General features: G+C 38.6%; 2 protein-coding genes across 3 annotated transcripts in view; one reads left to right on the top strand and one right to left on the bottom strand.

Moving 5' to 3' along the window:
• The window catches only part of TTLL7 (tubulin tyrosine ligase like 7), an 89,679-nt gene extending 58,242 nt beyond the window's left edge, over positions 1-31,437 (bottom strand). The window contains exons 1-10 of the mRNA XM_058178249.1: positions 31,017-31,437; positions 23,349-23,441; positions 17,627-17,788; positions 16,527-16,658; positions 14,346-14,467; positions 11,890-11,957; positions 6,144-6,302; positions 4,265-4,481; positions 3,262-3,426; positions 2,640-2,798 (exon numbers count right to left, since the gene is read on the bottom strand). Of these exons, the coding sequence (XP_058034232.1) occupies positions 2,640-2,798; positions 3,262-3,426; positions 4,265-4,481; positions 6,144-6,302; positions 11,890-11,957; positions 14,346-14,467; positions 16,527-16,658; positions 17,627-17,651 (1,047 nt within the window). The 5' untranslated portion in view covers positions 17,652-17,788; positions 23,349-23,441; positions 31,017-31,437. The remainder of the gene's footprint in view (positions 1-2,639; positions 2,799-3,261; positions 3,427-4,264; positions 4,482-6,143; positions 6,303-11,889; positions 11,958-14,345; positions 14,468-16,526; positions 16,659-17,626; positions 17,789-23,348; positions 23,442-31,016) is intronic.
• A 21,388-nt stretch (positions 31,438-52,825) lies between these two features.
• On the top strand, positions 52,826-140,009 carry PRKACB (protein kinase cAMP-activated catalytic subunit beta). 2 transcript variants are annotated; one of them, XM_058175764.1, is made up of 10 exons: positions 52,826-53,169; positions 115,889-115,950; positions 118,052-118,180; positions 121,189-121,287; positions 123,110-123,192; positions 126,588-126,714; positions 127,472-127,567; positions 128,276-128,398; positions 133,891-134,055; positions 137,068-140,009. In XM_058175764.1, the coding sequence occupies exons 1-10, from the start codon at positions 53,124-53,126 to the stop codon at positions 137,191-137,193; spliced, it is 1,056 nt and encodes a 351-aa protein (XP_058031747.1). In that variant the 5' UTR covers positions 52,826-53,123; the 3' UTR covers positions 137,194-140,009. The 2 variants fall into 2 exon arrangements, with proteins under 2 accessions (XP_058031747.1, XP_058031746.1); XM_058175763.1 differs by lacking the exon at positions 52,826-53,169 and adding an exon at positions 72,351-72,552.
• Positions 140,010-144,179: the final 4,170 nt, after the last annotated feature.

Below are 144,179 nucleotides of genomic sequence, written 5' to 3'. Positions count from 1 at the left end.
TGAATTTGGATTCCCCTGATTATAGTAAGTATTGAAAACTAGACAAAATCCGTCACAAAACCTAGAAGTTCTCTACTTTTGATTTTGTGCTTTGGTTGCTTAATATCAAGTTCATAGGTTTCTGCAATCCAAATATGTATTCCGACAGAAAATAATAATTACAATGGGCTCTCCTCTCTAAATAACAGGAAGAAAGATGTTAAGCCACAACCCTCAATTCTCACAAATACTAAGCTGCTTAAAAATTTATCTCCCAGAGTTGGGGATAAGCCAAAACTTGCTACTTTTTTGTTCTAAAAATAGTTTTAGTATACTTAGCTAAAGTATCGTTCTATTGATTGTATTGCCTATGACTGCTCAGAGTTGTAGACCAGCAATATTGGGGTGTAAAAGTTTCCCCTCCCTTAGCTTAGATCCTGAGAACAGGAAAAGTATGAAATGATTTATTAAGATAATTTTAATTGTTTAGGCATTTAAAATCAAAACTAATATTTTAAACTGGACCCCAAAACAAATTCTTAATCAATGAACGTTACGTTTGTATATTCTTCTTTACTGGCTTCACTTAACTGCAAACATCTGCAGTCTGGAAAACTCAGATTATCAACACAGAGTACATCACAATATATTCTGCTGTCAGAGTTGCTTTGCAGAGTGAGATGGGTGGCATATAAATTAATATGAATGAATGAATGAATGAATGAATGAATGAATGAATGAATGAATGAATGAATGAATGAATGAATGTATTATAACTTCTCAAGTTGAGGTAACACCAAACTGGAAAAAGCCATTTCTAGCTACAGCTACCCTGTCATCACCCAGGAATAAGTCTCTGTCTAGAATCTTTCCTAACTATAGTTTTCTCCTTTTATCCACTTCCAACCACCTGGTTGTATTTTCCCAATCTTTTTACCTGGGAACCCTACTCATTCCCTTCATCAGCTTTCTTTTCCCAACTATGCAGCTCTACAGTTGTTATTGAGATGTGTTAAAACTGCAGATCCCTTAATCCTGTATTCAACATTGACTAGAGATCCTGAAAGTAGAGATCCTGAAAGTAGAGATCACATATGATGGAGGAGAACTATTTTCAAACACATTAATCTATCTGTAACTCATTTACATTATTTAAATTTCTTGGAATTTTAAAGACAGTTGAATAAGTACCTGACCATAACAGGGTCACCTGAAGAAACAGGTTCTCTTCAACATGGAACCCCTTACAATATAGATCTCTCTCTATTCGTATATTGTTGATTGCAAATGCTAATACAACATTATCCAGACAAATTAAAGATGGAACAAAATAGACAAGATTACTTTATTTGGAACAGAGCATTTCATGTTTTACCCACTAGATGGTGTAAAATACTTGTAAGAGGACATACAAGCTTCTGCTAGAGGAAAAGCTATGTGAGCATAGCTGGAGAAAAGAGGTCCTGATTCATGGTTCAAACATGTAACTAATATTGTCCCTATCATGTTTCATCTGAGAATATTTTTATGGTACATTTCTAAAAATATCAGCCTTGATCCAAAAAGCTGTTAGTTAGCGCAGGATAGATAAATAACAGGTGTCATCATAATCATTGTCATGAGTATCATCCCAAATTACTCCATCGCAGGTTGAAGCCCTCCCTTCTCTATAAGGAGAAGAGAAGATGACTGGCTCAAAGTCAGCCAGGAGTGGAACTCATGGTCTCCCAGCTGCTAGATCAGGGCCTTTAACCATCACATAACAAAATATTGTATTATAGATTATGCATACATACATGTTGTTGTATTAGTGTGTCTGTGTACAGAGTATGTATTTTCAGGAGTCACTTCAAGTGGCTCAGTGGCTAAGATGCTGGGTTTGTCAATCAAAAGGTCAGCAGTTCAAATCCCTAGTGCCACATAACAGGGTGAGCTCCTGTTACTTGCCCCAGCTTCTGCCAACCTAGCAGTTTAAAAGCATGTAAAAAATGCAAGTAGAAAAATAGGGACCACCTTTAGTGGGAAGGTAACAGTGTTCTGTGCGCCTTAAGTGTTTAGTCATGGCGGCCACATGACCACGGAGACATCTTCGGACAGCTCTGGCTCTTCAACTTTGAAACTGAGATGAGCACCGCCCCCTAGAGTCAGAAATGACTAGCACATATGTGTGAGGGGAACGTTTACCTTTACCTTTATATAAACCAATAGTTAGATAAAGCTAAATGTTTCCCCTGTCCAGTCATGTCCGACTCTAAGGGGCAGCACTCATCTTCATTTCTGAGAGACCAAGCGTTGTCCAAAGACATTTCCATGGTCATGTGGCCAGCATAATTATATGCCAAGGCACATGGAACATTGTTACCTTCCCACCGAAGTGGTACCTATTTATCTACTCATATTTGCATGCTTTCGAGAACTGCTAGGTTGGCAGGAGCTAGGACAAGTAATGGGAGCTCACATGATGCTCAACTTTCAAATCCGGGCTGTCTGCTTTTCAGCTGACAAGCTCAGCATCTTTAACTGCTGAGCCATCGCATCCACTTCTAATGGTTAGATAGGAACACCTGATTTTTAATTCAACAATGGTACTGAGTGGCATACCAGTCGTGATTTTTTTAAAACTTTTATACACTTATTGAAATTATTCTAAAGCTGCTCACCTCTAGTAGCCATGGCTTGAGTTTCTTGTCCAGCAGAATATCAAATCCCAGAACTTCAAAGCAAACGCTGTCACTTCCAGGAGATTGTCCTGGTCTACACATACGATAAGCATGAAGGACATGTGGCTCTGCTACTATAAGTGTCTTCACCACTAACTCCTGGGAGATTGTGCAAAAGGTAAGGACAGCAGAGTAGCACAATTATTGTGTTTATTTGACTTTTACAGAAAAACATTCTATTAAAGAGCAAAATACGATAGACTTTTAAATAAGAATTGATTGTTAGCTGGGCTCTAAATGTCAAAAACTCCAGGGGATATAATATTTAGGATCTAATTAGGACTGCAAAAGGATTCTAATAATTTGTTCAAAACATTATTCAGTTTCCTGGAGGGTGTGGGGAAATCTGGTACTTTGCCTGTTTCCCCTCTGTGACATAATGACAAGATTCTACACACAACAGTTCTTTTAGTAATTTCACCGCATTGAAAAAAAATAAATAAGGACTTCAGTTGCATGCATCAAAATCCATATTACGTCCTGGTCCAAGAGATACAGTACAGAGCATTACCACTATGATGCCCAAACACAGAACAGCTATTGCATATTAGTTTTCTCTTACTGAAATATCATTCCAGAATTTGGAAACGTCAAGGTGATTTGTTTGCAGAAACTCAGTAAACCACTTTATAGAGCGCTTACTGCCTTTATCTTCTGTTTCATCCCGTTCAAAATGCTCATTATGCTTATTCACAGAGTAGTTGGTCAGATGCATATACAATTGGCTCTGAAACAGAAATCAGAATGTGATTCCTGAGGGACAAGTAGAGAAAGAGTTTACAGTTCTATTTAAAGAGAGAATTAATGAAGATGATGCTAATGAAGCAGGTTTTACATTGGAGAAAAGATATTTTTTATTGCTTAGTTTTTTAAAAGTTAAATAATATGAAATACAACAGAGGAATAAAAAATATGCATGATATGGGGAGGGAATCAACCTTGTAGTTTTTTCCTTGATACAGAATAGTATTTACCTAATTTATTTGTTATTACCTAATTTATTTGTTTATTTATCTAATTTTATTCATCTAATGAAATACCAAGGTTGGAAATTCAGGATAGACAAAAGGAAAAACTTATTTAAATATGCCAAACTAAACTATTCAAATTTGCTAGCATAAAAATTGGTAAAATGAGTAAATCGATGAAGAATAAATCTATCTACTGTAGTCATGAAATCTGTATATTGTCTCCAGGATCAAAGGCTAAACATAATCCCATGGAGAATTCTAAAGGAAATGAATTTGCTGGACCCTTTTTAAATCAGTGCTTAGGACCGAACATGGAACCAAGATGGCACTGGTCACACATCCAAGTTGGTTGTAGATGAAGGTTGTGGATCCATCCTGGCCTTTTTAAGGCCTCTCAGCAGTTGTTGATACCCTCAATCATTGTATTCTTCTGACTCTCAACTCAACAGAAATTTTTTAAAAAGCCAAATATAATCATTCCAAAACAATTTCTCTTGCAATCAATACCTAGCTGTTCTCTATTACAATGTATACTGTAAGTTTGCCTAAGCATATGCTGTTGTACTATTTTTATTCACCCAAACCTTTACTTACCAGATTCGATTCATTGGGTGGATGATATTTCTCTGTGCCCATTCTCACTAATCCATCATGATATAGAAATATTTTAAGTGGATCACATGAAGTTACCAGAATGTATACCCTTAAATCAAATTTGTAACCTTCCATAAGGAAGGGCTTGTCAAGGTATTCTTGAACTATGAGGTGGTCCTGGGAATGAAGTTTTTCTGCATTTCTGACAAGGGAGATCCTGATAAAAGGCAAAAAAGAAAAACTGAAGACTTTTCATTCTGGCTAATTATTTATTTTTAAAAAAATAATGTCTCTTAAATACTGTATTTTTCGGAGTACAAGTCGCACCAGAGTATAAGATGCACCTTAGTTTTTGGGGAGGAAAATAAGAAAAAAGATGATTGGCAGGTGGATTGGCTTCCCGGAATACCCCCAATCAGCTGTTCCCAGAGGTGAATTTTAGCAACAGGTTCCTTGATTGTGAGCTCTGTGCCTTGCTTTTTTTTTTGCTTTTTTTCTGCCTCTGAAACTCTGTTTCAGAAAAAACTTTTTTCTGCCTCTGAAAGCACCCGAAACAGAGCTTCAGAAAAAAAGCCTCTGAAGCTCTGTTTGGGAGCTTCTTTTCTGAAACTCTGTTTGGGGACTTTGTTTCTGAAGCTTCGTTTCTGATGCTTTTTTCAGTCTCTGAAACCTCCATTTGAGAAGCTGGGCGGGGCTACATTCAGAGTATAAGACGCATGCAGATTTTCACCCTCTTTTTTCGGGGAAAAAGGTGTGTCTTATACTCCAAAAAATACGGTATGTAGTAAGATACTGGTTTCACTTCTTTTAAGCCAGGTCTATTAAGCCGCGGTGGCTCAGGGGCTAGGACGTCGATCGAAAGGTCGGCAGCTCAGCGGTTCAAATCCCTAGTGCTGCCATGTAACGGGGGTGAGCTTCCATTATTAGTCCCAGCTTCTGCCAACCTAGCAGTTTCGAAAGCACGTAAAAATGCAAGTAGAAAAAATAGGAACCACCTTGGTGGGAAGGTAACAGCATTCCATGCGCCTTTGGCGTAGAGTCATGCCGGCCACATGACCATGGAGATGTCTTCGGACAGCGCTGACTCTTCGGCTTTGAAACGGAGATGAGCACCGCCCCCTAGAGTCGGCAACAACTAGCACGTATGTGCGAGGGGAACCTTTACCTTTACCTATTAAGCCTACTTCTTAGGCATGTACATCAAATCTATTATACCGTATAGATTACCAAATATTTGAATAACTTTCAGCTATAATTATTGTGTTATATTATGCTGTGCTGTGCTGTGCTGTGAGTTGGGCAGTTACATAAAACTTTTTAATAAATAAATAATAAACAGATTATTACAGGTAGTCCTCAATTATTACTCATTCAGCAACTGCTCAAACTTACAACAATGCTGAGTGATAATTACAACCGTATGTTGTACTTACAGATTTTACAATCACCTACAGTCAGGTGATTGTGATTAATGACTTTCCCTGCCAACTTTCCATAAACAAAATCAATGGGGAATCCAACAGGAAATTGTGGTTATGTGGTGTGCTTGTGGTCCTTGCTTAATGACAGCACTGGGACTGTCAAAGCTACTGTCAATAAGTGACACAGTCGCTTAGGTTTTTTTATTTATGGCCACATCCCTTAAGGATAGAGTTTCCAGTCCCAATTAGCGTTGTTAAGTATGGACCACCTGTATACAGAAACAAAACTAACAAATCCAGTCCACTATTTGGAAGGAAATGTTTGTTGCAAGTATAGTAACAACAGCCTGCTTACTGTCCTTGTTATTAAGGAAAGCATTTTTGGAAAGTCAATATCTAATTCCATTAATATAAACAAGCGTACTCATGTGGAAGAATTGGATTACCACTGCACCTACCCATGTCCCATGGCCCCATTAGCTGGCTTGACTATGAACGTTTTCTGTCGGCGCTTTCTTTTAAGTTCTTTTACATAGTTCTGGAACTGAGTAAACTCTGCTGGAAAAATCCACGTCCGAGGAATGAAACTATATTCCTGTGGCTGAGATTTGATCATTCTGGGGGGGAAAAAAACCAGAACCAAAAAAAACCAGTGCATTTTCATTATCTGTGGTTTCAATCTGATTTAATTCAGGGTTTAGCAGCAGCAGACCGGACAAAGAAAAACATATTCATATATTGTATACTTAGAAGTTATACAGATAGGCCTCGACTTACGACCATAACTGAGCCCAGAATTTCTGTTGCTAAGTGAGATGTTGTTAGGGGAGTTTTGCCGCATTTTACAACCATTCTTGATGCCGTTGTTAAGTTAGTAACACGGTTGTTGTGAATCGGGCATTCCGATTGACGTTGCTTGTGAAAAGGTCACAAAAGGTGATGACATGACCCCGGAATACTGCAATGGTCGTAAATATGACTCAGTATCTGAATTTTGATCACGTGACCATGGGGGATGCTGCAAAGGTGGTAAGTGTGAAAAACAGCCATAAGTCACTTTTTTCAGTGCCGTTGTAACTTTGGTCACACTAATGACTGTAAATCATTACAGACTGTAAATCATTACAGGGCCTCTGGTGGCTCAGGCTGGTAAGACAGTCTGTTATAAACACAGCTGCTTGCAATTACTGCAGGTTCAAGTCCCACCAGGCCCAAGGTTGACTCAGCCTTCCATCCTTTATAAGGTAGGTAAAATGAGGACCCAGATTGTTGGGGGCAATAAGTTGACTTTGTGTATAAATATACAAATAGGATGAAGACTATTGCTTAACACAATGTAAGCCGCCCTGAGTCTTCGGAGAAGGGCGGGATATAAATGCAAATAAAAATAAATAAATCAAGGTCTACCTGTAGGTTAAGGGCATTTATCCTCAAATATATTTTGAATTGCCACTGAAATGCTTTATTGGAAACCATAACTCAACAGGGAAGGTGCCAAAGTTAAGATTATCCAACAGTACATATTACCATTGTAAAATCTGAATTTCTGTGTGTGTCTGCATAATTTCTTTTTGTTCAAAATGTTACTTTCACACTTTCCCAATCAACTGAGATGGAAACGTTTAGGAACAAAAGTGCACACTAAATTGCTTACAATTTATTTGTACTCTCTTTTTTTAAAGGAGGCGGAAAAATATAAGAAGATTGTTATAAGAATTACCACAGAAATGACAGGTATAAATAAAGATCTTCATATCCCCAAAGGTTGTACTAAAGAAATGTTGATTCAAGTCAGGTACTACTATTATATTCGTCACTTTACAATAAACAGAAAGCAAAGCAAAACAAGAACAGAACCATAACAACTTTCCTGTCATTCTTTTAATTTGGCTGAGAGATTGTATACAATTACTAATCGCTTATGTGGGTACAAAACTTGCAAAAATGGCCATCTGCAGATCCAGGATTGGAGCCAAGAGTGTCAGGGTCTGTGTACAATAGAGAGCCTGTTACAAAAGCAACTAGCTAATTGTGGAAAGAACACTTCAAAATGAAAACAGAAAAACCCACAACCATCATGGCAATTTTTATAATTATGCTTACAGTTATTACAGATCCCAAGTAATGGCAGTACTGTGATTCAGGATTGTAGAATTGCTTTATTGCTTTGCTTAATTACACACCACCATGATTTTTTTTTTGGATATAGGTAGTCCTCAAGTTACGACTGAAACGGAGCCTGCTCATCCTGGTGGTAACTGGTGACAGTCGTAAAACGGTTGGTCACATAACCGACCCAATTTTACAAACTTTTTTTATGGTGGTCGTTAAGTTGTTAAGTGAACCAGTGGTTGTTATGGGTACAGTTTTATGAAAAAATGGAAGGAAATGCCATTTTTCGCAAAACCATCATAAAATGCATTGTGTGATTGCAAGATGCTGCAAACAGCCATAAATGCGGCCTAAATGTCAAGTCTCCAAAGCACAGTCATGTGACCGTGAGGGGGAAAATGACTATCAAAACTTGAATCTGGGTTGTAAGTCACCTTTCTGTCCCACCCCATAAGTCTGTCAGAACTTCGGACAATTACAAATCAAGGACTACCTGTACTCTTAATGTCACAAGTATATTCAAACTAAGATTAGCCTCATATCTTCACCCCATCAATTGATCCTGATATTAGATGACTCGGATCCTAAATACCTGAAAAATGTGAACTGTATTTGACGTGATAGAAACTTCTTACTGGTCAAAAAGTGATGAACAACATGCCTTGTTAGCTGAAGTAACGCTTCAATACAGGTATAGTCCACTTACATCAGTTCATTTAGTGACCATTCAAAGTTACAACGGCACTGAAAAAAGAGACTTATGACCGTCTTTTCACACTTACAACCATTGTAGCATATCCATGGGCACATGATCAAAACTCAGATGCTTGGTAAAAACCATACATTTTAGCATCTTTCTCATATCTTGATTAGATTTGCATATGTGGCCACTAAGCTAAATCAATTCCTTGACTATTCAGTTCTTCCTTAGTTTTAAGTTCCCCTTTTTCATTTAAAATGGCTTTTATAAAGAATCAACAGAACTAGTCCACATACTAACAGGGATAGATGAAAAAGTAATCAAAAAAATTATAGCTACTTATTGAGCATTAAAATGGAAGAAGAGAAGTGAAGGAAACAATGATAGTATGGGCTAAAAATTTTGGTTATACTATAGAGTTAGATAAATGTTAGAAATTGTGGGATAAGAATTATAAACCAACAATGTCAACTGTATATTAAAAAAAATCTATATAAAATGTTTTATAGATGGCACTTTTCACCAGCACTTTTTGCCAGCAAGACTGGCAAAGATGTTTCAGGTCATGTCTGCTAAATGTTGGAAATGTAATCAGACACCGGGTTCATACTATATGTAGTGGACATGCCCAAAGGCAAAAAAGTATTGGAAAAAAACACATACATGGTTAGAAAAAATGATAAAGCAACACACAGATTTAAAACTAGAAATATTTTTGTTGGGTATTTTACTGGAAAAATACAATAAAGGGAATACATATTTAATTTTACATGTGTTAACAGCAGCAAGAATTGTGTTTGTACAACAGTGGAAAAATGAAGAGATTCCTGCTGAGGAAAATGTAATTTAAAAAAATACTAGAATGTGCAGAAATGGATAGATTAACACTTAAATTAACGAGAAGGAAGAAATTGAACATGGGATTTGTTTTATCAATGGCTAACTAGCAGAAACACAAGTTAGAAACATGGAAGCATAAGAGAATGATTAACTACATAAGGAAGGTCCACAGAAATGGATAAGCAAATACTATTATTATGTGACCAATATTAATGTTATATTATTTTTATTATGATTACTATTTGTCAAAAGTAACCATACTCAGACCAACCCACTGTTTATGTAGACATTGAATTTTTTATATTTAATAAAAACTTTCTAAAACTTGGGGGGAAAAACACCTCAGATGCTTGCAAGTGGTTCATATTTATGATGGTTGCAATGTCCCGGGGTCATGTGATCAACTTTTGCAACCTTTTGACAAGCAAAGTCAATGGGGAAGCCAGATTCACTTAACAACCTTGTCACTAACTTAACAACTGCAGTGATTCACTTAACAACTGTGCCAAGAAAGGTCGTAAAATGGGACAAAACTCATTTAAGAAATGTCTCACTTAATAACAGAAATGTTGGGTTCGGTTGTGGTCGTAAGTCAAGGACTACCTGTAACTCTGAAGGTTGCTATTGAAAGTCAAGACTAGGTCTTCTCTAATCTGATGCCCTCTGGATATATAGAATTATATCTTCCATGATCTCTTCTTGGGATATCAGTTGAGAATGCTCAGAGATATACGAACAAATTTGAAAGATGCTATTTTGGGGAACAGTGAGCTAGTTTTTCCATGGGGAAACTGTTATGGGATGCTTTCTCCATACAACTGAATCTGTTCTCTATTTAGAAAAGAGGGAGGAAATCCCATTAAGCTACAAAAGGGGCCTAATCAATGAAAGGGAAAAAAGAAAAGAAAAGAAACCCATTCTACAGAGCCCCTTCGGTTTTTCTAGAAATCTGGAAAACAGACAATTCAAGTATCAAACAAAGAAGCATTCGTGCAGGCTTGTCTTCCCTTGGTTTAAGGCATTAGTAATGCTCAATTAATTTGTTCAAGCTCTTTTTGAAATAACAATTACAGTAAAGTGGTTAATGTCAGAACATTTTTTTCTGCTTTCTGAGCATTGAAAGTATTGATATGAATGCTTCCCTCTTATTATGCTATGTGTTTTAGGATAGAAAAAGGCAAGCCACAGGCAATGGGTTGTTATGACTAGCCAGACCATTTCTGCCTTGCCCAAAGCTCCTCAGAATCACACCACTGAAAAGTATTTATTTTTATCCCACCTTTATTATTTATTATAAATAGCTCAAGGAAGCAAACATATCTAATACTCCTTTCTCCTCCTATTTTCTCTCCACAAACAATCGTGTGAGGTGAGTCAGGGTGAGCAAAAGTGATTGACCCAAAGTCACCAGGCCAACTTTCACACGTAAGAGTGGGACTAGAACTCACAGACTCCTGGTTTCTAGCCTGGTGCCTAAACCACTAGACCAAACTGGCTGGCAAAATTGCTGATTTTCAGTTTGATTTTGTTTTTAAAGTAATGTTTCAAATAGATGTGTTAACCTCTACTAGTCCTAATCTATTTATTTTTTTAAAAAAAATATTTTTAAAAAAAGTCACAACATTTATTTTTTTAAAAAGTCACAAAATTTGAGAATTAAGAGTTTTATCACACGCACAAACATACACGCACAACATAATTATAGCTCAGATCACTATAAAGCAGCTTTCTGAGTTTCTAATTATACTTCTCTGCTACCTTAGTAAAAAAACCAAGTCATTATCTCAAGATAACTATTTTTATGCTTGTAAATTTAAGTGTTGGGTATTATCTAGCAACTCTTAGCATAAAGTAAAAATCAAATTAAGTATTCAAATTAAATGTATATTAATATGGATTGCATGTTTACAAGATAGAAATATTTGAAGAATTCCTTACAAGAAAACTTTTTTTCCATTTTGAAATATTTTTCTGTTGCTTATGAACAAACACAAAGAAAACATAATCAAACTGATTTAAAAAGTAACTTTTCCTGGATCAGGCCAAAAATCCATCTTGTTTGCCATGGAGGCTAACTGGAAGCCTTCAAGAAGTTTAAGGCATAAAGCAGAAGTGGGAAACCATGGCCCTTTTATGACTTGTGGACTTCAACTCCCAGAATTCCTTAGCCAGTTATGCTGCTCAGGAATTCTGGGAGTTGAAGTCCACAAGACATAAAAGGGCCATGGTTCCCACTCCAGGCATAAAGCAGGCAATTTTCTTATGTAGTTGCCCCTGAACTCACATCAAATATCACTTATGGCAGCTGCGGGACACATGGCTGTCCTGTAGCTATTGATAGATCCATCTTTCATAGCTCTTTGGAAGAACTACCAAAGACTGGTAGAGGACCAGTTTATTTTGGACTTTAGGAACTGGATGACATTCAGGAACTACTAATGACTAATTGGATATCCAGTAAAATAAACTAGTAGCTATATTTAAACTTCTTAACCTGCACTGTAATCAACTGTTCTCCATTATTAAAAAAAAAGAAAAAGAAAGCAAATTACTTAGTCATGTTTCGTGCCAAGAAGTCCTTCCTACAGATTTCCCCCATTCCAGGAAAATGGTTGATTCTCTGGTTAAAAAACAAAAACAAAACAGAAGACACACATGAGATAGGAATTTCTGATACAAAGCTGATACATATTGAAGCTGAAGAAGAGTCAATAACTATAAGTGCAAGATAATATTACTAAATATGTTTTGAAGCGTCTGACATTTAGTAAATAGTGTGTTGACCAGAAATACGTACAGGTAATGGCTCGCTAACCAACTTTCTCATTTAGCAACTATTCAAAATTACAATGATTTAAAAAACAAATAGCTTTGCATCCAGTCCTCACATTTATGACTGTTACAGCATACCAGTCTTTTGATCATGCTTTAGGTGCTTTGCAAGCAGGGTGCATTTGCAGCCATCAGTGTCCCGCAGCCATGTGATTGACATTCTTGTCAATCAACTTCTAACAAGCAGTTAGAGAATGTGAAAGTAAAATTGCAAAGTCATTATCATGTGATGTCTTGCTTAATGACCAAATGGGAAGTGACACCGCAAACCCACCATGGTCACACAATCTTCTGCTTAGCAATTGCGGTGCTTAACAGCAGACTTGCCAGTCCAAATTGTGGCTGCTAAGCAAGGACTACCTGCATGGGCTCTTTAGCAATCTTACATAGAAGGTGTTTAATATAATACAATCTTTCTCTTTTTCTCTCAGTTTAGGAATTTGGTCCCAGATTGCTGAAATCCTGAACAAACTATCAACTAGGAACACAGTGGCTCTTTGTTTCTTACTATTTAAAAAAAAAAATCAGATTTGTCCACTACAAGTAAGGAAGTAAGAATATTGCAACACTAAAATAGCAAGTGCTTTTGTTTGGATATTTCACTGGTACAAGTCTCCCATCCAAACAAGAGGAAGAACAAACACTAGATAATGTAGCTAGTAAGTGTAACCCTGAAGAATCATTGGCTTGCTTGAGGCCTCATACAACATATAAGAATACTTTATTTACTTATGGAATTTATAAGGCTGCCCAACTCAAAATTTATTATTCTGAATATTTGCAAAGCTGCTGCACTAAGAACCAATAACAAAGAGAGAAGTATGAGACAACTTGGAAGATCTCCTTGACAGTAATGATCTATTCAGGACTAAACTACTACTCTAAGATAGTCTAGCACATCTAATCAATATAGCCAAGAGATTTTAGCATAAATTTGCATAAGTCTCCAGCAAACTCTATTGATGGTGTCTTGCTAGATGGCAGTACCTAGTTAAAATTGGTAATCTCAAACTAAGTACAGTCTGATCACTTGATGAGGGTAATATTAGGGCTTTGAACTAGACAGTGAAATAAACACACATACACTCAGACACTATCCTAGAAGAAGACAAGGACAAACCATTCTTGAACCTTTGCCAAGAAAACATAACCATGTCCATAAAAATACCAGAAGTCAAGTCCCCAGTGAAACAACATCTGTAATACCCTGTTCTAAATTGACCCATGTGTAGAACTCCGTTCCAATTATGACTGTCCATGTAGTTTGATTTCTGCTAGAAATATGACAGGCCTCGGCTGCTGTAGAGGTAATCTTGAAAAAGATACATAACAGTGGTTATAAAAACATGAACTTGCCTCGGAAAACAGGAAGGGATAAGAAAGAAACTCAGTATAACCATACCTTGACTTTCTTTAGTGTAAGAAGTGGGGACAATGAAAAGGTGTAAGGTTAAAATTCGGTTAACCTATATCAACAACCTATATCAATAAAACATTAATATTTCTTGTGTTGTCTGTTTCCCAAACTAGTCTATTTCAAAGGGTTGACAATTGTTTAAGACAATTGTTTATTGAGGGCCGCATCAGGGTTATTTTTGACCTGGGGGGGGGCAGGTGGTGGCAGGGTGGGCATGGCCAGCTTTATGTCACTCGTGTTAGGGGCATCTGTGGTGGCCCGAGATCTCTGCCAGTGAAAACAGGCTCCCAAGCTCCATTTTTGGCTGGGACGGGTTTCTGCAACCTTCTGCCAGTGAAAACGGAGCGGGGGGGACCCATGGCGCTCATGAGCTCTGTTTTTAGCTAGGATGGCCTCCTGCAACTCTCTGCCAACAAAAATGGAGCATGTGACCCTCCGAACTCAATTTTTGCTGGCAGAGGCACTGCAGGCTAGTCCATTGTTTCCAGGGCAGCCCCGCAAGCCAGATCTAAACACCCCACGGGCTAGGTCTGGCCCCTGGACCTTGAGTTTGACACCCCTGGTCTAAGCTATAGATACTAAAATCTTTGCCTGGAACTTTGAACCATACTTTGATCATACTTCTGCCAAATGTATATGTTGAAAATAGTTTGTTTCCAGTTTTGAATCAGGATTAATTGACCTGAACTACCAAGAGAAATCCTGGACATATAACAGTTTACTATTTTAATCATTGCCTCAGTTCTTCCCGGTTTTTACCTGGTAGTTCTGGAGATCTGCAATTTTTTCTTGCTGCACAGCACAGTCACTCCAGATAAGGTTTGCGGTCTCATCATCATCCCGAGTCTTCACAAATCCCATTTCTTCTATTGCTACCCGGACTACAAGACAGAAATAGGAACATGAAAATCAACATAAACAATTAGATTTCTCAGTATCCAGAGACCTAACCTTAATTTTCCAGATTTAGAAATATAGCAGATAACATTAGCACACAACATTATTAAAATTACTCACATTATTCAGCCTACAATATGAATACAGGTAGTTCTCAACTTACAAACATGTTTAGCGACTGTTCAAAGGTACAACTCTGAAAAACGTGACATGAACGGTTCTTGCACTTATGACTGTGACAGTATCCTCCACAGTCACATTGATCAAAATTCAGGGTTTTGGAAACTGGCATGCATTTATGAAGTTGCAGCATATCTGGGTCATGTGATTACTATTTGTGACCTTCACAACTAGCGTCCAACAAGCAAAGTCAATGGGGATTTGCTTAACAACCGTATGATTTATTTAACAACCACAGTGATTTGATTAATTGTGGCAAAAAAAGTTGTAAAATTAGACACGATTCACTTAAGAAATCAGGGATTAGCTGTATTCCACAAGTCTAATACTCCCTACTGTAGAAATATAGTGATTGTGTGTTAGGTTAGGAGCAAATACTGGCTTATAAAAGGAATCATAAGACCTTTCAGCTTTGAAAACTATCTACTAAAAACCTCTGATTGATTTTTACTTGAAGCTGTAGGAATATGTTGATTCTGACAAGAATTCACTTCATAAATGTTTCTAAGCTGTCGCTTTTTTAACTAAATTTACATAATAGAAGATATAAGAAGATATAATTCATTTTCTTCTTGGTTAATTGCTTTGTGTAAACAGGCAATATTTGTACTTTTCTTCGTTTATGCCAACTGAAAAATCAGACAAAATCTAAATGATTACAGCTATAAATAAGTAAAAGCATAATGTTGGAAGAATAGTAGATAATATTCAAGAACCCTGAATGGTTAACACTGAGGCTTAAAGTGAAACAAAAAAACCAAACCAAGGAATCCTGTCACATTTTGTATAAAAGTCTTCTAAATAATGAAATATCTCGTAATGATACTTTCACTCTGAATGATAATGATAGCAAGAATATGGTATTGACTGGACAGATTATCACAAGACATCATAATCCTCCCAATTAAAAACAGATTTTCCCTAGCTGAAATGCTAAGCTCCAGTTTAATAACAATGTGCTCTGTTTTGTAATTCATGTGTAAAATTAATGTGAAATTGAATGACCACACTGAGCTTAATGCATTATAATATTGAAAAATATTAGCTGCTAGATATCTATGGAGATGAAATGCACCTTTAGGATTAGCTGCTACAACAATTTACCAAGACAAAAAATATTTCCTAATAAATATGCAACTTTCTAGCAGAAGGGTAGGGATTTAATAAAAGAGAATACAGGGTTTAACTGTGGAGTCCTTGGTGCTCTTTGTGCTTGGTTGTTTGCTTGCAAACATTTCATTATCTGACTATGGCAGGTGTGTTCAAACTTGGCAACTTTAAGACTTGTGGACTTCAACTCCCAGAATTCCTCAGCTAGCTTTGCTGGCTGAGGAATTCTGGGAGTTGAAATCCACAAGTCTTAAAGTTGCCAAGTTTGGACACCCCTGGACAGAAAACAAGAGCCTAATCAAGGAACTAACAAGGAGAAAACACACCCCCACTGACATTGACACAACAAGCTACCGTATATAAACCCCACACTCACTAGCACTGATGATATTTTCCTAGTCACGTAAGGAATCATCTGCAAACAAACAACCAAACTGAGAAAGCACCAAACACTCAATTTTTTTAAGTAGTTACAACTCACTTATGATGGGATTAAAATGTCAAGATTAACTTTTGACATTTATCTATGGCTAAAATTTCTGAATGTGTCACTGTATGGTAATGGAAGCATCTCTGATCTTTCTCAAGGAAGAACGGAAGAATACATCAACGTCCTGATATGTAATATCCTGATATGTAATATTTTGACACGTAAAGCTTTTGTGGGCTATGAAACTTTCTTTTCTCCATCTACCTTTCTTTATTTTAACCATAGGATTAAATGTAAATTAAGCAGAATATGTAGCTTGCTACCAATTTCATATTTTGTGCCAGCAAGATTCGCAGTAATGGTCGCATGTTTTTTCTTCTCTCTGACTTTTCTCCTTATTGAGTTTTGGAAAGATAGACCTGAACTCAAAGACAAAGAAGTGGTTCCTTGGTTATCTGTTAAAAAAAAAAGAATATAGTAAATCATCATCATACTCTCTTTTCAGCAAATTGAGCATAAACAAAAAATTATTTATTGCATGATGTTAAAAACATAGCAAAGCTAAACAAGCGGTTACAAACTTTTGAAATACCAATTATAAAATTTCATTTTAAAGTGACAATGTAAATGTAGTACACACCACTAACGTAATTAACAATTGTTTCAGTCCTAGCAAAACCACCACATGATCCTTCTGTGGTGTAAACATACACTCCTGCCTAAACATATACCGGCAATGTGATATAATGTTTCAGATTTATTTCAAGAGTGATATTTTAAAATGACAAGGAGTAGAAAAGCAACTCTTGCTTGCAAATCATTAAAACATCACCTGTTCCTTGGGTTTCTGCTGCAGCTAAATGAACCTGAAAGCAGATGCAGCTGTTTTAATGAACCAGTCAAGTTCTATGACTACATTTCTTTGTGTCCAAAGCAGTAGCTATATAGAGAATACCAACACTGTATAGTCCCAATATGGAAGTAGCTTGATCAGTACTTAAAATCCTTTCCTGTGCCCCCACCAAATTCCCTGTCTTTTTAAAAAATATAGAGAAGCAGCACGACCCATAATGCAATTATACATGTTTTTATATGGCTGTAAACCGCCCTGAGTCCCTAGGGAGATAGGGCGGTATAAAAGTGTGAATAATAAATAAATAAATAAATAAATAAATAAATAAATAAATAAATAAATAAATAAATAAATAAATATATATATATATATATATATATATATATATATATATATATATATATATATATATATATATATACATACATACATACATACATACACCTGGAAGTCCATTATCCAATCATGCATGTGGTATTGCCAGGGCTGAATAGAATACGTAATATCTGAACTGCCCCTAAGTTACTTGTTAAATCCAAAGTATAAGGTTTCTGTAATATGGTAGCTTACCTCCCTCATTAGGCAAGGATGGCATTATCTCTGGGATGCTGTAATCGGAGAGCTACACAGTCAAGGAATTTAAGAGGCTTTCCAAGCCAATCTTCTTTTCATACCATTTCAGTTCAAGATTGAAGCAAAACCCAGATTTTAAAAAACAAAAACCACAGATGCCTGTATTTAAGTAGAAAAATGTACCAATTACAAAGCATTCCATGCAGATCAGTTTTCAGCATTCAGATTTTCAGAAAATTTCTTTGAAAGACATCTTAAAATTTGATGAAGAGGCAGATGAAGAATAATTTTTTTAAATTTATTTATCTCATTTTCAGGAAACTCTGACACAATCTTATGTAGAGACTCTAACTGGGGGAACATGGAGACTGCTTGAAAAGATGGTTTAATGGTGGACAGGACCACATGGGTTTTTTGGGGGCCCTGGGCAAAATGAGCACATAGGTGAGAGAGGGAGAAAGATTTATACCCTCTCTTGGGCCCCGCCTTGGAATTTCCTGTTCCTGTGTAAGAAATGTATTCTGATTGGTTGTCAGACTCCCATGAGGCCATGCAGGGGTAACTCTGTAAGTTGTCTTGAGTCCCAGGCCTGGTTGAATCTTGCTGGTGATGATATAATGAAGGGGCTTTGGGGAATTCCTATTATCATTTTAATGGCTTTGTCCTGGTTTGGATCCTGAGTGAGAGCTAATCCTATTATGTCCTGAGGGGCATGTCTTATGTTTTGTAGATATGCTGGCCCAGCCTTTGTCTTGTAGATAGGTTGGCACCAAAATATCTGCTGGGGGGGGGCAGGGAGCTGAGGCTCTTGAGTTTGTCTTTAGAAACATGTTTCTCCTTTAGGGAAAATATAATATTCTGCCTTTTTAATACTTCCTGGAATATTTCATTTTCATAAGAGAGGGGTGGGTGCTAACTTCCTACACCACCCTTGCCTGTAACTCATGCTTAAGGAGGAAGTAAGAAGAAAAGTGATGTAGCAATTTAATCTTTTGTTTACTTGGATCTGGGAGCAATGCAAGAAATGTCCAGTTAAGCATAAAACAGTCCTTGCACCCTGAGTGGAAAGAGCAGCTGCTCATAATGTCTGTGGATGGGAGAAGAGGTCTGGTTAGGGAGCTGCTTTTTTTCTAGGCTTTGTGTTGTGATTCCCTTCTGTATTTTTAAACACAGCGAGAAGACAAATGGTCCTTCCTGGCTTAGAACAACTGCAAAGGACTAGAAAGTCAGAAGGAGGAAGTCAGGGAAGCCTAATTAGAGGCAAAAGATTAGGTTTCTCAAAGTCATACAGGATATAATTACCCAGGGATGAAATGCTCCCGGTTCGGACCGGATCATCCGATCCTGTAGCAATGGTGGCGGGTGGTTCGGAGAACCAGTAGCAAAAATTCCTGCTCCACCCCACCCCCACATGCCCAGCTGAGCCACGTGATCATTTTTTTTACTTTTAAAAGCATTTTTTCTTCGGCTGAAAAATTGCTTTTAAAAGTAAAAAAAAAAAGCTTCTGATGATCACGTGGCTCAGCTGTGATCGCCAGAACCCTTTAGAAGCATTTTTTTTACAACCTCTTCAGCCAAAGATACTGTAAAAGAATGCTTTTAAAGGGTTCTGGTGATCAGGCAACTTTGGCTTAAGAGGCTATTAAAAAAATGCTTTTGAAAGGCTCCTCTGGTGATCCCAGCTGAGTTGCCTGATCATCAGTTGGCCACACCCACCCAGTCACATTACCTCCCCCACCAAGCCGCACCCACAGAACCGGTAGTAACGAATTTTACATTTCACCCCTCTAATTAGTGTAAGATAATTTTTGTATGTGTGTGAGGGAAGCAAGCATTTTGGGACATGGCCTCCTGACTCTTTTTTCTTCCTTCAAAATTTTCAAACATACATATATAAAATAAAAATGAACAACTCATTACACATGAAGAAAAAAGGAAATCCCCCAATAAATAAACATTTAGAGGAAAAAACCACTTTAACCACAAATATATTCCAAGTGAATCTCATTTTAAACATATTTGAAAGGGTATTGTTCATGAACTTTGTCCAATTTTTCTTCTCAAAGGAAGAGACTATGTGGCATTCGCTGATTGACAGAATTTGTAATTTTCTAAAAATTCGCTAGATCATCTCGAACATCCTTTATATCTTGAGTATAGTTTTTCCCCATCTCCTAAGGATTTAACTTTTTAGTATTCCTATTCTCTAAGTTAGTCACTGCAAGTTGGTATTTTATCTAAAATTATATGCTCTAAGTAAATATTTTAACAATAGCATGGAACAGCCATATTTGTCAATTCTCAAAAGAACCTAGGAGGTTTAAAAAAGGAGGAACAATTTCCCACTAAAGCATTTTAGAATGACTGTCAACCTCAAACAGAATATTACCCTTTTATTCAAATGTGTATGATAACCACAATAAGTGTTTTCATTTGTACACCTTGAATTAATTAACTGACCCGTGTGGACTGGGTATAATCTTTGCTATCTCTCCTACCTCTTTCACTTAAACAGTAGTGACAAATTAGAATGAGGGTATGGAAGAATTGGGGTCTGGGACAAAAGAAATAAAAATTCGGAGGAGCACCATTGGTTTAGCAGTGTAAGAGCTTTGAGAAGTCATTGAATGAATAGTTATAAATTGAGTACTATATGTAGATAAAGAAAGGGATATTCATCTGTAACTTTCTGTGGGGTGAAGAGTTACTAAATTTATATCTGCTGTAATGAGGGCTGAAAATCACTCCTTTATATAATTTTATTTTTATTTATCATATTCTTTTTTTCTTTTTTGGTTCTTGCTACTCTTTTTAAGTTTAGTTTGCATTAGTTTGTTTGTTTTTTACTATTGTAATCAAAATCTTTCATTTAAAAAAAGGGGCCGCGGTGTGGCTCAGGCTGTAAGAAGCCTGTTATTAAAACACAACTGCCTGCAATTACTGCAAGTTCTAGTCCCACCAGGCCCAAGGTTGACTCAGCCTTCCATCCTTTATAAGGTAGGTAAAATGAGGACCCAGATTGTTGGGGGGGCAATAAGTTGACTTTGTAAATATACAAATAGAATGAGACTATTGCCTTAGACACTGTAAACCGCCCTGAGTCTTCGGAGAAGGGCGGGATATAAATGTAAATAAAAATAAATAAATAAATTTTAAAAAATCATAAAAGAGAAAAAGAAACAAACATACATGACTTTCAGGCTGCTGTCTCCTATTCACACTATTTCTTGATCCATCATGACTAAAATTGGCTTGGATATCTTAATCCATCCTGCCAGTGGTGGATTGTTACCAATTCGCCCTCGATTGGGCGAACTGGTAGAGGTGGTGGCTGGACGCTCCACCCACCCGCCCAGACATCTCTGCGCATGTGCAGGAGCATTGCATGTGTGCGAGCACATGAACGCCCACAAGCAAACCAGTAGCAACAGGATTTGAATCCCACTACTGCATCCTGCATATACCAAATCTGAAAGTGTGGTTACTAGGACAGAAACAAACTCTAAGCAGAATTAAAATCATGTTTTAAAGAATCTGCATACTTGCTTACACCAATTTAGAAGAGATATATAAGGGTCAAGAGAGCAAAAGATTTATACAATCTGGAGAGAAACCAGAACAAAAGGTTGGATGTTGCTTCAAAACAAACATCAGAATAGGATGGAGAATACAATGCTTGAGTTTCTAAGTGTCACCTGGTGGCTGATTTTCTTAAGATTAGATTAAGGAACTAATTGTAGGTTTGTAACTTGATATGTACGATATAATTTCATATGGTTTTTCTGATCCCCCCACTTACATGGATAAAGTTCTTTTTCTTTAGCCTTAAAGACAACCATGATATACTTACATGTCTCATTTTAAATTATTAAAAGTTCAGGATTTGGGTCTAAGATAACAGTCAATAGAGTGGTTTTTATCTTTTCTGTCTAATAATGTTATAAGGAAATGTAAATGCACTTGGCTTAAATTCAAAAGTTCTCTTACCAGTGTCTTTTTCCCCACTTGGAATTGAACCCAGATAGACATTTCTTCCAACAATGGTACAGTAGTCCTTATTTAGTGACAACTGAGACTAGCAGTTCAGTCATTAAACAAACTGTTTACTTCCTTCAGCTTTCCTTTGTTTCCAGCCCTGCAAAGGTCTTCAATGTGAGGATTGGTTGCAAAGTTACATTTTTGTCACGGGGGGGGAACAATGTATGGCCATTAAATGAGTCATTTAAATGAAGACTACCTGCACTGTGGGCTTTTACTCCTATCAACTATTAACAAGAATGCATGGCCAATGAGAGGAAGCTTCGCACTAGGCAGGCCTGGTGAGTTACTAGTTGGCCCACTGAAAAGCTTTGGAGACAGTGAGCTGAAAAGAGTGGGAGATGTGGAACATCAGTTAACATGACTAGGATAATGACTGGGTTAGAAATAAATGTAATTTATAAGCAGCATCTGCTGTCTCATAGTAGGGTATGAAAACTGAACAAAGTTCCTTCTTTGTTTACTGGCTGGCTGCTGAGGAGAAGACGAGGGTCAAATTGCCTTCTCCCTGCCTGAGGGGCATCTATGGAGAGTATGTGTAAAAAAGTTTTGAGATGGTGAAACTGACCACAGAATGTACCCCACCTAAAAAGCCGAGCTTTGATTGTCCAGTTGTGACTCCCATTTGTACTTTTTCACACACAAACACACAGACACACACTCTTCTGCAGTCACCCTTGGAAGAGGATGAATTCCATAGATCATACTGGCTAGAGTATTCTGGGAATTGAAGATCACACACCTTAAAATTGCTCAGGCTGAGAAACACTGCCACAAACCAAATGACACATGAGCAGGGCATAAGGACAAATTCTTATTGTCATCAAAGTGGCAAGAAGGCTCCTTAGGAATGAAGTGGTAGATACTGCTAGAGCTGGGAAGCAAGGGGAACGGTAGCAACAAGAGCCCCTCGGGACTACAACAATTGGCTTGGTAGTGGCTTGGTATCTCCTTTATGTTGCTTCAAACAACCTAACAAAACCTCAGTGAAGCAACTGAAAGATACTCATTTCTTCAGATGAAAGATAAAAAAAGCTTTCTTTTTTGTTTAACAAGCCAGGTTCTCCACTTGAAAGAAGTACCTTCACTCTTTAGCATGATCCTCAGGAGTGATCTGAATGCAACTTGATTGCCTCAATATTGGATGATACTACCACAGAATATTTTGAGAATTGAGGATTTTCTGAGGAGCCCCTTGCCAGAGAATGGGCTTAATGCTTTGGCAATGCATTGTAAAATCAATGACTAAAGAAAGTCTCAACTTTAGTTGTAGAACAGCCAACAGAAACATCTTCCTATCTAAAAGGTGAATATGAAAGTTAACTGGAGGATTCCAATGTTTATGTGGGGATATTTTTTATGTTTAATTAAAAGACAAAGTTATTAAAATATATATCTTAAGTATCTTTCAAGATTTGCAAGAGAGAAGGGTATAAAAACTGAAAATATTTGCCACTGCACAATTTCCCTGGCTTCACCTATAATTTGTCATCCTGCCCTCTGCCTCCACAGCCCCATTAAGTACCAGTTGTCAGCAACTACTATATTTTCCTGGCTTGGAGATAGCTGGATACTAATTAACACGAGACATTATTGGTTGAGGTTCAAATGCCATGAGAACAGAAAGGAGTCATAAAAAAGATGGGGAAATAAGTCACAAGATATATCCTCATTTACTTACAGGACCAAATGTCCTACAAGGAAGAGAAGCAGCAGCAAAGGCTGAAGAATTGCCCTTCTTCTGTTCTTATCAAGCCCATCAGAGCCAGCTATCCTGTAAGAAATAGTAGTAAAATTCAATACACTGGGAATGGGGAAATTCTATCACAACTGGTTCCCATGCATTTTTTCTTCTTCTGTGGTTTTCACTCCCACAAAGTAGACCAGACTAGGTAATCCACGCCACAGAAAGATTGAGAGGATGTTTTAATGAGATTGGATGTAATACAGTGGTGAAATCCAATTTTTTTTTACTACCGGTTCAGTGGGTGTGGCATGGTGAGTGTGATGTGGCTTGGTGGGCGTGGCAGGGGAAGGATACTGCAAAATCTCCATTCCCACTCCACTCAGGGGAAGGATACTGCAAAATCTCCATTCCCACTCCACTCAGGGGAAGGATACTGCAAAATCTCCATTCCCACCCCACTCTAGTTTGGGTCTCCAAACTATTCAAAATGTCCACTACCAGTTCTCCAGAACCTATCAGAACCTGCTGGATTTCACCCCTGATGTAATAGCAGAATTTTACAAATCTGTATTATGTTTCCCTTCTTATAACCCTGTGAATCAGAGAGACAGGAGCCACTCTAAAGGTTTCTCTGTCCCAGGACTTAAAGAATGTTAGCCCCCCTTTGCTTAGGTAATAGAAGTTTGGTGTAGTGGGGAAGATGCTGACTTAGAAACCAGGAGATTGTGAGTTGTAGTGCTGCCTGAGGCATGAAAGCCTGCTGGGTGACCTTGGGCCAATTATTTTCCCTCATCCCAACTTAACTCACAGAGTTGTTTTTGGGGGAAAGAAGGAGAAAAGAGTATTAAGTATGTTCACCACCTTGAATTATTTATAAAAATAATAAAGGCAAGATATATATAAGTATATAAATAATTGGTTCTTGCATGTTTCTGTCAAGGTCATCTACAGGGTTATATTTTTATAGTATATATGCCTGAGAACAGGGATTCTTTCATTCACATAAGAGCAAGGTATAAATGCTTTAATAAATGCATATTTCCCAAGTCAGGTCAATCTATGATTTCACAGATCCCAAACAAATCATATTATTTTATTTTATTTTATTTGCATTTATATCCCGCCCTTCTCCGAAGACTCAGGGCGGCTTACACTATGTCAGGCAATAGTCTTCATCCATTTGTATACTATATACAAAGTCAACTTATTGCCCCCCCAACAATCTGGGTCCTCATTTTACCTACCTTATAAAGGATGGAAGACTGAGTCAACCTTGGGCCTGGTGGGACTTGAACCTGCAATATTGCAGGCAGTTGCTGTTAATAACAGGCTGCATTAGCCTGTTGAGCCACCAGAGGCCCTTTTATTTATTAACTGAGTCACATTTAGAGGTTACAAATAAACAAGTGTTTCTTGTAATGCCTAAACCAATCTACGCTCTCATTCGTTTTTTACCTGCTAAAAAGGTTTTGCCCAATATTCCAATATTTTGCCCAATAATACATTCACAACAATACCATCAAATGCATTCTAGATAATATATCTATGCAATATTCGCATAACTTAAGTTGTTAATTAATATTCATGTAACATAGTTTAGAGATATTCATATAATTAAGCTGCTGATTAATAAAAGTTTTCAGGCCCTGCCGATGCCAATTTCTCTGTTATCAACAAACTCTATTTAGACATGAGATTTTATCAGTTGTGGTGGGCAAAGAAGGAACGACAGCCTATTTTTATAAAATATATACACAATCTTTGTATTCTTTTTTCTCTGTACCCAAGCAGTTAAAAATAAATGAAACCAGAAAATGGAAGCAGGATTGCATAGCATGATATTACTAGATAAGCAAAACTACTGATCTCTGAGTTGATGGTCTCATCAGGAAATCTAAAAGAAAGTCCTGGGGTATACACAGTATCAGGATCAACTGGGTAGAGATTTCAATAATGCATTTTTCATATAAGTTTCTAAAACAATGGCTTGTAATTACCATGCCTTCATATTCAATATAAACCAATCTACTAAATCTTAGAATGTTAATCCGGTTTCTTTCAACAAAGGCTTGCATGTTTTTAATTACCATTAGCAGATTGTGCAAAAGATGTAATTATTGTGGTTGGCTCACTTGCTCTAGTCATGTTAATCAAATAACATCAACAACAAGAGTATGTAACTAATGACTAGCAACTTTCTTTGTCCTTGGAAACAGATAATAAACCAAGGTCTAACAAAGATGAAACCAAACAAGATCTTGGAGGCTATTAATTCAATAATTATGAAATCAGATGCCATATTTTTTTCTGGAATGCTGCATGGACTGAGTTCTAGAGAAATTCAGGTTCTATCATTCTCCTTGTGAGATGAGTTAGGTTGAGATCACTCGCCAAAGTTACCCAGCAGTTTTTCATGCCTAAGGCAGGACCAGAGTGCACATAGACCACATTTGCTACAAGAATTGTGACCTGATAATGAATAGCACCATCACTTTGCTGACTTGCTGCCAGCAGGAATGACTAAAGAAACCATGAATGTTCTGCAATTTGCTAGTCTAAGGTATAGACTAGAAATTATAACTTATTTCTTTAGCTGCAAATCAGCTCAAAAGCTGTATTATAGTCTGTACAGCCTAGAATCCCGATTCATGTTACGGTTAAAAATCCATAAAAAAGCTTATTTAGACATTTCCCATAATCCCGGCGTTTAGTTAAGTATGGTTTATTACTGTAATTACATTTGTCACGATAAATCTCAGGAAAAGACTATTCTTTCCTTCTCTGACTATTTATAGTAATTTATAGTTTTCTTTTATGTACACTGAGAGCATATGCACCAAGACAAATTCCTTGTTTGTCCAATCACACTTGGCCAATAAAAAATTCTATTCTATTCTATTCTAATATGTATATGCCTCTGGAAAGAGCATCAATAGACTTTTTAAAAATACAAGTAAATCTTAATCTCCATTTTTCATTGGTTTATGATGATATCTGTTTGCAACTAAGTTATTTTGAAAATGTTCTTTATCTCTTTCCAAAGCATCTTAGTTGTAAGCAATATAATATTCAGAGCCTCACTAACATGAAAATCAGTATTAAATTATATTCAGAGTTTCTTCAAACCCCAATATAGCATATACTAATTCTCAATATAATTCATATTAAAAGCCATATGCACATAGAAAAAGGACAGGATCTAAATTAAATGGAATTTTAGGACAAGTATTAACTGTCCCAAAATCCATTTCAAGATCTGGAACAAACAAGAAGACATCATTGTTGTTTTGCTGAAATTGCTGAACTTCAGGATGAAAATGAAGAAAAGCAACCTTAGACAAAGACTACCACCAGATGGAGGCCTCTTACCATTATTGCTGAAGAACCACTGCAGTTATTCCAATTCCATCTACCTCTTTAACTAAGTTTCAATAGGCAAACAATAAGACTTCTAAGAAAATGTGCAAGTTTACGAACCACAGAAGAAGGGAATCTAGACCCTTCCCTTGATTAAATTCGGGGAAATAAAGCAGGCTAGTTACATGATAAAAGCCTGACAAATAAAGGCGGGGGGGGGGGGATGGCTCAATTGTTAACTTCAGTTCATTTTCATATCAATGTGATCCTCAGCAATCAACAGTTAAGGAGGCAGGAATAATGACGCAGATCCATGTCAACTAGATACTCTAACAAACTCACTCTGCTGTAAGGATAGATTCATATATGAATCTGATTCCACTATGGGCAATCAATTATATGGACTTCTTTTTTCTTATTGAAGCATCATAATCAATTAGTAAATAAAATAAGGGGGAAAAGCACTAACCCAGGAGAAACATCTTTTCTTCAGTGTAAAAAGTCAAACGGCACCATCAGAACAAGCTCAGAGCAAGGAACAACAGACTGGCTTAAACAGAAAAGTAGCCTTTAGCTTCAGAGCTATTTTATAATGGTAAATACACAAAAAAAATTAGTTTCTGAGAAAGCCTTCAGCTAAAATATGTTGGACTTAAGAAATTACATTTGGAATAGGTACACCATAGAACAGTCATGGTTAACCTTTTTGCCATTGTGTGCCAAAAACGGGGGGAGCACGGGGGGACATATGCATGCGTGCCCACACTCATAATTAAATGCGCCTAGCGCATGCACACACGACCCCCCACACACACTTTTGGCACGTGATGGCATGGTGGGCCTGGTAGGCCCAATTTTTGCCTTCCCCAGGCTCCAGAGGCTTTTTACAAGACTGGGGAGGGCAAAAATGGCCTCCCCCCCTCCCCCCGGGAGGCCCCCTTGTGGCTGGAAATGGCCCATTTCCTGACTTCTGGTGGGGCTGGAAGGCCCGAAAATCAGCTGGCCAGCACGCAGATGCACACTGGAGCTGAGCTAGAGCAACACTCGCATGCCCACAGATCTGGTTCCGCATGCCATAGGTTCACCATCACGGCCATAGAAGTTTTCTCAGTTATTTTCAGCTGAGTGCCTTTTCTTGCTAGCTCACCAAAGGAACACATGCTGTCTTTTAATTGGGGGAGGATACCTATTATCTACATGATGCTTTGGGGGAGGGGGGAAAGGCTCTTGTCTCAAGGGCTTACAATGAAACAGAAGCACGCATGAAAACAACAAAGGGAACGAGAAAAATAGAAAAGAATACACAGTTAATATCGAAGTTAAAAAAAACCAAGGAAGAATACATAATTCTTTCAAGTAAGTATAGTTTGGTTTAGTTGTATAATTGGAACTGTATATACAGGACAGTTTCCTCTCTCAAGCATTTTATATATTAAACAGTTACTTGAAAGAATACCAGTCCTTAAATGGAAACATCAAAGCAAGATATTTTCTCTCTTCAGCTCAAAGAGTAAGACACTTGGAACTGAAAGAAGTACATGTGCAAAGATCACAACCATCACAAACAAAATAATCCCATAAACATCAGTATTCACAAATACTTCAATCCACGTATTACATAGCTATACAGGGAGTCCTCAACTTATAACCATTTGTTCAGTGATTGTTCAAAGTTACAATGGCACTGAAAAAAATGACTTATGACCATTTTTAAATTCATGACCATTGCATCATCTGTGTGCTCACAGGAACAAAATTCGGACCCTTGGCAACTGGCATGTATTTATGACACTTGCAATGTTTCAAGGTCATGTGATCCCATTATGTGACCTTCTTACAAATTCAATGAGGAAGCCAGATTCACTTAACAACCTTATTGCTAACTTAACAATTGCAGTAATTCACACAGCAACTGTGGCAAGCAAGGTTGTAAAATGGGGCAAAAACTCACTTAACAATTGTCTGCCTTAGCAACAGAAATTTTGGGCTCAGTTGTGGTCATAAATCAAGGACTACATGTAAATCTGTGTATTTTCAGATATTGCTGACAACGACTGACAAAACATCCACTAGACATAGATATTGAGGTGCTGAATTTCAGTAGGGAGCCTAGAGATTATCTATCTCTGCCCAGTATGTACTTTAAAAAACAAATTATGACCAGGGAAACAAGAAAATTATCAAGGGAGAGATGACTCGAAAGAGATGGAATCAACCTCAACACAGTCTGCTTTATTATTTGTTCAGAAAATCACAATTAACCTTGCTGCTTGTATCTTTTTAATCTTGTTCATAGCTATTGTAAGGATAAACAAAACAAATACTTCAGAAATTACTTGTTGTACAGACTAAAGATCAACCAAGCAATTATTTTGTCTTTTCAAAGCACATTATCTGAATTCAGCATGTTTCAAAACTAAGAATAGAGCTTGGCCACAAAAATCCATACAATCCTTATTTGGTAGCAAGAAGAATGTTGGCAGTCCAAATGTGATATCCCTATTATAAATTCAATCCCAACGTATTAAGGACTATACAGTGAATGTCAGAAAATAAAGATTATCTTTCTGTTTGCCTAAGAAGCTGAACACAGCTCAGAAGCAGCAGCAAAGAGAAAAAGCATATTCATACTTTAAATATTTTAGTCTAGTACATTTTCTCTAAATGAAATGCTCCATAAAGCCTTCTGAAAATAACTTTTTTTTCACAGTGCTTTTAAAATAGCACATCTCTGCCCTAAATTTCCCACCTCTTAAAATAACATCCTGCTACATAATCAGCTGACACTCCTCCACTCACAATGTAGAAGTCATTTGCTGATAATTAACCCGTTTGTCCTCTAAAGAATTATTTCACCTGCTTCATTACACTGACTGACCAGGAACTCAGAGATGGAAGGCGTTTTAACAACTTTTTCATCTACACGGTTTTTATACATCCAATATACTTCACATTTGCACAGAATTTCTCATCCATTATCTAATTATAATGAAGCAGGGATGCAACAGATTCACGAACTGAAAGGATATCCTAAATAAGTCAAGATCTGCTTTTCTTGTCCTTGAATGCAGGACATAGAAACATGGGCAAGTTACAGGAAAGTAGACCTGACTGAATATTAGACATAATTTCCTAACAAAAACAGAAGTTTAATATTGGACTAAATTAGAGAGGTGATAGACTACCCTATAGTGGATGTATTTGCGGAGGGTTGATTAGTTCATTCTGGCTTCCTATTTTGAGCCTGTGGTTAGATGTGCTCTTTCTAGCTCTATGATCCTCATAAGAATCATTTTTAAGATGAATCAATTTATTCAGAGAAGGATTTATAAAGAGAAAGATTTTTCTCAACAAAAGACAGTCTTTTATATATGATTCTTTTTTATTCTTTCAGGTCAGTGATTCTGGGGTATGTATTTATCCTACATCATTTTCTGAGTTTTGCATATGATTTATCTATCAAACAGAAAAAGAGAAAGTGTACAATTATTGAAACCTATCTGTCACATTGTCATTTCTTATACATATAAAATATTTTACATTAACTTTCCATTACCCAGATTCCCATATCAGAATGACGCTTTCCATTTTATATTCTAAACCACTGCACTGAAGCCTTTATACTGATCTGATATCCTTTCTCTTGGATTACAGAATCAACCCAAATTTATCGGTCATATTATCATATCCAGGCCTGAATGTACTCCAGATGGGCTCCGATTCCTGTAATTGGGGGTCAAGTGACTTTTACAAAGACAGGGAATGTTCCAAGATAATGTCCTTCTTTTCATTTCATGCGAATACATATTTATTCCGTTAGTCCAATAAATATCTTGAAGAGGAGTTGGAACCAAAACCTCTTGAAAGTAGGAAACCAAAACAGAAGTCACCATCCCCCACACTCCCCAGAGCAGCTGGAAAAGGAGACCATGAACAACCATCTTTCGAAACATGCCAGAATCGACTACCAGGAGTTGAAGGTCCAGCTCTTCACTGAAAATCTGGAGAGCTTCATTGGTATGGATAACCAAAAGGAAAGCCTCTGTATTTCAACTCCTTTTTGCAAGGAAGGATGCTGAATCACTAGCTGCTGCCTCCAGCATCCTCTCATCCTCATATGACACCCTCCCTCCCAGTGGTGCAGCATCAATTTCACCCCACCACCTTTGTGCGTGTGTGTGTTAAGCTACAAAGCTGCCAAAGCATCTTTCTGTGTACCTTGGAATAAGATGCACTGGATAGCTGCCCCCACCCCCCCTCATACACACACAGGTTGGGGACAAGAAAATCACGTCCAAAAATTACCTGCAAGCAGCAAGTACCGCCCCCCCATCCGAGGATGTGGCTTTCTGCGGGGTTGTGTGATGTTCCTACAGGATCCCCTCGGCTACAGGACGTCGACAGCCCAGTCCAATGAACGACCCTCTTCAGCGGATCGCCTTCCAGCCAGTCCTTCTCCGGCAGCACTTTCTGCTCTAATGCTCTCCAGGGGCGGCCACTAAAATACTGAATCGGAGGGCGCTGCAGCAAAGCTGAGAGGCCGGAGCAGTCCACTCACCACCTAAAAAGGGGGAGGGCAAGCTGACTGCACGACGGGAGCAGTTACAGTTAAAGGCGGCTTTGGGGGCTTTCACGTGCTCCGTGTGGTAACCGCAGATGAGGTGCGGGGGGGTGTCTCCCCGTGGAATAAGTGAGCCAGGCCTGAAGCACGGCCTGAAAGAAGAGGCTCCGCTTCCCTACCGCGTCTCCCCCCCCCTCTCCTGTTGGGAAAGTGGAAAGCTCCGCCTCGCCTCGGCTCCCTCGAGCGGCTTTAAGCAGGGGGCGATGCAAATAGGTTTGAGTGCGGTGAGTGGAGAGATGGATCTCCTCGAGCAAAGTTGCCGTTGGGATAAACCACGTTTAGATTTGCGCTGCCTGATCCCCCAGGAAGATCCCGTCGTGAATAGATCCCATCGATTTCAATGGGATCGGCGCTCAAGCAGCAAAGAGGTTGCGGCTGTCACCTGTTTCCCACCACCTCTCTCTCTCTCTCTCTCTTTCCCTATGTAATCGCGCGCTCTCCTTATTGGAAGGACGGCATTCCTTTCCCAAAGTGGCCCTCTTCATTTATTTAGAAAACAGAACATTTTCTAAAGCTGGATTAGATTCATAGCCTTGGAAACTAGATTAGATTCACAGGCAATATTTTTGCTCGCTCGTGGTTGGTGAAAAATTATCCCCAAGGGCCAGGAGCTGAGAGGTTAGGCAAGCATATGCTTTCTATATTGCAAATAATATATTTCCTTCTCTTTATAGATCCTTTACTTTTAATAAGGTGTAAAAACAAAATCAGTTACAAGAAATTGCTTAGGTACAAGTTTTGGATTTATTTATTTTTTAACCCCGGTGGGTGGGAAATGCATGCTAAGGGTATGCTCACAATTAAATTGGCCTCTGCCTATAATTTTTCCTGCAGTATAACATGAAGTCCAAACATTTCCTATCTAAATTCCCCTCCCTCCCCCAAATCAGCTGTTAATGCTATTAAAATGAAAGGGCTATTAATTAAAATGACACTATTGAAAATGTATGTTTTCTAAATAAATTAAGAGGGCCACTTTGGGATAGTGGTTAAGGCACCTAGCTAGAAACCAGACCACCATGAGCACTAGTCCCTCTTCAGACACAAGCCAGTTGGGTGACCTTAGGCCAGTCACTCTCTCAGCCCTTGGAAGAAAACAGTGGCAAGCCCCTTCCAAAAATTTTGCCAAGAAACTTGCATGGACTTTTCTAGGAAGTCATCAGGAATCAAAGATGAATCAAAGGCACAAATATATATAAGCATATGTAATACTTTTTAAAACTAAGTAGCAAATGCTATACTATTTTAACATAAAAAACTATACACAATAAGCACCTAATCTTAGCGTTTGTATATGTACTGTATGTATAATAGAAAAAAGTAAATCTTAAGTATATGTATATATGTATGTATAATAGAAAAAAAGAAATAAAAATGCTACATAAAACTACTAAAAATCAAAATAACCCCACACTAAATTTAAACTGAAAATAATCAAGATAACAAAGCTAAATACCTAAAAATACCAAAATATTCTTAATATGTGTACAGTGTATAAAGATCTATTAAATGAGAATAGTATAGAGAGAGGGGGGTATTCTATGACTTTCTTCAATTGGTTCAAATTGTGATTCAATTTTTAAACAATAAATTAAACCCAGACCATATGGGAATCATATTCTCTGGTCTTGACACTTCATTGATGCAAAAAACCCTATATTTATTTATTAAACAAGTTTATATAGCCGCCCCACACACACAGTGAGTCCTGTGAGAGAGACATGATGAAGAAGCATGTTCCTATTTATTATGCAACACTGAATAATCAATGTTATTGACATTACTTTATTAAAAAATCAATAGGTATAATTCAATCTTAATGTTGGCTTGCTAGTTCTCTTTAGGTGTAATTTTAAGTGAAAAATTAGAGCCCGTTTCTCCAGATTTTATGAAATACATATCTTGCAATTGGCAAGGAGGACCCATATGCACTTAATAAATTATTCAGAATGGAAATCTCTAGTGAATTTTCCCTCTGATAATAAAGCCTTCTTTACTGTAGAGATAGTATACAGCTCCACCATTTTGTTAATTTATAATCTTGTGTTAAAATATTTGTAAAAATGAATTGAAAAGGATTCCCACCTGTGTGGAAAAAAATCCTTTATTGTCTGACATGCACCCCTATAGTTTTATTCATTTACTTTTCATCCTATATACCTCAATATATATTTTGTTTTTCACAATTTAAAAATAGTATTGAATTTTAAAAACAGTATTAGAAAACAGTATTGAAAAACCAAGCTCAGGGCCACTGAGAATGCCATTTGGTTTATGGTATATATCTACAGGCCCAAGCAGTATGTTTTGTCGTATGACTTACATTTTTACATAGCTAATGCTCTCTCTCTCTGTGTCCCTCATACATATAGGGAAAAACTATCAATATGATTATAAAAAACTAAGATTTTTTTATTGAGTCAGCCCATTCATAGCTCTGTGTCTTGCTTGCTGTAAATAATCTATCAATAGTAAAGTAACTAATATTCATATGAAAGCAAAGCAACAGAACAAGAAAAAGAAATCCATTTTAAGGCAATAGCTGAGTTTGCTTTGTGTGTGCATGCACACGTGTCTTTGAGTCAGTTTTTTATTCCTGGCAACTGCCTGGACTAGTCTCTGAAATTTTCTTGGCATGATTTTTTCAGAAGTAGTTTTCCATTGTCTGCTTTCTAGGGCTAAAAGAGAGTGATTGGCTACAAATCACGCAGATGGCTTTTCTCTCTAATGTGGAACAAAAATTCACAATCGCCCAGTTTGTAGCCTTGTGTTAACCACTACACAAAGTGATTCTGAGTTTGCCTATCCATGATTAATTTAAGTATGGTTTGCTCAAACCCATTTTCCAGATTTGTCCAACTCTGTGGGCTACATTCATACAAGTTGGTTACTAAAGAGCCAAAGTCACTAAAATCATCTTATATTTATATATTTGATTTCTTAAAATTCTATCTTTATTATTTTTATAAATAATTTAAGGTGGTGAACACACCCAATATTGTGTTCCTACACCCTCCTACATTATTTTCCCCACAACAACGCTGTGAGGTGAATTGGGCTGGCAAAAGGGTGACTTGTACAAAGTCACTCAGATGGCTTTAATGCCTCCTGGTTTCCATGATAGCACCTTAACCACCACATCAAATTGGCTTATATATACATGCTTATTATCACTCTTACATCCTCCATAAAGTGATTTGCTGCTGAATATTAAAAACAACTTCATATGAGGAACCGAAAGATAAAAATTTAATTTGGAAAACTTCCTCCACCCTACTAGTGAGTTTATAGAGAATTTTCTTCTAATATTTTACTGTAAACAATGACATATTTTAATTTCCTGGTTTATATGTACTTAATTAAACAGTAGTGCTTATAATGCTATTTTTTATATTTATAACCTATTTTTGATTCAGGAACTTAAGGAACTAAACACAACACTAGCTGTTCCTATTTTTTTCTTACAATAACTTGTAAGATAGATTGGACTGACAAGAGAATGACTGCCTTACCAAGTGAACGTCCATATGTGAGAATGGACTAGCATTTCTGTTTCTCTGAAACTGAACTAGTCTAACTTCTTAAATGCCACATTATATATATTTATATATACACACAATAACTAAAAATAAAAAGGCCTAGCATTTGTATCATGAACAAAGCAACTCCAGAAAAAATTGAGTAAAATTAGTCAAAATCTATTTATGTGTTCTCTTTCCACCTGCAAAATGACTAATTCAAATGTTGGGGAAACCCATATCAGCAAGCTACTACCTGAGATATAAACATCTATTTCAATATTATATCATTTTGATTATATCACATATGAACCATGAATAATTCCTTGTACGTGTAATGCATTCAAAGTGCTGATATGTATACTGTACAAGGAGAATCAGTCTGATATAGTAGTTAAGGTGTTGAACTAAGAGCAGAGAAGCCCAGGTTCTAGTCCATCCTTAGGCACAGAAGTCAGCAGGGTAACCTTGGGTCAATCATTTCTTCTTAGCACTAACCACTGTATGGTTCTGCCACAAATGCTAGAAACAAAGCAATAATTGGTTTTATGGGCAAGAAGAAGAGATAAATTTTTGATAAGCAACAATCAGTATAATTGCAACAGCCGTGTAAATTTCAGTCTCGTATATGACAGTAACCGAGTGGATCCAAATCAAATGAATTAACATTAACATTTTTGAATTGCATCTCTATCAGTAAGTCTTAAATGTCCTTTATAGATAGGGCAGTGCATATATGCAACATTTAGAGCAAAATAAACTAGTTTCTAAAAGAATCTTCCAGTGGTTGGCAGAAACAAGTCAGCAAATTCCATTATTCCAAAAGTATTATAGCAATTAGCAACAATTTCATTTAGATCCTTGAACTTCTTCTAAAAATAAGTTAGCTGTTGGGGAATCTCATTATTTCTTCCAAGATTTTTACTAATGCAGAATTTCAGATATTGTAATAATTCCCCTTTTAGAAGTATCCTACCTGGGTTTCAGGACTGGCACCAGTTGTGATTCCAGGGTAGGGTGGTGGAATGGCTATTGTCATTCAGGAAGTTCTTGTGGCTTTCACAGATGCTGTTCTGCAGATAAGCAGATGTGAGACCCAGTTTGTATAGTTGGTCTCTAGGAAGCAGATGGATTATTGCTGCTATACTTACCTCCTTGCTATGTAGTGGTTTATTCCTTCAGCAGCTCAACTCTGATTGTGTTGATGGTGTAGTTCCCCAGATATAGTGTATGATATTGGGAGACTTCAAACTGCTTTCCTTGGGTGCAAAAGGCAACCATGGACCTGAATCAGATCATCAGGGATCAACTATTCTCAAGGATATATATATTTGAAGTGGTTTATATCTTGGAGTAATTGCTACATAATCAGAATTTGAAGGATATTAACGTCTATCTCTTGTCACGATCTAATGGACTCCCTCCTTCATAGGGAGTTTGGGGAGAATCCTATAGCTGTAAAGCACAGTTTGATTATGGCATTAGTCATTAATTAAAATGAGAGAGTGACAATAACTTTAGTTTGCCCCTATGTGGCCTCTCCCTGCTTTGTAGATCCCTAGAGATGCCCTGGTTCTGAGAGGAATCCTGGAAGATGACACAAAAGAAATTCATAGAGTGCCATCGGAGAAAGATAAAGTGCCATCGGAGAAAGATGTACAACAGAATATGCAAAAGTTATTTAAGCAACTATTTTTCCACTGTCATTACATCCACAAGTTGCCAACTGACGGCCTTATTTCAGATGATTAATCCTTTTAGGGGAAAGGGGGATCAGGGGGACATCTGAAACATCTCTAAAGCTCAAGATATCTGATGGATAAAATTGCTCTGATCTACTGTGAAAATTTTGCATACCCTTCAGAATTGACTGCAGTGTAGTGTGGCTTGATTATCAGGGAGATAGTTCAGCCTGCTAGTTTTGAGTTTTGGGGGTATAACTTTGGGTTATACTTGGGTTTGAGGGTATAACCATCTATAAGTTCATGTTCTTTTTGGTTAGTTAAGACCTCCCAGGAGGCAAGATGTGGTTGAGTCTAAATGATGGTGAATTCATTCTTGAGTGAGGGGCATATTCTGCTTTCTCTGAAGAAGGCAGTAATCCATCCCCTCCTCAAGAAACATAGCATTGATGTTGGATAACTTTTGACCAGTCCTAGCCTTCCATTTTTTGGAAAGAAAATTGAGAAGATAATCAGAGTGTCTGGAGGAAGCAGATTATCCAGAATTCTTTCAGTCAGGTTTTAGGTCTAGACATAGTTAATGCATCAGCACCTGTCAAAGGGAGTAATATTTTCCCCCTAAATTCATATGAACCTGACTTTACCAAGCTTTAGAAAGACCTGTGAAAAAGTGTGTTATGTCCAACACAATGTCTTATTAAGGATGTTTTAGGGGGTTTGTTGGTTTTTTTTTAATTGAAATCCTCTGTTAGCCATCCAAAGTTTCACGGTGATCAGGAAATTATACACAATGAATGAATGAATTCATAAATTAATGAATTAATGCTGAGCATAGGAATTTAAATTTATATAAAATAGACATGGATCCCAATACCTGTCATGAATTCAGTAAACTCAAATAATAACATTTCAGGTTAACTGAAAGAGGAGCTGAATTTTGAATGTTTTATTCTAACCAATCACTGCAGTTTAAATTGATGCCTCAAAGTATACAAGATTAAATTCCTAAGCGTATACAGGATTAAATCTACAGAACTCTCTTTTTAATGAAATAAGAATTAGAACAGTGCTCTGGCATGCCTATGACTTATTCTGCATCATCGACATATGTTGATACCTTAATTTCCGTTCCATCTCCTATACTGCCTTTAATATTTAGCATTTCAAAATTCACAAGCCAGCAATTCCAAAGTCAAATTAAAAAGAAAATGAGCAATAGGGCATACTTGATGTAAATTTTAAAAAGAAAAATAGGCAGTATTTATATTTATATATGACGAGCTAAATAAACTACATCCAAAATACAGAACTTTGGGGAAATACATAATAAAGTGAAGCTTAATTTCAAAAAATTCCAGTTTACTGATTAATTTCATTTAGAAATGCCAACACTGCAGCATTACATAAATTATTTTAAGAAATGTGAAGGATTTTTTCTGGAAATAGTTCGGAATACTTCTTCCTAGCAATGTTCTTCATCTTAAAATGTCCGTAGTATCTTAGCTGCATGACTTAAATTACGAATGGCAACACATCAACTTTCAAAAAATTGAAAACATCAGTTTATTTGTTTTATGTAAATTGATGCAAAAATAAAAGATTATGTAAAGAAGCTCTATATACACTTATTGGAAATCTACATCCTTGACAAAGAGACAATCTTTTCCTATGCTAGGAGATTCCTAATGCTTTCAAAAATAATACCTTGTTTCCAGTACTATATTTAGTAAAAGTTACATAGCAATAAATTCACTATACTGTATATTGAATTGTCCGTTGATTACTGGAAAGTAAAATCCAAAGGTACGAAGTAAGCATATGAAAGCATCAAAGCCTCACTACCTTCCCTTCTACATAAATACTCACAGTCTGATTCCAACTGCTCTGAAATGACCTAGCCTTTCCCATCAGACTCAGTTCCCAGCATTTTCAAAGGCCACATGTAGGTTCACTAGTGTTTACAAAAGTTGTCCTAGGCAACCAAACAGAACATAGAGATTTAAAGGGACCCACTTCAAGGCTATATACTGTATGATCTTCATTAAATATTGCTTAACTCCCACAATCTTAAGGAAGTATTATAGGAATTTCCCAGCTGATGGGAAAATAAAGAAACACATTTCCGTTCCTTTTCTTTTTCTTCACTCATGTTGGCTTAGGAGGAAATATTTTCTCTCTATATATGTTTAAATATGATTTCAGTATCTTTTTAAAATAACCACAATGTCACATTCTTCCACAATGCACATTCTGTGCATTTAAAAATATAAGATCAGTTTCCTCTAGTGAGAAATGTATAATACATTTATTATTTGGGGGGGGGGGAATGGCAGTGGATAAAACTGAATATTGTGGGGGAGGAGATTTTCACAGGATGACTGACACAGTTCGCTTAATGATATGGGTAATAAATCATTCCTTATCACAGATGATTCTGTTGAATTGACAAGATTTTGGAATAGCTACCGGTAGTTAAAGATTTTTCGGTGGAAGAATTAATTTGGTTCAGTGCTGGTATTTAAAAAGAGTTCTTGATTTCAGAACTCATTTAGAGTATAGAATCATGAAATGTGGAATCACAATCTAGCCAAGCATATTATGTGAATACACTCTGTATGACTCGTTAGTGGTTCAATGTGTTGTACAAATATACAGTAAAAAAACCAGATACATTGAACAAACCATGTTTAAAACAATCAACAGTAATCGTGTTGTAATAATACAACTGTTTTGTATCAGGCAGTAATAACAGGGCTCAGTACTGTAATTTTTTTTTTAAAAAAAGCAAAATAAATTCTGCAAGCCTGAAAACTAGCATTAGTTTATGTAAGGTCATATAAGGACAAAGGCCCTGTTGAACACAGCCTCTGACATACTCTGTTTGTGAACACAATCCTCCACCTGCTCAAAAGGCAGAGTCATAAGGGACTGAAAGCAAAAGTGTTTCTGTTCTTTAAATACCAAAGCTGCAACCTTATACTTAACAATAAGCTCAGTAGGATTTGCTTGTAAGTAAACATGTTTAGGATTGCAAGATTAGGACTTTGTTAAAGCAACCACTGTCCATAAGATCAGCCACAGGATGACCATGCAAATAAATAATTATTAAAAAAAAATTAACAACTTGACCATATTTGCTTCCAAATTGAATTGAAATTAACCATTATTTTACTTACAGCTTTAATAAACCAGGTCCTTAAAGGTATGTATTTATGGACCTTTCAAAATCAATTTTAGATTAATGAAAGTTTAAGTTTCTTTATTTTAAAAAAACTATTGTTCCTAACACTCAGATCTACCAGGCTCCACATTAGCTTCATTTTTTTTCCCATTAGGCCTTACCTGTTCTAAAAGCAGATTCTATATAGGAGGCAAACTTTTTTTTCCTCCTGCAAAATCAAAAGTTGGCAACTTGAGACAATCATTAGCAACCTGCTAATGAAACAATTGGATATCCCTTGTTACATTAAAAATGATAAGCTATAATTCAGTAGGTTCACATAACAGATTAAGTCAAAACAGGGAGGGGGGATCTCTATTAATCTCTATGTTAATCTCGAAAGAGAATAAATTCTGTGTGTTCTAGTTTGGATTGCTGCAGTGTATTTTTGTAAACAGTTTGGAAAATTCAAAACAGTTAGGACTAGCCAATATGATGAGATGCCAATGATCTCCTGCTAATGCTGTTCAAAGTACTAAGGATACTTGATGAAAACCAGTGAAAAGTAACTATTTCAGAGAGAAGAGTTATATATGTAAATCTATGACAGTTTTCTGTATTTGCTCTTGACTTGCAGACATGGTGAACAGACTCTTAGTCAAGGCTGTGTTAGAGGTATAGAGGTACATATCATGACTTTGGCTGCTTTCTCTTGTAAACTTATCAAATTCCTCTTACTCTCCAATCTTTTATAGACAACGGAAATGCATTTTCAGCATCCCAAATGTTTATTTCATAATGGTATATAGTGGAGGTAGAGTGAATGCAATAGTAAATGGTTCCTCAGGTTGTTTAGGACAAAAGGCTTCCCATGGTGTAAGTGCTATTCCAATTGTTCAATTTTTGTATGCTTTCCTCATGTTGGTGCTTTAGTCTTTTCCCACTATTTGCCAGCAAGGAATAAATGGATGTAAGTAGCTGGATGAATTTCAGACTGAGGGATTGTTTCTTTGGCAGGATTTCTGAAACTCTTGCCTTTAGCTATTTGCTCCTCTCCCTGAAGGCCATTCTATGCATGCTCTCTGATCCCAAAGAAAACCTTTATATTGTTGCTGGATTATGAAGTCATGCAGATTTTTCATCTATCAACAGATACTTGGGAACATCCTGTCCTTGTGTTTCATATAATTTCTTTTGAGTATATTTCAGTTAGCACTGCTTAAAATATTTGTGCATTCATTTGTGTGTCTCCTTAACTATAGTAAGCTTCTCTAATTTCAATAAGTTATATTAACAGGAAAGGAATGTTTCCATCAATGTTTGTACTAGTCTGCAGACTACATCATAGCAGTTGTTACGTGTTTTTACTTTTGTCTCCATTTCTTGATGCAGGAAGATCAAATGCGGCACGGAAGGATCTGAATTCATACCACTTAGATTGCCTTAAGAAGTATTGTAGAAGTATTTTTATTCTACAGCTATTGAGTTATTTGTATTGCCTAGGACTGGATTGTATGGTCAAAAAGGCAAGTGTATGTAATGGGCTGAAAGTATACTTGTAATAAAGTTGAGTATCCTCATTGCATATAGGAATTTCTGCCATCAGTCCCTGAGCACTGAACACTAATCAGGATTCTAGAGAAGCAATGAGTACGTCTTTCATTTTTATTCTGCATTTGGATTTTTATATGGCAGCTTTTACCTTCTGATACAGCAGGCATTTGGCTAAGGTAAGAACTATGCAAACATCACGGTAATGTATCTCGAGTAATTAACTAGTCCTGGTGTGAAGAAATAGGGTTTGTCCCAATTACACACTCTGTAACACAGCCCCAACTTAGAAAGTCCAACAGAAACCTACAAGCTTCTGACCTTAAGCCAACCTTTTTCAATCTAAATAATTTACTCTCTCATCTGGATCCATCCAATTATTTGTTGAGTCTTTTCTTTCTCATTGCCATTTTTGAGAGGTTGATTTATATGTCTAGGCTGTGGCTAAAGATGATTTTTGAGTGTCTCAGAACAAACTGAACCCTTCTTGTTCTTTCTAGTTGTGTTACATTTGAAGGTTAGGTGAGGGAGAGCTGCTGCTTGTTCACTTGAATTAATGATATTGTCTAAAATAAAGCGTAATACGAATGTTCTGTAATGCAGCCATTGTCATATGGTATACGTTTTCTAATGTGAAGCAACTGAAAACAAAAAGAAATACTCTAGCATAGTATAATATTTTCAGATTGGTCTGACCAAGGGAAAACTGGTATTTTTCTCCTGTTAATTGAGACTAATTGGTATAAAACCAGAGATCATTTAAATGCTTAGCTCACTGATTTTAACTCTGTCTCCAGTAGATTATTCTGTAGTACATGCCAGGAAGAATTTATTTCCTACCTCAGCAATAAGTAACATGAAGTTTGTCCACTAAGCATTTTTTCTGAAAAGGAAATCGCTGAATTTTATAATCAACCAGGTCCATATCTAACAGGCATGTCCATTCAGATTTTGGTTCTCCCTCATAGGATAGGTAAAACAGTGAACTTCCTGAATAAATCTGATGTTTTAATGGGCAATCTGTTCTGAAATCTTGCCAAGAAAATGGCAGGGACTTAGCCAGACAATTACTAGGAGTCAACACTGGTTTGAAGGCACAAAAAGATAATTCAAGCCATAGTTTGGTGAATGAACATTGCATAGCTACATTTCTCAGTCTAAATAGGTAGTTAATATTACCAATGTTTATGCTGATTTTTGGATGTAGAAAGAATACACTTTTAATACAAATACAAAATACAATTGTATACAAATTATGCTACAGTGAGACTAGTTGTAAAACCAAATATCTTATTTTAGAAAAAAACAAAGTCTAGGTAAAGCTCTACACTTCATATGAATATAATCGTTACCATTTACTACAGTGGTTCCCAAAGTATCATGAGAAAGAGTTGTATTCACTTACAGAAAATGGCTGAAACATCAATTCATTACAAGTCAAACTGTCCTGCAATTCTTCCCCACTCCAACCACCATCATAGGGACATTCCCTGTTCCCTCCACTTTATTGGTTTTGGGTTTTTTGTGAGGGGGGGGAGTTTGGTTACTACCAAATACAATATTAGTCTTTAACCACCTGTCATTTTATTTCCTAATAATATTTATGAAGTTCTTTCTTGGAAATGATGATTCTCATATTTACCGAATGAGAAACAAAGAGAATTTCTTGAAAAAATAACAAAAATTTTGGAGAATGAAAGTGTAGGAAAGTAATTGTGGCTGGGGATTTTAATTTAATCAGAGATAAAATAGATAGTACTAACCCCACCCGTTGTGGAGGAGCAAATAAAATGGGGATTTTAAATACGTGGATGCTTCAAAACGGCGTGGTGGATGTGTGGAGAGAGGTCAAAGGAATTGAAAGAGTATATACTTTTTTCTCTAAGATATATAATACATATTCTAGAATTGATTATATTTTTCTTTCTAAAGATTTGTTGAACAATGTGGATAAGGTAGATGTGGGAATTTTTAAAGTTTCTGATCATGCAGAAGTTATGGTGGATTTAGATTTTTATTTTGAGAAAAAAAGAAGTTATTGGAGATATGAGGAGAAACTATAAAAATGAAAAGGATAAAAAATGGATACTTAAAAAATTGGAGGAAAGTTGGAGACTAAATGATAACGGGGAGGTTAAATTTGAAATTGTTTGGGATGCGATGAAAGCGGTGTTTAGAGGGGAGAGTATTAAATTATCAAGTAGGAAATATAAAAATTATAAAAATAAAATGGAAAGAGATAAAAATCAGATTAAAGAATTGGAAAATCAATTTTGCTTACTAAAGAAAAAAATTCTTCAGGAGCTTAATATGTTAAGAAATAAAATGATAGAAGAGGATACAGAGTTGGTAAAAGAAATTTGAGATATTTAAATAGGAATTTTTGAATTTAGTAACAGAAACTCAAGTTATTGGCAAAGATGGCGAAAAATAAAAGAGAGAAGAGAGAAATTGGAGCTTTGATAGATGATAGAGGTATAAGATGTTATAAAAATTAGAGAAATGTGAAGTGGTTAGAAACTTTTTTCAGAATCTATATTCAAAGAAACCAGTTAATCGGGGGAAATTGCAAAGTTATTTAGAAAAATATGTGGTGAAAATTGATCAAACATATAAGGAATCGATGGAAGAAGATATAACACAAGATGAGATTAATGGAGTTATACAAAAAATAAAATTAGGGAAAGCTCCAGGTGAGGACGGATTACCTGCTGAGTTTTATAAAGAATTTAAAGAATTAATAATACCAAGATTGCAAAAATTATTTAATGGAATATTACATGGTGGAGAAGTACCTTCGTCATGGAATAGAATGGTGATATCCCTAATTTCTAAGCCAGATAATGATTTAGAAAGGATTGAGTCCTATCAGCCCATTTCTTTAATTAATCAGGATGCAAAGATATTTACTGCTGCTATAAGTAATAGATTAAATAGATTTATAGATAGATATATAAGTTACAACCAAGTAGGTTTCGTGAAGGGCAGATACATGAGTGATATTGTTAGAAGAGTATTAAATATTATAGATGTAGCTGAACATAATGGTGATAAAATTGGTATAGTATCATTGGACATTTTTAAAGCTTTTGATTCCGTACAATGGGAAGCTATTAAAGTAATTGTGGAGGCTTTAGGCTTTGGTAACAAGTTTATACATGTTATTTCAAAATTGTATCAAAAAAGTAGTGCAAGAGTGAAGGTGAATGGAATATTAACTGAAGAGATAAAATTAGAAGCAGGTACGAGACAAGGATGTCCCTTGTCCCCAACATTATTTTTATTGGCTATGGAAATCTTGACAAAAATGATAGAAAAAGATGAAGAATTAGAAGGATATAAGGGGTATAAGATAAATTTGTATGCGGATGATACTTTAATTATTTTGAAAAATATAGAGAAAGACCTGAAAAAGATATATAAGCATTTGAAAGAATTTGAGGAAATGACAGGTTTGAAAGTAAATTGGTCAAAGTCAGAATTATTGATGGATAGTAATGGTAATGAGCGCGAGAATATGCAAGAGCAATTCGGGATAAGGATTAAAAATACATTGAAATATTTGGGTATAGTGCTCTCACTCAAGGTTAAAGAATTGAAAAAACTTAATTATGATGTGGTGATCAATGAAATTGAGAAGAAGATAGACAAATATAAAATGTTAAAGTTGTCTTGGTTTGGTAGAATTGCAATGTGTAAGATGATGTTGCTGCCCAAGTTTAACTTTTTATTCGAGATGCTACCGCTAAGTTTGACAGAGAAAGATATTGAAGGATATCAGAAAAAATTGGACAAATTTTGCAATGGTGGGAAAAGACCTAGATTAGTGAAGAAAATGTGGTATCAAAATCAAAAGGAAGGTGGATTAGGAATCCCCAAATTATTTAATTATTACTGTGCATATGGTATCCGGATAGTGGTAAAAATACTTAAAGGTGAAGATAACTATTGGAGAGACTTAGAGTTAAGGGATATAGAGAAATTTGGATCAAGGTGGTTTTTAGATAAAGCAAACTTAAAATGTGTAATTAGAAGTTATTGGTTAAAGGGATTAAGTAAAATGTGGAATAAATTTGTTAAAATTTTAATTCCGGATATAATCTTTTTGGGGAAGACAATTGGAAATTGGCCGATTAAAAACAATATAAGACGTAATGAAGTGATTAAAGAGGAAAATATAGAAACTATTAGAGATTGGATAAAAGTTTTGGAAAATGAAAGGAGGAATAAAGAAATTACTGAAAAATTAGGGTTAAGTTGGTTTGAAAAAATACAGATAGAAAAATGGACAAAAAAATTAAGGGAAAACTATTCGATAAATAGATGTGAAACTGAATTTGAATATTTAGTATCTCGGATTATGAAAGATGAAATTGGGCTAAAGGGACTCGTTAGTAGGGTTTATAAGATTATAAACTCTGATGAAAAATTACAAAGAGTGATGAGGACAAATTGGGAAAAAGATCTTAATATTGAAATACCAGAGTCAGATTGGAATGTGAATTGGAATAGTAGAATTATGAGAACTTTATCTATAAGGATTAAAGAGCATAATTATAAAGTTGTTTGGAAATGGTATTTGACTCCAGTAAGATTGTCACAAATGGATAAAAAAATTAGTAAAAAATGTTGGAGATGTGAGATGGAATTGGGGACTTATGAACATATGTGGTATAAATGTGATAAGGTTAAAAAGTTTTGGCAACAATTGGAGAAAATGATATTTGAAATGATGGGGAAAGTAATAATATTGAGAGTGGAAACTATATTATTGTTGGTAATTAAGGAAATAGAATTAACAAAATATGAAAAAGAATTGATTAGAATTATGATTATAATAGGTAGAATTATAATAGCTAGATATTGGAAATTAGATGTGATTTTTAGAATAGAAGAGTGGAATTCTGAAATGTGGAAATTAGCCTTAAATGATAAAATGACATGTGATATTAAAATTAGAAGTGGTGTGTATAAAGAAGATATTTTCTGGAAGACTTGGAAACCATTCGTGGACTATGCGCTTGGAAAATTGGATGCCTCGGTACCTGTACCTCGAGAACGTGGATTTTGGCAATCATGAGGACATATCCGAAGACCCAAATCTTCCTTTTTTTATGTATAGCACAAGGGTGCAACAATGTATTTTCCTTTTTGTTTGTTAGAAAAAAGCAATAAAAAATAATAATAATAATAAAAAAAAGGAAATGATGATTCTCAGTCTTTGCTTTTTAGCACAACTACCTGTTGTTACTTTTAATTATTTTTTTCAGGAAATAAGTGGGGCAAAGACCAGCGGAAGTGTCCTTAAGCATAATGTTAGTGATTTAAAATAAATTTTAAAAAAGTGGTAATAGTACTGTTTCTTCATCTTCATAGAGAAAATATCTTCATAGAGAAAAGAAAAAGTTCCTATTGCTGAACAGATGAAATATTTAAAATTCTGAAGTTAGAACCATTAATTAAAGTTACCATTAATTAATTGGTATCAGGTAGAAAAAAGTGCAGAGAAAGAATATGTATTTTTAAAGAACATAGCTAAAATTAAATTACTAATGTCCTTAATAGCATGATACTACACCAGGAAGACAGAAAAGCCAAGATGGGTGGGTGAAGAGTAAAAAGTTTCCAGAATATGGCATGCCAATAATATGAGTAATTTGAGGGCCTGATTTCCATAGAAAAGTTCACAGTCTGAATATTTTGAAAAATTCCTCCCACCCATCTGAAAGGTCTCTTGTGGGTCCATAGTATAATAAGAATCAGGAATTGGGGAAGAGTTGGAATAGTATACAACAGGAGTTCCCCAGCTAAGAGGTATACTCCCTCTTGGTAAGACATGAAAAAACTCTAATTGAGTCATGAATGTATGAAATTTTTTAGAAACTTTAGATTAATAATATATAGTATTTTTCAACTGAAAAATCTAGTGGGCTGGAAGAAAACAGTATGTGGTAGGGATGAGTTGAAAGGAGGCAGGGAAGCACTATGAAGATTAGTGGCTATGCAACCAGGATATCATGATGGGCAGATTAATAGAAAGGAAAAAAATAAGATATTGTGAATATTGCTGACGATATGGTGAAATGAGGGTTAGGTGAGTTGATAAAAAGGAACGAGTGAAATGTTGCAAGTATAGGTGGGTGTGCAGTGGAAAGGTTATGACAGAGCAGACTGATGGGAAGGTTGTTAGCAGATTGGTAGATGGTATACATTGTCATGAATGGTAAAGTAGTTTATTTTCATCATGTAGATGCAATTGTCTGGTTAAAAGAGAAGCTATAGTACATTACAGAAAGACATTCTTGATTTTTCTAGACTTCTTATGAATATTTGGGAGTGATTAGGATTGTTCTAGTGAAGTCAGACAATGATATATACCTAACAGCAATATTAAATTGCAAAGCAGCGCCTATAAACTGTTGAATTTATTGGTGTCATAAGAAAAATATTTTAATATACTTTTTCATTAATATTTATTTATTTATTTTATTAGATTTTTATACCGCCCTTCTCCCGAAGGACTCAGGGCGGTGTACAGCCAAATAATAAAAACCCCACAATATACACATTAAAACAAAAACTTAAAACCAAGCATATTACATAAATGGCCGAAATTTAAAACAATTTAAAACCCTAAAATTCATTAAAAAACCCAATTAAAATTTAATAAAACTTTTAAGCCAGTCCCGCTTGAATAAATAAATGCGTTTTCAGCTCATGGCGAAAGGTCCGAAGATCAGGCAATTGGCGTAAACCAGGGGGAAATTCGTTCCAAAGAGTAGGAGCTCCAACAGAGAAGGCCCTACCCCTGGGGGCCGCCAGCCGACATTGTTTGGCAGACGGCACCCTGAGAAGACCCTCTCTGTGTGAGCGTACGGGTCGGTGGGAGGCATAAGGTAACAGCAGGCGGTCCCGTAAGTACCCGGGCCCTAAGCCATGGAGCGCTTTAAAGATGGTAACCAAAATCTTAAAGCGCACCCGAAAGACCACAGGAAGCCAGTGCAGACTGCGCAGGAGTGGTGTTACATGGGAGCAACGAGTGGCTCCCACTATTACCCGCGCAGCTGCATTCTGAACTAGCTGAAGCCTCCGGGTGCACTTCAAGGGCAGCCCCATGTAGAGAGCATTGCAATAATCCATATAATCCATATAATCCATATAATATGGCTGCATTAATATAATATGGCTGCAGCCAAAACACAAGCATTCAGTACCAATTATATGAAGTACAGTTTCACTGCCATGGAAACAATATATGACTGACAATTTTTAGTATAAAAATACTAAAGTATAAGACTCTTATACTATTATAAGTATACTATTAATAGTATACTATTAATACTAATAGTATAAGACTCATTCTTAGTATTAATGCATGAGATCTAGTTTTTTTCAAGCAACATTCTAATCACAGAGAATGTTTTGAAAGACAACCCAAATGAATTTTTGCTGTTCAGCTTGCTAAAAGTCGAAATAAATGTTCAGCCAGCTATAACATTTATGGATTTGATTTATATTCTACTTTTTATTCAGGTATTTAAGGTAGTAGAGTGCCCATCTATTTTTTTCCACAACAGTCCTGTGAGGTGGGCTGGGCTGAGAAAGAGTAAGTTTCTGTGCCTGAAGATGCTTGAACCTTGGTTTCCCTACACCTGATCAGCACAGTAAGTCAGTCTGGTGAAATGCACCTTAATATAAGGACACATTTGGGAGTCTGATGGGGTTCAGATGGGATTGCTGCCTTTTAGGCTGAAACACCAATGATGGCATTTTTACTAACAATGCTACTTTCAGATAGACTACCTAAATGTCGAAGATTTTTTCAAGTAATAATTTTCAAATGTAAGAAGTTATGTTCCATTCTTTTTGTCAATTCCAGCTAAAATGCTCTAATTCTAATAATCAATAATCTATACCCATCCTCCCACATCTAATCCTAGGTATATTTTTATAAGACTAAATACCATAATTCAGTCTCTTAGGGGCTTATTTTCCAATGTGATGCTATCAATTTACTAGCTAGAATCAGAACTAGTATTCTTATAAAAGAAGGCCAACTTGGTTTCTTCTGTTGTAAAGGACGGGGGGGGGGGCAGGGGAAATCTGCTGAGAATTTGTCTCATCCTTTCTGACCATGTTCAAGGCTAAAGTCCTGCAGATTCTTTTCTGGTTGGAGAATTAGAGAGTGGCCTCAGCAGAGAAGCCAAAGATAACCAATTGTTATTGAAGAAAAAAGTATCAAGACTATTTCAAACTGGATGAGATGTGTTACTTTGTTTTTAAGCTTGGGAACACACTCTACATTTAACTTTAGAGAGCTGCTGAGTACAGTAACTGACTGCAGAAGACTTATAAGTCAGAGACATATAACCCAGATACTAATACAGTAGTGTAGTGCTTTCTGTTGGACCTGGCAACAGACATTAATGCTAATTGAATGACGGAAAATACAATCCCTTCTTTCTTGAGCTGTGCCTGGTATCCCATTAACTATTGTGCAGCAAGTACTTCTGAGACTTCATAGTATAGCCTCCTTTCTAACTGACCAGTTGTCATGGTTTAGACCAGTGGTGGAATTCAAATTTTTTACTTCCGTTCTGTGGGTGTGGTTTGATGGGTGTGGCAGGGGAAGGATACTGTAAAATCTCCATTCCCACCCCACTCCAAGGGAAGGATACTGTAAAATCTCCATTCCTTCCCCACTCCGGGGGAAGGTTACTGCAAAATCCCCATTTCCTCCTGATCAGCTGGGACTTGGGAGGCAGAGAATAGATGGAGGCGGGGCCAGTCACAGGTGGTATTTACCAGTTTTCCAAATTACTCAAAATTTCTTCTATCAGTTCTCCAGAACTGGTCAGAACCTGCTGAATACCACCTCTGGTTTAGATCATGCAATCAGTGCTTCAGACTTAGATTTTATGACTACCAGCATGTTTTGTAATGGAGTGCCTACATTCACTGGGGGATGTACTCATTCAATGACTGACGTGATTAATGACCATTCAAAATTACAACTTCAGCAGCATCCCAGTTACGTGATCACCATCTGCATGCTTCACAACCAGATTTTGACAAGCAGAATCAAAGGAGAAGGTGGCAGTAAAATCTTGTCCAATGAGGTGATTTTTTTGCAGTGGGCATTGTAGCCAAAATAGCAGAGAATAAGCAGTTGGGGGGCATTGAAGGGGAGGTAGCTCCTTACCTTGGAAGAATTGAGATTTGGGGCTGGCTGGGACCAAGTTGGAAATGGTTTGGATTGACGTGGGTCCTCAGCTGTTGACTGGTGGGATTTGGTTGGCAATATGGAGTGCATGCGGGCATTACCTTCACTAAGCAATGCAGTCAACTGACATTGCACTTTATAATCATATCCCTTAGTAATGGAAATTCCAATCGTGGTCATAAATTGAGGACTACAGTACCTGCATTTATGAATAGACTTATCAGAACCATCTGGAAAATAACAATTCAATTCATCTGTAAATTAAGTCCCAGTGTACCACAGATTTAATCTCCATGTCCCCTGTATAATGTTTATGGTAACCTTAACTAATGAATGAATTAAGTAATGAAAACATTTTAATGTCATTTTTATAAGTTAAATAAAATTAGGAATCTCATCTGGCATTCAACATTTACAGGACTGGATTTTTTGTAGCACATTTGCAGTTTTTTTGTTTCTTCCAGCTTTAAACTAAAGTTCTTCAAAAATTACAAAATGTATACCAAATATTCCAATGAATGTGAAACATGTTATCCTTTCTTTTATTCTTTGAAAATAATATCTTTTAGCTTCAATACTGCCTAAAGACTTTTAAAAGTAATACTTTTATGTGAAAACAGAAGTCTTTACTCAGCAATATCCAAGTATATATTTTACCATCAAATTTGTAAGTTTTGTAAAGAGATAAAATTAAATGTATCATGCACTTTATCTAGAAGAATTTTAGCAACCAGTGCTTCTCTGCATGATGTACTGATTTATGATTATAGTTTTTATTTCACCAAGTAACAAATTCAAGTAATAGCCAAGTATCACTGGGGCACTGTTTGTGCATATATAAATCATGTATTTGAGACAGATGGCTTTACAAATTAAAGTAATAAATAAACCAATCAGTTTTCCAATAAAAATTCATTTAATAAAACAAGAGGAAAGGGGTAAAATCATTTTCATAATATCAGAAGCTTTTGAGGTGGTTCTCAGTTCCTTTGAAAAAGCAGCTCTTTCACACCTCCATTGTCAGTGAATAAAATGTAGGCAGGCAACAGACAAAATTGTGGTACGTATTTTTGAACTGTGAAAAAAGAAGCATAATATATGCGACAAGGGGCTCAATACAAGATTTTAAAGAAGTACTGAAAAGTGAAAAACCGATACATTTTTCATTTTCAGCTTCATGCTCAGTATTAGTTGTTTTCAGCAAGCAAGATATCAAGAGATTTTCTTGTATTATCATTTTCTTGCTTAACAATTAGAAATGATACTTCCTAAGATGCCCACTTATCAATACTTGATTATTTCTTTTAATAAAATGCAAATTCAGGTATTCTCACATTGTAGGTCTAGCTAGGATGCATTTTTGTCTTTGTTCTGTTCTGGTCTCTATTTCCAATGTCTATGGAAATTCTCAGTCATCCAGGTCATGGTTGTCCCAAAGGTGCTTTTTTTCAAGAGGCAACTGGACTTTCTTGCTTTTCCTTTGAAGACGTTTGGCTTCTCATCCAAGAAGCGTCTTCAACTCTGATTAGACGGTTGGGGAGCTGAAGAAGCTTCTTGGATGAGAAGCCAAACGTCTTCAAAGGAAAAGCAAGAAAGTCCAGTTGCCTCTTGGGGGGAAAACAAAGTACCTTCTATTTCCAACTATAGACAGCCACGCAAGAATGCAGCCACTCAACCCAAATCAAGGCGTGTTTTACTCATTAGTTTCTCTGAATATTATTTCCACACACGCAGAAGGTAAGTTACACGGATGGCGGCAACCTGAGCTCATTTATTCTGAAGTCGCAGAGCGGCGAAAGCGATCATTTTCTCCTCAGCAGACATATTTAGCGCTACGTTCCGATTTTTTTTGCCCCCACATTACTTCAGAGCAGAGCCCCTCCCAGTCTACTGGGAACTCAATTCTCGACTAAGCCAGTAAATGCAAGAGTAAACCGGCTACTTTATTTTCAAAGACGCCTAAAGTAAAAGTAGCCGCGGCGGGAGGTACCGAACCGATAGGTGGGTGGCGACTATTTCCAGTCGGAGTAAAACCGGGGTCTATCACCGGGTGCATAATACGCGGACCAGCCCGAGAGGTTTCTTCTCTCTGTAAGCCATGGCACCTGCTTCTCAGCTCGTTCGGGGAAGGGACCAAAACACGACTAGAATTATTCAGTTCCTGCCGGGCAGTTTAGGCAAACGCCTCAGAAGCTTTCCTGAGGGGACACACACACACACACCCCTTCAGCAGCCAGGGCCGAGGCGCGCCGGAGGGTTTTTGGCGGGCGTCGGGCACGGAGGTAAGGACTCCGACTCCGAAGGAGGAGGAGGCGCTTCGGAGGCCGTCATTTCCGTCGTGTGTGAGTTGGGGAGGGAGCGAGGGAGGGACGGCGGCAAGCGGACAAACCAGCCAAGCGCTCTCGCTGCCGCCTCCTCGCTCCTCAGGCCGCCGGTCAGACGCCCCCCCCCGCCTCCTCCCGCGCCACTACTTCCAAAGACTCGGAGCGGAGAGGAGGAAGAGGAAGGCTGTAGCGGGGAAAGCCAAGTGCGAAGGGGAGGGGAGGGGCCGGTCCAAGCGAAGCGAAGCGCCGCTCGACACGCAACTCGGGGGATTCCCGCCCTTCCCTTTGGACGGACGGCGCAGCCCGACCTCTCTTGCTCGCCCCGGTCCGGCCATGGGGAACGCCGCCACCGCCAAGAAGGGCAACGAGATCGAGAGCGGTGAGTGAGGCCGGAAGGGGGGACGCGAAGGCGAGCTTCTTTCTCCGTGGAAAGCAGGCAGGCAGGCAGCTCTCTTTTTCTCCTCTCCTCTCACCCTCCGCCCCGCCGCCGCTTCACCGAGGTGCGCCGGGACGACCAACGGCAGGCCCTGCGGCCTAGCCTGACGGGTTGCGGCAGTGTCAAGCCCCTCTCCTTTGCCCCGGGCCTGGAGGTAGAAACTGCTTCGGCGAGCGCCTTCGGTCCTCTTTTGGCCTGCGGGGCCCGCTTTGCGTTAGGAGCTGGGGGGCTCGTAGGTGAGCGGATTAACCCGTGTCTGATAGAGCCACTGGCGGAGAGGGCACGGAGGCAGCTCCGAGTCCCGTCCCCCCCTCCGTGAAGTGGACTGCGCTTCCAGACTCGCTGTAATCAAGCTGCTCCGGCGGAGGAAGACTGAATTAGAATCGATGGGGGGGGGTTTCTGTCGTTCCCCTTCGCTGTTTTTCTCTTCTCTGGTTCTCCCGCCTCCCTCCCGAAAATCTATAGATTTCCCAGAGAAAGCTTTATGTCATACAAACCTGCCTGGCGAAGAAAACGCGCGTAACATAACAATATAAACCGTGCACTGATTTGTCGGGTCCCCTGTGTGTCTTCTCAGGTAACAGCCCCAGAGATCTCTCTTAGCCTTTTCCCATGATAAAATACTTTGCCACGGAGAAAGGATTAGTCCCAGAATCTGCAACGTAAAGAAAACCTTCTAGCACGTTGATGGTGTAGAAAGGTTTAAAGTTTTGTATGTCTCGAGAGGGTGGGGAAATGTTGATTGATTTCTACTTCAAGGTAGAGCTCTAGAAATAAAACTTGGATCACCCGAAGTTTTAATAAGCAAAGGAAAAGCAGATGCCCCAACAACGATCCTTTATTAGTATTAGATAAATATTTGGGTTAGTCTTAACCCATCAGAAGGAAGCAAACAATATTTTTGTCTTGTGCTGTACTAATAATAACCATATTGATTGCTTTTATTTATATACTGTGTTTGCTTTATTTATTTATTTGTATCCCCACCATTATTATTTTTATAAATAATTCAGATGGAGAACATATCCATCACATCTTCGTCATCCTATTTTCCCCACAACAATAACTCTGATGTGAGTTTTGCTGAGAAAGAGAGTGACTGGCCCAAGGTCACCCAGCTGGCTTTCATAGCTAAGGTGGGACAAGAACTCAGTGCTTTCATGTTTTTAGCTTGGTGTCTTAACTACTAGGCCAGACTGGCTCTTTCATTTTAACTTACCCGGAGTCATTTTTAAAGAGCAGTTTATTTTGATTAGATACATAGTCTGGCAAATAATGTCAGACAGTTTGCTTTATAAACTTATCAACTTAATAAGGTTTTAATTGGAGGAAGCTATGATTCTTTCAAACCAAATTAAATCTCTGGCTGAATAATAAAATATTATGCCACTGTTGGCTTTCTTGTTATTTCAAAATGAGTTAATGAGTCAAAATGAGTTAAATGAGTTAAATATGTTTAACACCATAATCCACTTTATATTTATAAAATAAAGTCCACTGAATTCAATTAAATTTGCTCACAAATAAGTTTATATAGTATCACAGCCTTAGTCCTCCTTAGAGGAACATCTCAAGATTCAGATACCAATGGTTAAGAACATTGTATTATAATGAATTATTGTGTTCTTGTTTAATAATATGGACAATAGTTTCCTTGACTTGTGAATGCTTGGTATGATGAATCAGGTGAGCCTGTCATTTGAAGAAAAAAAACCCCACTCATTTTGGATTTTATACCTGAAGAAAGGATTTCCCTTGCAACTGTTGTTGAAACTGTACTTTACTGCCATGGTACTTCTTGTGAGTGGTACATTAATGATGTCCCAAATGAACTGTGGGTGCAGAGGGCTATTTATGTAGACAACGTCTTAATCTTGTTTCCAATGCTTTTCCAGCTTTGTTTTGCTTCTGCTGAATGTAAGCTCTATGTTGAAGGGCTTAAAAGAGACAGAATGCTGGGTTCTTACACTGAGATCCTCTTTCAGTCTTTTACTTCTCAGATGTGTTGTTTTACAGTTCTGTTATTCCTAGTTAGCATTCCAAGAGTTTGAGATCTGCTTCTGTAAGACAAAAGACCTCCTACACCATAGTATGCTTTAGGTACAGAATAGCAAGTTTTGGGTATCCATTTCTACCCAATGAGGGATTCTTGCTTTCTTCACTCTGGAATCAATGTATTTGGTGTACAGTTTTGTGATTCCTTGAAGCATTTTGAACAAATTCTATTTAGAGAACTTTTAATTTCTCTAAACAGAAACTCTGGTTACCAATTTACAGTGCAAAAGTTGGTTTTCCAGGATTTTGAAGTCTGTAAATCGGCCATCTCTTTACATTGTATGCATATAATTAAAAATAGTCAAGTATTTGGCTGTGTCCTAGATTTGCTGTTATATGGCAGCATCGATTATGGTGTTCAATAGCTATATGCGCTTATAAGCAATTCTGACCATTCCCTGAGAGCTAATGATGGCTTTGCCTTTGGTGCATTGTTTTCTGATCCTGTTGGGACTTTGAATGCAAAATAAGGCAGTGCATTGTTTGAGAAGAAAATTCTAGTGAATAACTTTTTTAGGATTATATAATAAAAATTGTGGAATTGTAATATATCTTCTTTATGCGATTTATTTTTTGATAGAGTGTGGTTAGATTGATCTAATAAAGCTTTGGCCTAGGATCTGTGATTTCTATAATACAGCATTGTGCACCTTTTTTTAAAAAACCTAAATGTTTACTAAAGAAGTAGTCCACAATAAGAAATTCTGGCTTAACAAACTTGAAGTGTTGGATGATGACATGACAGTGGGAAGAGGGAATGAGTGCAATAAGGCAACTTCTCCTTTGAATCAAGCTTAGCTCCTGGTGACTTCATGGATATGCACAATACTCATTGGTTTAATTAACTGTGAAGCCAACTGTAGCATAGAAATAATCTGTCAAGAACCGGTCTTGGATGTTCTTTAAAGAAATGTGAAAGCGTAGTATCTGCAGGCTGATAATGTTTTGTGCATGCTAATAACATAAAATGATAGTGACTGTAACTAAATATGCTGTATGAAAATGAAATTTTAAAAACTCTAAGCTGGCAAGGAACTATTTCTAAAAAATTCAGAAAGTTAACTGAAACAGTGCAACTTTTGTTGTTTTAAAACAGTGAATTTGCGTAATTTATAATTTATATTTATAAATAGAATATATTATATTAACAAATCTAGAATGCATTAATCAAATAAAATAATATTGTATACCCTTTTATAATCTGGTAACTTTCGGAAAGGCAGAACTCTAAAAGCTAAAATACCCTTAGAGCTAAAAAATACTTCTATTTCAAAGAAGTATAAAAACTCATTAACTTAATGTACCTGTCAACCAATAGGGAATTGGGATTCCCTTTAAGATTTTGATACTCAGAACATTAAATAAAACATTGAAATATTGGTGGTTTCATGATTTAAGGAAATACCGTTCATGAAAATTAACAAGTTGCCATTTAATATTATAAATTTTAAAAATGAATTCTTGTGTTGGAATCATAATTCTGATTGTGAATTATCCAATTCATAATCAGAATTATGTTCATCATTATTGTAGTTTTATCAGTGAAACTATGAACTCCACAAGACTGAAAGAAAACTAAGAATGAATGTTGCTGGATAAATGTACACATAGTCCTCAACTTACAACCACAATTGAGTCCAAAATTTCTGTTGTTAAGTGAAACATTTGTTAAGTGAGTTTATCCCCATTTTACGGCCTTTCTTAAGACATTTGTTAAGTGAATCACTGCAATTGTTAATTTAGTAACCCGGTTGTTAAGTGAATCTAGTTTCCCTGTTGACTATGCTTGTCAGAAGGTTACAAAAGGTGATCACATCACCTTGGGACATAATAACAGTCGTAAGTATGAACCAGTTGCCAATCATCTGAATTTTGATCACATGATCATGGGGATGCTGGAAAGGTTGTAATGGTCTTAAGTCACTTTTTTCAGTGCTGTTGTAACTTTGAATGGTCACTAAACAAACTATTATAAATCGAGGACTACCTGTATTACTCTTACCACTGGTAATTTACCTTTACATTGATGAACTGTGAGCTAGCTACAGTAATAATAAATGTTCATTATTTGAGGAAATGAGGCGAAAATCGTTATAGGTAGATTTCTGAAACTTAAACCAGATTTCACTGGTCTGGAGTGTTTCCAGTCAGATTCCTTCCAATTCTGAGTGTTATGCTCCCAGTGTTGTTTACTGCTTATAACCTTAATGTTTTAATTCTGGGTAAACTAACAGAGTTGTAAGCTAGTGAGTAGCCCTAGAAATTAAAGAAATAAATATAATTTGAAATGCACTTGTTTTGCAATTTCTACTTGGGAAAGCTTTCCTTACTACTCTAACATTTGAAATTTAATTCACAGAATAGATTTCATTTTATCTTAATATACTTTTGTACCAATGTCTTTAATTCAGATAATTTGAACAAAGCATTAATATTTATTTCACTAGGCAGCTTGATCAAGAAATAGTTGTATCATGGACTAAGCCATAATACAGTTGGTTTGTTTTTTCCTAGCATGCTGTATGAAAGCAGCTCTAATGTTTTATAAACCATAATTTAGGCTCACTGTATTATGCAAACTCAAGTGTGTTTTATTCAGAAATCAAATAAAAAGGTTATGTATGTAGTGGGGGTGGTAACCAAGTTGTTTTACCACACTTAAACCTTGGGTTGGAAAACAAATCCTTGTTTCTGGCAGCAGGTACTTTGTTGTTAATTTGTTTTCTTTACGCTGAAATATACTGAACTACAGGTAAATATATAAAGCATAACAAATAAAAACAATTTACATCTGAACCTTTTGCATCGCAGGATATTGTTTCAGATTATCTTTATCATCACAAAATTCTATTATTTGTAATATGTATACATATGGAAACAGAAATACCTGTGTTTCAAAGACAATTACACACATGTGTTTAAACTGCATTAGCAAATTATAAGGATGATTTTCAGGAGCCAAAGTTCTTCAAAATATTGATCATATGTTATTTTGGCTTTTTGCAAATGTTAGGTGTTTATTTTATGTTTACAGTATTTGCTCTACCATTTTGACAAGGTGTGAATTTCAATGTAAAAATTTAAACAGAACATAATATAAGTGTTTAATTGGTTTTATTAAATTGATAGAGACTTTCTTGCAACTGGTAATACAGATAATTTTTAATTTACAACAGTTCATTTAGTGATCGTTCAAAGTTACAACAGCACTGAAAAATGGAATTTACAACTGTTTTTCACAGTTATCACCATTGCAGCATCCCCATAATCATGTGATCAAATTTCAGATGCTTGGCAACTGGTTCATATTTGTATCTCTTGCTGTGTTCCAGGGTCACGTGATCTCCTTTTTTGACCTTCTGATAAGCAAAGTCAATGGGGAAGCCAAATTCACTTAACAACCAGATTACTAACTTAACAACTGCAGTAATTCACTTAACTGTGGCAAGAAAAGTTGTAAAATGGGGCACTTAAACTCACTTAACAAGTGTTGTTAAAAAACATAAATTTTGGGCTCAATTGTGATCGTAAATTGAGGATTACTTGTATTTTAATCTGAAGATGAGTTCTGTGGTTTCAGAACTTTTATCTCTCAAGGATAAGCTTTCCTCCGGATATAGAGATAGAGCCAGAAACATACATCCCTTATGTTTGTGCTCACTATTCTTATATAGGCTGCCTCAGAAAGAATAGTTGGCTCTTACTAGAAATTCGAAGTGATCACTCATAGAAAACTTTCAAAATTAGATCAAGGACACTTAAATCTCAGGGGCCAAGATTTATATCATTCCCTTTTTGTTGTTAGTTGCGATGTCATGTCTGACCCATCGCGACCCCATGGACAACATTCCTCCAGGCCTTCCTGTCCTCTACCATTCTCTGGAGTCCATTTAAACTCATGCCTACTGCTTCAGTGACTCCATCCAGCCACCTAGTTAATCACAAAACCATTGTATACAGAAACTTGTATTTTTAAGAAGATTTATGCAGAAACATGTTAGCCTTAGTTTGCCTTTAAGCATCATAAATTGTAAATCGAGCAATTGGAAATATTTTTACAAAGGTATGGCACTTTTCATAGTGTCAAGTGTGCTCACTCTCAGAATTGAAACTCATTCTTCATATTGGTTAAGTAACTTGCTCTAATCTAAACATGCATTACAAGTGGATCTCTTTTATGGATCTTTCATTCTAGCTCATTATCCATTCTAACTGGATAATGAGACCTTGAGAGATAAAAAGTATGCAGAAGTTTATTTGCAGTATTGTACATGCTTAAAGTAATAAAAAAACAAACCCAGAATCACAGATACAGGAAATATTTACTATAAATACTTTATAGCAACTGCCAATATTGGTATTACAGATTAAAAAAGACCACCTGTAAGTTGCATGTTGTTCCCATGTAGACAGATATGTTTTGATGTAAAAGTAATTGTATGCAATTAAGTTTTTTGTAATTGACGAAATGTTTTTAAGAATACGTTGTTTGCATGTTTTGAAGTTTAATTCTTAGAGTTCTGTATTATTTCAGAACTATGGCAGATGCTTTTTGCTGTAATAGGTTATATCTTATTGCAAATACCCGCTATAATGTTACTTTATTGTAACATAGAAGTAATTTAATCATAGATGTGTGGCGTCCATTTGTCTGGAATGTTAAAATTGGTTCCTGTTTAGAAAATGGAAAACCGCTATACCATCCCCAAGTGGCAGAGTTAGTATTACCCAAAGTAGAAGTTGAATATTCCAGAGTTCTCAGGTCTATTCCATTCTGTACATACCTAGTGGGAATGATGTATATGAACTTTCTGGATATATCTTAAATTGGGAGATGAGCCACATTTAATCAACATTGCATTTGAAAGTTATAAGTAATTTACTTATGAATATTAGCAATTTTATCCAGTTGATTTTGAATGTCCTTTGAGTATTCCTAATTTGTATTTCATTATGGGGGGTTTTCATTGTTTGCTTATTTGTAAGAAATAGCCAAAGCAATTTCACTTTAAAATTCATGAATAATTTCTATTCCTTTCAATTGATTTTTCTATTTTTGGTTATTATATAAAGACATATAATAGTGGAATGTTTTAAACCTTATTGTAATATTCCTGAATTTAAATAGGTAGACTCTTGTTCTAACACAGAACTTACTAAAATGACTATGATATAATAGCCATATACAAACAAGATTTTTAATTTGTATATTGAAACTATATATAATAATGTAGTGATTCAGAACATTTTAATCTAGTTACATTTCTTTCATATTTAGAGTTTTCTAGCATGTGATAATTCTAATGCAACATATAAAGGTATATTATCTGAACTGCTTAAAAGTTACTGCTTAGTATTGTAAGGTATACTAATAGTGTAGATTTTATGAATATACTGTAGTTGAAAGAAAGTTTTTTTAAAAAACAGGAATGATATACCTAGTACAGAATAGAACCCTATTTGATGCCATTAGTATCATGGCAAACAACTAAAGATCTCTAATTTTTAATTGCAAAATATTATTTTGCAATCTAATGAAATTGCATTCCACCAAAATAAACTACCTGCAAATATTTTCTTTATTACTAAGTACTCTGATTATTATTTTTCTGCTATTAAATATGTAATCATAAAACAATGTTGAAATACAATTAGTCCTCAACTTATGACTGCAGTTGGGACCAGAATTTTCATTGCTAAGCAAGCCTGTTGTTAAGTAAGTTGGGCTTATTTTTTGTCACTGTTGTTAAGCAGATCACTGTAGTTGTTCAATAACTCACACGGACATTAAGCAAATCCAGCTTCCCACACTGACTTTGCTTATTGGAAGGTAGTTAGGAAGATCATAAATAGCAATCACATGACCCCAATATATTGCAACCATCATAAATGCATGCTCGTTACCAAGCAACCAAATTTTTATCACATGACCATTAGCCCACTGTAGTGGTCATAAGTTTGAGAACTGTTCATAAATCACTTTTTTCTGTGCCATAACTTTGAACAACCACTAAACAAGTGGTTGTAAGCCGAGGACTACCTGTACTGATACATTGTTACTTTTTAATATCAGTAGCTATTCTGGAAGAGTTCAGTAATATTCTTATTAGTGCTAATTTTTTAACCTCATTTATTAAGCAGTATTATAGTAACATTTTTTGTAAACAAGTTAAAGTTCCATGAATTGTGTTCTAATAAAATTGCCTGTTTAAAAATGTTTCTTCATGTTTTTCACCATTGTAGTGTGAGAAGTAATATAGAAATAAAGACGTGAAGCAAACTTTGCAGTAAAATAATTAGTCATTTACGGTATTTTTGAAAGGTTAAAAATTGGTAGAATGTGAAGTTGTGTACAAATTTTAAATACAATATGTTAACTGTCAAATTAGTGTGAAATGGCATTAGCCATATTGTTTAAAATAATTTAAATTAACTTTTCAAAAATAGTTTGATATTTCATTATTAGCATCACATGTATCTAAAAATTATCTTTTCACACATGTGAATGTTGTTCTGATATATTTACCAACATGAAAGAAAATTAGTTTTCTTCATTTATTGTCTAATCAGGCAAGCATATCTTTATAAGTCTGCACAATGCAATACTTATTTAGCAATTACTAATTCTTAGTACATATTTTCCTGTGTCACTGCCATTTTCTAATCATAATAGTTCTGTAAATTTTTATCATAACATAACTTTTTTTATCATAACATAATTTTGAATTTCAATTTTAGAATGCTAAAACCTGCTGCTTTTCTTTTGAGTTTAAAATAATAAAATATTGTGCTCTTAACTGTGTTTTGTACTTCCGGTTTGAGATTATAACAGTTACACTGAAAAGTTTATAAACAAGCTTGTATAATATATAAAAATGGATACCGAGTACCTAGAAACAGTGTTGGGATTCAGCCAATTCGCACCACTTCAGGGGAACCAGTTGTTAACTTTCTGAGCAGTTTGGCAAACTGGTTGTTGGAAGAAATCATTAGGGCAGAGAACCGTTTGTTAAATTACTTAAATCCCACCACTGCCTAGAAATATAGTAATTGCTTCAGTGATGTAATTCTGTGAATTATCTTACGTGAATTTGGTATGCATATTTGTAAAGTTAAATAGTGAACATGGTGGTATAAATAGATATAGCTACATTAGTTATTGCACAGTGGGGGGAGATTCTTTGGGTGAAAAGAATTCATATCAACATTGGTAGCTTGGACATCTATTTAATTCAGTGTAGTTTCATCAAAGTTATTGATGTGGACAATACAGATCTTGTCCATCCCCTCCTTGTAGAAAAAAAAGTATTGGGTAAAAGTACCCTTTTATCCAAAAAGAATATTTAGACTTTAGTGTATTTACATGCTACCGTACATACCGTACAGATTGGATGCAGTTCCACTAAAGTTACTTTTATGTTTGTCATGTTTGAATACTACTGATTCTTTTTCAAAGCTTCTCAGATATCACTAATGGGTTACAGATAAGTTAATATTGTTATATAAGTACTTCGAATAAAATGCTTAATTTTACATTTGTACCATGTTTCCCCGAAAATATGACCTACTTTGAAAATAAGCCCTAGCCTGATTTTTTGGGGGAGTGGGCCTAATATATGTCCTTTCCCAAAAATAAGCCCTAGTGAAGAGGGTGAGTGTGGCCAGCACAGGAGGCAGCCCTTTCCTTCCCCGGTCACCTCATGGCTGCTGAGCCCCTTAACCACAGCCCATGGATCAGCTGATCCAGGGAAGGCTAGGAATTCTCTCTCTCTGGGTGCCTGGAGATGTTTCCAGCACACCCTTGCTAGCCCAAGCCCTACCCACGGCACCAGGCAACCTTGTAGCTGAGGGCCCCTCTGTTCCACAGCTCCCCTTGTGGCTATGGAGCAGGTGCTGTTTGTGCTCCGCCAGGCCTAGAGCTCGGGTGCCCCTTAGGCTTCTGCTATGATGAGGCAGAAAGCCATGCAGCCCATCGGAATTGGCTCCCTCCCGCAACCTCTACTCAGTTGCTGCTGCTTGAGAAAAGGACAGGTAATTGTGGAAGATTGTGGGAAGTGTGTGCTTACGATAGAAGCAAAGCCCAGCCAGTCCCTTTCAAGGGATCAAATGTCAGAGAGAGAGAGAGAGAGAGAGAGAGAGAGGAGTAACAAGAATTGCAGGCAACGCTGTTTGAAAGGGTTTCTTCTCTGCTGTTTCTCTCTCTCTCTCTCTCTCTCTCACACACACACACACACACACACACACACACACACACACATTTGATGAGAAATGGTGGAGGGCAACTGACCCTGCCCTGCCTCCAGCTTGGCACCTGTTCAGGGTCGGGTGGTTTCTAAATTTTTTTACTACCGGTTCTGTGGGTGTGGCTAGGTGGGGGGGGAGATGATTAAGTGGGCATGGCCACCTTGACGTCACTCATGCATTCAGTCACATGACCTCCTCACCAAGCCACGCCCACCGAAACAGTGGCAAAAACATTTGGGACTTTTTGGCATTTTTTTTTTTTTTTTTTTTTGACATTCCGGCCTCATATCCAGGCCAGGATGCAGTGGGGTGGAAGTGGTCATCTCAGGTTTCTCTCCGTTGTCCTTTCTGGCCAAAAAGTGCCCCTTCTCGCCTCTGATGGGCCTTCCCCTTGGTTGCAGTCGGAGCACCCCACTCCTGCTGGCATGCTGAGCAGGGCCGGCCAGGTCCCGTCCATGAGATGAGCACACAGGAGAAAGGCTTCCCTCTAGACCGATGGAGAGGGTGCGCAACTTAGGCGTCCTCCTGGATGAACGGCTGTCTCTGGAAGATCATTTGACGGCCGTCTCCAGGAGAGCGTTCTACCAGGTTCGCCTGATGCGCCAGTTGCGCCCCTTTCTAGACCGGGATGCCCTATGCACGGTCACTCACGCCCTCGTGACGTCTCGCCTGGATTACTGCAATGCTCTCTACATGGGGCTCCCCTTGAAGGGCATCCGGAGGCTGCAGTTAGTCCAGAATGCGGCTGCGCGGGTGATAGAGGGAGCCCCTCGTGGCTCCCGCATGACACCTATCCTACGCAGACTGCACTGGCTACCTGTGGCCTTCCGGGTGCGCTTCAAGGTTTTGGTAACCACCTTTAAAGCGCTCCATGGCATAGGGCCGTGTTACTTACGGGACTGCCTACTGCTACCGAATACCTCTCACCGACCCGTGCGCTCTCACAGAGAGGGACTCCTCAGGGTGCCGTCAGCGAGGCAATGTCGTCTGGCGACGCCCAGGGGAAGGGCCTTCTCTGTGGGGGCTCCCACCCTCTGGAACAAACTACCCCCAGGACTTCGTCAACTTCCGGACCTCCGGACCTTCCGCCGCGAGCTTAAAACACACTTATTTATTTGCGCAGGACTGAATTAGTTTTTAAATTTATGGGTTTTAAATGGGTTTTATTTTTATATTGTTTTAAATATTTGGCTTTTAGAATAAGTTTTTTAATTGTTTTTACTCTGTATTTATGTGTTTTTATGTGCCTGTTAACCGCCCTGAGTCCTTCGGGAGATAGGGCGGTATACAAATACGATTAATAAATAAATAAATAAATAAATAAAAATAAATAAATAAACAGAGTCTCTGCTGCTTCTACTTTTGGCTGGAAAGCAGAAGCAGCAGAGACCCTGGCTTGTTTCTCTTCCTGAAACTCTGTGCGGAAGCAGTGGCACAGCCATGAGGTTTATCATACCGGGGCAGCTTTTCGGAGCAGGACCCTGCAAGGCTTGTTGTAGTGTTGTGCGCATGAAAAGCAGCACTGCCACAAGCTTCATCATATTTGGTCACCTTTGACGCCTGCGTCATTTGTGGCGGCTCTGCAGCCACCTCGCCTTCCACTCGGCCCAGCCCACCATCAAGACCCGATCGAAAACCTCTGAAAATCTGAGCGCTGCCAGTCTGCCTAGGCCCCTTCACAAGCGGCTGCTGGTGGAGCCATGCCGCCTTGCCCACCACCATCCCATGCACAGCCAGAACAAGAGTTGCAGTGCCTGCCAAGGGCTGAAGAGCACCGGGCTCAGTGTAGCTGTAGCCCTGCGCCTGCAGCACTGAGTAGGCATGCAGGATGGCACTCAGCAGCCCAAAGGTGGCAGCAGGCCAGGCGGCACAGGCAGCATGCCTCCACCTGCAATGCCAGCAGCATGGGGCCTACGACAGCCAAGAAGTATCCAAGCAGTAGCTGGGCCAAGCGGGTAGGATGGGTGAAAAGCTCCCCCCCCCCGACCAGGCAGTGAAGCTCCACCACTGTCACTGGGGAGGGGGAAAGAGAGACAGGGATTCAACCTCGGAGGGCTGGCAGCGATGTCCTCTCACACACACACAAACACATACACAGATGTCCCTCACACACACAAGTTCACGAGATTTTCTTTTCTGAGAAGTTGGAAGCGCTGAACTATTTTTTTTTACCGTAGTTCCACAGACTTCTTGCCCTGAACTCACTCACTCACTCTCTCTCTCGAGCCATGTTGCCTGTGCCACCTTGCCCACTGCTGTCTTTGGGCTGCTGAGCGCTGGCCTGCATGCCCATTCAGTGCTGCGGGCACCTGGCAGGTGCTGCACCTCTCTTATCGGCTCTGCGTGGGGCAGCATAGGCTGAGAAAAGGAGGAGAGGCAGGACAAAGCCCAACCGGATGCAAATGCTGCCTCCAGCTGCCTCTTTGTCATGTTGAAGGTCCTCTTTGAAAGGATGATCTGCAGGTGTGGGGGAAGATTACCATGTTTGCTGAAGATGGCGGCCTGAGCGGCACCCACAAAGCAGCTGTTTCATGGATTGTGGGATGGCCTGCTGTGACCCTTCGGGAAGTTGGCACAAAGGGCTGCTGGCGCAAAGGGCTGCTGCCCCCCTACTTGACACCTGCACATGGGGAAAAAATAAGATCCTCCCAAAAAGAAGCCCTAGCCATCTTTTGGCGGGGGATCAAAAGAAAAGTAAGACTCGGTCTTATTTTCGGGGAAACACATTATTTATACACAATATTCAATTTGGAGCAACCTCCAAGCAGCCATTCTCAAAAGATATTAGGCTATAATTCCTAAAACTGAAAACATATTTGAAGAGTGCCAGACTGAGAACATTTTGCTAAACTTTCTTGGTATATTTTGTATAATCTATAGTTTTGTAGAATTTTATATTCTTGGCAGCCTAAAATTCTTTATTACTATATTTAGCAATTAATAAGTAGGACTTCTGGCTGTTTTTGAATTGATGAATTCACAGAATTAAAAAGTCATTAATTTTAGACTTACATATTTGAACAAATTCTAAGAAATATTAATATTTGAAAATATAAATATGTAAATTGAATCATTTTCCATAAATAAATGAGCAAGTATAATTTTGTGGCTCATTTATATAATTTGGTTCCCTTTATCTAGTTTTAGAACTTGTTAGAGAACAAGTCAACGTTTAGGTTATCTTTATGTAGAAATACTGAAAATCCAAATGGGTTCGTAAAGTTTTAAACACCACTGTAATAGGCTAGTTAAATTTGTGCTTTAGTTTTATGGTTGCCAAAGGCTTTCTCGGATAGTTATATTTAAATAATCAACAACTTGAAGTTCAAATTTTCAAACCTTTTAAAGAATTTTATTGGCCAATAAAATACTTAGGATTCATTTACTGACTAGTGCTCCAAAAGTAGTTACTGACTCCTTCTCTGCAGTTGGAAAGGTGCAAATTCCAAACCATCAGACCACATTTTGATAAAGGTTAAGCTGGTCATTCAAATACAGAATAACCCCAAATTAAGCTATCTCAAACTATATTTACACTTCATGGCATGTTATGGTTGGAAAAGGACACTAGCATCACATACTGTGTACATTGAACAATAAGGGCATCTGCAGGATTATACTTCTTTTGTCAAAATGATGAGTGCAGTGCCACATTGCAAACTCCACCTGTTTTGAATATATGTGCCAGTCAGATTGACCTGCTTGGACTCCCACTGCAGGCATCGCTGCTACATTACAAGCAAAAGCAGAACTTTTCTGACACTTGTATTTCAAGTATGTTGAAAGCCATGTTTCCAAACAATCATGCTGTGCATTTAAATGGAATATCATGGTTAATGGTAGGGATCTAAAGTTTCTATAAGATAATTTTCCCAAAGCATTTACAAAACAAAATTAAAACTATTCTGTTTACTAATAGTTCACTGTATTGCATTAAAAAGTTAAACAATCTCAAGTCCCACTACTATGTGTATATCATATATTAAGTTTCCTTGATATAATTATTGAAACGCTTTATTTTAGCTTTAGTGTGTAAGGCAAAATTTGTACCAGCTTGTAGCACAGTAAGGAAAAAAGAGCTGTCTCTAACTTTCATCTATCAAGGTTTGGAGAGAAGACTACCAGTGACTTTTAGATGTTTATTTATTTATATGCATGCAGTGTAGAAAATAAATTAACAAAATGGAGACTACACCCTTCACCACCACCATCAATCCCATCATTTGACATCGATGACCAGTATTACATCCAGTTCATCTCTTCGTCTAATCCTATCAGACCCAAATTGAGTCTGCCCCCAGACAAAATTTCTGCAAGCCTATCTAGACTAAAGAATAGAAGCTTCCTCACAGCACAGTCCAAGGGCAGCTCTAATATGGGAGTCACAGCATGGTGGTAAGAAACCCCAGTGTTCTATGCTCAATCAATCTGATTGCTTCAGCATTCCATCTTCTTAACAGTGGACTCCCTCAGCACTTTCTACTGCCCTTCAGAAAGGTTCATTTCCTACTAGTAAAAATGTCAGGGTAGTGACCAACTGCTATGATGATGCACTGATGTAATGATGGGAATGAGTCAGCAAGATTTTTGGCTGTTATCCCTTTAAGAGCCTGTATAACAATAAGAGTCTCTCTCTCTCTCTCTCTCTCTCTCTCTCTCTCTCTCTCTCTCTCTCTCTCCCACTCCTTCCCCCCTCCCCCTCTCTCCCTCCCTTCACCAAACTGGGGGAGCAAACATTAAGCAAATCTGATCCCTAAGATTTCCCGCAATACAGCCCTCAATTTCTATTTAAAAATATTTGCTTTTCCTGGTCCCTCTTTCTTGTAAAAGCAGGCTCTAATTATCGCTGAATGTGAATGAAGTTGGAGGAAAAACATTGTGCTCCTTCAATGGTTTCCACAAATGTTGCCCATGCCAGAAGGCTCTGAAATTGATTATTTATTTATTTATTTATTTATTTGCTGTCTGTCTTTTGAAAGGGTTTGAGTAATTATCTGTCTTTTGAAAGGATCTGGGTAATTAACAGAAACATCACCAAACAATTCCCTCCAGATAATAAGATCCAATTGTCCTTCTCCCTTTTCTCAGAGACAGAGAAAATTATAATCCAACAACAGCCATTCATCAGAGATGATTATTACATTGCTGGGTTGAGAAACTGAGTTATCAATTATATACCGTATATACTCGAATATAAGCCGATCCGAGTATAAGCCGAGGTCCCCAATTTTACCCCAAAAAACTGGGGTAAACTGGGGACTCGAGTATAAGCCGAGGGTGGGAAATGAGGCACCTACCGGTCGGCGAAACCCTCCCTCCCTCGGCCGAGAAGGCTGGCGGCTCCCCCGCCCCGCCCTCTCACTGCACCGGCAGGGCTTCCCCGCGCTAAAGCAAAAGCCCGCCAAGTTCGCGCCGGCCGGTATAATGTGAAAAAAAGGAAAAAAAAAACTCGCGTATAAGCCGTATATACTCGAGTATAAGCCGAGGGGACGTTTTTCAGCACAAAAAACGTGCTGAAAAACTCGGCTTATACTCGAGTATATACGGTATTTAAAAAAATACTGTTGACAATATTTACTGTCTTATTGCTATCTGTTTTAGAAGCTTGAAGCAAAGTAGGATAGAAATCTATTATTTTTATTCTCACTTGTTATTTTTATAAATAACTCAAGGCAGTGAACATATGCAATGTTCCTATTTTCCCATAACAACAAACCTGTGAGGTGGGTTGAACTGAGAGTGCGACTGGCCCAAAGTCACCCAGCCAACTTTCATGGTTAAGATAGGACTAAAACTCATGGTGTCATGGTTTCTAGTCTGTGCCTTAACCACCAGACAAAACAGGTTCTTATATATTATTAATATTAATACTTATATTAATAAATTTTAGAAATATTTCTAATACATTTATAACCATTTAATTATTTAAGAAGTATATATTTTAATTATATACACTGCATTATTTTAGATTATTATTTAACATGTTTCCATACAGTAGGAATGGAAAAAATCCAAAAATTGGACTGCTTTCATTTTATATAAGTAATGTTTTAAATCAGAGACTAATATTTAGTATATCATCTTGAAGTAGAATTTGTCCCTCTGCTATAAAATTTTTTACTAGTTTAAAGTGTGCCCCTTTTGGCTGCATTTTAATGTTTCAACAATAGGTGCCAGTAGTTATCTTCTGAATTTAAAATAGAAATGTGATCAGGGCTGTCATAGCAACAACTTCCTCTTCCCATTGTTATTTATAGAACTGCTGTTGCCTCTTTTTTTTTTTTTAAGATTGTCAGGCTAAAGAAAGGCTTTTTTTTTTTTAGATTGTCAGGCTAAAGAAAGGCTTACTAAACATCTTTTTAGAAATCTTAAGAAGATCAATAAACCTCAGTCCTTGACTGATTTTAAACTTCATGCATTGTATTTCAGCTGCTGCAGTTATCTACTATCTATAACTACTAAGATACTATATTGGTCTTCCTAAGACCGTACCCTCCCCATGTAATTCTGAAGGCAACTTTTGAAGTCTCCCTTGTTTCAAAAGTTATTTTATTTTCAGTAATTAATGTGAATGGACATGTGCAACTGGATAACAACTGAAGTATTTGTTTGGATCTTAACCACAAGTTTTGGTCTTATATGTGAAGCAGTGCCACTACAGTTAATGTATAAGATATGCACCATTTGTTACAGTTTGATTGTGTGCCATCAAGTCAGCCTCAACTCATGATGACCACATAGATTTTCTATATGATGATTTGTGCCTTGCCTGGTCTTTCAGATCTTCCAGCACTACACCCACCGTTGTTATTCAGTCTCCTTTTTACTGATCCTCTTCATTCTCTGTGTATTCTTGTATTCTTCTCTAATGCCGTAGTTCAAAAGCATCAACACCAGTTCTATCTTGCTTCTAAGTTTCCTTTCCATAAATTCCCATATCTCTGTAATAGAAATTCAGATCATTCATTCATTGATTCATTCATTTTCTATAGCTGTTCTTCTCAACAAGTAACACTAGATAGCAAACATCATAAAATGTAAAAACTATTAAAGTATTGGTGGCAAGGGTTTTTGAGGCAAGTTTTTTGATATTAGGGAGATATTGAAAGTGACTTTATATCACGAGTGTCAAACTTGATTGCATCATGTAATGTATCGCAATTTTTTTTGCCTTTGTGCAGTCAGGGTGGGCATGGCCTGCGTGTCACACATCCGGCCTGCGGGCCACCAATTTGACACTCCTGCTTTACATATTTCTTAAAGTCAATTTTTTTCATTCTAATATCTATGGAACCATAGGCAATGAGCAAAATTAAGAAGGAACCTAGACAAATGGACCAGGAATACCAATGCTATTCTTCTTTTGCATCAATTGCATCTGTAGGAGAACTATGCACTGTGTGCTTTTGTGTGCATATAATATTCATTGACACCTCTTTAAACCAAATGCATTCCTATCCCAGATTCACATACTAATTATGGAGGGCAGTTATGAAGTCCTTGTAAAAGATACACCAGCATTAAGGAATTGCTGATGGGTACTGTATGAGTGGATAAATAAAAAGCATAATGTGGAATGAGTGGATAATAAGTGTATCAGCAGACCTTATGCTAATAGGGTACCTGTTCATTCAAGTAGTCTGCTTTCAAGCATCTGAAAAAGAATAGTACCACTTTAAGGAGTTGACTCATTAAAATTCATGTATTCTTAAAGCAGCTACATTTTTAGCCTATAAAAAGATGAGTCTTATTTTCATGAATAGCAAAGAGGAACTGTGCTTACCTTTGTGTGCAGTATGAAGTGATTCTATTAAATTTTTTAGAGCAGGCACAGCCCTAATAGATATCAACAGAATTTTGAATACCGATTTATGCATTCAGAACTGTAGAAACTAACATGCATAGAGTATTGCCTAACATCATTAAGAGCATAAATAGCTTTGAAATAAGGCATAACACTATATTTAAAGCTATGTGTACTGTATATGTGGGGTGTTGTTTTTTCTTGGATTGTTTTTATACTCATACAAATCAATTATTATTATTACAGATTTAAGGTTTTAAAAACACATGACTGTATGAAATAAAAAGTATTTTTTTCAGAATTGTGAATTCTCATGCCAGAAATGAATGCTTGTTCTTTCTCTGACTGCTATCTTTTCATTCCTAACAATTGTAAAGAACCTGGATAAATGTGAAAAGTAAATTAAATTATAAACCATCGGTATCTCTCTCTACAATGGAACAATGCAGAGCTCAGCAGCATAACTCTTTAGAAACAAGGAAGGAGATCTGCCAAGGGTTTTGTACTATAACTACTATCTGTATGCATACTCTGCAACCTGCAAATCCATTTTAGAAAGGTAGATATGACCTGCAGTTGTTTTTAGATGCTTCCCTTGATGTTGCCGTACTATAGAAATTGTTATTCAAATGTTTTTTGAAAATTTCTCCATTCTCAATAAATTGCCCAGAATTTAGATTTTCTGGTTTTCTGCTTGTGTGTATAGTTTCACACACTTTCATGATCTAGTTTTCAGTCACACTTTTACATTTAGCATTCTAGTACTTGTTCTCCTATTATTCTTACTTGGAAAGAGAAAATTAACAAGCAAACAGGACAACTATTTTACTAGTCATCATCTTCAATTGGCATGTAGAGTCTTTTGCTGAGAATAGCCCTTGAAGTTTGGTTTTATATTAACAGGAAACAGAAAACTGTTGTGGTTTAGCTCACTGCATACAGGAAGTATGACACATTCATAGTCTTTGGCTTCCGTGTTCAGTTCTTAAATTCAGAATTACAATTTGCTTTTAACTTACATCTTATATGCATAAAAATGGCCACCCAAAGGGAGTCACCGGGCAACCCAAGTACTGTGACAGCTAATGCTTTGCAGAGGCTAGAAGGGTTTGCAAACAGACTTTTTCATAGGCACTCCAAGGGTTCTGTAAGTGAATTGAAAGTAACAGCGGAAAATGGATCTTCGGACATGTCTGAACTGACTGCAGTGTGGGAAAAATCAAGTAAGTGTGCCTAGGTTCCTTGGTTTGAAACTGCAGGCTTTCCAATATTACCTACTAAGTAAAGGAAAATGCTGAGAGCTAAACTGCTAAATTAAATGATTGGCAAGCTGATTCAGGACTGTGGCTCTTTTTCTTCAGCAGTGGCTTGCATCGTATACTATCAGCCAGTTTTCTTTTGTTGATTGATTGCCATGCAGGCTGTTCTGTCTGCTTAAATATGTATTTTTTCATTATTTAAAGTAGGTCTTTTAAAGCAAAAAATGCTAGAATAAAATTATTAACTTGTCATACCTACAAATGAAAGAGGAGAATAAGATGTGCCAGATGTTATCAGACAGCCAAGAAAGGCATCTGATGAAGATAGATAGGGGGCCTCAGGTACATAGGCTGATAGAATGTGGAGGAAGATGGCTAATATATAAAGACATTAGAACTGAAAATATCTCTTCTAAAAGTACTAGAAATTTTTGGATGTCTGTTGTTGCTGCATGCTACATATATAATTTGCAATCATGAAGTTGCTAACCATGTTTGGGATATGTGAGCAAGGGTGTGTTTAGTGACTGAGGCTGGAAAATGGATAGGGAAGTTCCATAACTTCATAAAACCAAACTGAAAATGTAATATTGACTGACTTTTCCAAATGATAGACTACTATGCTCTAATTTTTGTCTACCTATTGAGTCCTTTCCAAGAACTTGGAATAGGCAAGTGTGGATGTTTGATGGTATTACAGATATTGTTGCAGGATGTAAACTGTTCCAAGTAAAACTGCCTTTTGCAATTGACTGATGGTGAATTTGTTAATGCTGATGGTGTTCAAGTGGTGCTTCATTTGTTTTACGATTGTATCCAAGGCCCTATTACATTTGCTTGCTTTTGCCATAGTCATTCTATTTCTATTTGTAGGTCTTTATATTTTGCCATCTTTGCCAGTTCTTTCTCTTCTTCCTATTGTATTGTTGTTGTTGTTGTTGTTGTTATTAAAAATTTATGTGCTGCCTATTTTGCCATATAGTAATTAAGTTAATATTGACAAATGCACAGTCTGCTAATTTTAAAATATTTACTAGCATGTTCAGTATTAAGTTACCTTACAGCCACTCAGAGTAGCCTTATTGGTGTGAGGGGAGGCATATACATTTAATTAATAAATAAAATATATGTTTCTGTGAACTTGCATGGAACAATCAAGAGTTCCCTCATATTTTCAGACAAGATCTTTTATTAAAAAAAAGTTGGGATTTTTAAAAAGCTGCTTCTGTCATACAAAATTCTTTGATCTATTATTCAAAGTAGCACTTATTTTAAGGGCACAGATATACAGTTGCTTTCATTTTTTCATATGTTAAATTATATGATGTAAAATAATATTAGTTATATACCAATATGCATTGGCTTCTTTATCTTGGTGCCATATGTACTGTATGTATTTATTTAAATGTAGCAGATCTAGAAAATTAGATCTAATTTTAATTAATATATGAGCAAATTATATTTTGGACTTTATTGTAGAATATTCTACTTGGTCCTTTGTTGTTGAAACACAACAATCTTAAGAGGATGTTGTTTAAGATGAAAATTGACATTTTAGCATGTTCTTAGATTTGTATTTATATGTTTTACACACAAAGAGAGCTAAGTGATTATATATGTACTTAAAATCCATGGGGAAAAACTGCTACCCAAATATTGATGGCTCAAGAGATTTGGGGAACAACTAATAAAAAGACTCCCTAAATTCTATAAAACAAGCTCATTGAAAAAATTCTGGCCTATCTGGATTCCAGCAATAATTGATCTATAATTTGTAACAGGAACATTTATTAAATCAATCTTATAATATTGAGGGAAGTCACTTCAAATGTCAATATAGTATTACTTATTTTATGCTATCAGGAACAATTGCAATGATGAGCCTGGGTTCATCTTTATAACGTAAGAAAATCTATATTCCATTAGGTATGCTCTGAATGGAAAACACAGAACCAATCTAAAAACCCAGATTTATGTTAGAAATCTGGGATTGACTTGGAAATCATTAGAGAGTTGCATTTTTACTGGGCTTTTTTGTTTGTTCAGTTCATAACCATCTGTGTTGCAGAATTCTGAGTTGACATGTACAATAAAGAATGGTTTTATTGCAATCTTCTGCTTTTTCACAATATGAATCTGTGACTGTTTTTAGTTGATTGTGTCTGCCTTTTTGCAGTGAGAAAATATGTTATTTTGAATTTAAGAGTTTAAACTTTGAACCAATTACTTGATGAACATATCTTTTCTTTTATGTACACTGAGAGCATATGCACCAAGACAAATTCTTTGTGTGTCCAATCACACTTGGCCAATAAAATTCTATTCTCCCTGTCGGGGAAAACGGCCGTCAGGACTGGGTAAAATCTCCTCGTTGCTGATTGGACCGAGTCTTAAAATTTGCTGTTTGTGGTCCCCGCCTCCTCCTCTTTCCCTCCAGCTTTTTCGACTCGGTTGCTTACGGACCGAACGTGCTTGGATTTACCTCAGGTTCTATAGCAGAACTTGTGGTTGGTAATAACTTGTTTTTTATTTTTAGTTTTAATTTTACTTTATTCCCTCCTCTCCGGTTTGAGTAATTTCCCTTTTGGGACTATTTTTTCCTTTTTTTTTGGTCATTTTATTTTTATTTTTAATTATTTTTTTGGTACAGTGAGAAGGAACTGGCTCCCGAGTCCACTGAAGGCAGCCGTGGTTTTTTACCGGCTAGCCAAACAGCTGGGAAGCGCTCACGGGCGAGTCCCCGACGCGCTGAGTGCCGCGATTGAAAGTGGGAAGGCGGAGAGGCTCACGGGCAGGTCCCCGACGCGATCTCCATAGGCGGCCCCCATTTCGGCTCTCCATTTCGCTCTCGCTCTCTTCAACTTCAGAACGCCTCAGAGAGCCTTGCTAGCCGCGCCAGAAGCCGAGAGGCGAGCGGCCCTCCTCGTTCCAACACAGGCAGCAGGAAGCGAGTGGATCGTGTGGAAGCTCAATCGGGGGAGCGATCGAGCGGCGGCGGCTTGAACGGCAGTCCTTTTGAGAGTCCTTTTGAATTTTGCCGCTTGCATCCCAGCGATCAAGAAAGGAGCCCTGCCAGCTGGGCAGGGGTGGCCGGGTCTTTCGGCAGTATTCTCAGGGGCCTGTGATTCAACAAAACTGTAAGTAGGCCGGAGCGGCCGTAAATTGGCGGGGGGAAAAAATTCAAAATGGCGGACGCCAGTAACAACAGGCCGGCTTCGCCTCCAGAAGGCCTGAGCCGGGATGACCCTGGAGAGGGTCCATCGTCAGCACCTCAGGTCTCCCCTCCTAGGAGCCGAAAGGTGGCCAAGGCCAAAACCAACAGGGGAGCGAGGGCGGAGGAAAGGCGCCATAAGGCACTCGAAAGGGCCTTTTCCAAGGCCTCCAAGAGGGCTCACAGGTCTCCTTCACCTAGAGGGAGGGGGAAGCAGAATTTTGTTACCATTCCTACTTCCCCTACCCCAGAACTTTCACAGCCTATGCAGGGTTCTGGGGCCTGGTCCCCAGATAGGACCTCTCCCCTTCCTATGTCTCAGGCTGGGACTGCCCCTTTGTTCCGCACTCTATCTGAGGTGGAACTTCAGCAGGATCCCGGCTCCCTAGCAGGCCAGGCTGTACACGTGCCTATAGGTGCACCTGGTCAGCAACCAGAAGCTAGATTGCCCCAGCTGCCAGTATTTCAGCTTCCTGAATCCTTTGAGCTCATGCTCCGACAGGCCATACGCCAGGAGTTAGCTCAATCCATCCAACGAGATGTACCAGCTACTTCAACTTCCAAATCACGTAGGGGGGATGGACAGAGGGAGCCTGCACAGTCAGCTTCAGCTATGTTCAGACCTCAGAGGGATAGATCCTCGGAGGAGGATAGTCAGGCCTCAGTATCAGAAGAAGAAGAGACTGGAGAAGCCTTATCTGAGGATGAGGGTCTCGGGCCGGATCAACCTTCATTTGTGGGGCTCTTCAAACCCCATATGTTTCGTTCCCTTCTGTTCAAAGCATTATCAACCACGGGTCTGGGTGCGACTCAGGCTCCGGTAGCAGATCCCCAAGCCCTACCTAGCACCTCTACTAGTCTCTTTGTGGAACCCACAGTGGTGGCAGAATCCATTCCTGCGCCAAAGATGTTTGTGGACGTGGTCCAGCGTCAGTGGGCTCATCCGGGTTCAGGTTCAAACCCCTCGGCTACGGACAAAAAGTTTTATAACTGTGCCCCTGATCTTGAAAACATCTTACAAGTGCCCACAGTGGATGCTCCGGTGGTGGCCCTCACAATGCCTTCACACGTCACGGGTCCTGAGAATGAAGCTCTGCGTCCGGAAGACAAAAGGGCGGATCAGTCCTTGGTCAAGTCCCATCAAGCCTCGGCCTGGGCCGTCAAGTCCTCCATAGCGTCTTCCTTTTTCAATAGAGCTTCTATCATGTGGCTCAAACAGCTTCAGGGCCGCATATCAGCTTCAGACGTGAGGGCTCATCAGGATCTTAACAAGGTCATCGCGGCCTTAGAATTTTCGGCTGATTCGACGCTGAACGCAGCCCGGTTTTCAGCCAAATCTATCGGATCTACGATCACGTCCCGCCGGCTCCTATGGCTGCGACACTGGAAAGCGGATACCAGAAATAAGTGGCGCCTGGCGTCCTCCCCTTATGCAGGCTCGCATTTGTTTGGGGCTTCTCTGGACCCGATTCTAGTGGAAACTAAGGACAAGAAGAAGGTGTTGCCCTCTTTATCTCGACGAGGGGAACTACGTCAACAGCCTTATTTTCGTCCCACGACTTCCTCTTCCTCTTCTTCCTTTCGTGGCCAGGAATTTGGAGGTTCAGGGTTTCGAAGACAACGATTCTCACCTTACAGAGGAAACTCCCAACAAGCCGACCAGGTTAGAACAGGGTCAAAATTCTCCGCCCGCAAACCATTCAGAGGGGGGGCGGGGCAAACCGTTCAACCGTTTCAAATAATTCCATAGGGGATCTTCCCATTGGAGGCCGCCTAGCTTATTTCTCCTCCCAATGGGGTTCGTCCACTTCAGACCAATGGGTCCTAGATACCATCCGTTTTGGTCTGGCCCTAGAGTTCCTCTCCACCCCTCCGACGGTTTTCTTACCTTGCCCGGTTTCCAACCGCAGCTCGAGCGTTTCCCTCGTGGAATCAGCAATCAACCATCTTCTGGCTATCCGGGCCATTCAATATGTTCCCTTGGATCAACTAAAACAGGGGTTTTACTCCAGGCTTTTCGTCGTAAGCAAACCGTCAGGGGGCTGGAGAGCTATTCTGGACCTTAAAGCCCTGAACAAATACATTGTGTACCGCCGTTTTAAAATGCACTCATTACGTTCCATCTTAGAGTGCATAAGGCCGGGGGATTATATGGCTTCCATTGATTTAACGGAAGCCTACCTACACATTCCCATTAGACGAGAGCACTGTAAATTCCTCCGGTTCTGCTTCAAAGGCACTCACTATCAATACAGGGCATTACCCTTCGGGTTGTCTTCAGCCCCCAGGGTCTTCACTAAGGTAATGGCGGCACTGATGGCCCACATCCGGGGTATTCCAGTTAGGCTCCAGGCCTACCTAGATGATATTCTCATTCTGTCAACATCTCAGGAAAGAGCCTACAGGGATATCTCCCTTACCTTAGAGACATTACAATCACACGGGTTTTCAATCAATTGGGATAAGAGTCATCTTTGCCCTTCTACCACCATCGTCCACCTAGGGGCTCAGATAGATTCACAGAAGTCAATGGTCTTCCTGTCGGCGGAACGGCAGGTTAGTTTAACGGAGTTAGCTAGTATCTCTATGTCGTCTCAGTTGGTCCCTTTAGACCAACTTGCCCAGCTCCTAGGAAAGATGGTATCGTCATACGATATTATTCCATGGTCTCGCCTCCACAGTCGGCCTCTGCAGTGGTTCCTTTTGCCACACCAGAGGAGCCGATCCTGCCTTTCCAGACGACGGGTGACTCTTCCACGGGAGGTGGTCGACTCTTTGGCATGGTGGACTCCAGAGACAGTGGCCAGAGGATCGGTCTTCAGGGAACCAGTGAGAGTGGTCATCACCACCGACGCCAGTCTGTCTGGATGGGGGGCCCATCTCGACCAACACCTAGCTCAGGGCAAGTGGTCACCAGAGGAGATTCGCCACGGCATCAACTTTCTGGAGCTACGTGCCATCCGTCTGGCCCTCATGGCCTTCAAGGACCTCATCCGGGACGGGAATGTCCTTATCCTCACGGACAACATGACAGCGAAGGCGCACATAAACAGATGGGGAGGCACTCACTCTCGCTCGTTGATGACGGAAACGTTTACCCTAGGTCATTAGGTCGAATCCCATCTACGCTCAATAAGAGCGGAACATATCGCGGGGACGGACAATTGCACAGCGGACTCCCTCAGCCGTCAGACTATCGATCAGTCGGAATGGTCCTTATCCCCGGAGAACTTCCAGGAGTTGTCGTCCCGTTTCGGGCTCCCGGTGGTGGACTTGTTCTCCTCCGAGACCAACAATCAAGTGCCTCAGTTCTTTTCGAGGTTCCCTTCTCGGGGAGCGGAATCAGTAGACGCCCTACGCAGCAGATGGCCTCCGGGCCTTCTGTATGCCTTTCCACCAATTCCACTTATCCCCAGAGTAATACGGAAGCTCCTCTCAGAGAAATCGGAATTAATACTGGTCGCTCCCTTCTGGCCCAGGAGACCCTGGTTTGCAGACCTGATGACTCTGTCAATTCGAGAACCGTGGAGGATTCCGGAAAACCAGGTGTCCCTCTGCCAGGGTCCAGTTCGACATCCCGAACCGCAATGGCTACGCCTAGCCGTGTGGAGATTGAGCGGAGCGTCTTAGCTAGCGCAAAGGTTCCAGTTCAGGTCATCCCCACAATGCTAGCTTCCCGCCGAGACTCTACCAAAAGAATCTACGAAGCCACGTGGCGCACATTTGGGGGGTGGTGTACGTCTCAAGGGATAGTAGCTTCCTCGGCTTCTGTCTTAGACATTCTGGCCTTTCTGCAGCGAGGGCTAGATTCAGGGTTGGCGACAAATACACTCAAAAGACAAGCAGCGGCGCTTTCCTCAGTCCTGAGATGTGGTTCTCTCATATCTCTCTCAAAAGAACCTCTCATTCAACAATTCTTTCGGGGTGCTAACAATGTCAACCCACCGGTGGTTCACCGTTATCCATCTTGGCGATTGAATGCGGTGCTCAACACTCTGACCAAGACACCGTTTGAACCACTTAGAGATGCCTCGCTCTGTTTTCTATCGCTGAAGGTTTCCTTTCTGATAGCCATCACCTCAGCCCGCAGGATTTCGGAACTGTCGGCCTTATCTATTCATCAGGACCTCTGCACTTTCTTCAGTGATAGAGTGGTGCTGCGTCTAGATCCCACCTTCATTCCGAAGGTTAACAGTCAGTTCCATAGGACACAAGAAATTGTGCTGCCTAATTTCTGTCCGAATCCGCAACACCACTTGGAAAAGGTGTGGCACACTCTAGACGTATGGAGAGCATTGAAAATTTACATTGATAGAACATCGACCTTCCGCAAAACAGAGGCCCTCTTTGTGTCGTTCCAACCTCTTTCTCTGGGACAGAAGGTGACCAAATCGGTTCTGGCTAGGTGGATCAGGGCAACGATAGCCACTGCATATGAGGGTCAGTCTCTTCCGGTGCCGCATAATATTACGGCACACTCGACCAGAAGTGCAGCCTCTTCTGCCGCTTGGGGCGCCCAGGCATCAATTGACGAGATCTGCAGAGCAGCGACCTGGTCCACTCCCTCTTCATTCATTCGACATTACCGGGTGGACTCTTATGCGTCGGCTGACGCAGCGTTTGGCAGACGCGTCCTGCAGACGGTTTTGTCCCAACAGCTATGACAAGACGCCTTCAACCCTCCCGGTAAGACATTGGGGCTTTGGTATGTCCCAGTCCTGACGGCCGTTTTCCCCGACAGGGAGAAGGGAACGTTGTCTTACCTGAACGTCCCTTCTTGGAGAGGGGAAAACGGCCGTCAGCCCCACCCAAGGCGACTGTCTAATCGGGGTCCAGGGGTGGGAGGGCACTAATTCTCTCTCATTTCAGTTCAACACGACGACCTACAGTTGGTTCCTCGCCGAAAAAGCTGGAGGGAAAGAGGAGGAGGCGGGGACCACAAACAGCAAATTTTAAGACTCGGTCCAATCAGCAACGAGGAGATTTTACCCAGTCCTGACGGCCGTTTTCCCCTCTCCAAGAAGGGACGTTCAGGTAAGACAACGTTCCCTTCTATTCTATTCTATACTTGTGAATCAGCTGATCCACTTTAACACTGTAGCTTGTTGAAACAAGGAAATATGGGTTCAAGAAATGTTCTGCATTCATAATATCAGACTTGCTTCAGTTTTAAGTGGTAAAACGTTTAAAAAATAATATAATGTGCTGAGAAATACTTATTCATAAGGGGTTTTTGTTTTTGCAGTGGGACTAAAAGACTGCTTCACAACAATTTTCCAAATATTGACCTTTCCCTCTGTGCATTGTTTTAGATGTAATAATAATAATTCTTATTTTGAAAGAGGGGAATATGTACTAAATTTAGAGTCTAGGTGATGACAGCCAAGCACTGATTTCTGCCATCAGAATTGGTGGTGACCCTGCCTTCTTCCCCACCTATTAAAATGAGCATCATTTGTTTCTGTTCATGCCCTGTTCTTTCTGCCAACTTAAGCAGTTAAAGTAATAGAAATTAACCTGCAAATGAAAACATAGTGCTTTGTTAGAAGAAGTACTTCTCATTTGTCTATCTAGAATGTTTCTGTCTATTGGTCTATCTACAGTGTTTACTATTGGTTTCTAATTTATGAATTGTTAGGAAGCAATTTCCAACCCTCCAAAGAAGACAAGAATAGGAAGTCAAACCATGTAGGCTAATACTATTTTTATTGTAAGCCTATAGTAATAGAATTTTGTAAATCTGAATGCACTTCCCCCTTCCCTTCCTTTAGCTTCATGAGAATAGGAACAGTTTTATCTGAGACACTTTCTCGGGTTACAGTTCTTGCTAGACTCGGATTTCTCTTATCTAGCCATTGCCTTGGTTGTGGCTATTCTCCCTCTTCCTCAAGTTTATTCCTTCCTCCCATTACAGCAACATATAAGGAGTCTTGAAAACCTCTACTTTAGTTTCCATTGACTTGAGCAATTAGACAATATGCATGATTTTTTTCTTTCCCTTGGCTTCTGTGATAGGATATTGGAGGCACACTTTCTTACAGTGCTTCCACTCTTTCCATAATGAATTAGCTCAATTAATGATTATGGGAGAAGAGGGTTTATCTTGGTGACTTCACTCTTGAGGAGTGATGGAAGACTCAGTCTTTTAAGATCTGCTTGAAGCCATTGAATATCATTTTGTTCACAGCTTACAATATTGAATTGCATATTGTCACCCTGGATCATGCCAATAATTTTGTTGAAGTCCTGTTCCAGTAATCTGGAAGATGTTGAGGCCTAGATGCAGGTTTTGTAATTTGGGAATCTTTAGACTTTATTTATTTATATTAATAAATGTATGTGGCCATTTATCTCAACATTATAACTCGGACACCAGTTAAAAGAACATGCTATCAAACCATAAACAGAAATTAGCAACAAGGTTAAAAAATCACAACCATCCCATAGGCTCTGTCATACATCCAAACTCCCATGGCCAGTTATAGCACCAATTTTCAGAGCTTTATGAAATGCCACCACAATTGGATCTAATCTGAACTTTAGCAGAATGATGTTCCAAAGAATAGAAATGCCTCTCATCCTGAATCCCACTATATAGCTCACCTTAACAGACAGGATCCAAGCATACCTCTAGTGCCAGATCTGCTGGAATAAGTAAACACAATCTAGGAGACGCAGTCCCAAATAATCTGGTCTCATGTCATAAAGGACTTTATAAGCAACCAGCACCTTGAACTTAACTGAGAACTTAAATGAATCTTGTGGAGCAGAAATGTAATGTGCACTGATTGAGAACTGTGGATAACTAGCTGCAGCATTACATTTTGAATCAGCTGCAGCTTCTGGATGTTCTTCACATGGAGCTTCATGTAAAGCACATTGCAGTAATGCATTTGAAAGGTGACTAATGCGTGAGTGATTGTGAACAAAGTTTCTTGATCCAGGAACAGGTGTAATTACAGCCCAACACAAAACTGCATACGAGCCTTCCTAACCACAGCTGCCACTTGTTCCTCAAAGCAGGGGCTGTGGATTGACTTCTGTACCATTATCATGACTGACCAGTCCTAAAGAAAGAAAGAAAATTAATACAGCACATTGCCACCCATTTGTAATCCCCAAAACTGATCCAGAAGTATATGAATGCTGCTGAGGGTTCAAGAACAAGAATAGATGTACCATTACCACACCAGCTCCAGAGGTTATCCATAAGTGTAACCAATGGCCTTTCAAGCCCATACCCAGGTCTGAATCCCAACTGAAAGGAGTCCATATAATCCACTTCTTCAGTGTTCTCTCAAATTTAGGAAAGACTAGGCCTAATTGCTTAAGCAATTAAAAGTGGCTGTGGGAAGTTTATGCCTTCAGACTTGCAGGATTTTATTAATGTTGCCTTACAATAAAGTAGAATTATTTATTTATTTATTTATTTATTAATCGTATTTATATACCGCCCTATCTCCCGAAGGACTCAGGGCGGTTCCCAGGCAAATAAAAACACATAAATACGGATTAAAATAACAATTAAGAAACTTATTCTAAAAGGCCGAATGTTTAAAAACAATATAAAAAAATAAAACCCATTTAAAACCAATAAATTTAAAATCTAATCCAGTCCTGCGCAGATGAATAAGTGTGTTTTAAGCTCGCGACGGAAGGTTCAGAGGTCCGGAAGTTGACGAAGTCCTGGGGGTAGTTCGTTCCAGAGGGTGGGAGCCCCCACAGAGAAGGCCCTTCCCCTGGGCGTCGCCAGACGACACTGCCTCGCTGACGGCACCCTGAGGAGTCCCTCTCTGTGAGAGCGCACGGGTCGGTGAGAGGTATTCGGTAGCAGTAGGCGGTCCCGTAAATAACCCGGCCCTATGCCATGGAGCGCTTTAAAGGTGGTTACCAAGACCTTGAAGCGCACCCGGAAGGCCACAGGTAGCCAGTGCAGGCTGCGCAGGATAGGTGTCACACGGGAGCCACGAGGGGCTCCCTCTATCACCCACGCAGCCGCATTCTGGACTAACTGCAGCCTCCGGATGCCCTTCAAGGAGAGCCCCATGTAGAGAGCATTGCAGTAATCCAGGCGAGACGTCACGAGGGCGTGAGTGACCGTGCATAGGCATCCCGGTTCAGAAAGGGCGAACTGGCGCACCAGGCGAACCTGGTAGAACGCTCTCCTGGAGACGGCCATCAAATGATCTTCCAGAGACAGCCGTTCATCCAGGAGGACGCCCAAGTTGCGCACCCTCTCCATCGGGGCCAATGACTCGCCTCCAACAGTCAGCCGTGGACTCAGCTGACTGTACCGGGATGCCGGCATCCACAGCCACTCTGTCTTGGAGGGATTGAGCTTGAGCCTGTTTCTCCCCATCCAGACCCGTACGGCTTCCAGACACCGGGACAGCACTTCGATAGCTTCGTTGGGGTGGCCCGGTGTGGAAAAGTACAGCTGGGTGTCATCCGCGTACAGCTGGTACCTCACACCGAAGCCACTGATGATCTCACCCAGCGGCTTCATATAGATGTTGAACAGAAGGGGCGAGAGAACCGACCCCTGCGGCACCCCACAAGTGAGGCGCCTCGGAGCCGACCTCTGCCCCCCTGTCAACACCGTCTGCGACCGATCGGAGAGATAGGAGGAGAACCACCGATAAACGGTGCCTCCCACTCCCAATCCCTCCAACCGGCGCAGCAGGATACCATGGTCGATGGTATCGAAAGCCGCTGAGAGGTCTAATAGGACCAGGGCAGAGGAACAACCCTTATCCCTGGCCCTCCAGAGATCATCCACCAACGCGACCAAAGCCGCTCCGTGCTGTAACCGGCCGGAAACCGGACTGAACGGGTCTAGATAGACAGTTTCATCCAGGTGCAGGGAAACTGATATGCCACCATATTTCTACAACCTTCGCCGCGAAGGTTGGAGACCGGACGATAATTACCTAAAACAGCCGGGTCCAGGAAGGCTTCTTGAGGAGGGCCTCACCACCACCTCTTTCAAGGCGGCCGGAAAGACACCTCCACCAAAGAAGCACTCGTAATCGCCTGAGCCAGCCTCGTGTCACCTCCTGAGTGGCCAGCACCAGCCAGGAGGCACGGGTCCAGTAAACACGTGGTGGCATTCAACCTACCCAACAACCTGTCCATGTCCTCAGGAGCCACAGGGTCAAACTCATCCCAAACAATGTCACCAAGACCACCCTCAGACGTCTCACCTGAGTCACCGCAATTTTGGTCCAAACCGTCCCGAAGCTGAACGATTTTATCGTATAGATAACCGTTAAACTCCTCAGCACGTCCCTGCAACGGGTCATCCCGCTCCCCCTGGTGAAGGAGGGAACAAGTCACCCGAAACAGGGCGGCTGGGCGGTTATCTGCCGACGCAATGAGGGAGGAGGCGTAGCAACGCCTCGCTTCCCTCAATGCCACTAGGTAAGCCCTATTATAGGACTTCACTAGTGTCCGATCAGCCTCTGAACGGCTAGACCTCCAGGAACTCTCTAGGCGTCTTCTCCGGCGCTTCATCCCCCTCAGCTCCTCGGAGAACCAAGGAGCCGGTTGGGACCTGCGCCGGGTCAGAGGCCGCAAAGGCACGACACGGTCTAAGGCCCCCGCCGCGGCCCGTTCCCAGGCCGCAACAAGTTCCTCAGACGTGCCGTGAGCCAGACCCTCAGGAAGTGGCCCAAGCTCCGTCCGGAACCTCTCCGGGTCCATCAGGCGCCTGGGACGGAACCAACGCATCGGTTCCGTCTCCCTGCGGTGTTGGATGGCGGTTAGTCTAATTGGACTAATGTGTTTCCTTGTGCTTCCTATCTGGTTTATTTGAGAGAGCTGACCGATGCTAAAGGTAAAGGTTCCCTTGCACATACGTGCTAGTCATTCCCAACTCTAGGGGCAGTGCTTATTTCCGTTTCAAAGCCGAAGAGCCAGAGTTGTCTGAAGACATCTCCATGGTCATGTGGCCAGCATGATTAAATGCCAAAGGCGCATGGACGCTGTTACCTTTCCATCAGAAGTGGTCCCTATTTTTCTACTTGCATTTTTTACGTGCTTTCGAACTGCTAGGTTGGCAGAAGCTGGGACAAGTAACAGGAGCTCACTAACAGGTGATTTCTGAATTGTTTCAAAAGTCAATATTAAATATTTTTAAAATGCTAATATCAAGAGAAAGGTGAAAGAATGAAGAATTAAACACAAATTTAGTAAGAAATTTAGTAAAGAATGTAGTATATGAAAAGTATATGAAAAGAGCTATAACCTACAAAGAAGAATTGGAGTGGAACGAATGACAAGCATGCCATAAAAATACATGTTTTGAAATTGTCTTGTCGAGGATGAGCAATTACATGTTGCTATGGAGAAATGGCATAGGAAACAACTGAACAGAATGTGTGCAACTGTCTTCAACCTCTGTATCTGAGCATATTCACAGGCATTCCTGTTTGCAGATATTGAACAACGTCCCCATCATCGCCTTTAAGGTTAGATGTCAGACTTTGCTAATAGGAATGCCTTTCTGTGTGGGTGGAAAGGATGATGTGAAGATATTTACCGATGGCATAAAGAGTAACAGCATGGTCTCTATAGTGGTAGTGTTAAAAGTTTAGATCTATTATTTTGTAGGTCTGAGTCAAACTCTGCTTAGTCTGTTTCCTGGAGGCAAAATTGATAAAGCTGAGATTGGAGAGATTGCTGCAAGCCAGATCGGAAACTATTAGCTCATTTCAAGAGAAAGTATATTTATCTACCAGGTTAAACTGGTTCAGGGATTTGCCATCAAATACTTGTTTCAGCACCTAAAACAACAGTTTCCTACAGATTCTCTAGAGCAAAGATCCAGCCAAGATGTATAGAAAGAAATGTATAGGCTATGGAGCAGGAATGCAGAATGTAGATCTCAGAAATTCTGACTGAGTTGGTTTTTGAAGCAATTACATAGTTATAAATACAGAGATGTCAGATACAATACCCTGTGATCAAATAAATATAGGATTGGCAAATGTGAGATATTTTGGTTGCATTGAAAGAATTTATGCACCGGAGACAAATTCCTTGCGTGTGCAATCATATTTGACCAATCAAGAATTCTGTTCTGTTCTGTTCTGTTCTGTTCTGTTCTGTTCTATTCTATTCTATTCTATTCTATTCTATTCTATTCTATTCTATTCTACTCTACCCTACTCTACCCTACCCTACCCTACCATACCCCTACCCTACCTACCCCACCTACCCTACCCTACCCCACCCTACCCTATCTATACATGATAAAGCAATTGCACCCTTTAGAAGAGGAAAAAAAGAAAGTTAATGTTGTAGAAAGTTTTTAAAAATAATAAAAAGCATATTTGGGAACATAAGAGTTCAATGAATTATATTTATTGTGTACTGAAATTTATTAAAGTATATTAAGCCAACAAATGGGATGGGAGGATACTGATAAACCATTAGTTTAGCATTGAAACAAATAGCATAATGCTTACAAGAGATTTCAGTGACAATTTCCAGAGGTATAACTACATTAATTCTCAGTATATGGAATTTTATTCAGGTTTATATTCTCCAAATGAATACCTGTTAATATTTAAAAGAGAATAAAATGTTATTATAACTACCAATAATCTATATTATTAGAGGATTGGTATCCTTTCATACCCCTTCATGGATTACTGCCTTGTCATGGCGAAGGGGCTTGCGTAGCTCAATGAAGCTATGAGCTATGCCGTGCAGGGACACCCAAGATGAACACCCATAGCAGAGAGTTCTGACAAAACGTGATCCACTGGAGAAGGAAATGGCAACCCACTCCAGTATCTTTGCCATGAAAACCCCATGGACAGTAAGAAAAAAGAAAATCTTACAAGCTAGGCTCCTAAATTCCTACAAGCTAGGCTCCAGCAGTATGTGGATCGAGAACTACCAGAAGTACAGGCAGAATTTTGAAGAGGCAGAGGAACTAGAGATCAAATTGCCAACATACACTGGATCATGGAGAAAGCTAGGGAGTTCCAGAAAAACATTTACTTCTGCTTCATTGACTATGCTAAAGCCTTTGATTGTGTGGATCATAACAAATTGTGGCAAATTGTTAAAGAGATGGGCATACCAGACCATCTTATTTGTCTCTTGAGAAACCAGTATGCGGGTCAAGAAGCAGCAGTGAGAACTGGACATGGAACCACTGATTGGTTCAAAATTGGGAAAGGAGTCCAGCAAAGCTGTATACTATTTAACTTATGCAGAGCACATCATGAGAAAAGCGGGGCTGGATGAATCAAAAGTTGGAATTAAGATTGCCGGGAGAAATATCAACAACCTCAGATATGCAGATGATACCACTCTAATGGCAGAAAGCGAAGAGGAACTAAATAGCCTCTTGATGAGGGTGAAGGAGAAGAGTGCAAAAGTTGGCTTGAAACTCAACATTAAGAAAACTAAGATCATGGCATCCGGCCCTCTTAATTCCTGGCAGATAGATGAGGAAAAAATGGAGGTAGTGACAGATTTTATTTTCCTGGGCTCCAAGATTACCGCAGATGGGGCTGCAGCCAAGAAATTAAAACACGCTTGCTCCTGGGGAGGAAAGCTATGGCAAATCTAGACAGCGTACTAAAAAGCAGAGACATCACCCTGACAATAAAAGTGTGTATAGTCAAGGCTATGGTTTTCCAAGCTGCAATGTATGGCTGTGAAGGTTGGACCATAAGAAAGACTGAGCACCAAAGAATTGAGGCCTTTGAACTCTGGTGCTGGAGAAGACTCCTGCGAGTCCCTTGGACTGCAAGGCGAACAAACAAGTCAGTCCTAGAGATCAACCCTGACTGCTCTTTAGAAAGCCAGATCCTGAAGATGAAACTGAAATACTTTGGCCACCTAATGAGAAGGAAGGACTCACTGGAGAAGAAACTAATGCTGGGAAAGATTGAGGGCAAAAGAAGAACAGGACGACAGAGAATGAGGTGGCTGGATGGAGTCACTGAAGCAGTAGGTGTGAGCTTAAATGGACTCCAGAGGATGGTAGAGGATAGGAAGGCCTGGAGGAATGTTGTCCATGGGGTCGCAATGGGTCAGACACGACTTCGCAACTAACAACAAATCCTTTAATAAAGGTGAACTTCCAAACTTGGGAGAAGATTTATTCTCATAATAATGTAGCAGCCATATTAGCTTAATTTAGATGCAAAAGAAAAGCCATCTAAATAGAGCAACTTGAATTCTTGATTTCAAAAGGGATATCTAGTAACATTTATATATCGGATAAAAATGAATTAGTTTAATCCTTCTGCTTGAATAATTATTAATGGAAGTATTTGCAGTGTAATTAAAAAGAGACATACTTATTAAGGATGCCTATTAGCTTCTTCAGTATTTAGTTTGATGTTGTAAACACAGGTGTGTAACTTCCATGGTATTTAGGAGCAGGAATTGCATATAGTTCATTGCTCTACAGTACAGAAGTCAAGTTTTTTTTAAATGATTATCAAAAGTCTTTCTCAAATTTGAGGAAATGGTATGACACTATGGTAAATAGGTATACAATAAACTGGAATAAATCTAATATTTCCCAATTTGTAATATGCTAATTATAGAAGCATACAGAGGATTAGGATTTATTTATAGTAAAAATGAATCTGGCTTCAATGTTGATACATACTTTGAAATTATTGTTTTGTTGATTCTGCTTAGGTAGTTTTTAAAAATGAAGAAATTGGTGTGTTTCTACTTATTTAGGCATTGATACTTTGATGAACCAGATTCTTGGGATGGAATGTTAATTATATTTCCCCTAATTTGGAATTTATGAAGACCATTGGCTATACTGTGCATGGATTATTATAATCTGTTTATGCATTCCTGGGATTTTTTTTAAATTGCAGATTAGGTTGCTTCATGAAATCAGTCAATTCTCAGCCTTTCTATTTATGGAAAAGAAAGATTAGATAATTTGGTTCAAGACAGCTAGGTTCAGGGTTGTTGTTTTTTTAAAAAGTTGCAATTAGCATAAAGAGAAAATTTCCACTCCTATAATAGAAAAGTAGTCTTAATTTTAGTCATATAAAATTCTGCCTCCACCCTGCTTTTAGAAAACAAGGGATTATTAAATTCATGACACTTGAGATTTTTATCTGCACTAATCTACTTAGTTATATGCTTTAGAACCATGATAGCGAACCCATGGCACGCGTGCCACAGGTGTCAAGGAGAGCCCGCTCTGCGTGTTTACCAGCCATCACCCCAGCCCAGCTCTACCACGCATGTGCACGCGCCTCCCACCAACCAGCTGGTCTTCGGGTCTCTTCTGAGCATGCGCAAAGGGTGCTCGAATTGCATTTTGGGGGTTCGTGTGTGCACTCCCACACCCCATTTTGGGCCTGGAAGGCTTCCTGCACTGACCTGGAAGCCAAAACTGGGCGTGGGGGCCCCGTGCAAGGCCCCCCCACGCCCCATTCTGGCTTCCAGGTTGGTTCAGAAGGCTTTCCAGGCCCAAAACGGGACTGGGGGAGCTTGTGCCTGCAAAGAGGCTGCGGCTGCAGGCCATTCATGCCAGCAAAGAGGCAGCAGCTGCAGGCCGTTCACACCGGCAAAGAGGCAGCGGCTGCAGGCTGTTCGTGCTGGCAAAGAAGCTGCAGCTACAGCTGCAGGTCATTTGTGCCAGGAAAGAGGCTGCGACGACAGGCTGTTTGCGACAACAAAAAGGCTGCAGTGGCAGGCCGTTCGTGCTGGCAAAGAGGCGGCGGCAGGCCAGTGTCTCGGGGCGGAGTCATGCCCAGCTGCACCAACAAAGGCTGGAAGTAACTGCTCACAATGTTTTAGCCCAAAATAGGGTGCGGGGGTGCAGAGGCTCATGTGCGGAGGTGCTCCCATTGCATTGCACAAGCGTGGATTTGTGTGTGCACGCTTCGGGCACGCAGCACCAAAACAATTAATCATCACTTCTTTAGAATATAAGAGTACCCGAGAATCCTACAATATCACATTATATAGATTGGTTCTCATACAAAGTTTTCATAGGCAAAAATTTCAACCAATGCAGCTTTTCCTAACAAACAATTGCAAATTAAAAGTTTACTGATATAAAAGGTAAAGTCTCCTTCAAGTTTTGCTTGAGCCCTGATGACTTTTTGGTCTTCCTACACACTTTTCTTGATAATAGGAATTGTTTTGCTATTGTCTAATTTTCGAATTCAGCTCTGATATAGTTCTGAAGATTTTCCATCCAGGCAATAACCAGGCTGACAATATTTAGATCCTAAACCCAAACAACATTACACAGGTATTTGTTCCTTCGGAAATTATTGTAATAAAAATACATGATGCTTTACAATTTATTCCTTAATATTCAAAATTTGAGGAAAGAAAAAGCAGAGAAAAGGAATGACTCACTTTTGAGAAGATATAAGCTGCATTGACAGTAATGGATAGCAAAAAATATTTTTATAGTTTTACAACTATAAAAAGTATTTTAAGTATTGATTATCTTAAAACAGGAGTGTCAAGCTGGGGAAAAAACATTGTGATACCTCATGTGACGGCAACGTGACGCCGCGAGTTTGACACGTATCTTAAGAGATAGAAATTACAATAAAACCAATTAATGCAATCTAATCAAGTCAGAAACTAATATACTTTAAGTATGAATTAATTTAAGAAGAAAAATGGAAAAAGAAAAAAAGAAATTAATAGAATTAAACTATATTGGTCACAGCTGGTTCATCGGCTTCTGGTGTTAGATACCTAGAATTGTTTCGTAACTCTTGGTGCCTTGATTTCATTTACTGTACAGATAGATCCTAATATATGCATACAGTATTTCACAGGTAGTGGAAAACCTTCATTTGCATGGATCACAAGTTCTTGTAGACTCCTATCCAGAATCAATGCTTTTTTTATTACATAATCAACATATTGGAGCCTGCTTTTCTTCTATTTTAATGAAATAGTTTATTTTTTCCTGCTCTTAATTTCTTCATTTTTCTCCCAACTCTTAAAAAGTCCCTAGAGTCATTTATCCCTTTTGCCTTAATGAAGATTATGCAAGGCTTTTACTAAACAAGTTAACTGCAGGTGTTTTTATTTACAGACCATTCTCAAATGGTATCACAAGCTTTAAAAGTAGGAGATAACAAGATTGTTGCAACCTGCTTATCTTCCTCTTAGCTTCCTGGGATGTTCACAAACTTGGTTGGTGAGCCTTCATCTCATGGACAGATCACTGAATCCATCATATCTGACAGAAATCCTGAGGTCTCTGTTGCATCATTATGAGCACCAAGGAGATCACCCAGTGGTGGGATTCAGCCAGTTCGCACCAAAATTTGAATCCCACCACTGAGATCACCCATTTCACAATTTATAAATTCTGTAAACCTCTTAACAGAGTAATAGAGTTGGAAGGGACCTTTGAGGTCTTCTAATCCAACCCCTGCTCAAGCAGGAGACCCTGTATCATTTCAGACAAATGGCTGTCCAATATATTCTTAAAAGTCTCCAGTGATGGAGCACCCACAACTTCTGGATGCAAGCAGTTCCACTGATTAATTGTTCTCAGTGTCAGGAAATTTCTTCTTAGTTCTAGGTTGGACCTTTCTTTGGTTAGTTTCCAGTATTGCTTCTTGTCCTGCCTTCAGGTGCTTTGGAGAATAGGTTGGCCCCCTTTTCCTTTTGGCAGCCCCTCAAATTTTGGAACAGTGCTGTCATGTCACCCCTAGTCCTTCTTTTCACTACCCAATTCCTGGAACAGTTCTTCATATGCTTTAGCCTCCAGCCTCTTAATCATCTTTGTTGCTCTTTTCTGCACTCTTTCCAGAATCTCAACATCTTTTTTATATCGTGGTGATCAAAACTGGATACAGTATTCCAAGTGTGGTCTTACCAAGTCATTATAAAGTGGTACTTACACTTCACTTGATCTTGATTCTGTCCCGCTATTAATGCAGTCTAGGATTGTGTTAAGTTTTTTTGCTGGCTGTAGCACACTGCTGGCTCATATTTAAGTGGTTCTCCACTAGGACTCCTAGATCCCTCTCACAGTTACTACTACTGAGCCATAGGTACCAGCTATTCTGTACCTGTACATTTGTAGAGACAGAAACTCACTCCCCCCCACCTTTGTCAATGGGTCAGAGGTAGAAACTCATTCTCCCCACCTTTGTCAATGGGACCATCATCTGCAACACAATAGGATCCACCTAGCAATAGAAACTCACCACATGACACCTGGGAAGTTTACATCAGCCAGCAAGGCTAGCTAAGACCCCCACACCCTGGGAGTCAACAACCAATCAGGATACTCTTCCTGTGCCCCAGAAAGTTCAAAGCTCAGAAAAAGCATAAAGCCAGAAAGCTCACAGGATCTCATCTCTTTTCTGTTCAGGAACTCAAGCCATGTGATCCTGACCGCCATTAAACCATCTTTCCAAGCAGCCTCCATGTTTCCAGTGTCTTTGTCCCCACTTGGAACAATACTAACATTTAAAGTAACATGATTAGGTGAAATATGTACAAAATATAGCACAGAAACTTAGTCAAAATAAACAATTGAAAATGGTTTGTAAAGAAGCTCAGATCGTCATAATAAATAGGCTTTTTTACCATCAACACCACAGTTAGAATCTTTATAGAGTAAAATGAAAGAGGAAAGTATTCTTAATTATAGTATCTGCCATCAATAGTGTTCTGCACTTATAGAGAAAAAGGGTGAAGTATTAATAACCAGAGGCGCGTTGAATTCTTCAGAATCTTTTAGCAGCTATAGTTTTCCTTGTTGTTCTGTTTTACCTATGATGTTAATCTAACTTTCTTTCCATCTGTCAAGATAAATCTTCTGACCTTGATTCTGTCTACCTTACAACTTTGAAGATTTGATTCACAAAGACTCTGGGGATAAGGTAAAGGAGGTTATGTTTATTCCTCAGAAGCCTTCCACAAGGGCTTTCTGCATAACTAAAGAGAAATGCTTTTAGGACTTCATCCAGAAATAGCAATCCAATCTCATACAAATCAGATCCATCAAGTGTTGATGCATTTGAAAGAGTATGGCTAGGCTCCATCCTCATTCTTGCAACTAATTCTTCTTTTTTCTTTCATTAGTAGGACTTCTCTCTCTTTTTTTTTTAGCTAAACACACATTTCGTATCTTCTTGCATCTACATTGCTTCTGGCCTCTCCTTTTACTTTAATGTCAAAGACCTTTAAGCTGATGACTATCATGCTGATTCACCTCCTGCAGAAGGTGGCATTACTAATAACCATGATTTTGGATTGTTGAACTGAAAAACTATGTGATTTATTACAGTATTATTCTCAAAACCTCTTCAGTTTGGGGAAAACATAAATTATATTTATTTCATCCCCTACATAGCAAGTTGGAATCAGATTAGAGCAGAGTTTCAGGATTGATAGCTAGACATGAAGGCTCTGCCTATTTTTAACTACTTCTAGTTTCTCCCTGTATTCATCTGCTTTCATCTTTGTGAGGATCCTCTTCCTGAGGATCTTGCCCACGGCACGACCGAAGAACTAGTTGCGGCTGGGGCTTTGGACCATGTCGTGCCTTTGCGGCCTCTGACCCGGCGTAGATCTCAATTGGCTCCTTGGTTCTCTGAGGAGCTGAGAGAGATGAAACGCCGGAGAAGACGCCTAGAGAGTACTTGGAGGTCCAGCCGTTCCGAAGCTGATCGGACACTAGTTAGATCTTTTTCGAAAGCCTACCTAGTGGCACTGAGGGTGGCGAAACGTTCCTACGTTTCCACCCTCATTGCGTTGGCAGATAACCGCCCGGCTGCCCTGTTTCGGGTGACCCGTTCCTTTCTACACCAGGGGGGACGGGATGACCCCTTGCAGGGATGTGCTGAGGAATTTAGTGGTTATCTATACGATAAAATCGCTCAGCTTCGGGATAGTTTGGACCAAGATTGTGATGATCCAGATGAGATGACTGAGACACGTCTTGTTGATGTTGTTTGGGATGAGTTTGATTCTGTGGCTCCCGAGGACATGGACAGGTTGCTGGGGAGGTTACATGCCACTACATGTTTACTGGACCCGTGTCCCTCCTGGCTGGTGCTGGCCACTCAGGAGGTGACACGAGGCTGGCTCCGGGGAATTATAAATGCTTTTTTGTTGGAAGGGGTCTTTCCCGCTGCCTTGAAAGAGGCGGTGGTGAGACCCCTCCTTAAGAAGCCTTCCCTGGACCCAGCTATTTTGGGTAATTACCGTCCAGTCTCCAACCTTCGCTTTGTGGCGAAGGTTGTAGAGAGTGTGGTGGCATGGCAGCTTCCCCAGTACCTGGATGAAGCTGTCTATCTAGACCCATTCCAGTCCGGCTTCCGGTCCGGGTATAGCACGGAGACAGCTTTGGTCGCGTTGGTGGATGACCTCTGGAGGGCCAGGGATAGGGGTTGTTCCTCTGCCCTGGTCCTGTTAGATCTTTCATCGGCTTTTGATACCATCGACCATGGTATCCTGCTGCGCCGGTTGGGGAGTTTGGGAGTGGGAGGCACCGTTTATCGGTGGTTCTCCTCCTATCTCTCTGACCGGTCGCAGATGATGTTGACAGGGGGGCAGAGATTGACCGCGAGGCGCCTTACTTGTGGGGTGCCTCAGGGGTCGATTCTCTCGCCTCTCCTGTTCAACATCTATATGAAGCCGTTGTGCGAGGTCATCAGTGGCTTCGGGGTGAGTTATCAGCTGTACGCTGATGACACTCAGCTGTACTTTTCCACCCCGGGCCACCCCAACGAAGCTGTCGAAGTGTTATCCCGTTGCCTGGAGGCCGTACGGGTCTGGATGGGGAGAAACAGACTCAGACTCAATCCATCCAAGACAGAGTGGCTGTGGATGCCGGCACCCCGGTACAGTCAGCTGCAACCGCGGCTGTCTGTTGGGGGCGAGTCACTGGCCCCAACAGAGAGGGTACGCAACTTGGGCGTTCTCCTGGATGGACGGCTGTTGTTTGAAGATCATCTGGCGGCCGTCTCCAGGAGAGCCTTTTACCAGGTTCGCCTGGTTCGCCAGTTGCGCCCCTTTCTGGACCGGGATGCCTTATGCACGGTCACTCATGCTCTCGTCACTTCTCGTCTGGATTATTGCAATGCTCTCTACATGGGGCTACCCCTGAAGTGCACTCGGAGACTCCAGTTAGTTCAGAATGCAGCTGCGCGGGTGATTGAGGGAGCTCCACGTTGCTCCCGGGTAACACCACTCCTGCGCAGTCTGCACTGGCTACCTGTGGTCTTTCGGGTGCGCTTCAAGGTTCTGGTTACCACCTTTAAAGCACTCCATGGCTTAGGGCCCGGGTACTTACGGGACCGCCTGCTGTTACCTTATGCCTCCCACCGACCCGTACGCTCTCACAGAGAGGGTCTTCTCAGGGTGCCGTCCGCCAAGCAATGCCGGCTGGCGGCCCCCAGGGGAAGGGCCTTCTCTGTTGGAGCACCTACCCTCTGGAACGAACTTCCCCCCGGTTTGCGCCAACTATCTGACCTTCGGACCTTTCGCTGTGAATTGAAAACTTATTTATTTATCCAAGCGGGACTGGCTTGATTTTTAAATTTCCAAATTTTAATTTTTTGTAATTTTATATGGGGTATTTTAGGTTGGGTCAATTGACGGTTTTAATTTGGCCATTATTGAATATGTATTTTAATTGATATTTTAATTTTGTATATTTAATTGTTTTAACTTTGGCTGTACACCGCCCTGAGTCCTTCGGGAGAAGGGCGGTATAAAAATTTAAATAAATAAATAAATAAAATAAATAAGCAGCCATTCATTGTCTTCTCCTGAATTTAGAAAAAGCTGAGAGGGGAATCTTATTTGGGGTCCAGCAAACAGGATGGGATGGTCTAGTACTTATTTTTATTTAATAATTAAATTTTTATACTAGTCATCCACCCTATAAGGTAACTCTGGGCATCTTAGAAATAATAAGTAGACTTACAAGTAAGGTAGCATTCAAATTGTAGGTTGAAGTTTGCCAACCCCCTTTAATTTGTGTGATAATACAGAGCAGTAATTCAGAGTTTATATGCAACCAGGTAGCCATTGCTTAGCAACCACTATAGAAACCTGTAGCTTTAGCACTAAGCATTGTAGTTGCTAAGTGGAAACTGAGATGACCATAATGGACTTACAACATGACTTTCCATTTGGTTGTTAAGCATGTCACTGTAATCGTTAAGTGAAAAATCATGTGATTGTGACTTACAATTTTACTCCCACATTCTCCATTAACTATGCTTGTCACAACAAGGTGATCAGAAAGCACACAAATAGTCAACATATGACCACAAGATACTTCAACAGTTGTAAATGTGAGGTTTGAATCGTTTCAAAACTAGCTATTTTTACACATCAGAACTTCAGGCATTTACTAAATGAGATATTAAGCAAGGACTATTTGTACTACAATCTTTTAAGAGGATTTGAATGGTTGATTTCAGAATAATTATGTTTGAATCTATTTTAAAACTGTAATTTAAGGATTTAACTATATTTATAGAAATAAATAAAAATTGCAGTTTAGAATAGTTTTCAGCTGGATACAAATACATTCAAAAGCCATTTCTAAAGTTTGTACAAAAATCATATTTTAATTTTTGTCTGAAATCATTATTCATGAGTTGAAAGGCACACAGCGTTAACAGGCTATTCTTGGGAATATGCAACTGAATTATACATTACTTCCTAGAAAGTCTACTTAAGCCTTAGGGTTAACATGTGGGTAAGATAAAAATCTAAGTGCAGAAAAGGCATCTCCTGGTTTTTCCTCAGAGGGCTTTGATATCAGATGTTTCAAAACATGCCATGCTCATCTACAGCAGAACAACAACAAAAGTTTATATAGGTTCCTTTTCTTCCCAGCCTGTTAATCCCTCACCCCACCCATCCCACACCATTAGAAACAGTGACAAGAAAATACATAAGTCTTATTTTGATCTGAAATGCCTTTCTCGTTTCACTACCAAACTACCATCCATCTGTTTCATGGATTACTGGAACACATGCAATCAAAAATGTTGGCGCTCAGTAAGATAAAAATGCTTGAATTAAACTTCAAAAACATTTTTGACAGAAAAAGGGAAAAGATCTATATTAAGCTGACATGGTGAACATTATGATTGCAGAATCTTTTAAGACATTGCTTTGGCATATTCTCTTTGCAAAACTACTTACACCTCATGGTGGTGCACATATATAAACTCTCTCAAAGAGGAAGCTGTTTGTCTGTGGGTTAACATGTTGTGGTTAGTAATAAAGCAGAAGTTCAAATCTTTCCACCCAAAACTGATGTATTCACAGAATCTTGTATTTATTCTACGAGAGTTCTAACATTTGTCTCTTAGGAACAATATTTCCCCATTAATTATCCTTCTAAGCATCCAATTTATACAACAGGGGTTCCTAACCCCCAAACCGTGGACCTGCACTAGCTTGCAGCATGCCAGAAACTGAACTGCAAACAAGTGAAGCCCCAACTGCAGGATGCAGGCAGCATATGAAACCATGTCCCCTTCGGTTCACGGAAAAACCTTTCCACAGAAACGGTCCCTGGTGCCCAAAAGATTGGGGGCTGCTGGTATACAGTACTGTAGTTGTTTAGGGAGATTTTCAGAGCTACAATGTTTGATTTAGAAAACCAATTAACAAACACATTTGTTTTTGCTGTTTTCCATTTTGACATGATAGAATGATACATTACTTAAATTTATCTAGGTTTAGAAAAGTAGGGTTTTTGTACAATTTACTTCGTTTAGCAAAACCATACCAAAAGTTGTTACGTTGATGCTCAGTTTAAATTTTCAGGATCATAGACATGCCTTCATACATAGTTTTTCTTATTTACAGTTAAGCTTACTGACTGATTTCATACTTCATGCTAAAGAAATATGAAACAAAGCACATAATGGTTTAATATGATGAATGATTCAGCCCACTGCATACTATACTAATGTCTGTAAACCTTAGTTTTTATAGTTAAATTCTAATCAAGATTAACATAACACAGTGATGTAAGTCAGATGCTATGGAATCTCAATATCTGGCCAAATTATGGATATCTTATAAACTGCTTGGCAAAAAAAATGGGGGATTTTGTAGCTGTTACATTGGTATATCATCACATTTTATCTGATTATCTAAGGGAATGGTATAATATAAATCATGTTGTAAATTACATTGGGTTTGTTTGGATTAGCTGTGTGAATGTTTTAAAGTGAGTAGTATCAATAACATGGGTATTGTAAGTAGTTACACATGAAAAAAAGATTTAACATGGAACCAGTTGTGTCAAACCCATGGATATATTTCAGTATTTCAATTACTGTCCTGTGTTCTATCATAGAATACTTATGTATAAATATCGAGTCATAGAAAATAAATGATTTCCCAGTATGATAAGCTACACTTTTATCTCAAAATATCAGTTTCCAAAAATCATTGATAACTGTAATAAATTACATTTCTGAAATCATACAAACATGTACATTTAAGAAATGACAGTCAAAATTACTAAATTCATAATTGCCCACCAAAAGGCAATCTTTTGTAGAAATTAGAAAAAATACATGAACATAAGCATTACAACATTTTAGTACAGGTCCTTTCAACATACCACTTATACCAACAAATGGCAAAATACATCAGCATATTGTCATCCACCACATAAAATTGCAGAACACCACATAAAATTGCAGAACACATTCCAAATTCTCAATGAAACATGTTTCACATACAGTGAGTATAGTCTTCCTGCCCTTCCTGCAAGCTTAAATAAGGTTAACCAGAATGCATAACACTGTGAAAATGTGTATGTAACCCAGCATGGCTTGTCCTGGGTGAAAAAGGTAAAATCTAAATCCGTAGGGAGGACAAGAAACTGTTTAAACATCATTTGTGGTATCTGGGTCACAGGTGTCCTGCAAACACTACTATACTAGAAACTTAAGAAATGTGGTGAAGATGGTTAAGATTGTATGATAGAGCAATACATAATAATAGAATAAGTTATGGTTTGGGATATTTGATATAGTAGTATAGAGCTTCAACTAGAAAATTCTGAGTTGTTTGCCTCCAGAGATATATTGAAGCTTATATATATAAAATGAGATATTTTCTGTGTGAATAAATTAAAGCTTTAGAGAAAGCTACTGGTTGGGTACAAGCAGACCGATAATTCTCCTCTAAGGTTGCTATGGAAACTAGCAGTGCTTGCTATAATTGAGAGCATCTTAAAACATCCTGACATTTCCTTCTTTTCTCTCAGCCATTTTACATTATTTTTATGTTGTATAGGTAACATCCGTTCAAAAGATAATAGTTAATGAACATTCCTGTTTGAATATCAGTCTGCTGTTATTTTTTATTGGATATTTTAAACTGCCTGCATGAAAGCAAGCTCCCTGGATTTGTTTGTCTTCCAGTTCTAGTGGCTGCGTATATGGGTTCCATTGCATCTACTGTAGAGACTAAAAACTAATTTAACGGATAAATTTTATAGCAATATGTTTCTGAAAACTAATCTTTCAATATGAATGGTAAGTCACTTCATTTTTGCAAATCTGTTTAGATTATGAATTGAACTGCATTTCTTAAAAAAAATTCTAAAAATATTATCGTGCCATTACACATTTGAGTAATGAGATGAGATTTTTCCTTTCTATAATTTGGATAATAGAGTGTTGCTGTTTTCAGTCAGTTGGTACCAAATTATTTAATATTGTACAAGCCATTGAAAAGAAGCATTTCTTACTATAAGAGCATTACATAGGATGTGAACGATAATATAATTAGCTTATTGTCTGTAGATTGCTTTTAATATACAGTATGTAATTAAAGTTTGGTAATTTCAAATTAGAGTTAGTGCAAATAACCTTTTATTTCAGTTTATTGGCATGTTTAATGTCATATACATTTCTACACAGTATTTAAGTAAGTAATTTGTTTCATGATTGGCTAAGGACTTTAGTTTTTTTAGTTGGCAATTGAAACTAATATGTGAAGTAATGGTCAGATGGACTGATTAGCTTGCCAAACTGATTTTTGTTATCATTTCTGACAAGAAAACTTGATTTTGATATCAAGCATGTACTGTAATAGGCTGAAGCAAAGTATTGTCATAAATTTAATGGATTTGGAAAATTAAAAATAAAATTATCTATGATGTATATAATAATTATTTTAGAACTTAGAAATTTATGTTTGATCTTATTTTAGCAAAGATCTCTGCTTTCAGAAAAATAACTTCTAAAAGGTTTTATATAAAATTGTAAATACTTCAGCAGTCTCAAAATGCAGCTTGAATAGGAAAGCTATTTATTTTTAGCTACCTTAGGGGGGTCAATATAGAATAGAACTGAAAAATACTTACTTGCAGAGTTGAATTTAAAAATATATTGACTAACTATAGCCTTATGAGGCTCATAGTAGGTATGCAAAAAGGAGTTCTGACTTGTACAACTACCTAATTTAGTCATGGTAACTGATTAGGCAGCTGCCACACAGATTGCAAAAACGTGGCCCATATGGAGTGTAGGCTATCTTCCCTTGAATTTCCTCTCTCCTAAATAGAGATTATGCTAAAGGATTGTGATACTTTTTCTATATTCTTCTCCATTGTGATGTTGTCTTACATACAGTTTGCCTCAACATAATACATAACATTTAGAATTAGGAACTCACATGTTTATTCTTCCTCTGGATCAGTTGCCATGCGTATAATGGAATGTTATACTGTATTTAAAATGTTATGCTTTTAATATTTGAAGATATCCATAAGAGTTCACTGGATGCTTGCAGAATTAGCTTTAGCCATAACATCAGCTGAAATATTTGTCGATTGTATGAACATGTGCCCCTATTTTGTTTCCAATCAAACTAGCGTATGTATATTTGAACTTATATTTGATATCCTAGGCAAAATCTAGGACTGATCACACAATTTAAAACTATATGTATTTTTATTATTTAGTGGTTATATCCCCCAAATGCACACATTATGCTGAGATATTGTACCAATTCATGAAGACAGAGAATATTACAATCAAGCCAGATATAATGTTTTTATTTTTTATTAGAAGAACAAGATCTGATGAAGACCAATCTCTTTTTGAAAAAAGAAAGTAAGCTTACCTTGTACAGTCTCAATATACTTGTTTATAGTCATCAGAAGATTCTGTTCCAAAGTTCATAAACCAGAGTTCTGATTAAGAATGGTGTTGAGAACAAGATACCATGTTGATTGGTACTATTATGGTCCTGTACTATTCTGTCTTTAGGTATCTGACATTAAAGAAAACTTTTGTCTATTCATCTGAAGAATGTGATATATTTACTTTCTTTTGTACCTCCCCACAGACTTCAAGAAAACAAATGGGAAAAAGTCAGAATTAAAGATCTTTAATCAATGAGATGCATATTTTCCTATAATAATAATTCTCTTGTTTCCACTGTGGTCTGCATTCAGTTGATTTTTTTTTCAGATTGTCACTATCCTCTGGAGTATTAGTAATGAAGCAATATGAATTTGAATACATTGGAGAAGAAAAAGGTAGCTTATAAACTCTGCCTGGGTTTGAAAGATTAAAACACAGCATACTAATCTTTGGCAGCCTGAAAAGTCAGAGCTATGTGCTACTCCCTGAAATCCTTGGATGCAATCCCCAAAGCCCCTCTAAAAATTACCACTATTATAATGTTTAATGTGATAAAGTTAAATTATTGAATGCTGGAGAATAATCACGCTAAATGGATTTGTAAATTTAATATAATCGTAGATACATTTCACTGTAAAATAAATTTAGTTTGAATTTTAATCCTATCTATTTCACCTGGCCAAACTTTTTTTATATATCTAGAGCACAGGATACAATCTAAAGGCCCACAATGTAGTCCATCTTTTTATCTATGGTGTACTTTGGAGCAGAGCTGGAAGATGTTGCATTGCTAGATTATGAATCCAAACTGCAGTCAGAAGCATGGCATTTAAAAGCTGAAATACAACAATCCAAAAATTAAAAGTTAATACAAAAGATTTGTATAATACAAGTTATTTATTTAGTTTTAATATTTATATATTAAAATTAATCATCTAGGCCATGGAGATAAGACTAAGTAAAAATTGCAGTTCAAGAAATAAAACTTTCTACTCTTAAATGTGATTGTGAACTGTGATTGTTCTTTTCATATTCATCTGGCATTATGACAAGCCATATCTTCCAAATGTAATTGTTGTTTCAAAAGTGACTAGATATACTATAATTTTCATCCTGCTCACTCACTCCTGCTCTGGTGGCTAGGAAGACTAAAGCCATCGTCATGCAGGGCTGACTAAGACATTGTAGATTGAATGTTGCTGACACATAGAATTGAAGTAATAGGCTGGAAGTGGAGATGTCTCGTAAAATCATGTAGTATGTTGACAACCACTAATATTTAATGCAATTACATGAATTATCAGTTTGTAGGTGAATGCTCTTAAAGGATCAAGTGATTGTCTTACGGCCAAATAGGAGTGGCTTTTGTAACAACAATTAAGTTTAGGTTCTCTAATGACCCAGATGTATCACAACTTTTCCTCCCTTTGCTAAACTGGGGCTTCACTCGTGCGTGCACGCGTGTCACATGTGCATGCAGACCTGCACATGCACAGTGGTAAAAAACACATTACTTCCTGGTTAAAGCCAGGAAATAATGACACCCGGGTGGATGGGCGGGGCTTTGCTCCGCCATCGCTACCAAATTGCTGAACCACTGGCCACGACCACGCAATCCGGTCTGAACCGGGAGCATTTCACCCCTGGTCCAGGCATAAGACAAATGGCAGTCCTCAGGACAAGGTACAAGGCAAAGACACTTCTGAAGGTAAAGCAAAGGGCAAAAGCAGTCCACAAGGCAAGACCAGTGGTAGTCCTTGAAGCAAGGCAAAAGGCATAAATCAAAGCCGAGAGAGTGTAATCCAAAACAAACAATTGTTCTTGGCAAAGACTAACTCCCCCATGATTTCTCCGTAAGTCAGTCCATTCCAGGTGTTCCTTGTGAGGAGGGATGGGACAACCTTCTCCCAAGTAGCCTTCCAGCCCTTCTCTGAGCTTTCCTACACTTTACTTTCCGTGCCCTTGGATTGAGTGGAAGAGGCATCTTTATCTCATCTGAAGTGATTTGCTCACTGTCAGTACCACTGCTTGTCAGCAGCTGATCCTCCCCTGTGTCAGTGAAGGCAGGCAGCTCTTTGCCAGGTTGACCATTTCCCCCAATGCCCTAAGGAGCCTGAGGTAGCATCATCCTCAGTCCCTGGGTCTCTCCACACATGCCAAGGGAGACGTGCCATCTCTGTCAGACAGTCCTGGTTCCAACTCCTCCTTCTCTGAATCAGGCTCCGATGGGGCCATGACAGGTTCCTGCAGAATAAATAGACAAATCTTCCTACACAAATTTATTTTAATGGCAACTAATTATTACCAAACTCCAAGACTGATAATAAATACCTGCAGCAGTTCATTTTTAAGTGGCTATAATAATCATGTGTCTGTAAATCTTGGCATAGCTGTTCTCTTTTATTCCCATGTTATAGAAACCAGTTGTGCAGTTATCGCGCTCTCTGCATGCTGCAATACACACTGACAATGTAAAAAAACAAAAAACTCAGCATTACCTTAGCCATCTCTAAGATGATCTGCAGTTCTCTGTCATTTTTATCATGAAGGATCAAATTCGAGCTATGAATTAAGTTTGGATATTACAGTATCCCACAGTCAAGTGGTCCCCATTCAATTGCTTCATAATCGGCTTCTGCCAAGCAAGAGTTAATGCAGAACATAGAAGTAAAATTGTTAGTTGCAGTGGCACTTATTAATGGAGTTGCCAGTCCCAATTTTGGTCACTAGGAGAGCACTGCGGATAACAGGGTGCTCCTCATTGTTTAAAAATAGCTTCTTTTTAGACAGAATTGCTGTACATTTTTGTTCCAAACTTGTTCATCGATTTAATGATTCCTTATATCGGGGTGTCAAACTTGCGGTGTCATGTCGTGTGACATATTGCAACTTTTCCCCTTCACTAAAACAGGTGGGAGTAGCCAGCACATGATGCATCCAGCAGGCCATGAGTCTGACACCCCTGCCTTATATGCTTTGGAAAAATGGAATAATTGGTCTATCACAAAAACCTGTCAAGATTAATGATGATAAATGATTTTGTAATTTTAACTGGATGAAATAGGAGAAGCTGATAATGCTGGTGATGCTGAAAGTGAGGTTGACAGGACTGGTTAGCTCTTAGTGAGGTCATGCTTATTGGGAAGATCAAAACATGATGCAAAAAGTATTCTTGAACAGGGGTTAGAGCAAGTAGTACCTAGCAAGATTGAGACTAGGCAGTAGCCTAAGAGCAGGAATGATCAAACTCAGAAGGAGATATCAGTACCATTTGTATTGTTGTCTAAAAAACCATATGGATACAGCTTTAGCATTACAAAAGTCAGGACTATGAGATTTTTATGTGGACAATGCTCCTCTTACTCTTACTCAGAAGTTTACTGAGTAATGATGTAGACAGGCCAAAGTCAAACATTCATGGGGACAGAACTGAAAGATGAATTATTGTTGTACAAGTCACATTAAATCAACATTGAATGTGAGAAGCATGAACTAAGGAAATACAGAATTATGAACATGGAAATGAAATAAGTAAATTGAACATCTGAGAAATTAGTGTAATTGCTGAATTGAAGTGCAATATGTTCAACATATATATGTCCAGGAACGGAAAGAGAAGCAATATGAAATATTGGTGTCAAATATAGAATGTTAAAAAGAGTTGATGTTCCAATATACTGATTTTTTTCAATTTGAGAAAAAGTAGTATATTTCATACATTTAGTAGTCTTCAACTTACAACCACAGTTGAGCTCAAAATTTCTGTTAAGCAAGACAATTAAGTGAATTTTGCCCCATTTTACGACCTTTCTTGCCACAATTGTTAAATGAATCTCTGCAGTTGTTAGGTTAGCAGCAGGGCTGTTAAGTGAATCTAGCTTCCCCGTTGACTTTGCTTGTCACAAACATGTCCCCTGGACATTGCAACCGTCATAAATATGAGTCAGTTTCCAAGTATTTGATTTTTGATCACATGACTATAGGGATGCTACAACAGTTGTAAGTGTGAAAAAAGTCACTTTTTTCATTGTTGTCATAACTTCAGTCACTAAATGAACCGTTGTCCCAAAGGGTGTTTTTTTCAGGAGGCAACTGGACTTCCTTGTTTTTTCTTTGAAGACGTTTCGCTTTTCCCCTAAGAAGCTTCTTCAGCTCTGACTTGATAGTGGAGAATGGAAAGATTTATATTCCTTGCAGACAGCTGGTCATTTGCATCCTTTCTGAGGGTCGTTGAAGCATTTGAAGGTTTATATGTGCCCTCAGGGTCACCTGAGTAGTGCTAATGGTTCCTGTAGTCTGCAATATTTTTTTAAAATCTGTTCATAATCTCACACCATTCGTAGGGTGTTCATCCCAAATTGCATAGCTAAAAGTCTGTAGAGATTCTCAGTCATCCAGCTCATGGTTGTCCAAAAATGGAGAATCTCTACAGACTTAAATGAACTGTTGTAAGTTGATTATTACCTGTATATGAAAGAGCATCTGAAAAGCTAACAGAAAAAATACTTCAGGAAAAAAGGCTGAAAACAAGTTCTCAAAAATTGAAAGACATCTAAGTAGCTTTTTAGAATTATTAGTAAACCCAATAATTTCTAAGGATGCTTTACAGTGAACTTAAATTGAATCAGGTTCAAAAACTGAGTTTGGAGAAACAGTGATTTAGACTAGTGAAGATAGTGAAAGCAGGGATATGTAAAGGTAAAGATTTCCCTCTCCAGTCATGTCTGATTCCAGGGGACAGTTCCTATCTCTCTTTCTTAGCCGAGGGAAAGCATTGCATTGTCTGAAGACGCTTCCGTGGTTATATGCCCTATAGGACAATATTCCAAGGCATGTGGAACGCTGTTACCTTCCCACCAAATTGGTACTTATTTATTTACTCACATTGCAGGCTTTCGAACTGCTAGGTTAGCAGGAGCTGGGGCAAGTAATAGGAGTTCACCCCATCATGCTCAGGTCTTGAACCTGGACTGCAGCTTTCCAGTTGACAAGCTCAGCATCTTTAACCACTGAGCCATCACACTCCTGAGAAGATAATGACACAGGGATACATACTATCCCCATATATATTGTATTTACACTGTAAATATAAGCATGGCACAATTGAAATTAATGCTGGTACAAGAGCCCACTTTTTCAACTACTGTTCAAGATACTCTCTTTGTTAATTGTAAAATGAGATTTATACGTTTGATTTGATATTTACCCCAAACATTTGAAAGGGAGGGGGGGAAAAGCTATCATAAATAACAGTGTAATTTACATTTGAAAACTTTTCTTCATGTTTCCATTGTGTTTGGTATAAAATATTGTTTTCTATTAAGTTCCTTGGCAGAGCAAATAATTTATTCAGATCATACAATTTGAACATCATAAGCAAACTGCATAACCTTTCCTGCATCCTACTACCAATCTCACATATCTTTATTTCTCCACAAGGCAAAGAAAGCTTTTTATTTTTTTACTAAACTACTTTTTCTTGCATATTAAATAGGAATGAACTAATTTTATTTTGGTGATTTAGCTGATACTTACATTGCATCCAACACAATATAGCAAGTCAATAACTTTATTTGCATTGTTTTATTCCTATCTGTGCCTATAGTAAATTGAGTGAAAATAAATAAAAAATTGGAGGAGTGAATAGTTTTGGAATTGTCTGCTTAACTTGTTTCAGCTAGGAGTATTGCATCATTTAATCATATAGAAATAGAAGAGTGTATTTTTAGCAGTTGACTACTTTACTTAGTCTAGTATTCATGTATATCAAGATCATATGTTGAACCTCTCTTTTTCACTACTTCGTATACATCTTGTGGTGGCACGTGGGGTAATATTTTAAGATAGAATACAATATAAGGGTGTTTTGGGGTGGGATGATCATGACTGCTTACTACTTGAATGTTGTTTAATTCCACCCACCCACTTGAACTGCTGAAAGGCAGGGTACTTTTTCATTTCAAAATATGAGCTGCCTGATCAGAGATATGTGTGTAATTTCTGTGAATTCTGCACAGAATGTGAAGTTCTCTCCCACGCCCCCATGTTGCTTGGCAGCTTTGAAATTTCACCTAGCATTTATTCCTATTTATGCAGTGGGCAAAAAAGAGAACGTTACGTCTATCCAGTCTGCACCACCATTCTGTGACTTATATTTTTTTCTTCTTCTGAGCTTTTCATACAAATCAATTTTGATATTAGTGTGCTTGAATCTGATTGTTCAGATTCCTTATAAAGCTATTAAAGGGTAATTTCTGTAGCAGTTTGTAGTGTTTAATATTGTACAATTGCTGCCTGCACTTGATGTTTGTCTGTCTGTCTTTTTTTTACAGAAATTCATTTGTTGTTGCCTAGTCCATTTTGGCAACATTTGGGAGGGCTGGGGTATTTTGGTATCTAATCCTAGGAAAAAAAGGAATGGAGACAAGAACATGATAATAATTAATCTAGTTTTTATCTATCATATGTAGAAAATGTGTAAATCCTTTTTCTCTTTCTTCTTTCTTTTCTTCACATCTGTGTGGGTGAATACTTCTGCAAATCCTTGGCGAAAACTTTAGAAATCTTTGGTATGGTCATTTTTTCATTAGAACCCAGAGTCATTGACTACATTACAAAATTATTAAATGGGGAAATTACGTTATCCTAATTTTTAGAAAAATATTATGAAGCTTATAGTAAATTTTGGGAGAAAATATGAAATGTGCACTAGATAGAAAATTCATAGTGGAATTATCTGTACACTTAAGGATATGGATTTTACATGATACCCCCTTTTTAAATAAGTAGCTAATACCAATTAATAAAATGACTTAACTATCTTCTGATTTTGGTTGAAGCATTTTAATAATTTGATGTTAGACTAGGTTGTTCCTAAATTCCTAATTTCAAAGAGTTAATATTTAGCTTTCCACTGTTCAAATACAGAAATGCAAAGTAAAATCTAAAAATAATAATAGGCACAAGCAAAAGAAGGCATAATTTGAAACTTTTAAAGGCATGCCTTGAAAGTCATTTATATTTAAATCATTTCTTATTATTGGGTTTATTTCTTTGTTGTTGAAAACTTAAAATTAAATACTTGCAGAATTATTTGCAGTTTCATGTCATATTTCTTAAAAGACTATTCAGCACAGCACAAGCTATCAAAAATGGAGAAAGTCTTTAACTTTAAATATTACTTTCTTAAATGAAGGAATGTCCACTTGAACTACTCATTAAGTGATTTTAATATGTAGTTAGAACAAAATATTTCCTAAAACATGCATGCTTCAGATTGTAAAAGCAATAACTCTAAATTTAGTTCAGAAACACATTGACAGCTTATATAATTGCAGTATTAACTGCTGCTAATATTAATAATATTCTAAAAAATAGTTCATTAAACATATACTCTGCGGTCATCACTATACAAACCAGTATCTAGAATATTCAAAATGTTCTTAGTATATTGGCAAGTATCAGCCATTAAAGTCTTTAGATGCTGTATTTGATCTTAAAACTTCAACAATTTAGTCTATGAGATATTTAACAGCCCTGTACAGAGTAACCAAAAAAGATGATTCCCAGCATGCAGGATCAAGAACAAGGCACATTCCCACCCCCCCATATTGTTAAAGCAGATGCAAAATTTTCAAGATTTGCACAGTTACTGAAGAGGCTGCTTCCCAAATAGAAAATGGAACAAAATGGTTATCAATGTACATATATGAGATAGTTGGGAACAGTTTAGAAATAACTCTGCAAGCCTGGAAAAGGTGCAATTTCTTTTAATGATTTAAAAACATGCCCCATGCTTTATTCAAAAGATTTAACTTACCATATTTCAAAATTTCCATCTCAGATAATAGATCTCTTTACTGTAGAAAATTATTTAAGACAGGAATCTAAAAAATGCACAACTCGCTTAGAAAGTGGTGACAGTGGAACAGATTGCTTTTTGCTGCTATTTCAGGAAAACATTCAATTTACGATGCAGGTTATGATACAATGTAATGTGTGTGTAATGTTCAAAAGAAACATTGTTCCTGTTCAGGTTTTTTTTTAAAATCTCACTTAACTACATTGCTGTTTATCAGATTGCTGTTTCTCAACTTTAAACAATTTTAAGACAACCTCTGGCTGGAGAATTCTGGGAGTTGAAGTCCATGCCAATTTAAGTTGCTAAAGTTGAGAAACACTGGGCTGCTATAGGTGAAAGTCATGTCTGTAATAAGCTTAATTATTAATTACATATATGATTCAACCATTGGCCCATTTCTTCCTGATTACTCACATCATAGCAGAACTCAGTATAGGAAAACAATGGAGTATCATTCTCAAGTCTCCAGATTTTCATTAAAGACATGGGATTGTTATCCTTCTGATTGGAGACAATGGAAAGAGATGTCTCATTTGCTCATTATTACAATGTTTACATTCACTCTAATGAAATAACACTACATCCCTTGAAACAGCCCCAGCCAGAAGTGAGTTTTCACATCATTCCCACTTCATCCGACCAAGCCTTAAATAAGTTTTGTGAACCCCTCCACTTTCAATTGTTTATAGTCCTTATGTGATTGCAAACTACATCTTAAGAACCCTTGCTAAAGGTGTACCTCAGATAATCTGGATGGCCATTTAGGCCAGCAAGTTTGTAGAAATCATTGACCTCTTCCAAAAAGGCCACACTCACCTAAGGTACTGGAACTTCTAGCATTGTTCATTAATTCATTGGTTACTACATGGATTTGCTATTTATACAATATTTGAAGTGGCTTATGGCAGTTAAAATACGAATACAGGAGTAAATACAGTTAAAGTAAATCATAACCAGTTTATTAAAACCCAAATTAGTTCAAGTTAAAAGATAGATGCAAGAGATGATATTTATATATTTTTCTAAATACTGGGAGATTTAAAGCCAAATCCATGCCCCCGAAGAGCAGAGTCCATAATCAGGGAGAAGAGAATCTAACACAGTAGAACACAGTGAATAGGCAATCTTCTATGGAGGGAAGTGGGAGAAAAGACTTTAAAAACCTTTTTCAACTGATCTAAGTATTCTGGCAATCAGTAAATGATTTAGGACTCTAAAGTTCTTATCAACATCTTAAATTATGCTGTCAGTTAATTGGCAATTAACTCAGAACTGCTGTATGTAACCCAGCTGTAACCAGTTGTGGTTTGTAGATGCTTTTTAAGATTTTATGAAAAACGTACTGCAAAAGTCAGGACAGGAGATTACCAAGATATGCATAATGATTTCTATATCTATAGCCCTTCCTTGAGGGAGATGAGCAGTCTAGAATCTATATAGGTTCGTAGGTTTTCACAGATATAGGTATGTAGATCTTGGCATATTCGGGTCTTTTCCCATGTACGGTTGAGAGTATCTTGGCGATGTTTCGATGAGGTCTCACTCGTCATCTTCAGGCTGATGCTTTTGGCTTCATGCTTGTGCGAGCAAAGCGTGGTCAGAGCTGCCATCTCTATAAATACTGGTGGGGAGGTGGGGAGTGTTGCTGTGAACGGGTTGGTTGGCTGTGTGGTTGCATCTTGATTGGTAGATGGAGTGGGTGTTCGATGATCAGTTGGCCTTTTTTGGAGCATCCTGTGTGGGTGTGATCCTAGTCTTTTGTGTTGTAACGACCTGGTTAATGGGCTGTGTGGGAACATCCTGAGTTCTGGGAATGTGACCTCCTGTAGTGGTAATGGGCTTCCTGGAAATGTCCTGAGTTCTGGGAATGTGACCTCCTGTAGTGGTAATGGGCTTCCTGGAAATGTCCTGAGTTGTGGGAATGTGACCTCCTGAGTCTTGTGCTGTAACATCCTGAGTAGTAGGTTGTGTTGTAATGTCCTGAGCTTTGGTGTTGTGGCCTCTGGAATTCTGTGATGTGATGTCTTGAGCTAGACCATGCTGGCACCACTGGCTGCTGTACCTCCTTCTGATCCCCACACAAAACAAGCTGACACATGCCAGGAACACATGACAAGACCTCGGACTCGGAGCCAAACCAAAACCCGGGATGCTGCATCATAACCATCTGCTCAAGACATCACATCACAGAACTCCAGAGGCCACAACACCAAAGCTCAGGACATTACAACACAACCTACTACCCAGGATTTTACAGCACAAGGCTCAGAAGGTCACATTCCCAGAACTCAGGACATTTCCAGGAAGCCCATTACCACTACAGGAGGTCACATTCCCAGAACTCAAGATGTTTCCACACAGCCCATTAACCAGGTCGTTACAACACAAAAGACTAGGATCACACCCACACAGGATGCTCCAAAAAAGGCCAACTGATCATCGAACACCCACTCCATCTACCAATCAAGATGCAACCACACAGCCAACCAACCCGTTCACAGCAACACTCCCCACCTCCCCACCAGTATTTATAGAGAGACGGCAGCTCCGACCACACTTTGCTCGCACAAGCACGAAGCCGAAAGCATCAGCCTGAAGATGATGAGTGAGACCTCATCAAAACGTCACCAAGATACTCTCAAACTTACATGGGAAAAGACCCAAATATACCAAGACCTACATACATACAAACATACATACACACACACACACACACGGGTGAAATCTAAAAATTTTCCCTACTGGTTCTGGGGGTGTGGCTTAATTGGTGGTTGTGGCTTGGTGGTCAGGTGACTGGGTAGGCGTGGTCAATAACAATAAATAATAAAAATAATAAAGTACACAAAACAATAAGAGGTACCAAAAACCAACTTTCACACTTTACAGACACACAACACAACACAACAGACTCATACACAATGTAAAAGCAGCTGCACTTCACCCAAAATGGCCCCTGCAACAAGCAGGAACCTCACACAGCTACAAAAAGCCCAAAAACCAACTTTCACACTTTATACACACACAACACAACACAATACAACACAACTGACACACACACACACAAAATGCCGCATACAGCTTTTGTGAGATGTTGTGCATTTGTGTAGTTAGAGTGCAACACTACAGAATCTCAGAAACACTACCAAATCTCAGAAAGCTGCACAAATATTTTATTATTTTATTTATATTTTTAGATAAAAGCAGCTAAATTTAAAACTTCCTTAACTTTGAAACTTCCTTCACTTTAAAACTTTCTTAACTTTAAATTGCTATGTCTAAAAAAAATAAAACTCCTAAAAAAAACCCCAATTAACTATTTTTTTTAAAGCTCCCCCACCCTTACTTATCTAATTCAAGGGAAAAGGCAGGCAGATTGAGTTGCTAGCTGATGCAATTGATTGCAGCAGCCGAAGCAAGGCCGGAATAGTGAGTGAGACTGAAAGAAGCAGGAAGCTGCCAAGTAGGCAAGTGGGGACTGGGCGATTGGGTGGGCATGGGTGGGGCATATTTTCACCTTCGCCTGTAACTCCAATAACAACTGAGTGTTAGAAATGATTTCCAAAAAACCAAAACCTTGCTCTTTCTGAAGAATGTAACTTGCCCATGAGAGTCTTCACACCAGTGTAACTTTTTCCTTACCAAGATCCTTTCTGTATTTAATTTTAGTTTGTTCTCCCTTGTGCAGATTAGGCAATGTTCAAGGATATTAATAATTTATATAGAATCAGAAAGTAAATAGCAGTTGTGCCGGATGTCATCAGCATACAGACACAGAATGGCCTTATAGCTCTAAATGCATCGGAATGAAACTGGTTTTCTGGATCCATTCAAATAGGAAGTTTCAGAACATTGGCTTTCTTGGTAGATGATGCAGGAAAATAGACAAAGGAAGTGCTCCTGGTGACTTAGAGGCTCACTGCCAAATAACTATACCTATCAGTTTTATGTAACTATTGCATGGCATAAGAGTTTCTCTAATGATACAGAAAGCCACCAAGAACACTCACTTCCAGATAAAGCTCCAGAGTACAACTCCTTAGCTATTTTTTCTAGATTACAAGTAAAACAGCTCAGACTCAGTATACATGATTGACTTCTGTTTGATCAATTTGCTTTTTGTCAAGGTTATTTTGCATTGGTCCTTCTCACTTTCCTCACCAGTATATCATATATAAAATGTTATTAATTTTCACAAAAAATTGTCCCTTAGTTCTGCTTATTATTCTCCTCTTATCTGCGTAGTTTTAATGTTCTTGGATTTTTATATTGAACATAAATTATTTTGTTATTTAATTAACTATTTAGCAATAGGAATAGCACTTTGACTTATATAACAACAGAGTTGGAAGGGACCTTGGAGGCCTTCTAGTCCAACCCCCTGCCCAGGCAGGAAACCCTACACCATCTCAGACAGATGGATATACCGCTTCACAGTGCTTTACAACCCTCTCTAAGCATTTATAGGGTTTACAGAGTCAGCATATTGCCCCCAACAATCTCATATTTATATGCTACACAGAGCCTCAAAAGGATATGGATAGCTAAGTTTTTTTACTAACTGATTCGAAAAGAGCATTGTTTTAAGCTACCAACTGGCAAAGCTCAACATGCTCCCAAATTTTCGGAGACATTCCACAAGAATAGTACATCAAAAGGACTGTTCCAGAGAGTGATTCTGCCTCTGTAAAGCAACCACTTAGTCATATACTTTTAAATAGATGCAGGCTATGTAAGGCACAGAGATCACATGAAGAATCGGATATGTAGTTGAAAGTCTGGTTTTTCATGATCACCTGTGCATTTATTTTAACCCATGTTAAATATGCATATTCTGGTGAGTGGTCTGGCTCCAGGATTGCTCTGTCTCTTGGGGAAGTAGAAGCATTAACAAAGGACTAAATATTAGCAGAGTTTTGATTAGCACTTTAGCCAGAGGTGGGTTTCAGCAGGTTCTGACCAGTTCTGGAGAACCGGTAGCGAAAATTTTGAGTAGTTTGGAGAACCAGTAGTAAAAATTCTGACTGGCCCCAGCCCCATCTATTCTCTGCCTCCCAAATCCCAGCTGATCGGGAGGAAATAGGGATTTTGCAGTAACCTTCCCCTGGAGTGGGGTGGGAATGGAGATTTTACAGTATCCTTCCCCTACCATTCCCACCAAGCCACTCCCACCAAGCCATGCCATGCCCACTAAGCCACGCCCACAGAACTGGTAGTAAAAAAATTGAAACCCACCACTGACCTTAGCCCAAACTGCAAATTCTATGCAAGTAAATGCAGAGATGAGCACTCAAAGAAACATGAATACAATAGCATTCCATTTCATACACACACACACACACATATTCCTCACCAACATTTCACCACAGCTTGTCCACTTCCTATAAAAGTGTAAATAGAATTGTCCATATCCCACCCCTCCCACTCATTTGAATGTCCCTCATTAGTAGAATCAATTAAGTATTTTGCCTGGAGATATCAAGTACTCTTTATATAGAAGTGCAAAATGATCTATCAGTTTGGTTAATAATAATATTTAAAGGCTTTTTTAAAAGACAAGTCATATTGAATTACCGTATTATCTGTGCACATTTTATACAGCCATGATCTTTCTTGAAATGCAAAATTAGTAATTCAAGGTAGTCTCTGACTGTGGGCATTTCTAATGTGCAATTTTGTAACCTCCTAGTTTGCCTTTGCTTGCAATACTGCAATGCTATTATGCACTTGATTCCTTAGCTTGCAAACAGCCATTAAGTGACAGTAATGCACTGTAGCTAGAATTGCTTACTTTTGAAGTGTCAACCGATTAAAAAACAAATTGCCTCCTCTAAGAGGGTTCTGAATCACATTCAGTTCTGCTTGTATATTAAAGTGGTGTGGCCTGTTAGATTTAAATTAGTTTAAGCAAATTGTGCTAAAATGTGTATTGTCATTCATAAGTTTTAGAGCTGTTAGAACTCCAATAGAAATTTTGCTTTTTATTTGTGGATTTTTTTTCAGCATTTCTTGAAACAGCTTTAAATAATTTTGAAGTGTTCTACTATGTAGTGAATTGAACCCAACTGTTTTGTTTTTGTTTTCTGATTTCAGTGAAAGAATTTCTAGCCAAAGCCAAAGAAGATTTTTTAAGAAAATGGGAAAGTCCTGCTCAGGTAAAGAAATAATTTAAATGCCACTCATTATTTATTCTAATTTATGGTATTCAGGAATAGAGAAAATCTCTTTTATATGAATAATCTATTGCATTATACTAATAAACTCCAAGAAGAACAATGGATATTGTGCTAAATTGTAACAGTTGTTGCCATTTCATGTGTCTATTTTGTACACACATCCTGAAGTTGATCTCAGTTTTGTTCACAGTCTATGTTCGCTGTAAAATAAACATTTTTGCTGATTAATATTTGCGCACATATATTGTATGGCAACATTTTTATTTTATCCCTAGCACATAGTGTTCCAACATATTTGTTCAAATTTAAACCTTTTTACTTTAGTGCTTTGTTGAGGCAAGTTGATATATTTCAACTCTTTCTATAAAATACCATCCACTAGAAAAGCGAATAAGCATATGGGTAAATATTTGGATCCTTAAACTGTTCATTGCCGTTCTACTGAAGTTTTCAGTTTGATGATGGCATAGCAGTGGAAGCAACATCTGCCTTGGAAATGATGATCATTAATGTTTGCAGAAAAAAGCAAAACTTTGCCACGTTGCCAATTGAAGCATATATCTGTATTCCCTCTAGTATTAAGGGGCACAAATGAGGATAAAAATAAATCTTATTATTACAGCTAGAGACAGCCCACCACCCCCGCAGAAACTGATAATTAGAGCCAGATGGCCACATTTCTAAGACAGGAACCCCTTTTCCACTGAGACCAACCAGGTCTTGGTAAGATATATAAAATTGGCACTCTCCTCCAAGATAATGTCTTGTATGAGAGCAACTTCGTTATATGTCAGTCTGTCGTTCAAAAGCAACAACTGAAATCCGGTGTCACTAAGAATCCAGTAACCATGCACTGAGCATAGAAACCGAGGACTGGACAGTGGGACCATTTTCAAAGAGCAGATCCAATATCCTCAACTGTGGCTCACCCTTCATTCCGATCATATATTCTTCTGCCCATCACTATTGAGGTAGTCCTGTCTACCTCCTCAATTCCCACCCTTTGCACTCCCTCACAGGACAAGGACACATATATAATCTACCACAACACATACACAAGTTAAACTCGACAACCCATCCTGGCCCAAAGGGAACTCAGTCAGACCTGCTAAAACACTCTGCAGCCTCAGGAAAGACAAGTCTCTTCAGAAAGAGCACCCCAGGACCCATTCCATCCAAGCCTTGCTGTCTTGCCTCATCATTCCTGAGAAGAATGAGTGAGGAATGAGTATATATTCACAGTGGGGTCACCCAAGATGTGAATGTCACTCCAGCTGCCAGCTAAAGTAAGCAGGTGCCTATATTGGGCAATAGCGATATGCAGTTGCTAGGAGCAAAAACTACTTGATGGCATGTAATCAGGTCCCATCACTTTTTTCACCTCACCCTCAAGCTAGCATCCATCAATCACCACATCAACTAATGGAATCCAGGAGGCCTCAGTCAGCAAAGTTTCCAAGGGTGAGGGTGCTTCACAGCCTCAGTGCTCATAACCCAGGGGTGTCAAACTTGATTTCATTGAGGACCACATCAAGGTTGTGTTTGACCGTGGTGGTGGGGGGAAGATGGGCGTGGCGAGTTCGATGTCACTCATGTTGGGGGCACCTATGGTGGCCCAGACAGGGCTGGGGGGGATTATCCTGCAGTCCTCTTCCCAGTGATATATTACAAAATATATCATCATTTAATCAATATCTTTTGGATACATAAGATAGAAATAATAGCTATTTCTGATTACTGTTCCCATTTGGAAACACAAGAACTGCTTTATAGTTCATTCATTTATTCATTCACCTCTTGTACTTGGGATATTTTATCTGTTTCTGAGTAATATTGGCACTGAGAATGGATTATGTACAATTTCACCTGCAAGGCTGTCTGCACTACCCAAAGATTTTAGAGCTTGATTCTAGGTTCTTCTACAAGCATAACAGGTTGTTTTGTTTCCCAAGCTCCCTTTTCTCTCCAGTAGACACAGGTGCTACCCTGCTTAATAAATAACATGTATGTTTAATTGATTTAATCAATGTTATAATAACCTGTTACACTTGGAATATTTTATCTGTTCTTACTAATATAGAATACTGCTGGGTTAGATGACTTCGAGAGGCTTAAAACACTTGGAACTGGATCATTTGGCAGAGTCATGTTGGTGAAACACAAATCTACAGAACAGTATTACGCCATGAAGATACTGGATAAACAAAAAGTTGGTATTTTTATTACAGTTTACTGAATTCTGTATTCACCAATATGTATGTATATTTTCCTGCGAAGCTGTGGTTCAGGTGGGGTACAAGCTTCATTGTTTCTGGGTTGTTCACATGCCTCTTGAATGCTATTTTCTGCACTAGTTCAGCTCAGTGCAAATCCTGCTAGTTTGCTTTGTGTTGGAAGAATGGCATACCGACTGCTCTAGAAATATATAAAGCACATGCTGAGTGTTCTCCATTGATTGTGTTTTACAGAGAGCATTGGTCAAGTGCCTTGTTCAGTTGTGGCTCAGATTACTGTTTGAAAAATGACTTACGAGAAGAGTAAGAGATAAATCTGAACAAGCAATAAGTACACAGTGCAAATGGAAAAAATATGGTATTTTTAAAAATGAATATTGAGGTTGTACTTATTATTATTACAGCACATCCCTTACAGTTATTAATATGTGCAGTGAACAGGCTGTACAGTTATCAGTAGTATTAAGTTATTATTTAATGGAAGAAATAGTATTATTCTGCAACATTTTCACCTTTAAAATAGTAACAGAGATATGTAACAGTTAAAGCCCTTTTTTTCATTTTGTAGTATTTTAAGGTTGGAATTTTTTTTGTTGGTAAAAGGAATATAAAAGAGGATTTTGATATTTAGGGTCAATAACAACCATGGTGCAAATGTTAATAAGCTGTTACGGATCCCGGAAAGAGAATTAGGGAAATCCAAACCTAGCTACTATGGAAACTCACTTCAGTGTCAGAGTAGATATGCTAGGCAGGGGTGCCAAAACAGGGCACTGATCTGGACAATACAGTTTCTAAACAATGCTGAAGCTAGCATGTTGGTTGCAATAGAATTTGTACTTTGAATCATTTTAAAAAAGGAAAAGGATTTTTAAAAGAAAAGAAGTTGCTCCTCCTTTTCTGACACCCACACAGCACAGTTTGATCAAGTTATTTGTCTTAACACCCTAGCAAGAGGAATCATTTTTACTTAGCATATCGGAAATAATGAATATTCAGAAAAAACATAATATTTAACAGTAAACTTTTGTGTAATGTCGTATCATTTTAAAGCATCTGTGCTGAGATTGAATAATATTTGTAAGTCTGCCGTGTGTGTGTGTGTATCTGTGTTTTTGAACAAACGAATACTCCTTGGTGTAAGCATTTGAAAAGAAGTGAGCTAGTTGCTGATTAACTATTGTCAGATTGTGTAGCCAAACCAATGCTAACATTTATCTATATTCACAACATTGTTTTTGTTTTATGAGTATTCTGCAGTTTTTCTATTCACTTAAATCTGAGCTCTCTCTTAAGAAAATTGTATTTTTAGATTGGACGTTAATAGAATTTAATGTAGTTGGCAGCCAGAAGTTAGAAGAGCTGGCATGCAGCAACAACACTTTACAAGCCAATTTCATTATGTTAATATATTGAAACAATGTAACTAAATGTTTCAAAATGTATAACATTTATGTCTTCAATTCCAGCATTTACTTCTACTATATTATCGAATTACAAAAGCATTTTTAAACTTTATTTTTCATTAATACTTCTTAAAAATTAATTTTTTCAACCAGCAGTAATCAGACACTTGATATCAGAAGGGCATAGAAAAATGATGTGGTTATGTCATAACACTGGATGCAAGTGCATGTCATATCATTTCCGCCCTAACATAAATGATAGTCGTTTAACTCAGAGGTCTCCAACCTTGGCAACTTTAAGACTTGTGGACTTCAAGCAAAGCTGGCTGAGGAATGCTGGGAGTTGAAGTCCACAAGTCTTAAAGTTGCCAAGGTTGGAGACCTCTGGTTTAACTGACTTTCACATTTCATTTGCAACAGAATAATTTTATTTCAGAAAAATATCCCTTTGTGATAAATGCCAGTTTGGGGTAGTTGTTAGTTAAGGCACAAGGGTAGAAACTGGGAGACCATGACTTCTAGTCCCAGCTTAAGAGACAAATCCAGTTAGGTGACATTGGGCCGGGCATTCTCTCTGAGCCCTAGGAAGGAGGCAGTGGCAAACCACTTCCAAAATCTGCCAAGAAAACTGCAGGGATTTGTCTAGGTAGTCTCCAGAAGTCAACACTGACTTGATGGCAGAAAATAAACAGGTCTCTGTAATTCATGTTATAAAACCATGGAAGAAAATGAGTATGATAGCTGTTCAGTTAAATGTAAATTTTAGCAAAGGAATAATTGTAAAACTGTAACAAAATCAAGATGTCATTCAGCATTCATGGGATGTAGGGCTTCCAGACACTGCTTTATCTTGTCTAGCCTGAATCAGGCCTTTCTACTCTTTTCCTACGTCAGATGCTGTTTGCTCATGTAATCAGCATTAGAGTTGAAATTATTCTTTGTGTGGGTATTTTCAAGTGATTCAGATTCTAACCAAGATCTCAAAAATTATTAGCATCATCATCTTCACCATCTACTCTTTCTCCTTGAAGATACTCCCATAATCAAATGTTACAGTTTAACTAAGAGAGTAATATGAAATACATCATTTTTGTAAGTTCTTTATGGGTGTGAGGTTTTTTTTATTTTAGATGATATGCATGAAATGAACTTTCCAAAACTCTCACTGTAACCTGCTGCAAGCATTTTACAAACTGTATTTGTTCAGATTACTTGTTATATAGCGTACGTACAGTATAATCTGAACCCAAAAATGAAATAGAGTACACAGTTCTTTATTCATTAAGCCAGCGGTTCCCAACCTTTTTGGCACCAGGGACCGGTTTCACAGAAGACAATTTTTCCACAGAGTGGGGGGGAGGGGATTGAGTTTTTCATTCACTCACCCACTACTCATCTCCAGCTGTGCAGCTCAGTTCCTAACAGGCCATGGAGTGGTACCAATTCATGGCCTGGGGGTTGGGGAATCCCTGCTTTAAGCCACTTATAAAATGCAAACTGATTTTAGAACTGATCTTTTTCCTATTTTGAACTAAATGTTTTGTTTTGAATTCTTTCTAAAATGGACTTTTTCTTAGGTGGTTAAACTGAAGCAAATAGAACACACATTGAATGAAAAAAGAATATTACAAGCAGTGAACTTTCCTTTTCTTGTAAGACTGGAGTATTCTTTTAAGGTAATAATTGGATTAGAAAGTAACGCTAGTTACTTTTTTCTAGCATAATTTGTCTTGTAGTGCCCAGTGGATGCTGCTTTTTTTATAGAAGTTTATTTCCCAAATAAGATGAGTCCAAAGATGATTGAAGATGCTCACTTGTTAAAATTACATTTTAGATGCTTCACTAATTTAATATGATTGCAAATTTTACAGATTGAACAAGTCAGTTTAATAAAATAAAGTCCTTTGATCATATTCATACATCACTATTTAAATAAAAACTATGGGCTTTGTAAACCAGAATGTGGAAAAGTAATGTGCTATTGCATCTAGCTAGCTAGCTAGCTAGATGTCCAAATCTGGTATTATCAGTTAAGTGCTCCTAACAAACTAGTTGCTATAAATTAATGGCCTTCACTAACTTAATATTTGTTTATAATCCATTTTTGTTTAGATATTTTTAAATTTGGTTTAAGATTAAATACAATTTGAAGTTGTCTTGTTTCAAGTAGTAAGATGACAACAGATGTTGGTGTTAATAGAGCTAGTTAATAGAGCCAGTTTGGTGCAATGGTTAAGGCACCAGGCTAGAAACCAGGAGATGTGAGTTCTAGTTCTCCTTAGCCATGAAAGCCAACTGGGTGACCTTGAGCTAGCCATTCTCTCTCAGCCCACCTCACCTCACAGGGTTATTGTTTGGGTGATGTAGGAAGAAGAAGGTGTTTTGGATATGTTCACTGCCTTGAGATAATTGTAAAAATAATGAAGGCAGGATAGAAAGATACAGAAATAGAAATAGAAAGCATAAGTGGCCCTGACAGTGGTATAGGAAGCAAAGAGAATATAACCCCATGGCTTGTTTAAAAGAAATATGTTATAAAATCCATCACCATGGATTTTGCTGTGGCATGGGGGATAACATTGAATGGAATCTATTAGCAATTGACTTAGTTTTTTTTAAAAAAAAATGGAACAATTTTCATTTCATACAGTTATATTACAAAGAATGGCATCAGAAAAAAATAATAAATTCTCCAGCCATACGTTTAAATGTAACTGTATATAAATTAAAATTATATACAGGTAGTCCCTACTTAACAATAGTAGTTGGAACGAATTTCCATCACTAAGCACTGTGGTCATAAAGCACAACATCACATGATCACGATGCCAGCACTTCCAGCTGTCATCATTAGGTGAACCCTGCACTGTCGTTAACCATGATGCCACGTGGTTGCCATTTTTGCACATCTGCCAGCTTCTGCCTTGAGTTTGTCTTTGGAAGCCAGCAGGGAACGTCCAAATGGCAATCACATAACCAGAGGATGCTATGACATCATAATTGCAAGTCAGTTGCCAGCAATCACAGTCATGTGACTACAGGGGCACTGTGACAGCCACAGTTATGAGGACCAGTTGTAAATACCACTCATTCAGCACCATTCATTCAGTTACTGAATGAGTTGTTGTTAAATGAGGACTATCTGTCTTATCAGCAGTTGTGTACTAAAACTGTATATGATAACGTTGTTGTGAGGAAAAATCCATTAAGTTTTATATGCATAGTATTTTTTGCCAAAATCTGTAGAATATTTCTCATGCACACAAACTACTGCCATTATGGCTCCTTGTGTTCTTCTGTTGAGAATAATGGAGTTCGGCTGGTCAATTTTAATTCAGCCAGGTATTCTCTGTTTCACCTTGCTGTTTTTTTCCCCCACATTCAGTGTTCAGGAACATTGAGTGCTTAAATAAACTTTTTGTTTGTTTGCCAGAAATATATTTGGATCTTTGAAAGTGTATCTACAATTTCAATTAACGATGCTTCTCTATATTTTAGGACAATTCCAATTTATATATGGTTATGGAATATGTCCCTGGAGGGGAAATGTTCTCACATTTAAGAAGAATTGGAAGGTTCAGGTAAGAATAAACAAATAGGTTATTTGGGAAAGTATATGCTGTCATTCCTAAGTGATTTCTATATGGGAAAAGATGTACTTCACTTAGCATAAACTTGAAAACTTTCTGAAATAGCTCTGAAAAACAAGTTTTGGTTTAGCATGTATACAACAGTTTTATATATTGAAATACATAGGATCTGATCCAGATAGTCCTTCCTTGACTGACCACTCATTCTTCAACTGTTTGAAGTTATGATGTACTGAAAAAAATAACTATAACCAGTTGACAGCCATTTATTACATTGATAGCTTCCCTCAGTCCTGTGATCAATACTATGGGTCTGGTCTGTTTTTATTACCTCTCTCCTCTTGCACAGTAGAGAGATTGGAGAAGAGATTAGGAGAAAGTAAGATGGCACACAGTCAAGACACACATAGAAAACAAAAGCAGTGTGTTAGTCGTGGCAGCTGCTTGCAAAACAGCCACTGTAATCCCCATTGTGTGCCTCTTATTCTCTTCTGATCCAGGACTTCTGGTGGCACAGTGCCCTATTAGGGGAAAGATGGCCATCCCCCAAAACCAGATGGCTCTCCCCAGAGAGAAAGGCAGCTCTGCAGCCACTTAGCAAATCCTGGTTCCTTTGCAGTCCCCCTCCTTTCAGTCAAACTTTTCCTCCTAGCTGAGCAGCAACCATGAGGAGACCTTCAAGCCAGTTAGCTTTTCTCTGCAGCTCCCATCAAAATGGAAAAGGTTGCCTGAGATCCCAAAGTGGCACAATCTAAGGACAGTTGGCAAACTGCCTGCAGACACCTTCTCTGTGCAAGCATGCTGGGGCAGAGACATCAGACTTGGAACATCAAATGTGGCTGAGAAGGTGTCCTTTGGATCCTTTCAGATCCAGGGCCAGCCAGGAAGAGATGCACAGGAATTGATGGTGTCTTTCTAGGGGTGCCTGGTCTCTATCATGGCTAAACAAGTTCTGGACTGGAGTAGCAGATGAGAAAAGCCACCTCACCACAGTGCTCCAGTTGTGGGATGCACACAACAAGCCCTCAGAGAACTCCTGTCCTTCGCTTCCTCCTCTCTACATTCCAGGACCTGTTGTGACCCAGGCCCAAGTAGGTAGTTGTAGATGCAATCAGTTCAAAAACAGACTTTATTAGAACAGCTGACAATTAACTCATTCTCAGTGTCGTCCAAACTAAATCAAAGCAAATTCTTCATAACACAATTCTTCAGTCTTATCACCAACCTTGGTCTAATTAGGCAAACTGCCAAAGGCTTTTCTTGGCAAAAGTTCAAAAGCAGAAGACTCTGACAAATAAAGGCAGCAAGACAAAGAGCAAGGCTATCAACGTGTTTTCCGACAAAGAGCCGAAACGCTGTTGCTGGTCTTTTAAGCCTTATGGGAAGGGCCAATCATCTCTTGGTCCTACTCACAGGTCGTCCTCTTTGCTTTAGCTGCTCTTGCCTTCTGGCAGCTCTTCTCATGGGTGCATTAGGAACAGCTCCTCCTGTTCCTCTGCCTCACTACTGTCAGCCTCTGGAGGCTTCGGAGTCCGCACATCATTCCCTGATGGCCGTGGCCCCACCTCTGCCTCCGACGCAGAGCCCTCATCCGGGCCTTCCCCAGCCTCCAGGACTGGTCCCTGTTCTTCCTCAGCCTCATCGCTGTCTGACTCCGTTGCCAGCTCCGCAGGCTGCTGGCGGACCACAACAGTACCCATATTGGACTAGTATCCACAAATTGGAAGCCCCCATCTCCCCTTGCCAATTCCCTTCTCTCCAAACACATTATCCTTGCCTGAATCTGTAAAGCCAATTTCAGCCCTCCTAGATGAACCATGCAGGAAACAAAACTAGATTAATTCTATGTTATTTAAGGCTACATTAACAGAACCATCCAAGTTTGAAAGTACAAACTTTCTTTGCTGTTTTTAATTGTTTTGATTCATTAGGTTGAGCCCTTCCTAAGTTTTGTTTCTCTGACCAAACCATTGAGGGCTCCTGCCTCTCTTATTTTATTGTTTCCTGGGCAGCATCTATTCCCTTCTAGCCCTAAGGTCACTGACATACTCCATTACAAAAAGATAGAGGAAATACCCATGTATCTCCACCCCACCCTTTCGATGCCCAGGTCACTTTGGTTCTTCTGTGCCCTCATACCACCACCCTCAACATGACTACCACAGTAGTCACCCTTCTTGCATCCCAGAAAAGGAGATTCCCACCCAGCAATTTCTGTAGATAATCTCTCCTAGCTGAACTCTCCTCCCTTGCAAAGCAGAGAGATTTGAGACAATGGGATTAGAAATTAGTATAAATAGCAGGCACAGTGAGGACAACTGTTTTCAGCTTCTTCTGTGATCACTCTCCTTTGATCCCTTCTCTCCAAACACATTATCCTTGCCTGAATCTGTAAAGCCAATTTCAGCCCTCCTAGATGAACCATGCAGGAAACAAAATTAGATTAATTCTATGTTATTTAAGGCTACATTAACAGAACCATCCAAGTTTGAAAGTACAAACTTTCTTTGCTGTTTTTAATTGTTTTGATTCATTAGGTTGAGCCCTTCCTAAGTTTTGTTTCTCTGACCAAACCATTGAGGGCTCCTGCCTCTCTTATTTTATTGTTTCCTGGGCAGCATCTATTCCCTTCTAGCCCTAAGGTCACTGACATACTCCATTACAAAAAGATAGAGGAAATACCCATGTATCTCCACCCCACCCTTTCGATGCCCAGGTCACTTTGGTTCTTCTGTGCCCTCATACCACCACCCTCAACATGACTACCACAGTAGTCACCCTTCTTGCATCCCAGAAAAGGAGATTCCCACCCAGCAATTTCTGTAGATAATCTCTCCTAGCTGAACTCTCCTCCCTTGCAAAGCAGAGAGATTTGAGACAATGGGATTAGAAATTAGTATAAATAGCAGGCACAGTGAGGACAACTGTTTTCAGCTTCTTCTGTGATCACTCTCCTTTGATCCCTTTCTCTCCACTGCAAAAATCAATACCTTTTTATTAATTATCCAGCATGGGGTAACCAATCCAGAGGGTGGGGGACTGGCTAGGATGCAAAAAAAACCCAGAAGGTATGAAACTGATTACTCTTGTCAGTTCAGAGCTGGAAAACAAAGTTATGGTCATATGATTTGCGACTTAGCAACTGCTTCACTTAGTGACTGAGTTGTCAATCTCAATTGTGGTTGCTAAATAAGGACAACCTATATTATATATGTATTTTTGAATTCATTTTGCAATCATTGTAGAACAGAACATAAATTTTCTGATATATTTCTACTGGTTCATAGATTTTTGTATGAGCATCATCCACCGTATTTAAAAGATAATGACGGTACTTCTGAGTAAAAGTACTAGTTTTAACAACTTAATATTTTCATTGATTACAGTGAACCACATGCACGATTTTATGCAGCTCAGATAGTACTAACATTTGAGTACCTCCATTCATTAGACCTCATCTACAGAGATCTAAAACCTGAAAATCTTTTAATTGATCAACAAGGATATATTCAGGTATGATACAAAGATTTATAAACATGAATATTTTGTTATATATAGCAAGATGTGGTGAATACTTAAAGAGTATTTTGTAAGGAAATCAGTTTTTTACAAATCAGTTTCATTAATTAAAATATATATTGGCGAAAACAGGAGAAAATAGATGCTGAATTTGATTGAAATTGGTTTATATCAATAATGGGTAGCTTTTCCAATTGGGGCAATACTTTCAGTTTTATTCTTTCAGCTTCCAAGTGATGCAGGAGGCACAACAGCTTATATAATTGAAAACTTTCAGCTTATGTTTGCCGCTACCATTGTTCAGTGCTAGGGGAAAATAGATGTGTCAATCACCCTTTTCATAACACCCCCCACCCCCCCAAAAATATCTAGCCAAATATTTTGGGATTCCAAAACTGATTCCCCAGCCCTGGCAAAACTTTCTGCTTTTTAAAATAAAAAGCTTAATGATGTTATAGACATTACCTACTGTTGAATATAGAATATCTGAGGTTTATACTTTGGGGTTAATTCTTACTTTTTAATGCTTCTAAGAATGAATTGGTTACCTATCATTTCTTGTTTGATTAAAAAGATACACCTGACACATAAAACTACTATTTTTTTGTTTCTATTATGACATACAAAAAAAAAACCCGTTTCTGTGATTAATTACCGCTTGATACCTATGTATATTATTATCATTAATTTGGTTTTATTTTAATTTATAAATAAACCTTGAGAAATATAATAATTCTTTCTGTTCTCCTAGGTTACAGATTTCGGATTTGCAAAAAGAGTAAAAGGAAGAACCTGGACATTATGTGGGACTCCAGAATATTTGGCACCTGAAATAATTCTTAGCAAGGTATTTTAAAATACTTGACAGGTTCATTAAGCATTGTGAAAGAAAAATACTGTTCTAAATATGCTTAGGAAGAAGTTTCATCTGAACTTTCAAATAAACTCATGCATGGCTTAGATAATAATTATCAAATATTGTCATGATATTTTCTCATGTAGAATCTAATAATTTAGTCAAATTCTTCAGGCCAAAACATTGCTCGGTATTCTATAACATGCCGTCTTAAAGTCTTAACACATTTAATTTCAGGAAATGGTAAAGAGTCTTTACTTGGGATGATTTTAGCACTGTATAATGAAGTGTTTGTATGACTCTTTGAAGCATGAGGGTCAATATCTGTATGGGTAGTTCTTGGCTTACACTTCACCAGTGAAACTGCAAAACTTACATGCAAGTAAACTAGCGGTATAATTTAGAAACACAAAAGTTACTGTAGAAACAACTTTTGATTTTCTTTGCTGTGTTGAAGAGTCTCTTCCATTTGTTTTTTGTAATATAATTGTGAAATATATATAATCTAGTCATTTATTTTTGTTCTAGATGTCATCAAATATTTATTTATTGAATAATATGAGAATAAAACTTTTAAAATTTTGTGAATGCTATCTAAATATGAAGCATTTATATTCTTATATATGTGTGTGTAATTATTTAATAGTAAAAGTTTGATGTGGTATTATCATTAGACCTAATCACAATATTTTTCATCAGGGCTACAATAAAGCAGTGGATTGGTGGGCCTTAGGAGTGTTAATTTATGAAATGGCAGCTGGATATCCTCCGTTCTTTGCAGATCAACCAATCCAGATTTATGAAAAAATTGTTTCTGGAAAGGTAAGCATTTTCATGAGAATAGCACATACAACATTAGTGCTACCCTATTTATATAATTTTTAGTAAGAACAAAATTGGACATTTTTCCTCTCTTTATTAATAAGTTAGAGAAAAATATAAAATTTGTCCCTAAAATTGAAAGTTATCCTTTAATTTGTCCCTTAATTCAAATTGTCTTTAATTAACTAACTTTGCTTGATTGTTGACTATCCATATGTTTTAGCACTTCTTGAATCATCTTTAAATAGCTCTAAAGAGTAGGATTTAAAACAGCCAGGAATGATTGTTAATTAAATTGTTACATTCAGTCACCTGAAAGCAAGATGCGGGGATAATTTTTCGATTTCATACTTTCTTTGTCACTGGCTGTCTTTGCTCTGTATAGATAGATATATGTGTCTCTTTGTCTTGCTCTTGCTTCTGTTTGAAAGAAAATAAGAAACAGAGAGTGTGTTTATCTGTGAAGATGTCAAGAATAGAAGGAAATGAAAATATGCAAGTTTAAGATTGCCCTAATTTAGTTCACATAATGTTGTAGTTTAAACCATTTAGTCATGTCCGAATTTTGGCGAATTTATAGACAAGTGCTCTCCATGCTACCCTTCATGCACAGCTTCTCCTGATTGTTGGATGTTCAACTTGGTATTAGATTTGATGTTCTCAAGCCAGCATGTTCTTTCCTTGATCTTTCTTGTTCCTAGCATCATTGCTTTCTCCAATGAATTTGCATTCATGACATAGCCAAAGTAAATCAGACGTAGACTTATGATTTTAGCTTCTAGTGATGTGTCTGATTTTTCCATAAATTAAAAAGGCTAGGCAGGGAGAGGGAGCGAGATGAAGTGACACTAGCAGTCTGTTGATCCTTGAATTTGCTGCCTTTCCGTTCATATAATGTTAGGGAAGGAATATTGTGTCTCATATTTTGATGCACCTGCTTTTTGCTATTGGACAAGGACAATACATTCTTTGCAAATGATGGGGAAGAACATCTGACTCACACAAGAGTGACTGTAGTAGCCCTTCTATGCTATTCCTTAAAGTAACTGATTTTTTTTCTCCCCGTGAGCCTGGAAAACAAAATAAAGCAAAACAAAAAAGGAAGTACTACTGCTTTAAGAGTCATATTAAGTTCAGTGACTAAATTTGCTTAAAACAGTGGCACTTTTTTTCTGAATCGCATTGTATGTATGGTATAGTGCATTTATTTGCAACATTCTTCTCCACTTTTGTATGGGACAGAGGACTTCATGGAAGTACTGTTTCATGGAGCTCTTGATTGATTTGAACAGAAAGCAAACATTTGAAAAGATGCAGCACTGTCAGTGAGAGTGTGATTGTGGCTTGTGTATGTTCTTGATTTCTGATATTTCCTTCCTTTTTCCCTTTGACGTTCAAATTTTTCTCCAGTTTCTAAAAACTAATTTTCATTGATTATTATTAATTTGTCTTGTGTTTCTTTCAGAATACAATTGTAATACCTGTACCATTTTACCACCAGCACCCTAGATTAGGTTTCATTTGGAATTAAGTTCTGTCTTAATTTTTCTGTTCAGTTACTTGTTGGTGTTAGGAATGGATTATAATTATGTATGTAGTGTTCTGTTTAACTACATTCCTTTTGTGCCTATGAGTTCCTAATGTGTTTATTTTGTGTATAAACATCATGTGACACAAAAAGGAACTCCTGTGAGTGATTTAACTTCACTGTGAATAAAAGGGACTAAGGTTTAACACATGATTCTTTACATATAATCATGCTGAGGGCAAAGCACATAGTAAATGATGTAAAGATAACTATTATTTCATATTAGTATTGTCTCTCTGGGTTTTCTGACAAAAAATAGAATATTTATAAGCAAAAAAAAAATTCCGATTGGAATAGAGTGGAATAATTCTTCCTCAAGAATCCCCCACAAAATAGGGCTAATTTGGGTGGGGGGAGCAGTAATAGAACTAAATATCTGGGAAAATAAAATATCAATCTATTAAAGTTCTTTCCCCGGATGGTCAAGATCCTCAGAGCTCGGGCCTACGGCTGATGCTCTGCAATGCCCGGTCCGTGGTTAATAAGGCTCCCCTGATTTGCGATCTGATTCAGGGGGAGTCCGCGGACCTTATGGGCATTACAGAGACCTGGTTGGGCACAGAAGGGGGTGTACCCCTGGTAGAACTGTGCCCGCCGGGTTTCTGTGCATTCCATCAGCCGAGGGCCCAGGGTAGGGGTGGCGGGGTGGCGGTTGTGATTAGAGAGAGTCTGGAGCCAAGGGAGTCCACTGTTCCTCAGATAGCTGGCTGTGAATCCCTCCTTGTGAAGTGGGGCCATCGTAATCAGATGGGGTTGTTGATCACGTACCTGGCTCCTTGCTGCGTGACTACAGCCCTACCTGAGCTACTGGAGGTGCTTGCTGGCGTGGCGGTTGAGATCCCCAGACTTTTGGTCTTGGGAGATTTCAACTTGCCATCGGCCGGCTTGTCATCAACAGTGGTTCAGGAGTTCCAGGCCTCCATGACGGCCTTGGACCTGATTCAAGTAACTGATGGCCCTACACACATCGGGGGAGGCACGCTAGACTTGATTTTTATCTCTGGTCAGTGGGTTAATGATCTGGAATTAGGAGATATAGTGAAAGAACCATTGTCATGGTCGGATCATTTTCTCCTTCGCCTAGACTTTCGAACCGCTGCTCACCACCGCAGGGAGACGGAGCCGATCGTTGGTTCCGTCCCAGGCGCCTGATGGACCCGGAGAGGTTTCTGGAGCTTGGGCGTTTCCTGAGGATCTTACCCACGGCACGACTGAAGAACTAGTTGCGGCTTGGGATCGGGCGCGGCTGGGGCTTTGGACCGTGTCGTGCCTTTGGGCCCTCTGACCCGGCGCAGATCTCAATTGGCTCCCTGGTTCTCCGGGGAGCTGAGAGAGATGAAACGCCGGAGAAGACGCCTAGAGAGTGTTTGGAGGTCCAGCAGGTCCGAGGCTGATCGGACACTAGTGAGGTCCTTTACCAGGACTTACCTAGTGGCAATGAGGGAGGCGGCGCTCTCGTTTCCACCCTCATTGCGTCGGCAGATAACCGCCCGGCCGCCCTGTTTGGGTGACCCGTTCCTCCTTCAACAAGAGGCGGGATGACCCCTGCAGGGTCGAGCCGAGGAGTTTAACGGTTATCTATACGATAAAATCGTTCAGCTGATGGTTTGGACCATGATTGCGATGATTCAGCTGAGGTGACAGAGACTCGTCTTGTTGAGGTTATTTGGGATGAGTTTGATTCTGTGGCTCCGAGGGCGTGGACAGGTTGCTGGGGAGGTTGCATGCGACCACGTGTTTACTGGACCCGTGTCCTTCCTGGTTAGTACTGGCTGCTCAGGAAGTGACACGAGGCTGGTTCAGGGATTATAAATGCTTCTTTAGTTGAAGGGGTTTTCCCCGCCGCCTTGAAGGAGGCGGTGGTGAGACCTCTCCTGAAGAAGCCTTCCCTGGACCCAGCTATTTTGGGAAATTATCGTCCAGTCTCAACCTTCGCTTTTAGCGAAGGTTGTAGAAATGTGGTTGCATGGCAGCTTCCCGGCACCTGGAGGAAGCTGTCTATCTAGACCCGTTCCAGTCCGGCTTCCGGCCCGGTTATAGCACGGAGACGGCTTTGGTCGCGTTGGTGGATGACCTCTGGAGGGCCAGGGACAGGGGCTGTTCCTCTGCCTTGGTCCTATTAGATCTTTCAGCGGCTTTTGATACCATCGACCATGGTATCCTGCTGCGCCGGTTGGAGGGATTGGGAGTGGGAGGCACCGTTTATCGGTGGTTCTCCTCCTATCTCTCTGACCGGTCGCAGTCGGTGTTGACAGGGGGGCAGGGGTGGCCCTCGAGGGGCCTCACTTGTGGGGTACCCCAGGGGTCGATTCTCTCGCCTACCCTGTTCAACATCTACATGAAGCCGCTGGGTGAGGTCATCAGTGGGTTCGGGGTGAGTTATCATCTGTACGCTGATGACACTCAGCTGTACTTTTCCACCCCGGACCACCCCACCGAAGCGGTCGAAGTGCTGTCCCGGTGCCTGGAAGCCGTACGGGTCTGGATGGGGAGAAACAGACTCAAGCTCAATCCCTCCAAGACGGAGTGGCTGTGGATTCCGGCACCCCGGTACAGTCAGCTGCATCCGCAGCTGGCTGGTGGGGGGGGGGTAGTGGGCCCAAAGGAGGGGGGTCGCAACCTGGGCGTCCCCCTGGATGGCCGGCTGTCCTTTGAGGAACATCTGGCAGCCGTCACCAGGAGGGCTTTTTACCAAGTTCGCTTGGTTCGCCAGTTGCGTCCCTTCCTTGACCGGGATGCCTTATGCACGGTCACTCACGCTCTGGTTACGTCTCGGCTGGATTATTGCAATGCTCTCTACATGGGGCTGCCCTTGAGGTGCACCCGGAGGCTGCAGTTAGTCCAGAATGCAGCTGCGCGAGTGGTAATGGGAGCCGCTCGAGGCTCCCACGTAACACCTCTGCTCCGTAGCTTGCACTGGCTTCCTGTGGTCTTTCGGGTGCGCTTCAAGATCCTGGTTACCACCTTTAAAGCGCTCCATGGCTTAGGACCCGGGTACTTACGAGACCGCCTGCTGTTACCGTATGCCTCCCATCGACCCGTACGCTCTCACAGAGAGGGCCTTCTCAGGGTGCCGTCCGCCAAACAATGTCGGCTGGCGGCTCCCAGGGGTAGGGCCTTCTCTGTGGGAGCACCGACGCTCTGGAACGAACTCCCCCCTGGCTTACGTCAAGTTCCTGATCTTCGGACCTTCCGTCGTGAGCTAAAAACATACTTATTTATTCAAGCAGGACTGGCATAAATAGTGATTTTAAATTGGGGTTTTAGAGATTTTAAACATTTGTAAATTTTTTAATTTTTAAATTATCGGCCATTTATTAATAGTTTCTTTTAATTTCTTTTAATTGTATATACTCTGTATTTTATTTCGGCTGTACACCGCCCTGAGTCCTTCGGGAGAAGGGCGGTATAAAAATCTAATAAAACTAAACTAAACTAAACTAAACTATTCCCCCCTCCCCGGCCAAATCAGCTTTGATAGAACATTACACAAATATCTGTCTCTGGACTAGCAGACTTTAAAAAAAAAACATTCTGTCCTATCTGGTGCTCAGAAATTGGCCAGGCAACAATTGGAAAGCTTATGAAACCCATGTACAGACAGTCCTTGAGTTATGACCACAGTTGAGCAATTTCTGTTGCTAAATGAAACATTTGTTAAGTTAGTTTTGCTCCATTTTACGATTCTTCTTGCCCCGGTTAAGTGAATCATTGCATTTGTGAAGTTAGTAACGTGATTAATAAGTAAATCTGGATTCCCCATTGACTTTATTTTGTTTATTTATTTATTTTATTTATTGAATTTATATTGCTGCAATTTACATACATCTCTAACTCATCTGTCATTCTTTTCAAAGAACAGCATGTATATTGCTACAGTAAATGTATTGGCTATATTTTGTAGGTACGTTTCCCATCGCATTTCAGTTCAGATCTTAAGGATCTATTAAGAAATTTACTTCAGGTAGATTTGACCAAGCGGTATGGAAATCTCAAGAATGGAGTAAATGACATTAAAAACCACAAATGGTTTGCCACTACAGATTGGATTGCCATTTACCAGAGAAAGGTAAGTTTGTGTTTCTTTAAAAGGAATTTAGCGACAGCAAATGAAAATTTCCCTGTCCTTTCTTATTTAAAATTGCTATATCCGCTTTTACCTTTAAAACACAGGATATTTCCAAAGTATTTTGGGCCTTAGAATCATAAGATTCCTGAATCAATCCATTTTAACTATTCAAAAACAGAAGGGCTTGGTTCCTTCCTCTCTTAATTGTAGAAATCCCCATTTGCTTCTTGATATCAAATGATTTCCAGTACAGCTATATTCTCCTTTTATTGACTTCTCTGAAATACTGTTCCACATATACAGATCCTGAATATTCTTCTTCACCTAAGTAACAGAGAGACAAAGATGATTCCTAATCTAACTCTCACCAAAGCAGTAGTGAAATATTTACTAGTATTTTCCATGAGAAATATTATCATTCTTTCTTTAAAATATTTTGGAAATCTTTAACTTTATTAACTCTTCTTCTTAATTCTTCTTAAAATTATCTTGAGAAATAGTATTTCTTGATCTTTTGTACGGTAAGCATTTCTAGTAGTCATATGATAGTTTCAAGGTTCATAGGCATGCTCTTTTATGAAAACGTTATTTAAAAGCCAAATTGGAAATACAATCTATATATATAGAAAAGCGAAAACCACTCATGCATTAATCATGAAATCTCCAGAACCGTAAGGCCTACAAACTTGAAATTTGCCAGGTATGTTTTTCTTGGCTTCTAGGTGCTCACTAAGAAATGATTTTTCAAAATGACCGTCAGGGCATTAGTATTTCCTATATTATTATAACACGCTCTTGATGCTAATTAGTTAGACGTTCTACTCCCCCTCCCAACTTGAAAATAACTCTGGAGAGAATGGGATAGCATAGGACAGGCTTCTGTGGGGTAAGCCTCATGGAGAGAAGGGGCTAGAAAGTCTGAGGGAGAGAAGAGGCTTCTGTGGGGCCAGCCTGAGGAAGAGAAGGGGATAGGAGAGGATCCATGGGGCCAGCCTGAGGGAGAGAAGGGGGATAGGAGAGGATCCATGGAGTCAGCCCGAGGGAGAGAAGGGGAGAGGAGAGGATCTATGGGCCAGCTTGAGGGAGAGAAGGGGAGAGGAGAGGCTTTTGTGGGACCAGCCTGAGGGAGAGAAGGGGAAAAAAGAGGATCTATGGGGCAAGCCTGAGGGAGAGAAGGGGAGAGGAGAGGCCGATCATAACTACCCATTAATTTTCAAACTCTAAGTGTCAATTTATCAAGCCCGATCACATAGTTTCATAGCGGAGCACAGGTATTCAGCTAGTAATTTATAAAAAGAAGATAGTTACAGAGCTATGCAGTGTGACAGTACAGCATAACTGTAATAAATAATGTATTAATTATTTCAAGTCAGACTACAATTAACACTTGGGGTTTTATTTTATTTTGAAGAGAAAATTTTTAAATATAAAAATTCTTTTATCGAAGAATGGAAACATTGTTATCTCTATTCTAAATTCTGTTTGTTTCAAGGGAGATTTTCTATTATTTGTATTCTCTACTGAATATCAGAATGTATTTCATTAGTCTTCTATCAAATCATTCTTTTTATATATATTACATATTAAAATATTTCAGAAATGTGTTTATGCCTATGGAGAACCTCAAATAAATGCATTTTTTAGAAAAATAAATTGGCATTACCTTTGAAAACCCAGTGTCAAAATATGGTTTATACAATTGGCTTATTTATTATTTATTTCTTGGAAACCTACTATAAGAGAATTTGACTATATAGCTAATCCTTAACACTAGACCAAAGCGTACACATTAACTTTCTTCTTCTTTTTTGTCACAGGACAGTCCTAGCCTTTGAATGAGGCATAGGCAGCAATAATCCCCAAATAAGAAGGATTAGAATGAACAAAATTTAATTTACTTTGAACTTAGTTCAGTAACAACATACTCGGTTATAATATTTGGCAACTTTGGTGATCTCCTAGAGTCAACAATTGGGCATACCTGTAGTAAACTATAGGTTGCATGGAGGGCAAAACCATATATGGCAACATTTAAATTAGCTTCTCTTATTTATCTTATTATCAGGATCCATTTTGTGCAGATGCAAGTTTGATGAGGTAGTGTTTACATCTGTGAGGTTTTATATTTCAGTAGTAATCCTGTGCATTAGTCTGTACATTCATAAAAAGACTGAGTTTCTAATAGTAATTAGATGAGTAAATTCTAAGCTAAATGTGTTTAAGCTTTCTAAAATTAATGCCTGGAATATACAGAAAAAATATTCGTTTTTTCCTCACAAAGCAGTCTTTGCTGCAGATCTTATTTGAATCTGATTTGTTGGCCATTTTAGATTCACAAAAATCACTTTTTGTGTATAACACAGCTGTAAACGTGTAAGAATACAGCATATCAACAGTATAATCAATAAACAATGATTAATTGTAACAGATCATATGACTTGAGCATGTTGTTGAGATGCTACAAATTATTTTTCAAATGATCCAAGAAATTCTGCATTCTTTATCCTTCTTGGCCATGTATTTCTGTTTTGTTTGCTTCTTGAATTTTCCTTTTGTATTTGTTGGCTTTGAAGGTTATGATTTTCAAGACTTTATGCAATGTTCAGTTATTCCACCTTTTTTGTGTATTCCACTCTCCTTTAATACCCACCTTGTTTCTTCTATATATACATTCTTGAATGATTGGGGGAGGGGTGTCTGATAAATGTCATTTTAGTTCTTTCAGTCTTTTGGACCTTGTTTTGTTCTAGTTTTCTGTACTACATTTTGACTCCATTTTGTTACATTAATTTTGTTATTTTGGCAGTTTCCTGATTTGTGTAGCTCCTTGATTCACACAGTGAATGACACAATGTATTTCTATGTGTTCTTTGGGGTATTTTCATTCTATCAAATAGTCCTTGTAATGATTGCTTTTGAAGGCTTTATTATTCTTTTTAGTTCCCACAGTCTTAGTGTTTAATTCTTTCAGATTAGCAATTAACAACCGTTCATGCTTTTTTTATTATACAGGTAGAAGCTCCATTCATACCAAAATGTCGAGGCCCAGGAGATACCAGCAACTTTGATGATTATGAGGAAGAAGATATCCGTGTTTCTCTAACAGAGAAATGTGCAAAAGAATTTGCTGATTTTTAGTACTTGTTGGAGGATAAGAGGACATCAGGGCTCATATTGGGGTCTTTGCACTCTGTTCACTCATGAAGTGGAGCTGAGACCATCATATGTCAAAACAATTACCTAGTTACTTCATTCCACAAAGCTGACTGAGGTCTTTATTGCCATCTTCCATGTGTGCAGGTTGCACCAACCCTTATAACTAGGCACAATTAAGCAAGCACGGTTTGTGCTGTTACACAGAATATAGACCACTTTTCCTATTTACCTTTTGGTTTCTATTGTTTCCTTTGTTTTCTGTGTATTGTTAATTTCTCCTCTTTTCTCTGACCCACTTTTTTAAAATGAAGTAGCCTTTTACTCAAGAATGCTCCATTTTATTTTGAATAATGTATGTGTACGAATGAAACTGAAGGTGTTCAGGCTAAATACAAGTTAGACTGAAGTGGAAGTGGAAGATAAATGTTGCTTCTAGTTTGTGCTGGCCAATCCTTCTGTGTCCATCTTTGTGTGTGAGGCTACAGTTCATAGGGCTTTCTTTTAGTGTTGTTGTTTTTTGTTTCTTTGTTTACTTTGGTAACACAATCTAAACCTAAATTTCATTAGCATTTTGACAGTAGTATTTATCACTATATGAGCGTATGCTAATTGACTTAAGGATCTCTTCCTGGAGACTGACCAAACCTATTTTCAAAATTGGAAAATTTGTGTAGGGTACAGTAGCTAGCCCTGTGCCTTGGTTTTTTACATTGCTGGCAGTTCTTCTCCCTGCCTCATAGTTTGTGTTATTTTCCTAGGCAGTAAGTTAATATGCTATAAGCATACTGTGCCATAAGTAGCACAGTCTCGGAAAGCAGGAACAATTCTATCCAGTCTGGGCTTTGGACCATATTTAATCATTTTTAGTAACTTGCATCTAAAGAATTGACTATTTAAATAGGTTTTGAACACCTGAAAGCCTGGACCTTGTAAAAGATTTGGTCAGTATTGTTAAGAGACTAGGACTGATTTTTAGTAATGTCAGTGGGGCTCCTGAAGTATTTCACATTTCAACCCTTTTTTTATTGAAGGGGGGGAAGCATCTTTTTTATCTCTTTAGCTATGAGAATAAATGGTTTAGCAAATTGAAAATTTAGTATTAAAATATTGATAAGTTGCTAGATAAACCTGGTATTTCTGTTAGCTGTGAAGAATAAAAGAAACAAATGCCAAGTTTTTATTCTGGTATACTATATTAGTAAATTCAAGGATGGAATGCTGCTCCAATCATGGTTTCTATCAGCAGCACTTCATTCATATAGAAAAGAGACAACGTTTGAAACTGCCACCGTCTGTGATGTGGTGTCTTCATTTCTAACATGTATTTCTTTTGGTGAAATGAAATTTATGGTTGCACAAAGAATTGATTGGGTTGAATTAAGTTTCATATAATCTCATCAACTGACCTGTATGGATATTGCTGCCATGTGCTTGCTTCCAGCACTTTTTTAGATTTCTGTTTCAGTGTTTAATGATCAGTAGCTCAGCACATGTCCTTGTGCGTTTTAAATTTATCCATGCAGTTTTTAGTTAGGCACTTACTTTCTGATTTATCCCAAGAGGGCCTCTCTTAAGATGGCACATCAGTACACTTAGACTCATGTTTTATGTTCAATTTACACATCTACAAGAATGAAGGGTTATTCTATCCAATTGTCTAAATTGCTAGGTAATCAATGAGTTCTCTACAATGCCAATACATGTAAGATAATTGGCATTATTTCCTTTTAATCTCTGTGACACTCCTTTAATGAAAACCTCTGTAGACATTTTTCAGTCTAGAATAAGATGAATCATACAATCTTCTTAACATCTTTAAGTTGTCAGGCAGTTTTGCTAATCATTGTTAGTTGTTTGCCATCTTTGTCCACTACTGTCTGTCTATGTGCAAGACAAGCATATGAAAATCTGCAGTAGCAAATTTTATGTAATATATTGTCACATTAATAAATTATACAATTATTTGTATGAAAAAGGTTAGTTTTTTTTGTATTTCATCTAGACAGAGGACATGCTAGCTGTATCCAATAAATTCATTAATTTGTTCATGGATTTTTAATAAATGCTGCAGATCATTTTTTTTAAATTCTGGTATGAATTTTAGCCAGTAGTTTAATTGGGTAATTTTTAAGTATGTGTAAATATGAGGCTTCATTCTGGATGTCCATGGAATGGATTCTAGCATGCCTAAGTTCTCAACTTTAGATGGACAATTTGAAAACACCTTTTTCATTCTTTTGATTTATGCTTGTTTAAATATTTTATGTTGTCAGAAATAAACAGTAAACATAAATCATAAAAGGGAGTAATAGATTGACTAGAAAGGGGTTGGGCAAAATATAAGGAAGTTGCTATTCACAGTGCATGAAAACACATTTTCCAGCATGCTGTCTTCCAGATATGTCACTCCCTGCCAGCACTGGACATGCTGAAAAAGTAAGGGGATTTCTGTCCAACACATCTGGAGGGCAGCAAGAAGACTGTGTTGAAGTACACATTTGGCATTGTGCTAAATGGTCCTATCATTTTAAATATACAAAAGCCACAAGAAGATAAAGATGCCTCTGTCTAATTTCAAAAACAAAAAAACCTTTTCCATCATATGAAATACTGTATATTTGACAGTAGAGACTTGTTAATTTTACACAATTTGAGGAATTAAGTGTTGGACTGTATGGTATCTTTTAACTGTACTCTAGCTGTATGTAACTCTCATTTTCAACATAAAAATGTATCTCATTAAGTAAATTGCTTCTCTTTTTTTGTCAGCTGCATTAAAACCCTTATTTTTAAAATCCTTTAAGTATTTACTGATTTCTTTGAAAATAATTAGTTTGTTACAATAGTGTGCAATACAGCAAAAGTTTATATACAGAACTGCAAATTAAATTATGTACAACACTGCATAAAGACTGTGCTGCTTTTTTATGAGGTAGTATATCCCATTGTGCATTCTCCTTTGCCATGGCAGTCAAGCTTATGTGCTTTCTGTAAAACAAGTTTTATTTTGAGGAATACATTGCAGATGACGTATAATGTTAGGCCTAATTCCTATCTAGATAATCTCTTCTTTTAACGTTTCTAAGAATTATGCCTATTAGTACAGGATTCCTTTTTAAAGGAAAGATATAAACGTTGGTTTGTAACAGTATTTCTCAACCTTGGCAACTCTAGGAAGTCCACATATCTTAGAATTGCCAAGGTTGAAAAACATTGGTTTGTAATCTTCCAAACTGGTAATGGACTTGTATAAGTATGGAAGTGGGTGTATATAAAATTTAAAATGCAAAAATCATGGCTTATTACAGTTGTCTGCTGCATAATTCATACATCTTCCAAAAGCAGAAATATTTTACCAAAAGGAGAAAGATGGTACAAACTGATTAATCATGTTCTATGACTATAAAGATGGTGTATATTACATCTCTGAGACCATAAGGAATCTAACATACTTGCCATTTAATTGAGGTGTGTTTTTTTATGGGAGGGCTGTTTCTGGATAGTTCTCAAATTGGATTCAACTATTTTTATCAGCACAATTCCACCTTCTCTTGCTTCCCCCCACCCACCCATGTTTTTTTCCCCTCGCAATTATATTTTCTCTTAGAAGTTAAGGAAGTTTTCGTTTATCAGATACCAGAACTAGTTTTCCTGGTATTCTAAGGAAAGGAGCTCTTACTAAGCTTATTCAACTCCTGCATATTCACACATACTAATTAATATTAATGCAATTCCAGAATGTTTTTTTTAATTTTTTATTACCTTTTACAAACATTGTAGTTGGTATCAACAGGCCTACACAACAAAGAGTCTTTGTATTCTATGAAATACAAAACACTCAGCATACTTATCAGATCCTCCAGTTCTATCTGCAGATTTTCTGTATTGTGATTGCACAATAAAGATTGTGTCATGTATTAGTGTCTGATCTGAGGATGCATTTCAGGAATCCCAGTGTTTAGGTTATGACATCACAACATGTATTTCATCTTTGTGTCATCTTAGTTTGCAGCCAAAATTTACGCCCACTTTATTTTGAGAGAAAACAGTAGAAACATGCTTGTTGACAACATTATTTTAAGATAGTCCTAGGGTGGGATGAAAGGCCCCATCAGGGAAGTTAGTACTTTCTGAGAATATAAAAAAGCTTAAAAAAACAATTTGGGTCAAACTTTTCTCTAAGTAGTAGCTTTCTAAAAATCTGACAAGATTGGAATTCCACAATCTCCCAGAGTCGGATAAGAATTTCTGTAATTTTCGGAGTATAGTACTCTGTAGACCATAAGACGCATCTAGCTTTTGGGGAGGAAAACGGGGGCGGAAATCTGCCTCTGCTCCCATCAATTTGCCTCCTTGTAGCAAACGGCAAACATCCTGGTCAGCTTCAGCACAGCCTGATTTAGCATGAGCTGTTGATTGGCAGTTGGATTGGCCTCTCAGAATACCAGCGATCAGCTGTTCCAGGCTGCGGGGATCGCCATCGCCACCTCTGCGCGCCCGATTTTTGGCTTCCATGTGCCCCATTTTCAGCGATATCCGCCACCTGGAATGGGCCAAAAATGGGACACACGGAGGTGGAAAATGGGGTGTGTGGAGGCAGCGATGGCAGCGATGGACAGCAGGGGCAAATCCCTGCAGCCTGGAAAAGATGATCGGTGGTATTCCAGGAGGCTGATCCAACCACCAGTCAGCTGCTCATGCTAAATCAGGCTGTGCTGAAGCTGACCAGGCTGTTTGCTGTTTGCTACAAGGAGGCAAATTGATGGGAGGCAGAGGCTGAAGGGTAGGCACCAGCGGGTGGGCCAGGCTTTGGCAACATTCGCTCTATAAGATGCACAGACATTTTCACCCACTTTTTTTGGGGGGAGTGTGTCTTATAGACTGAAAAATATGGTAATCAGCAGTTAATGTCAGGATGGTTTGGTGTTGCCTTGGCTTTTCCTTTTGGTCCTAACACCTTTCCAAGAAATGCTTGCAAACCATATGACAAGGAATCAAAATCTACATCTGACCTTGCTGCTAGCAGCTTAGACTTGGTAAAGAATAAGATGAGATTTAGAACAAAACACCTGGCATTTAAGGAGCATGGTGAGCTACCCGAGCTAGAACAATCATTGGAAAGAGACTGGAGAGTAAACTATGGAAATAGCTGCAGAGAAGTACTGGATTTCTGCTTCTGCTGGAATCATGGTAACTGATGGTACTGCAAATACATGCTTGTCTGCTTTTAAGCAACCTTCACAGCCATAGGCCCATTTCATTTTAGCTTGGTTAGAGAGATTACGTTTTGACGAAGACATATGGGTACCAATCTAAAGCAGAATCTCTTTCAGAACATCTTGGATTTTTAGAACATTAAGGCCTAGATCAGTTAACAAAATATCTATAATATATCACATTTTTCTTATCTCATTTTAGTAATCTTAGTTTTCAAACTAGGAAGTTCTGGGGAGTTTGCTTAAGGATTAACTTTAGCAAATTCAGGAAGTGTCATCCTAACATAATCACAAGACATAGATTGTGTAATAAGTAGAAACATTAAAATAAAGTTCTCTCTCTCTGCTTGTATATATGTGTATATGGATAAAATCTACTGCTATAGTGCCTAATCTAAATTACAGAAATGTTAGAAGGACTTATGGATATGCAAAGCAACCCTGCATGTGTTTGCCTATCAGCAGGTCCTACTGAGTTTCGTGGACCTTGTACAGTGTAGTTACAACCATTGAATTACACTGCCTTTCTGAGACGCCATGTATATCAATTGTTATCTTTTAAGGGACATTTTAAACAGCAACTTCTCATCATTTAGATCTCTTGTTTCTTCCTACTTCTTGTCAACACTTTTAGAGATAGCTAGATAGATATTTTAATTATTTATTCTATAGATCTAGGAAGAGAAGAACCAAACAAGCTGGACCACTGTTTTGTCCTAACTCTGCACAGCTTTGGAAAAGGGATGGTGCCTTGAAATGAAGGTTAACTCTGCTTTTTCCTTAACTATAATTCAGAAGGAGTGATAATAAAACACACATTTAAAAATACAAACCTGCCAGGGACAATATAAAACTCGGGGAATTCCCCATATTTGACTGGAGCTTCCATTCAAATAGTAAGTCTTGTTCAAGTTCCGGCAAGAAGTGTTAATTTCAGGAATCCCAGTGTTTAGGTTATGACATCACAACATGTATTTCATCTTTGTGTCATCTTAGTTTGCAGCCAAAATTTACGCCCACTTTATTTTGAGAGAAAACAGTAGAAACATGCTTGTTGACAACATTATTTTAAGATAGTCCTAGGGTGGGATGAAAGGCCCCATCAGGGAAGTTAGTACTTTCTGAGAATATAAAAAAGCTTAAAAAAACAATTTGGGTCAAACTTTTCTCTAAGTAGTAGCTTTCTAAAAATCTGACAAGATTGGAATTCCACAATCTCCCAGAGTCGGATAAGAATTTCTGTAATTTTCGGAGTATAGTACTCTGTAGACCATAAGACGCATCTAGCTTTTGGGGAGGAAAACGGGGGCGGAAATCTGCCTCTGCTCCCATCAATTTGCCTCCTTGTAGCAAACGGCAAACATCCTGGTCAGCTTCAGCACAGCCTGATTTAGCATGAGCTGTTGATTGGCAGTTGGATTGGCCTCTCAGAATACCAGCGATCAGCTGTTCCAGGCTGCGGGGATCGCCATCGCCACCTCTGCGCGCCCGATTTTTGGCTTCCATGTGCCCCATTTTCAGCGATATCCGCCACCTGGAATGGGCCAAAAATGGGACACACGGAGGTGGAAAATGGGGTGTGTGGAGGCAGCGATGGCAGCGATGGACAGCAGGGGCAAATCCCTGCAGCCTGGAAAAGATGATCGGTGGTATTCCAGGAGGCTGATCCAACCACCAGTCAGCTGCTCATGCTAAATCAGGCTGTGCTGAAGCTGACCAGGCTGTTTGCTGTTTGCTACAAGGAGGCAAATT

This window comes from Ahaetulla prasina, chromosome 3 (genome assembly GCF_028640845.1).
Source record: "Ahaetulla prasina isolate Xishuangbanna chromosome 3, ASM2864084v1, whole genome shotgun sequence".
Classification (NCBI taxonomy): domain Eukaryota; kingdom Metazoa; phylum Chordata; class Lepidosauria; order Squamata; family Colubridae; genus Ahaetulla; species Ahaetulla prasina.
The sequence above is the reverse complement of the archived record's forward strand: the minus strand, read 5'-3'. Positions and strand labels throughout refer to the sequence as shown.

Excerpts from the sequence above, each read along its gene's own strand:
- PRKACB (XM_058175763.1), top strand. The coding sequence starts at position 72,366 with ATGGCCACCCAAAGGGAGTCACCGGGCAACCCAAGTACTGTGACAGCT. Across the intron at positions 115,951-118,051 it reads AATGGGAAAGTCCTGCTCAG|AATACTGCTGGGTTAGATGA; the intron begins GTAAAGAAATAA and ends TTACTAATATAG. Across the intron at positions 118,181-121,188 it reads AGATACTGGATAAACAAAAA|GTGGTTAAACTGAAGCAAAT; the intron begins GTTGGTATTTTT and ends ACTTTTTCTTAG.